The following is a 120,000-nucleotide window of genomic DNA, read 5'->3' as shown; positions in this document are numbered from 1 at the left end:
TCGTCTGTGTTGCTCCCCAAACACTGCAACACTCGCCTGTGTTGCTCCCCAAACACTACAACACTCGTCTGTGTTGCTCCCCAAACACTGCAACACTCGCCTGTGTTGCTCCCCAAACCCTACAACACTCGCCTGTGTTGCCCCCCTAACACTGCAGCACTCGCCCGTGTTGCCCCCCCCCCCCCCCCCCCCCCCCCCAAACACCACAACACTCGTCTGTGTTGCTCCCAAACACTGCAACACTCGTCTGTGTTGCTCCCAAACACTGCAACACTCGCCTGTGTTGCTCCCAAACACTGCAACACTCGCCTGTGTTGCTCCCAAACACCACAACACTCGTCTGTGTTGCTCCCAAACACTGCAACACTCGCCTGGGGTGTGCAATTACAGTGGAACCCCCCTTTAAGTCCCCAGGTTGAGACTCCCTCCCTAGTAAGGCCCTCTTTTCTCAGATTTTCTGTTCATAACCTCCGTAAATGTATCCCCATTTTAATACTTCCTCCTTTTACAAAGAAGCTGCTCCGCTTAGAGCACTGTTGAAGCAACGATTTGTCTCTTTGTCGCTGAAAAGGCTTTAAACAGTAAAAAGATTAATTTACACAACTATCCTACTGATTAACTACACATACCTTTAGTGACACCAGCTAAATGAAACTTTATGCAGTTTGTTAGTTCGCATCTCCCGCCAAAATGCAACCTGTTTCCCGTGCAACGATTTGTCTCTTTGTCGCTGAAAAGGCTTTAAACAGTAAAAAGATTAATTTACACAACTATCCTACTGATTAACTACACATACCTTTAGTGACACCAGCTAAATGAAACTTTATGCAGTTTGTTAGTTCGCATCTCCCGCCAAAATGCAACCTGTTTCCCGTGATTACATGTCCCGGTAGGACCAAATACCATGTTTTACCATTTTCTTACGTATTCAGACACAAGGTCTTGACGTAAACCATCCCAGATAAAAAAGAGTTCTCTCTAACGTCGAGATTAGTAGACTCCCATGCAGGCCTTTGACGTACTTAGTTCACGTGCGGGGCCTGAACGCTGTCCTGCTCGCACAATGATGAACATTAATTTGTAAGAAAATTGCAGTTTTTGACTCCTTGGAAACTTGGTATCATTTCAAATGGATATATCCCTGAGGCATGACTCAAAGCTCTACGGACTCTGTCCACCTGGAAGTAACAAGCACAGTAACTTTAAGACCTGATTGTCTCATATTTTGGGGGTTCTTACAAGGGTTTACACCATCAAAGTGAGGTACACTGTTTAATTACAATATGGAACTGGTGACCATGTACGTGTACTCTGTCAATAACGATATGGAACATTGTACCATAACAAGAGGTACTCTTTCAGGTACAATACACGGAACTAGGACCATACCAAGAAACTACTCTAGCCGCCAACGTCAACACTACAGGCCATCTTCTTCTTCTTCTTCTTCTTCGTTCATGGGCTTAGACTCCCACGTTCACTCATGTTTTTAGCACGAGTGGATTTGTACGTGTATGACCGTTTTTACCCCGCCATTCAGGACCCACCGAACTCTGACATGGATTACAGGATCTTTTCCGTGCGCACTTGGTCTTGTGCTTGCGTGTACACACGAAGGAGGTTAAGACACTGGCAGGTCTGTACATAAATTGACCTGGGAGGTTGAAAAAATCTCCACTCCTAATCCACCAGGCAGCAGCGACCGGGATTCGAACTCACGACCTCCCGATTAGGAGGTCGACGTCTTACCACCACGCCACTGCGCCCGTCACACTACAGGCCATCAAAGTAATATACACTGTTTGCTGAAGTATACAAAAACTCCCTGGGTGATATGCCATACTTCATTCTTTGGAGGGGCAGCATACGTTACAGACATTTCATTAGTCGTCACATTCCCAAACACCATTCTCCCTCCCACCCACCAACACCCCCCCACCACACCCACACACACACACACACACTCCCACCACCACCCCACCCCCACCCCCCATGATCTGACGTACGTAAAACTAATTGAGTGAGCAGAGATGTTTGACTCAAGTTGCTCCTGTTCGCTCTCTTACAATATTGTGATGTTTGCACTCGATTTAAACCGTGACTGAAACACTGGTTGTGGAGAGTGTAACATCACCATGTGACACTGAACAACGATTCAGCAGCTACTCAGTGATTCGACACCGGTATAAAGTACTTACAATGATCTGAGCCCTAGCCTTTGTTTACAAGTGCGCGCAGTTCAAAGTGCTGAGCAGCAGTTATTCAACTTCACCAAAGGCATTAATGCACTCTGTCACTTCCATGCATGTAACACAATAGACCCTATCGGTATTCCAAGCTCTCGTAATCTCTCGCAAACTTCAGAGCATAGCAAAGCATGCGGTACAGCGATCTCGTGCGAGCTGCACAAGCCAAGGTTCGAAGTTCTCGCGATGTTCAAAGCATAACAAAGAGCGTGTCTCGCGAGAGCTGCTCAGAAACCGAAAATGTCTATACTATACTGACCACTGACCCGTGAAAACATGTGGGAGTGTTGTGCATTACACCACCCATTGCGTTCTCACTGCATAACTGAAATGAGCTTATATCAATTGACCTGTTCACTGAGTGACCCCTTTATAAGGACTTATACTTGTTTCGGTCTTCTGGAGAATTACGCGGAAAAACAAGCGCGGTCTGCCCTTCATAGTGTGAACCGCGTCTTAAGGTTAAGTTAATCCACTTGCTGCAGTTGGCTTCACACACTCCTGGTGCATATCATTTTCAAGGTACTTACCTCTGCATTCCCTCATGCATTTTTGTGCTGACTTTGTTGTTCTGATTCACAGTAATGTTTTCAATGTTAACGTGTGAAGGCACAGTAATGTTTTCAATGTTAACGTGTGAAGGCACAGCCACAGTCCTTCCCGTGGCTCACGATCTCAGGTGTGGCCAGGCTTTGACAGGACTAAGACCATCCCTCCAGTTGGACACATACCAACAAACAACAGCCTGGCTATTTTCTGTGCTCAGTGGGAATTTTTTAATGAACTCATTTGAGAAAATGACACTAGTGTCAGTTAAGAAATTGATTTATAAAACAAAAGTCCAACTCTGAACAGAAAGCACTGTACTACGGTACGAGTCCAAGTAGATAGATGTTGTTATCACACGTTAGAGCCTGTTAGGCAAAAAAAAAAAAATTGTCTGTTTAGGGTAACCCGACCGACCCTATCGATTTGGCGCCGACCCAAAAACTTTTTTTTGATTTCCAAAAAAAAAAAAAAAAAAAAAGAGGTAAAAATGCTAAAAAGAGACATTTGGCGTTTCTTTCTCTCCCTTTCTCTCTGTTTTATTTATACGTTAGTTTTGAAACATGTATTCATCAAATATAAGAAGTGAATGTTCAGCCAACATAGCATTTACACACACACACCAAAAAAAAAAAAAAAAAAAAAAAAAAAAAAACCTACCTACCTACCGACCCTACTTTTTTTGGTCATGTTACCCTAAACAGACAATTTTTTTTTTTTGGCCTTAAGCACCATCGTTTTGCCATTGTATCTTTCAGTGTGTGCGTGTATGGATATTACCACACACGAGGACAAGTAGGCTACCTGTGGTGTTCATGCTGTATGATAGTAGTCTATAGTGATGTATTGCATTCTTCTTCTTCCGGGATGCTGTTAGCGGCGTGACACCAGTCTTTTCAACCTTAGTGCGTGACGAGTACTTTTTGTAAATCCACTTGCATTTGTTATCGGGCAATCCAAATCCGCTGACAACGGAGATCGTAAAACAGAACCTTTCCTGACCAGAACGGCTAGGGAAACACTCTGTTATCTTGGATTTGCCTTTCTCTGGATTTAGAGCCTATTTCCGCCTCCGAAAATGTTTACACAAGAGTTAATGTTTTCTTTGGTCCAATGAAATGCTGTCTAGAAAAGACTATCAGAGGGAGATTAGCACTAACTGTGAGCTAGCTGAGACAATAGCTGCTAGAGATTGCTTCCTATTGTACTAACTGTGAGCTAGCCGAGACGATAGCTGCTGGAGATTGCTTCCTATTGTACTAACTGTGAGCTAGCCGAGACGATAGCTGCTGGAGATTGCTTCCTATTGTACTAACTGTGAGCTAGCCGAGACGATAGCTGCTGGAGATTGCTTCCTATTGTACTAACTGTGAGCTAGCCGAGACGATAGCTGCTGGAGATTGCTTCCTATTGTACTAACTGTGAGCTAGCCGAGACGATAGCTGCTGGAGATTGCTTCCTATTGTATTAACTGTGAGCTAGCCGAGACGATAGCTGCTAGAAATTGCTTCCTATTGTACTAACTGTGAGCTAGCCGAGACAATAGCTGCTAGAGATTGCTTCCTATTGTACTAACTGTGAGCTAGCCGAGACAATAGCTGCTGGAGATTGCTTCCTATTGTACTAATTACTGTAAGCTAGCCGAGACGATAGCTGCTAGAGATTGCTTCCTATTGTACTAACGATAGCTGGTTCATCATCTTTACATGTTTTGAGGAGGAACTACAACGGAACTGTGGGCCACTTCAAACCTTATCCTCTTCAGTATTTTGCTATGAATAATCCATCCTTACTGCACGATCACAAGCTTGACTCGACATGAACATGTCAAGGGAACAAACTTGAACCAAGCTGTCAAAATCCTCAAACACCACATAACAAGTATCCTGTGGGCAAACTCTGCTTTAACGAGCGAAAGCACGATTGAAATTAATCTTTGACTTCAACTTTACTGGGCTTGCGACTCGGCCCCATTTTGACCTGTTGTGATAAAAAAAAAGTGTCTCTTTGACCCGAAGTGCTGATCGTGCGACCTCCTGTTGAAGTAGACTGGACTGCAGATACCATGGCGCACTTGACGATTACAGTATCTTCTGACTTCCGGCCAGACCGGAAGTACAGGTATAGGCTATGAGTGGTCCCGCCAGACACAATGAAAGGACGGCGGCTACGGCAACATGCCCCTGATGGTTTCACCGTGACGGCATCAAACAACTTCTATCATTGGACGGCGACTTCTGCCAGACATGGCCAGTCACGGCTGACTTGCATCAGTTACACGTGACTGAAAATATACGGCTATCAGTCTGGATCCAGTCATAACTGTTGGAGAGGGGGGGGGGGCAACAGCAACACCAACAGATAGATAGATAGATAGATAGATAGATAGATAGATAGATAGATAGATAGATAGATAGATAGATAAAGAGAGAGAGATAAAAGATAAAGAGAGAGAGATAGATAAAGAGAGAGAGAGAGGCAGGAAGGGGGTAGACAGGTAGGCAAACACTAAGGCGAAGGAGGAAACTGCAAAAGACCAAATCAGTCAGGCAGTAATACAGTGATAAGATAATGAGGCAGTAGCACGAATAAACAATCCTACCCTGCCTTTGAACGGGTGGCAGCGCAGGGTAGACTATATACTAACTACCCAGTCTTTGCACGGGTGGCAGCACAGGGTAGACGATACTAACTACCCAGCCTTTACACGGGTGGCAACACAGGGTAGACAATCCTAGCTACCCAGCCTTTGTACGGGTGACAGCGCAGGGTAGACGATACTAACTACCCAGTCTTTGCACGGGTGGCAGCACAGGGTAGACGAAACTATCCACCCAGCCTTTGCACCGGTGGCAGCACAGGGTAGACGATACTAACTACCCAGCCTTTGTACGGGTGACAACACAGGGTAGACGATACTAACTATACCCAGTCTTTGCACGGGTGGCAGCACAGGGTAGACGATACTAACTACCCAGCCTTTGTACGGGTGACAACACAGGGTAGACGATACTAACTACCCAGTCTTTGCGCGGGTGGCAGCACAGGGTAGACGATACCAACTACCCAGCCTTTGAACGGGTGGTCACAAAGTGGTAGACTACTTGGTTGTCCACACACCGGGTAGCAATTAACACACATGTATATAGTTTCCAGCGGCCTATACCCCAGACGGGGTCACAGGCGTAGGTGAGGTGTGAGGTGATATAGTTTCCAACGGCAACATTTCAACGAAGCAGTCTCTTATTATGCGCTCTCCCGCATCCGTTGCGAAGATGACCAACAGTGGTTCCTGCAACGTAAAGGATCCAGATCCAGATCCAGTCTCACATGCTAGATAGATCTTAAAGGCATATGTACGCGCTCCCGTGTTTACAAAGTGTAGTTTGCCCATAATCGATGTCAAACGCACCATAAGACCATGTAATGACGATATGTCGCCATGCGCGGACCATATACATGCATTACAGCTTGTTTTAGAGTCTCAAAAACTTTGGATGTAAACAAAGACGCGGAGTTATTTCCCTTGCGTCAACGCTACCTCTGTTGGCAAATCTATAAATAGGACGATCCAGATCAAAATGAAAATTAACATATCTCAACATTGAAGGGGTCCTAGACCACAATATTTTGCAGGGAACTTAATTTAGCATGTCTCCAGCTGTTGGTAAAGCAATTAGCGTGTATAGTCATCGAGTACATATGGCTTTAAGAGCCAACCACTGAACAAATATGATATCGTCAACAACAAGCAAAAGACGCGTCAAAACTACTGCACTTTCCATGCACACTAATTTATGTTTCTTTTGTAAGTAGCAACCAAACAACCAATGTAAGTAGCAACCAAACAACCAATGTAAGTAGCAACCAAACAACCAATGTAAGTAGCAATGAAATGAGCTAATGTACTTATTCCGCCATCATGCTAACCTTTGTTTTGTAATTATTATGATTGCTTAAAACAAGCATTACATGCTTGAGTATGTAATCATCCATGCATTGTTCTTGTCATGATTAAAATTGAATAAAGTTTTGTTTAAACCAACCAAACAACCAATGTAAGTAGCAACCAAACAACCAATGTAAGTAGCAACCAAACAACCAATGTAAGTAGCAACCAAACAACCAATGTAAGTAGCAACCAAACAACCAATGTAAGTAGCAACCAAACAACCAATGTAAGTAGCAACCAAACAACCAATGTAAGTAGCAACCAAACAACCAAAACAATCAAAACTGTCTACTTAGCTGCCTATTTAATTCCAAAGATTACTTTCTCGCACCAAACAAATATGGTGCACGTGGTTTTCTTTTTTCAAAGATGCTACAATATGAGTTTCAATTTCATGAATCAAAAAATGGTCAATTTGGGGGATATCTGAAACTTAACAGGCAAAAAGGTTAAATAGAACATTTCTGCTTCGCCCGACCAAAGTGTTAATCAAGAATTTGTCGTAACCTTATTTTTTTGAGTTCACTGGTTTTTCAATAGCAGTTGGCCCTATGCTCATTTCAAATTCTTGATGAAGTTATTAGGCTACTACGGGGGAAAAAATGTAAAAAAATTTATTTACCTGTGAAAACCTCTCGAGGAAAGTGCGGAGCTTTTCCTGTCACGTTTCTTCGAATCAGATGCCACGAGCTTTTGAACATCATTGTGGTGTATTTCGTGCAATAGTTCGTACATTAAATGTAGGCTTCGCAGTCCCTTTTTCTCGAACTTTCCAGAAGTCTAAAACTCAATAAAATGATCCCCTACGTTTACATCTAAAACTTCGTCGTAGTTTACATTTTCAACACTACGAAGAAATAAAGAACAATATTTTTATGTCTCAACCACATACCTAATTCTGAGTCACATTATTTACGTCGAAGAAACTGTTGTTGATGTGCACAGCCGAAAAGTAAGACAACTCTTGCGTCACTAAAAAGCACCGATATGATCTGCGTTACAGTGCAAGTCTTCATTGATCAGCGAATGTAGCCGCCCATTGAATTCATTAAATGAAAATCACCCCCGTGCTTTTTTCTCCCAGAGTAGGGCCTACCACACCCCGTGTATTACGTACTCCCAGCACACACAACTGTTCCATGTCTCTATGCCTGTAGCCACAGAGAAATTAATATGCCAACTTAAACGTGTGGTAGGAAATAAAATAAAAACAAGTCGCGAAAAGCGATTTCAAAACATTAAGTCAATTTGTCGGCCTGAAACTAATGGATCAACACCGACAACCCGGGATCAGCCATCACCGAAAGTAGTGAGGCTTGGTTAGCCGAAACCCGAAGACCAAGACGGGTCGCGCTGGTCTCCGCGAAGCATGCGAACATTAGGACCGGCCGAATGTCTTTAAGTTTGTGTTCATTTTTAGAACACACATGACATGAACATACATTTTTGGATTCGAAAAGTAATCAAGAATACGATGCAGCTATTTTTGAGTCTGTCACGAAAATTTCAATTTCAAATTAAATTAGAATTGTTACAATGTTCACGAACATGTTCATTGATTCATTTCTAAACTGAAATGCAATCTCATAATCCGGACCGGGTCAAAGATTATTTGACCACTTTTTAATCAATTTGATTTAAAAATGAGTTCGCCACGGGGCGGCCTCAACTTTTTCAAAGCCGGATATGACGTCATCAAAGACATTTATAAAATTTAAAAAATTTAAACGGAGAGAGGGAAAAACAAACGTCTGTGGATGTTTTCTGGAAGAATTTACAAGCAAAGTTTCACAAACATCTGTCGGGTAGTTTTGGGGGAATCGCTGTGCATGCACACACGCGCGCACACATACACACACATACTTGTACATGCTGACTACTCGTCTCGAATCCCAGTCTGCCGAAAAACATGTAATCAAATATTGGATGAATGTAAAAACACTTTATCAGTAACAGGACAAGGTCGGGTATGTGTGACCTTCCATCCTAACAACAAGTATGCGGCATTGGGCTGGCGGAGTTGTGTGCGTGGAGCTCAGAAAAAATGCATTAAAATCATTATAGCTACCTCCGTTTGGAGCTCTCTTTCGGAGTACAAGTCGTTGTTTTAACCTCTCTAGGATTGTCAGCCACACCGCAGAACCGATTGGCTGTTTGCCAGTTTACGCAAAATGTGATAGGGCGTGGGGGGTTGACAAATAAGATGCATTCGAATCAAAAGCCTTCACCGACGTTTAACAACTGTGTTAGTAGAGCATGTCTCGCATCAACAGTTTCTGCATTGTGCTATTTGGATCTGTGTACACGTTCAGTGTCAATTTCAATGAGGATACAAACAAAACATGCTGACGCTGCTTTGTTACAGTTTAATTCACCGTTCGCTGCCAAGCTTCCTATTTTATTAATCACTTCCTGTCACAGAGATCACAATTCTGGGGTGGGAGAAGGGGTAGGAACGGAAATATGTAAAGGGGGGAGGGGGGAGGGATTCATGATAAATAGTTCATACTTGACAGAGATAAAGCAATAACTAGTGATAATCTATGCAGGTTTATTGTTTTTTACATTTAACAATCAATCAATATGAGGCTTATATCGCGCGTATTACGTGGGTACAGTTCTAAGCGCAGGGATTTTTTTTTAATGCAATTTATATCGCGCACATATTCAAGGCGCAGAGATTTATTTATGCCGTGTGAGATGGAATTTTTTTACACAATACATCACGCATTCACATCGGCCAGCAGATCGCAGCCATTTCGGCGCATATCCTACTTTTCACGGCCTATTATTCCAAGTCACACGGGTATTTTGGTGGACATTTTTATCTATGCCTATACAATTTTGCCAGGAAAGACCCTTTTGTCAATCGTGGGATCTTTAACGTGCACACCCCAATGTAGTGTACACGAAGGGACCTCGGTTTTTCGTCTCATCCGAAAGACTAGCACTTGAACCCACCACCTAGGTTAGGAAAGGGAGGAGAAAATTGCTGACGCCCTGACCCAGGGTCGAACTCGCAACCTCTCGCTTCCGAGCGCAAGTGCGTTACCACTCGGCCACCCAGTTTTGACTAAATGTTTTAACATAGACGGGGAATCGAGACGAGGGTCGTGATGTATGTGTGTGTGTGTGTAGTCTTGGTTTTTCCGTGTGGTTAGTCGAGACTATTTTGATATTGTCTCGGTGATGACTGTTTTTTTGGTGTTAATCTGTTCTTTTTATGCCGACAGCTTCACTAAATGTGTTTATATCGCTTCACGCGACTTGTTTCTGTTCTGGTTATTCGATTATTAGTTTCCTTATTTTAGTTTTTTCGGGAGTTGAATTATGATGCAATCTTGATTGTCTGTACATAATTTTGTTTATTTGTTATTGTCTTGTTCGTGTGGTAGATGGCTCCTTTAACCCTGTCCGTACACAAACACAACAGTAGGCCTAGTTACAGTACTCACCCAAACAATTTCTACTTAACACCACAAACATTGGAAGCAAACAAAATGCATTCATTGAAACTAGCAAACATATCAACAGGAAACTAAATTATCAATCAAGTCAGCTTTACCTGCTGGGGAGATGCTTTTGTCCAGTCAGTTTGTGATGCCGGATGGCAAAGTAAGCTGGGTAACACACAGATAGAACAGGAAACACACACACACACAACCAGTGACACACACACACTAATTTGGCAGTTTGATGCGAGTGGTTTTTGCAAATTTGATTTATAAATAAATCCCACTCTGCCCAACAAGCCTTCAGACTGGTGATATTCAGTATGTGTCCAGGTGGAGGTGTGTCCTGTTTCCATGAACAAATCTTACACGAGTGGGACTGGGCCTTAAAGAGAGCAAAAACGGACCTGACCAAAGACCCCCCCCCCCCCCCCCCCCCCAACCCGACCCCCTATCAATTTACCATCGATGTGATCGGCACGCAGCGGGGACAAGACCCTGTCATTTTGTGCGACCCCCCTGGACTGGCGGTCGAGGGTTCGTATCCTGGCGACTGGCAAACAGAGACCCCTTCTCCTGTTGCACGCTCTATTGAAACCATTATGTGTGAAGCGTCTCGCCTGTTCTCATTGAAGTGTACACAACATACTTGTTCCAAATCTTTTTGTTGGCTGATTTTTATCTCAGCAAAGCTGTGCGCGGTGTTTTGGCTTTGGAGGTGAGGTGGCGGACCTTTGCATGGGAGGTCGTATGTGAGTAGGGTACCTTGGGTTGTGTGGAGCGGCAACGGACTGTATAGTGCAGGTCTTTCTTTGTTCCCTTTGTTAGTAGGTACATTAAACCGTATACAGGCCTATTCGGCCGAGAGTGCGTGTGTGCCAGTGTGTGTATGTGTGCGTGCGTGTGTGTGTGTGTGTCAGTCAGTCAGTGTGTGTGTGTTTGTCTGTATGCCGGTGCGTGCGTGCGTGCGTGGGTGCGTGGGAGTCTGTCTGTCTGTCTCTGTCTGCCTCTCTAACTCTCTGTCTGCCTCTCTAACTCTCTGTCTGCCTCTCTAACTCTGTGTCTGTCTTGTCTGTCTAAGTTTGTCTGTCTCAGTGACACACACTCCCTGCCTGTCTTTCTGTCTGTCTGTCTGTCTGCCTGTCTGTTAATATGCTTCTGGCGATATGAAACACAATTAACAAACACATGAAACAACTTGAATAAACTAACAATTAAACTAGCCAAGCACCCAAAACAAAACCAACCAAATAACTAAACACACAACCACACAAAATATCAATCTAACACTGGGTGTGCAACTACTTCTGCAGACTGTATACATGGCTGTGTTGTTCCGATCCAAAGCAGTACCACTAAGAAACATTTGATAGAATCCTGAATCCCCTTCGCAAAAAAAACCACAAAACTGAATGACGTTCCAATGTGAAACTGAGGAATGTTGATGTCCTTCTTCATAGCCGCTCTTCAATCATGCATGGAGTCACCGGAGCGTTCCTTTTCTGAAACAGCGACGTCGATAGTCTATATTTCACTCTTAAACACTAAACAAAAACAAAATTGAGGACCGGCCATGAAAATGTATGTGTTTGTTTTGCATGAATGTAGTTACAGTGCTATTATAACAACCAGCTTTTAAACACTAACTGGTCACAGTGAACACCGCTCAAGGCTAGGACCGGAGGACTTTTCCGAACCTCCGCGCGGCTGATGTTACTCTCGATTCGATTAGCAGATAAGCGATAAGTAACTTGATTCGTTTCTTGAGTGTTGAGTGTTGCTCACGTCAATAAACAGCAAAGACGTTTCCAGTCTGTCGATGCTTCTTGACAGAAATGGCATATAACTGACCTGGCCTCTCAGCTTTCCTGGGCCGGGGTTGTTTGACATATATCAGTCTTTCACCACGGCCACTGCAGCTTGATGTCAGCAAGATGTGTGTGTGTGTGTGTGTGTGTGTACGCGCGTGTGTGTGTTTGTGTGTGTGTGCGTGCGTGTGGTCGTGACTGCGTGCGTGCGTGCGTGCGGCACTGTGCAGTGCCGCGGCCGCGTGTTTGCGTGCGTGCCGCGGGCGTGCGTCAGTGCGTGCGTGTGTGTGTGTGTCTATTTCTGTGTATGTGTGTCTGTCTTTTGTGTCTCTGTCTACCTGCCTGTCTTTCTGTGTGGGAAAAGGAGGCAGTCTAACTCGGCCGCAGCCGTGCTGCCGACGCTCCAAAGAACAGCCGCAGCAAGGTGACTTATCCTTGTCCAAGGGAAATAACTCTTCCCCGCTATATCAGACAAGATTTGAGTGTTATTATTCCCCTTAGAATTGCCACTGAGCAACCCGAAAGTCGAGAAATACCACAGCGGTTAAAATGCAGTTATAGTCAGCAAACTGAACGTAAACGAGTAACTTATTCGCGAGTTTTCCACTCAACTCTGAGTTTTAAGGTTGGTGTGTGGGATGTTTGTTGTTTTTCGAATGCCGGTGACCGTGTAGCGATGTGAGAATTGGCGACTGACGAGTCACTGAGTCTGTCACCTTTCCGACTCGGCCTCGTTGATCTTGTATAAACTCCACACTGAACACACACAAAACCTTCGATAGTACTGACGATCGACCTTGGGTACCTGCCATTCATTGGGTCAAATTTGTCCAGCCAACTTAAGTTTTTTATTTCAACTTAAAAAATGTGATACATCCTAAACCGTTTCCCTTCTCATTCAAGGGCTGTAACCAGTCGGTACATACGTTTTCAAAAAAATCGAATTTTGGGGTGAAATCTATTAAATGTCACCACGAATATTCTTCACATGCAAGAAACTGACATGCTTTTCGTCCTGAAATAAGTTCATTTCTTTCATTTTACAAGGAAACAACATTTCAGTCTCGACTGAGTCACATCAGTAGCAGCGATTAGCAGAGGTGCCATGACGGCCACTCCGCACTAGCGCCAAAAATGTTTTTAACCTGCCTTTTAATTTGGTTAGGGATAGGATTTAGGGGGCTGGGGGATCTGCGTGTGGGGGGAAGGCTGGTGGTGTCACTCGGATGCTGCCTGTTCTTCGGCCGCCCGGCCCCAGCCCCACTGACAAACTGGCCTCCCCTAGAAAAAGAGGATAGGCTAGGATCAAATAATTCCTATTATTAACATTTTTATTTTTGGGGGGTTGCGCTCTCTTGTTTCCGTTGCGATGATAACCTAAAAAGGTTCCTGCAATGTATCGATCCTGATCCTGATCCTGACATATCGAGTCGGGAAGCCGGGTGACACCAGTCACGTCAGTGAGACTGAGTCACCTATCTCACTTGGCTACACCGACCCGGCGTTATGTGTGGGAATACATGGGGTTAATTTTTGTTTAGCCAAACTGCATTAGATAATGATAGTAAGTTTTCAATTAAACAAACAATGCTCATGGTGACGAGCTGCGTGAGTGTGTTGGGTGGTAAGGGTGGTGGGGAGGGGCGTGTCCCGTGGATCAAGGGACCGTACTCGAATTAACAACCGCAACACAACCCAGAGGAGAAGTTGTAGCCCTTTGCAACGGAAGTGACGTAAGACATATGTTTAGCTCACGTCAGAATCACATGAAGGCGTTTGTTGTTGATCAAAGCGGAAGCAAATTCAACAACGTTACACTCGTTTAACAAGAGGATACCTGTGAATGTGTTTACAATGAAGTATCTACGATTTGCGAGTATTGTTTTACTCGGTCTGTCGGTGATCGCTGGTCAAACAGGCGGGGTAACAGGCGCTGAGAATGTAACGACAGACTCACCCGATCAGACGACAACACCCACAAAATCGCACGACACTACGCAAAACCCCGTGGTCACCTCAACTCTGACGCCAGCAGAGAGTAAGCTTGTGTTCTACCATTGTACATCACTACATGAGGTATTCAGAAAATGAAAGGAATCCAAGTTGAGAGAAAACAAGTCGCGCAAGGCGAAAATACAACATTTAGTCAAGCTCAGTCGAACTTACAGAATGAAACTGAACGTATTGCATTTTTTCCGCAAGACCGTACACTCGTAGCATCGTCTGTCCACCGCTCGTGGCAAAGGCAGTGAAATTAACAATCCAGAAAAGCGCGGTAGCGGTTGCGCTGAGGAGGATAGCACGCTTTTCTATATATATGTATATGTCTATTCTTTTTAACTCTCTGAACGTGTTTTTTAATCCAAACATATCATATCTATATATGTTTTTGGAATCAGGAACGGACAAGGAATAAGATGAAATTGTTTTTAGATCGATTTCGGAAATTTAATTTTAATCATAATTTTTATATTTTTAATTTTCAAAGCTTGTTTTTAATACGAATATAACATATTTATATGTTTTTGGAATCAGAAAATGATGAAGAATACGATAAACGTAATTTTGGATCGTTTTTAAAACAAAATAATTTAATTACAATTTTCAGATTTTTAATGACCAAAGTCATTAATTATTTTTTAAGCCTCCAAGCTGAAATGCAATAAAAAAAAGTCCGGCCTTCGTCGAAGATTGCTTGGCCAACATTTCAATCAATTTCATTGAAAAATGAAGGTGTGACAGTGCCGCCTCAACTTTTACAAAATGCCGGATATGACGTCATCAAAGACATTTATCGAAAAAATGAAAAAAACGTCTGGGGATATCATACCCAAGAACTCTAATGAAAAATTTCATGAAGATCGGTCCACTAGTTTACTCTGAATCGCTCTACACACACACACACACACACACACACACACACACACACACACACACAGACACACACACACACATACACCATGACCCTCGTCTCAATTCCCCCCTCTTTGTTAAAACATTTAGTCAAAACTTGACTAAATGTAAAAAGGAGAACCAAAGACGTACAGAGAGACGTAAACAAAGAAAGGAAGACTACAGAGAGAAAGTCATCACACTCATGACTAGTGTGTGTGTGAACAAACATGCAGTGTTCGATAAATTTGACAAGTTATTGCCTTTTTTTCCTTTTATTTTTAACATAGTCTTCAAGATGCTTTACTTCTCATTTTCAATGACACTTAATTTTTCTCAGGCATCTATCTTCCGTCACTGATGCATATTTTTTTGCTCTGTCTACAATCTTTTTTCTTTTTTTTTTCTTTAGCAAGTTTAGGCTAATCTTTCAACCTTTTTTTTCCCTTCTTAACTCTCCTTTTTTCCGTTTTTTTCCCCTATTTTGTTTTATTCCAAAGCGTTTCGGTGATCAAAGATAGCCACAACAAAGCTCATACGTCACTGAATCTATTCAGAGTAAGCCATAACTGAATTCGTCCGGGAACGGCCAAGCAGCGTGAATCAGGAGTCACGACTGAGGCTAGAAGCAGCATTTATCAACAAAATGCAGTACATTAATCAATTAACATGGGGAGTGGGGGTCCCTGAGCCTGGGGGCTCTGTAACCAACTCATCGGTTCTCCAGCCACAGCCTATTCACAAAAGTTATGTTCAGCAGAAAATGTAACTGTAATTTGAAACAAGTCGCGAAAGGCGAAATTACTACATTTATGATTTAGTCAAGCTGTGGAACTCACAGAATGAAACTGAACGTAGTCCGCCGCGAGTGCAAAAGGCAGTGAAAGTGACGAGCCTGTTTGGCGCGGTAGCGGTTGCGCTGTGCTTCATAGCACGCTTTACTGTACCTCTCTTCGTTTAAACTTTCTGAGCGTGTTTTTAATCCAAACATATCATATACAGTAGTACCTGCCATATCCGGTCACCCATTAGTCATTGCAAAGGTGACCGCAAATATCAGGTGGCCGTTCATTACAGGCCCCCTCCTCCTCCAAAAAAAACCAAAAAACACGATCAAGTTTTCATGAAGAAAAGAAAGCGATCATCCACGAGCCGCCGATTCATTGTCTCTGTTAGTTTTGCTTTCGTTTATACATCTTAATTATTTGCGTGTTTAACTCGATCGTCTTGGCTAAGCTATTGTTTCGTATGTTTCTATGTGTGTTGTTTGGATTATTATATATGTATTTGAGTGTCAGATAAACAAGTGTTTCAAACTCACATCAGCTGTGATCGATCCGGAAGTGACTGCCGTAAATGTACATGTATGCGCATGTCTGTATTTACAGTTTGCGCATGCGTAAGTATTCATGTCGTCTGCTCATGCTGTGCCGTCTGTGCACACAACACACACACACACACACACACACACACACCACAGGCGCTCGCCCGCGAAAGTGACAAGTGGCCGTTAAGTGGCCGCTCCTGTCGAGTAAGAGGGGCACCTTAGGGCAAAAATCAGTGACCGTTGACCGCGTCAGACAGGTTAACGGCCATTAAGAGTCAATTATAGAAGGAAAACTCATTAGTCATGGGAAAGCTGGCCGCTCCGGGTAGGTTCACGCCCACGAAAGGGCCGGAAATGGAAGGGACTACTGTAGTATGTTTTTGGAATCAGGAACCGACAAGGAATAAGATGAACGTGTTTTTAAATTGATTTCGAACATTTAATTTTGATCATAATTTTTATTTTTTTAATTTTCAGAGCTTGGTTTTAATTCAAATATAACATATTTATATATTTTTTGAATCAGAAAATGATGAAGAATAAGATGAACGTAAATTTGGATCGTTTTATTTTTTTTTACAATTTTCAGATTTTTAATGACCAAAGTCATAAATTAATTTTTAAGCCACCAAGCTGAAATGCAATACCGAAGTCCGGCCTTTGTCGAAGATTGCTTGGCCAAAATTTCAATCAATTTGATTGAAAAATGAGGGTGTGACAGTGCCGCCTCAACTTTTACAAAAAGCCGGATATGACGTCATCAAAGACATTTATCGAAAAAAATAAAAAAATATCCGGGGATATCATTCCCAGGAACTCTCATGTCAAATTTCATAAAGATCGGTCCAGTAGTTTAGTCTGAATCGCTCTACACACACACACAGACAGACACACACACACACACACATACACCACGACCCTCGTCTCAATTCCCCCTCTATGTTAAAACATTTAGTCAAAACTTGACTAAATGTAAAAAAGAAAAGTGACTGGCTGGGACTATAGACATAGATCTATAAATTAGTTCCCTGCTGGGACATTGAGTGGGTTTTTTTCATTTCAATTACCCTTTTGACATTCTACACTTGCAGTGTGTGCCCAGTTCAGCAATGGAACCTGCGACCAGTGCCTTGGGGTTGCTGGGGCTAAGGTAAGCACAACATTCATTCAAATGTGTATGAAAAACAGAAACTGTCAAACTAATATGATAAGTACTGTCAACTTTTTACTTATATTTTATGTGGCAGTGTTGTTGCCAGGCCTCGTTTTCTGCGGTCTCTGACGCATTCCTTTCTGATTTGACGCATTGGACCTCGCCTTGTCCGGTCGATGGACCGATAGTTTTTACGTTTTGGTGGCCAACTGACCGATACATATTCGTACAAGGCAGACAAGGGAGTGGAATGGAATGGGAGTTGCAAAGTCGGAAAACAAACCCCGATCGAAATGCTCATGTTCGCTACGAGTGAAAATGCACTCGGTGCCGGTACATGTACTACTTGTCTCCGAAAAACCCCGAAAACCTCTGAAAAACCCCCAAAACCTCATCAGAAATTAAGAAAATTTGTCCTTAGATCGTGTTTTGTTACATAATTGTTTGCAATCATGACTTATATTTGCAACTTTCACCGTTCATGGCTTTATTTTCGTGTTTGTGCGAGGATTTACGAAGGAGCGGAAGCACTAATCACATGACGTCATCAATACTTGTGCTTTCGAGTAACAAGAGTTACCTCCCTTGCATTGAAATTGTAACATCGATTTCGTTGAAAATCCGGCTCTCAACACAAATATAAGGGTGCATGTAGCATGAATCAGGCTTACTTTTCACAGGTATGTCCAATACTTCACTTTGAAGATAGTTTAGTTAGTCTAGTTGGGGTTTTCGGGGTTTTCAGAGGTTTTCGGACACAAGTAGTACTCCTCGGTGCTGAGTCCGTGTTTGTCGTCATTGACACTTGAGGCTGCGTTTACGAAAATACCCGATCCAGCCGGTGTACCTATTTACCGAAAACGGCGCAAACAGCGAAAACTTCATCAATATAATACTACGGCATAATAATGCGAAGATCAGGCAGGATCCCTACATTCGCACACCGGGCACTGTATTGAAAAGGGTGTGTCAGGCTCTTTCTCCTCGCAAAGTTTATGAACAATTAAAACTAGGAAGCGACATCAAAGCAATGCCAAAGGACTTGAAACAGGTTCAGAATAAGAAGGATAGGCAAAAACGCAATAGCCTGAAAATGTTGCCAAAAAAAAGTTGCAACAAAGTTGTAAAAAAAACAATTGGAACAAAGGTGCAAACAAACTTGCAAAAAAGTTACAAACACATATAATCTAATAATTGTTTCGCTATTTTCGTGGTTTTCGGTAAGTAGGTCGACTCGATCCAGCCAAAGGGACACTACTCTGTTAGACGATTTTTGCGATAAACATGCCGCCGAAAACAGTAGCAGCATTCAATTTCAAACAGACTCAAGCCAAAACACCGCTTGAAAATGAAATGAGAGAGGAGGAACCGGAGAATCAGATAATAAAGTGTTATCATTGTTCAATGGCTTTATTGTCATTTTTGTGTAAAACGATAGGTTTAACTCCGGACTGTAAGTTATTTTGCATTGCATGTATCAAAGGTATTGCGGTACAATTTGGACCTATTGTTTTTTTAAAGCCAGGACATTTGGACCTTTTTTTTTAGGGAGGTCCAAATGACCTATTGTCTTCTTAGGCTGGCAACAACACTGATGTGGTTATAGATTTTCATGCTTGTAATGTAAGGCACAAAAAAAAAATAGTCTGTTTTCGGTATCCCGACCGACCCTATTATTTCGCGCGACCCAAGACTTTTTTTGGCATTTGGGGAGAAAAAAAAAGTCTTTGTTTTTTGGCAAAATAACTTAAAAATATGTATTTTTGGGGGGGGAAAAACCCCAAATAAAACAAAAATCCTGACCTACCGACCCTATTTTTGTGTGCCTATGTTACCGTAAACAGACTATTTTTGGGGGGGGCCTAAACATGATGCAATGAATTGTCTTGCTTTTAAGTAAAACACGAAATAGGATGTTTTCAATTTCATCATAATTATAAGGTAGTCAATACGTCATATATATTTATATATAGTCGTGATATAGATCTACTTTTTATGATTACCTAAACATTGAATTTAGAATTTTTGATTGCATACATTAATTTGGTGTTGAGATTCAATCTTTGCTGTTGTTGATTGAAGTCGTCTTCAGCAAGGCAGTACTGTTGACCTTGTGCTCATAAAGAGTCACATGATTTGTATGAAATACTTCTGCGCTGACTGTAATAATATAATATATATGACTGTGCAGTGTCTTTGGTGTAACTCAGACAAGAGCTGCCAGCTTTACCCGTATAAAAAAGTTCTGCCACCCAAGGGCATGTGTGCCCTGGACGAAGCTCGCTGGGGGGTGTGCTGGTGTGAGTATTGTCCTCAGTCAACTTGTATTGCAGTACTGCGTCATATGATATGTTCGTGGCATCATTGTCCTCTCTCTTCGCTTCGGCCAAGCCTCGGTCTAAGTCAGTCAGGGCTAGCCGAGATTCTCTTTCTGTGTCAGTCTCTCTCGAGTGTATGTGCATGCACGTATAAGTGTTTGTGTATGTGTGTCATGCGTGCGCATCGTGTGTGTGTGTGTGTGCGCTTGTCTTTTTGTAGTTATTTGTGTATGTGTCTGTTTGTTCTTTATCACTCTGTCTCTGGCTCTCTTTCTTTCCAATGACACAGCCTATGTGCCAGCTAGTGTGTATGTGTAGCAGTATGATACAGCACTCCTGGGTCAATGCGACCCGGGTTTTTCGTATACATGTGTAAGTGAGTACTTATGTATTTGGTTGTACATGTATCTGAGTGGGGGATGTTTTCTCCCTTTTTGATAACCTAAAAAAGCGAGACTGCGGAAATAGTACGTCACAAGCAAGGGAGGTCACCCGGGTACGACGAAAATACAGTTTAACGACCTCTCTGCTTAGAGCAATTTGGGTCAAAGATATCAGAGCCGAAGCTCTACGATGTGTGCCTGGGTGAAGATGAGCAACAAAAAAAACAAAAAACAAAAAAAAAAAAAAAACTTTTACTTTCCGTAATGGAAATGCTGGAAGAACAGGATTTAAAATCAATTCCTTGCAGGAGATACACGATTGTAGAGATTTATTCTTTCATTCCGAGGCAGAAATGCTTTTGTATTCAAGAAACGTGGAACGTTGCTATTCCGGAAGGGAATTGATTTGTGAAAAGTGGCATCCGACTGATCATGGCAAAGGAGTGAGTGTCAGACCAAGGAGGGTCGTGGTGGAGAAGCCGAGGCACCCTCTACGTACTTGTGGATTCGGCGGCTAGTCAACTGGCGAAAAGCAAACCCGGTCCTCCCTAGGACCTATACTGGCCGGTTAAAAACATATGTACAGGGCTGCGACTTTATGTCGGTTTATTCATCAACGCCTTTATGGCACCCTCTGTCTACAGAGGCATGGGAAGGGGATCAGGTGAGGAGGCCAGAGATGTGTCTCTGTAACCCCCTCTGGGGTGGGGGTGAGAAAAAGAGGATAGGCTATTTACACTGTCATGCACAGTCGTTCGCATACTCTCGCACAGCTACAAAGGCCACCCTCCTCCTCCCAAAAGAGACGGACGTCTCAGATATGGTAGGCAGAGGCTGGCTGTCTAATCTAATATATACACCTAAGGTGACACATGGAGTATATGAATGTAACGTGGCATTAACTATAAGCCTAGCGCACGGGACACACGCGACCTCGGCCCCGCCGGCGGAAACACGGCAGGTGGGCGAGTGCAGCGAAGGAAATGATTTGTTCATAATAAAAATAATAGTAATAACAATGATAATAATAATAGTAAATAATTAAAGAGTAAGGGATAACTTACAAGTGCACGGGCCACACGCGATTTCGGCCCCGTCGGCGGAAAACACGGCAGGTGGGCAGGTGCAGCGAAGGGTTCCGAAAGGGAAGGAATTGCATGGAGCACGTGGTCAGACTCACAGCTCATGCAAAACGAGCACTCACCAGAAACAGGATCCTAATGGCCACCTTTTTCGACATCAGGCGCGCCTTTGACACAGTATGGCATGGGAAGCTTTTGGACAAACTTGCGAAGCTGGGCTTATCAGGCAGAATACTGGGCTTCGTCCAGGAATTCCTCAGAGACAGGACCCTGGCGGTCAGGGTCGGACAGTCTGTCTCTAAGTCTCACTCCATTGATATGGGCGTACCTCAGGGGAGCATCATTGCCCCCATCCTCTTCAGCTTGATGCTTCACGATATTGGTCAGATTGGCCTGGAAGGAGGAACAATGTCTCTGTACGCAGATGACCTAGCCTTCTGGATGGAACCAGTCAGACACCACATGACTGAGCAGAACAGACTCAAGTATCAAGCGCAAATTGACAAGATCGCAAAGTATATGCTTGCAAACGGCTTTGAACTCTCACACGAGAAGACAGTGTTCCTGGTGTTCACAAGAAGAAGGGGGCTCAAAGCCCAGTACCACCTGACCCTAAACGGAATGCCAATCAAACCAAGCAAGACTGCAAAGTTTCTTGGGGTCACGATCTCTGATGATCTGATCTGGCAACAACACATCGACTCTCTAATTCTCAAAGCCCGACGATCAGTCAACCTGATCAAGGTTCTAAAATCTCAGACCTGGGCAGCTGGTAAAGCCCTTGTGCACCTGGTAAAGGCGCTGGTCCGCTCCAGACTAACATACGGACAAGAAGCCTACTTCAGCATGCCACAAAGCCTCTGGAACAAACTGGAACGCCTGGAGCTCTCAGCCTTAAAACTGGCTCTGGGCGTTCCAAAAGGGGCCATAAACTGTCTCGCCTATCAGGAAGCAGGCATGATCCCCCTGAAGGAAGAATGTCACCTCCGCTGCGCTCAGTTCGTTGCTCGAGCATCGGCTGTACCCAACACTGTACAGAAAGTGTTCACGGCAACCTTCCATCCGACACAAACCTCCTGGCACGAGACCTGAAAAGAAAAGAAAACATGCTTGGCGGAGCGGTACGAAACCCTCCACGACCATACCATAGATGTACTGACCCAGTGCCAAATTGACCAGACACGAATGGCTGAGCTGCCAACCAATCCGTACCCATCATGGCTGATCGAAAAGCCACAGATCAGCCACACGTATGGCGACGCAGTTTCCAAAAAGGAGAACCCACTCCTCCTAGCGACCATGGCCAAGGAGATTCTGGACGGCAGGCTCCGCAACTACCTCAAAGTCTACACGGACGGCTCTGTCCTGGACAACGGCGAGGTGGGTTGTGCTTTTGCGATCCCAGAGTTCAACTTGGTGCGAAAATATAAACTAAACGAGGGGGTCAGTATCTTCACGGCGGAGATGTATGCCATTCTCATGGCCTGCTCCCACGTGAACGACAACATGGCCATACCCATGGGAGTGGCAATCCTCTCAGACTCGAAATCCTCCTTGCAAGCGCTGGCAAGCGAGACAGGCAACAGACCAGAACTCCGCATGGAAATCCAGGCTCTATGTCACCAAATTATGGTTCGGGGCACCGACCTCGTTCTCATGTGGTTACCATCCCACACAGGCATCAGGGGCAATGACCTGGCTGACAGGGCAGCAAAAGCCGCGGCCCTCTCCGAGGGCCCGGTCCTAGACCTGAAATATTCGGTCACAGAAGCGAAAGGCAAACTGGCTAAGGCTGTGAGAAAAGGGTATGGCGAGACCCTCAAGGAAAGATGCACAAAGCACGGATGGCTAGCGCTGCCTCCGGACAGAAAGGGCCACCATCACCCGTTCCCCCTGAAGGAGATGCAGTTGCTCCGGCGCATTCGCACCGTGAGCTCCTACTACTCCTTCACCTTCCCCCGCTGCGAATGTGGAATGGCCCTAGACTTCCACCACCTCTTCGCAGGTTGCCAACCTCTGACCCCGGAGATGGCAACACTCTCCCAGTACAGGACTTCCCACGGAGTAAGTCTACACGACTTCCTCCGACCTCATCAGTCCCTCGGCCTGATACCGATGAGAACCTTGACCCGTTCCATCCTGAAATCGTCTGTTGCCAAATGGTTCTGAGGATGCTGGAGATGCAGGCCCAGCCAGAACCAGTTCAGACTTTCGAAGGATACCCCCAAACACCCCATCCTGTCAGGCCCACCCCCATTCCTGAAATCGTCTGTGGCCAAATGGCTCTGAGGTTGCTGGAGGCATAGGCCCAGCCAGATCCAGTTCAGACCTTAGAAGGACCTCCCCCCAATCCTCCCTCCTGCTGCCAACCGTCGAAAGGACAAGGAACCCAGAGGTCTGTTGGTAGAGCCTTGGCCCTGGAAAGGACAGGGTTCCCGACCCTCTATCTTGCACAGGCCGGTCGAGCCTAGCCTCTGGACAGGCACGGAACCTGGCAACCTGCCAGTTGAGCCGTGTCCGTGGAAGGGGGAAGGTTCCCGGACCTGTGCCCCATGTTTTTTTTTTGTTTTTTTTTTTTTTTTTTATGTGGGTGTGGGTAAGTACCACAACCACTTAAGGTGTTACGAGTGTGTTTGAGTTGCGGTTCTTGCTCATGTTTATACTCACTGAGTTACTTCCCTTGGATCTGGATCTAGATCTGGATCTGAATAACCCGCCTGGGTTGGTGGTTTGCGGGTGCGAATGCGTATACGCACGGTTCAGTGTGCTTTCGCGAAAGGGTGTGTCATATGCACGGCTAGAACTAAGATACTTCTTGATTTCAGTAAATAGTTTCATTACATGTCAACTAGTTCGTTTTTAAATGATTTTTTAGAGATCGCCAAATGGTATTGTGTGAATAACATCATTCGATCGATTGTACGCACGGCGCCGTGCTTCTAGTAGCTCAGTCCATTCCTTCTTTCCGGTGTGGAAACAGACGTGTTTCTGGCGAAAGAATTCGCGTTTTCAACTCGCCATATCTTCATATTCATTCGGACTAGAACAACGAAATATAAATTTCTTGTAAAAAAAAATCCCGAGCCTTGCGACTCTGGTAGTCATTTTCTTACGCGAAGCGGCCTTTGGTAGGTACGACAGTTTTAGTCACCCAAGTATATATCTAAAACGCACGTGGACGAGTTTTCAATGGCGTATTTGAAGTCTGTGAATGTTGTGATTACAAATCATTTCGGGGCACCCCTCAGTCTATACGTACAGACAAACAAATTGCATGGAACGAAATTTGAGAGGCTGGACTGTAAGTTGTTGTTTTGACTTCTACAAATCTCGCAGGTCTTTTATGCAAAACAGACTCAAAATTGCATTTTTCACGCAAGTGTAGATGACGAGACTATCGAAGGAATGGAATACACTTGCCTACAGATATAATAGACAGATACTTATATCTATGACTTACCCTAGCCCATATGTTAGAATAAAGAACATACTTTGCTCTTTTGAATGATGTATGATTTGGCACTGTACACAGGATTTTAGACCTGCCCCCGAAGTGATTTTTCCATAAACCCGTCAAAAAGCTCACTCTGTTTTGGCCGTAAAAAGCGCCCAAATGAAGTCAATTTCTAACCTGTGTCGTGTGTTCGAAGGAGTACATCTCAGCGATGCCATTGCCTTGCAACCTCAAAGAAATATATTTTAATAACCCGCTAAATGAACGTTTTTTTTAGTGTGAAATAAAAGCCGGAGATTTGCTTCGTTTCTTTGCTGCGACACAAAACCAAAACCAACTATAGATCTGCGGTGACATTATGAGTTCGTTTTCGACATTGCAGTGAAGTTGCGTGGATCTTCGACGATTCCCGTTCGGTTTAATGTGGATAGAGCTTTGATTGAATGTAACTGCTTTGAAAAGTTACAACATGAGTCCTTGGGATCGATGTTTTTCGGTAAACTTCTTCGTATCCTTGACTTTACTTTTGACTTGAACAGATCCAGATCGGCTGGGGCTGTTAATCACCTACACAGATCTATATGAAGTTGACTCGACACGGCGAACCGCCGAATCCGTGCCCTCTCGACGGTCCTACCCCCAAATCCCTTACCAGCCTCAGACCCCACCTCACCATTCTAACCTCACTGGCGCACTATGTGTGATTATCCCTTCCTCATGTGTGTGTGTGTGTGTGTGTGTGTTGTTTGTTGTGTGAGTGCGTGCCGGCGGGCGGGCGTGTGTGTGCCCGTGTGTCTTTGTGTCTGTGCATGTCGTCTTGAGTGCGAGAAAGCGAAGTTTTGAGAAATAGTGACAGATAAATAGTTTAAGAAAGGAATCTACTAAGTGAGAGTGGGTGTCCATTACGGCATTGCGAAGCTTTGTTTGTCTGTTTGTTTATGTGTTCGCCGTGTGTGTGTGTGTGTATGTGTGTCACAGTTAATATGTGTCCATTTGGTGCGTTTGGCTTCATAGTTCCTTCATACGAGTAACTTTGTTACTTTGTTAACAGTTCATTATTCGGACACAGATTAACAAGTTATAGAATGTTCGTGTAGAACAGACACTTAGCCACAAAAAACACCTGGTTTTGAAATGAATTATTACCTCGATTCCGTTCAAAGGAGCTTTCCCCAAACACCTTTTTAACAATCCAATTGATCTATGAAGATATGGGTCCATGCGACCCCGAGGCAGAGGATGCCTGTTTGCGGACAGGGGGAAATTGAGAAGGGGGGGAGGACCGATACTATAAACCCCAACCTGTGTACACATTGCTAACAGGAACCTGTGCACAAAATGTGTAATGTATCTCACGACAGATTATTTTTTCGGGGAGGGGGGGGGGGGGGGCGCATTCTTATCAGTGATTAGCCTAAGTCGCTTCGCGTCCTCAATTTAGACTTTTGAATTCAAAGTACACCCCTTTTACAAAGTAACTGATTCACCCATGTGTGTCGTGTGTATGTGCGTGTGTCTGTGTGCTTGTCTGTGTGTTTGTGTGATTGTAGTGCGATTCAGAGACACCTACTGGACAGATCTTCATGAAACTCTGTCTCCAGTTGGAAATGTCCTCCCTGTTGTGGATGGTAGGAGCGGGGTTTTGGACAAGGGGGACATTTCCAACTTGAGACGAAGTTTGAGGTAACGTGATGCATTATAACTGAAATACACAATTAGTAGTGCCCCAATATGCAAGTGTGTTCGTATCATCAACTGATAAAAAGTGTGTCCGTAGATTTTGGTTACGCGTCGCAGTGTTAGCTGTGTACGACCTCCCACAGTCCAATGCCGCGAATTGTTGTTACAGCCCCTGACTTTTTTATGTACGGAATCCGGTAGTCTTTTTGTTGTTGTTAAATAATTATATTGCCAAACGTTATGACATTTTGGGATAATTGAACGAGTTTCAATACACATTTGCTGAGCACCTGTGTACTAAAAGGAAATGTCGTTTGTTTTTATCAAAACTCAAAACTAATTTTCAATGTTTATTCGTGCAAACCGTCACACAAACATGCGTGCCTCTATGAGTATGCGTGTGGCTGCTTTCGTAGTTCAGGCTAGATTACAAGTCAGCTGTGTTAGGGTGCAAGCCTTTTGATAATTTACCCCACACCAAATCCCCCCGCCCCCCCCCCCCCCCCCCCCCACCCCCACACACCCCGATACCTGTCAAATTCCCTCAAAATGCAAGAACAATTCCGTTACCTTAGATCATCAACAGAAAATAATCCTCCGGATCCTAAAGATCAGGACGAAAACATAGCGAAACACTTTAGATATCAGATACCGACTTTATGTAATGCGCTTCAAAATCATATTTGAGAGAGAGAAAGAGAGAGAGAGAGAGAGAGAGAGAGAGAGAGAGAGAGAGAGAGAGAGAGAGAGAGAGAGAGAGAGTATGCATGTATTCCAATTGTAAATAGTCAGAAATATAGTTATTGACTGTGTACTTATTCTTATCGCTATGAGGGGTTGGTTTGCTTGTGTGTGTGTGTGTGTGTGTGTGTGTGTGTGTGTGTGTGTGTGTGTGTGTGTGTGTATGTGTGTGTGTGTTTGTGATTACTGGGGTGGGCGGGTGGTGGAGGGGGGGGGTGGTATTGGATCTGGGGGAGGGAAGGGGGGGGGGGGGGTGGCAGGGGGTATCGGTGCACTAAAGGCACCAAGTGTTTGGGTGTATGTGTTTGTATTGCGATTCAGAGAAAACTACTATACAGATTTTTATGAAACTCTGCACACAGTACCCACACTTCTCCCTACCACCTGACCTACTGGGCTCCCAAATAAATGTTTTTATCAATTTTTGTCAGTCAAGATATTGTGGAGTAAGCAATAAGAAAACACCTTTTGGTTTTCTTAGGTATTGCAACGGTATATAGTGAAGTTAGCTGTGTTCAAATTTGTTTATGATCTGTCGAGCCAATTTTGTGTTACAACGTTTTTGAGTGATAATTGTATGTGTACGCTCTCGCCAATCCTGGATAATTTTCGGCATGCACATTGATAAGTACCGTATTATAATAAAGTGATACTCTCCATTCTTTTATCTACACAAAGTAATGTTTTATTTATCTTTTCTAAAGATAAAAATGTCAGTTAGGATGACGTTACGAATTACAGTGTTTTCTGTAAGGTCATATGTGTCCACCCGGTACCCCCCAAAACTGACAAAACTCTTATAAAAAAAAAATTAATAAGAAAACAAAGTTTTTTGTCTGTCTGCAGTTGTGGACATATAGCTTAGAGAAACATGTGCTCAAAATGTGTAATGGATTTCACGTGCGACTTTTTGTTCTTTCTTGTGTTGAGGTGGGGGGGGGGGGGGGGGGGGAGGGTGGGCGTATGCCCCTTGATCAGTCTCGGGCGCTCTGCGACCTCGATTTACACTCTTGAATTCTAAAAACACCCCCCTTACAAACTAACTGATCTACCCTGGTGTATATATATATGTGTGTGTGTGTGTGTGTGTGTGTGTGTGTATGTGTGTGTGTGTGTGTGTCTGTGTGTGTGTGTGTGTGTGTCTGTGTGTGTGTGTGTGGTGTGCGATTCATAGAAATTTACTGGATAGATCTTCTTGAAACTTTGCACACAAATGTTCCGACCCCCAACCCTTCACCCTGATTCAAACTCATGTATCACAAGTCCAGCGCTCTACCAACTGACCAACAGCACTCCCAAATTATTTCTTTTTTTTATCATTTTTGTCAGTCAAGATATGGGGGTGGGGTTGGTACGGGAATAATTGTGAAGCAGACAATACGACAACAACTTATTTTGTTTACAGGTATTGTATCTGTCTACAGTGAACTTAGCTGTGTTCAAGTTTAGTTATGTTCTGACGAGCGAATTTTTTTTAAATACGTTTTTACTACTAAAGGAGTGATATTTTTATGTCTACGCCCTCGAGAAACCTCGATAATTTTCTGAAAATGCACGTTGATAAGTACCGTTTTATGATAAAGTTATACTCTCCATTCATTTATCTACACAAACTAATGTTTCATTTATTATTTGTAGAGCTAAATATGTCAGTTGGGATCATGTTAAGAATCGCAGTGTTTTTCGCAAAATCGTACTTGACAACCCCCAGTAAAAATATTTTAACAAAAAGTTAATACGTCAACCTCTTTTTTTCTTTGCACAGATGTGTCCATATTGCTTAGAGGAACCTGTGCACAAAATGTGTAATGTTTCTTTCACGCGATTTGAACACACAAGTAACCCCTTAAGAATCGCAGTGTTTTTCGCAAAATCGTACTTGACAACCCCCGGTAAAAAAATTCTAAAAAAAAAATTAATACGTCGACCCCCTTTTTTCTTTGCACAGATGTGTCCATATTGCTTAGAGGAACCTGTGCACAAAATGTGTAATGTTTCTCACACGCGAATTTTTTTTAAATACGTTTTTACTACTAAAGGAGTGATAATTTTATGTGTACGCCCTCGATAAACCTCGATCATTTTCTGAAAATGCACGTTGATAAGTACCGTTTTATGATAAAGTTATACTCTCCATTCATTTATATACACAAACTAATGTCTCATTTATTATTTGTAGAGCTAAATATGTCAGTTGGGATCATGTTAAAAATCGCAGTGTTTTTCGCAAAATCGTACTTGACAACCCCCAGTAAAAAAATTCTAAAAAAAAAGTTAATACGTCGACCCCCTTTTTTCTTTGCACAGATGTGTCCATATTGCTTAGAGGAACCTGTGCACAAAATGTGTAATGTTTCTGACGAGCGATTTGAACACACAAGTAACCCCTTAAGGTTCCCCATATTAAACTATGTGTATCTTTTTTTTTTTTTTTTTTTTTTTTTTTTTTTTTTTTCTCCCTCGTACCACAACCATCTAAGGTTCCCCATATTAAACTATGTGTATCTATGTTTATATCAATAGTAAATGTCTATGTGTTTATTGTTAGTAAATGTTCTACGTTACATGTATTATGAGTGTATCTTAGGTCTACATATTAATCTAGCTGGATGATCTCGGCATAGCACATCTTACTTCATTAAGCTACAAACTATTTGCTATTACTATTATTATTATTATTATTATTATCACCCGGGTACTCCTGCTACTTTGATATATATATTTAATTATAAAGTGTAACAGCACAAAATGATGAACTTTCCAACTTTCCAATGTTTTCATCATGTTCTTTTTTTATTTTTTTATTCTAACTTTCCCAAAACATTTCACTTCAGTTTCTCTGGCATGCGTACATTTTGTGTATGTTATGTTTTCAGTGAACTTTGAGGCGCTGATCATCGGAGTGAGCGTGACAGGCGGCATCATCATCCTGGCCGTCACCATCTGTATCTGTCGCTGCTGCTGTTGCGGTGGCAAGAACAAGCGCAAGTGAGTGATCGGATGGACAGTTTACATACATATGTCATGGGTAAAAAAAAAAGTGCAGTGTTGTTCCCAGGCCTCGGTCTTCAGTCATTTACGCATACTGTTTTGATCTGACTCATGCTTCTGATCCCAGGCCGGTCGAATGTCCGAAGATTTAATACATGGGATGTCTTTTGACACAACAATTTTGTGTGGCCAGGACATTTTGTCCCATATATATTTTGAATCCAGGACCAACTGACCTATTGTCCTCGGTCTGTGAACAACTCTGACGGTGAACTCTACAAGGAAAAACAAACTTTCAGTGGCATACTTATACTTTATAGAAGTAACACTTTTTCAAAATTTGAGGCATGTACTTTTTCTGTTTTGGGTAGGCTGTTGGTGCTGTGGCTGTGATCAGAGTGTGTCCATCAACAACATGTGCATTTCATTTTCATGACTTTATCCCATTGCTCGGAAATTGGGGCCACTTTCTCCCAGTCAACAGGTAGCAGCAACAAGAGTCGTGCTACCCATGTGTGTGCTTGTTTAGAGCTATGTAATTAGCCACCTGCACTTCTGGCAGAATAGCCAAGGTCTTTTACGTTCCACATTGTTGACATAGGAGTGGGACGTGGATTCAATCTCTGAGTCTGAACATGAAGTTGACCCGTCTCTGTCCCACCCTGGATTTGAGCCAAGGATCACAAGTCCAGTGATGTACCATCTGAGCTACCACTACCAGGCCCCCAACATAATTATTCACACCGGTGTGTGCAATGCCCCTGCTAAACTATGTGCAATCGCAGTTGTTGCAGCATGACGTGACACGGTTCAATGCTTTACGCAGGTACGACAAGGACGACGCTCGCTACGACGCCCAGAAGATGGAACGCAAAGCCAAGTCTGATGACCGCAAGTCGGAGAGGAAGGAGAGGCTGGACGAGATCAGGCGGAAATACGGTCAGTGGTTAATTAACGTCTGGTGTATTAATCAGTTGAAATCAGCCTGTAGTTGATGGTTCGGCAGAGTGGCAAGTGTGTTGGGTCTCTTCAGGCTTCAGTGTTAACCAGATGTGCTCAAATCATGTTTAATGCCCTTCAGACCAAAGCCAGAATGTGTTGCTATTTTCATTTTTACAGGAGGGGGGAGGGGGTGTTGCAAATATGATGCTCCTATTATTGTCAGTTTTTTTCATGGAGACAAGCCCACATGGAGAGGGGAGTATCTCATGTTCTGACAGAAAATTATGACAGCTGTAGCTAAGTTTTTCACATCCTTATCAAGGTTGCTTTTATTGGTTACACCAAAATCTCCAGCTGGTAGTTGGGTATTAATCCACTGTGGCAGTATTTTTTTTGTTTTTGCGGGGGGGGGGGGGGTAACGACTTCACAATGGTAGTATTGATTTGGTTATGAATTGAGATCAGCAGTGGTGTTTCTTATTATGAATTCTCATTGACAGTATTGTTTGTTGTGTGCAGGTCTGATGAAGGACGAGCCATACCAGCGTTTTGACGCCTGAGAAGATGGCGGCCGCTTGATCTCTGACTTCACGTGGCTTCCCTCCTCTCCGCTGGCATGCTTCCCCTCCCGTCGGCTTCTGTGGCAGGGAGCACAACAACATCCCTCGTCTTTTACTTCATGGTGCCTGTCAGAGAGGATTAATTGTAATGCTTCACTTAAACAGCCATATTGGATATTTACAGAAGAATGAAATTTGAATGCTGTCTTTAATTTTTGAGTCACTTGAGAAAAAGTGACTCTATGTAATCGGTCAGTGTTAGTCTGTCCGGCCGGCCGTCCGGCCGGCCGGCCGTCCGTAGACACCACCTTAACGTTGGACTTTTCTCGGAAACTATCAAAGCGATCGGGCTCATATTTTGTTTAGTCGTGACCTCCAATGACCTCTACACTTTAACGATGGTTTCGTTGACCTTTGACCTTTTTCAAGGTCACAGGTCAGCGTCAAAGGAAAAATTAGACATTTTATATCTTTTCTCGGAAACTATCAAAGCGATCGGGCTCATATTTTGTTTAGTCGTGACCTCCAATGACCTCTACACTTTAACGATGGTTTCGTTGACCTTTGACCTTTTTCAAGGTCACAGGTCAGCGTCAAAGGAAAAATTAGACATTTTATATCTTTGACAAAGTTCATCGGATGTGATTGAAACTTTGTAGGATTATTCTTTACATCAAAGTATTTACATCTGTAGCCTTTTACGAACGTTATCAGAAAAACAAGGGAGATAACTAGCCTTTTCTGTTCGGCAACACACAACTTAACGTTGGGCTTTTCTCGGAAACTATAAAAGTGACCGGGCTCAAATTTTATGTGAACGTGACTCATTGTGTTGTGAATAGCAATTTCTTCCTGTCCATCTGATGCCTCATATAATATTCAGAACTGCGAAAGTGACTCGATCGAGCGTTTGCTCTTCTTGTCATCAAAGAAGGCAACAGAGATGGTGATATTCTCAACTTACTTTGTCTTTGCTGTTTGAGTTTGTTGATATTTTAAGAAATTTAGCGAGGAAGGAAAACATAAATCTTTAACCTCTTCTGTTTTGTTGGTAGGATCCGTTCAAAGCTGATGTAAATGGAATTCTATTTGAGTTTGTCGGTTTTTAGGTCGTTAGTTACTCTTGTTTGTAAGTGTTACACTCTTCATACTTGACACTCCATACAGGCCCCGTCAACTGTATTATTCAAGTTGACATTCCCTCCATCAACCCACCCCCAAACTCCCTACAGGCCCGATCAACCCACTCCCGACAGACCCCGTCAACTGTATTATTCAAGTTGACATTCCCTCCATCAACCCACCCCCAAACTCCCTATAGGCCCGGTAAACCCACTCCCGACAGACCCCGTCAACTGTATTATTCAAGTTGACATTCCCTCCATCAACCCACCCCCAACACTCCCTACAGGCCCGATCAACCCACTCCCGACAGACCCCGTCAACTGTATTATTCAAGTTGACATGTCCAACGGATGAAATGTTTATACAAGGTGGTGTTTTAACTGATATGTTTTTAAACATGCCATGAATTTGTGCCTTACGGTTTACAGAAAAAAGGCAGCGTTTTGGCATCAACCTGCCGTTTAATTAAACTTGCCATCTAAATTTGGTTTTGTAACTAAAATTAATTTGACAAAATAATGGGGCGGTTTTAGAACTTTCAGTTTTTGAACTTTCATGTTTCACTGAGTTCCTGTCAATTATTTTCTTGTCTCATAATTGTGTGCTGTCGGGGAGGAAGTAAAAAGGTACTTAATGCAATAAATCAAACAAATGAAATGGCACCGGTAGCAACATTATTTTTTAGCATGTGGTCTCATATTGTGCCGCTCATTTCTGCTACTTTGCTGTAGTTTGGAAAACCTATGGAAGGAGCTTGGCGACAGAAATGTGTTTGTTCTTTGGGGTTTCAGTGTAAGAAGGAACACAAATTGTGCACACAGTATTAGTAGTGTTAGACGTACTGAGAAGATGTGTTGTTTTTCCCTTTCTCCTTCTGCATCAGTGACATAGATTTACTGAATAATTATTCTTGCAGAGTATGTTCATCTGAACCCTTGCAGGTGTGTTTTAATTGTAATATCGTGAAAATCTTATTTTATTTCTGATACTTCAAAGATAAGAAAAAAATATAACAGTCCCATGAGTATCGGCTTTAAAATTGTGACATGGAGCTAATTTGTGAAGAAAATCATATCAGTGTCTTATCCAAGTGTACCCTGTTTTATTGACAATTTTAATTCATGCTAAATATACAGAGACAACTACAGAAATGTCTACATTCCTGTCCGATTAATTTTGATGGATAAATTTGTACAGAATTATGTGCGAACATGTTCAAAAGTGTTTGATGTTTAAGTCTTCTAAATGAAAAAGGACGTTTTTGTAGAACGCATGTATGTTATGCCGAGCATATTATCATGATATTTGTGTCATAATTATATTGATATAAGTTTTACCCGGTTTTGTTGTTCTTGTGGTCATTTATTCATGTTTGTGTGTGGGGAAATCCTTTTTTTGGGGGGGGAGGTTGGTTTGTTGTTGTTTTTTGGTGGGTTTTTTAGGGGGGGGGGGGGGTGAGGAACTGGAGTTTATTTGTTTGTTTTTTGTTATTGTTTTGATGTGCAGGAGTTGTCCTCTTATGAGGAGTCAGATATCTGACGTCTGTAACTAATACATTAATTGCTCCACATTCTTCCCTTTCCCATCATTCCATCACGTGGGAGGTACCATAACTTTGGTTGTGACACTCAAATGTGAAAGCATATCAACATTTTGCTTGCAGGGTCACCTTAAATTGCCATAATCAAGATAATAAGTGCTGATATACATGTATTTGTGATTTGTTGCTCATCAAAACTTATTTCTTCATATAAATATACCTTATTTGTTTTGTCTTGAGAAATGTGCTTACCTTGGGCGAACTTAGTGTCGGAGATGATTTGCTTAGCGTAAACAAATCCTATGAGTTTTAAATTTTTTAAACATTTTTGTTAGAGTAATTAAATGCAGACATGAGTGCACAGTATATATTAGGAACAGCATCATGCACTTACACAGTTCTCTTTTGCTTTAGTGTCAAAAGATTATCCATGCCTTTTTAAAATGTATTACCTAAACGGTTCAATATCCAAAACATTGTGGGATTTTGGGACTGTTACATAATTTTAATCATCAAATTCAAAGAAAACATTTCAGTTTGAGTAAAATGTGCCTTATGAAGGGTTTTTTAAATGCAAACAAAAATTTGCCATAAAATATCTAACTGTTTGCTTTGACTGATTGTTAATTTTCAAAGCAAAGATCAGCTAAATATTGTTCTTCTCACAAAGGGTAATGAATCAGATTGCTGAAATAAGTCTTAGGAGAGACACGCTGCCTTCAATAATATGTATACTTGTATACATGTGTATACTTGTATACATGTACGTTCTCAAGTGCTTTCATGTGGTGCAAATAAAGTTCATATTGCAGATGTTTGGTTTGTTGTGTTATGTTCATGAATGCTTACTCCGAGTATGTATGTCCGTCTCTGTACATGTACTCTTTGTGTGTGGGTGTTAGTGTGTGTGTGTTCGATACCTGCAGATATCTCTTCCATTGAAACACGTATATTATGAGTTATTTCTAATATGCTGATTGTTAGCAATTAAGTGATGACAGACACGTCAAGGATATGGCTATCAACATTGGCCGGCAGGCAAATCTTATCATTTTCAAGACTTTTCAGTCATTATTTGCTAACCATCAGTATATTAGAAATAATGGTTTCATTACCTCACTCACGTGACATGCAGCCAATCGCTCACCTGACCTCATGAATTTTAACAGCTGAAAAGTTCTCATGAAAAATCTCTCACCAGACTGAACAGTCTTTTCGCTTTGTTTTTTCTTGTCTAAGAGAAAGGGACAAATTCAGAATCAACATCAGTCAGTAAAGGAATAGTGTAAAACTATATTTGACGTAAACTGTTATTTTAAGAGTGATAAACAAAAAGGGTCCCGGCCTTACCGATATAACGTACATTGAGCGGGTCACATAGAATCAGTCCTGTTTGGTTAAATAGTGGAATGGTAATAAGTTTGCATGTAATCTAGTCAGGTACCGACACACGAGAGACAGTGTTTTTGCATCGTGCATGTCAATTTATTACTCAAAAGTTCATCAAACTTTACTGAAAACAGACATATAATGAAATAGGTGATCACTCATAAAACCATGAACATAATTTGAAAAATCTGAAAATACTAAACAATCATAGGCAAGATAGGTAACATGATCTTAGGGCATGGTCTCTGAAACTTACAGGATACTGATATACAATTCCATGGTGACTAGAACAGGAATGTTTCATCTTGCTGCCATGTAACAATTGCTAATCTCTCTGCTGTGTTATTCCAGCTTGGTATGTAGTTATCTTCCCAGAGGCGAAGTAGTTAAGCCAGAGGGGGGGGGGGGGGTGGTTACAACCTGAGATACAGGGACACCTCCTGCGCATTAATAATAATTTGTGGCTTATCCTTGATTTTAAACATGATCAACTGGTGTCAGCAGCCACTCATTATTTCTTTTGAAGTTAGTATTAAATAATGGCAATTTATCTTCACTGATATCTGCTCCCGACATCATATAGAATGGTTGGAAGGAAGACATGTCACATAGGAATGGCAGTTAAATAAAACTGTACAAAAATGGTACCGAGAAGGATTCTATTGAAAGTACATGAGTAATGTCAACACATATTTGTTTACAAATGAATGATGGTTTTCGAAGACATTTTTTTTTTGACATCTGGAACCCCTGTAACACCCCCCTAATCTGCCCCTGCTTCCCTATGTTCAGGTATGGGGATTTGTCATGCTATTAATTTTGTTTATAAGAAAAGGTGATGAAGGTGTTTTGTTTCCCTGTGTGTATGTGTGTGTGTGTGTGTGTGTGTGTGTAAAAGTGTGTGCTTGTGTGTATGTAAAAGTGTGTGTATGTAAAAGTGTGTGTGTGTGTGTGTGTGTGTGTGAAAGGCAGAGAGCACAAGAGAGAAAAGTCTTTAATATTTCAATGCTGCAAATTTCCCCCTCAATTATTTTCTAAAAACGAGAGAAGGTGAAAGGACACTGTACAACGTACAGACAACCAAATAAAAACACATACCGTCAACAAAACGTGCACCAAATCAAAAGCACGGTTCATCTTATGGTCTGACTTATTCATTCACAACACGTTCATGCACACCAATCCAATGCATTGCACAACATCCTTGTTTTCAACAATAACATTTCAAAACACAACAAGTACACTAAACAATATTTAGGAATACACAGGGCTGGTCATCACAACATGCGATGTATGGTGCTGCAGTCTTTCTGGGAGTCCAGGTTGCTGAGGTTGTCCCACCACCGGTACAGAAACTTGGAGACAATCAACTTGAACCAGGGCGTCAGCAACACACCATCCTTGTCAGCGTCCTCTGAAACATCAAACACACCATTATGAAGTTGTTTGCTTGTATAGTTTTAACAAATGTAGTAAAGTCCAACACATCAAACACACCATCATAGAGGTGTTTGTATAGTTTGAACAAATGTAGACAAGTCCAACACATCATCATAGAGGTGTTTGTATAGTTTTAACAAATGTAGACAAGTCCAACGCATCAAACACACCATCATAGAGGTGTTTGTATAGTTTGAACAAATGTAGACAAGTCCAACACATCATCATAGAGGTGTTTGTATAGTTTTAACAAATGTAGTAAAGTCCAACACATCAAACACACCATCATAGAGGTGTTTGTATAGTTTGAACAAATGTAGTCAAGTCCAACACATCATCATAGAGGTGTTTGTATAGTTTGAACAAATGTAGACAAGTCCAACACATCATCATAGAGGTGTTTGTATAGTTTGAACAAATGTAGACAAGTCCAACACATCATCATAGAGGTGTTTGTATAGTTTGAACAAATGTAGACAAGTCCAACACATCATCATAGAGGTGTTTGTATAGTTTTAACAAATGTAGACAAGTCCAACACATCATCATAGAGGTGTTTGTATAGTTTGAACAAATGTAGACAAGTCCAACGCATCAAACACACCATCATAGAGGTGTTTGTATAGTTTTAACAAATGTAGTCAAGTCCAACACATCATCATAGAGGTGTTTGTATAGTTTTAACAAATGTAGACAAGTCCAACACATCAAACACACCATCATGGAGAAGGTAGTTTTTTTGTAAGTGCATTTTCGCAAATGTAGTCAAACAGTATTGGTCTTCTATTTCACAAATTTAAAAGGACTGGAACAATGCAACATTACTGATGTATGAAGCAACGAAGTTATGAATCAGCATGTACCTACAAACTTTTGACATTGCAGAACTTATCCCTGAAAATGCACTCTCATAAAAATGGGTACATGTAGTTTTATCATAACGGAGAATCTTAAATCAAAGCCCACTGTCTGCAGGTTGAATGAAACCTGCTCCAAATTAACATGATTTTTAATTAAATAAATCTATAAATAAATTAATAAATAAAATAAATAAATAATAAATCCATTAAATAAAGCTATAAATCAACACAGAAGAACCACCGATTGGCTTTTCATCAAAGGGTATCAACATGCACTTCTGAGTAAGTATTTTGTGCATTGACTGTTGGCATATTTATGAATGATTTATTCAGTGTGAATTCTTGAAATCTCAACTCAATCAGAATACTGTCCAAACAGGTCAGGACAAGAGTAATGACCCTCACCACAACACAAAACATGAGCTCACCAATAAACTGTTTTAACTCCTCTTTGCTGACCCAACGATAGCTTTTGACCTCATTGGCATTGGGGACAACTGTGACGTCACTCTGGATGAAGAGAATGTAGTCAATTTCATGCTCTCCCCATTTCCCGTCATTAGGAATGTTCGCTGCCCGATAGTGTATCCGCGTCAAATAGTTAAAGTCTGCAAGAGCCACCTGAAAACAAGACATGTCATTAGAAGCCTGAACAACTCAATACTTCTTCTTCTTCTGCGTTCATGGACTGAAACTCCCATAAACACACATGTTTCTGCACGAGTGTTATTTTGTTAAAGTGCATGACCATTTTTACCCCACCATTTAGACAGCCATACGTCGACTTCAGAGGATGCATACTTGGTATTTTCTTGTTTCTACATGTATCCCAATGACATTGATTATAGGACCTTTTCCGTTCAAACTTGGTCTTAATTTTGCTTGCGGGTACACACAAAGGGGGATATAAGGCATTAGCAGGTCTGCGCATTAGTGGACCTGGGAGATCGGAAAAATCTCCACTCTTAACTTGCCAGGCGTTGCCCGGGTTAGAACACTCAACCTTCTGAATAGGAGTCCAATGTCTTATCCACTAGGATATTGCTCCCATCAAGAAGACGCAACACCATTGTTGCTATTCAAACAAAAAAGAATCTCAGAAGCCGTCTGTAGCAGGTCCAGACCATTACTGTCCACCAGTGCTGGTGAAGGAAACAAGGGAGACAACCAAGGGAGACAACCACAGCCAAGTTGTTTTGTCATGCGGAACTGTCTGCATGGGCATACGATTGTGGGAATTGTGTGATTTGTCTATCTCAAAACAAATTATATCAGCATGTAATCTGCCTCAAAACACACGACAACAGCCTGTGCTCATCTGTTGTAATGTTCTGCGTTATTACATATGTTTACAAAGAGGTAGAACATATCAGTAAAGTTGAGAGTAATCTAAAACACAAAGCCCCCAAAATTCCCCTCTCTTTCACAGGAAGATGACTGACCGTTTTTTCTCAGCCCCTTCACCCTAGGGACTGGGAAACATTTTTTTCTTTCACTCTAACAAGCTCTAAAGCGAAAGTTAAGTTAAGTACTTCCAACAGAGCACCAATCCCCTGATATCACATTAGACACATTTTTCCGGGAACAGACTACTTCCAATTCAGTAGGGGGGCGACTATCCTCAACCCGGCGGGTCCCCAGGTGGCGGATAGGGGAACGGCCCCCAGATATGGGGGCCAGCTGCGAATATAGAATAAGCAGTCCCGGACCAACTAGCGGTGTCTCTACCAGGACGGGGTGGGTTGGCAGATGGCACTGACTACCCTATAAATGCCCTACGTGTCCGATGACAGTTACACCATGCGAGTAAGAGCCGCATTAAAAGCTCTAGCCCCGGGGTGGGACCCCCGGTAAGAAATCCCCCATGTGTTCCCAGGGTTAGGTTTTTGAGCCAGGAACTAAGGGCGGGGTAACCCTGAAAGAAACCTAAGGGCTGAAGTCGGAGGATCTGGGCCAACAGGCGCACCTTAACCAACCACAGATCCACGCAAAAACGCAAAATGAAATGTCGTCAGTCCAAAATGCACGCGATGGTGCTTGAACAGCTTGTTTCGCCCTGCAGTCCGGACTGACGATCTAACAGCGAACGACAAGAAGAAGAAACACATTTTTGTCTTTTTTTTTTGGCCTTACCTGGTTTGCCTCAATGCCCAGTTCATGTTTCAGCTTGCGCTGAGCTGCTCGCCGGACTCCGAGGGCCTTGGTCTCATCCTTCTCCGCCTCAAAGCTGAGGGGATGGCTGCAGCATGTGTTTGTAAAGTGACCTGCAAGCAAGCATTTCCACTGTAGTTTACCTAGGGTAGTGGCATCTATAATACATGCAATCAGGGACCTATATTTAGGTCTATGATGCAATCATCAGTCACATTGAACATGACACTGTTTTTCTATCCTGTGTGTGTTTGGTGTGGTGTGGTGTGGTGTGGTGTGGTGTTGTGTTGTGTTGTGTGTATGTGTGTGTGTTATGTGTGCGTGTGGCATGTGTGAGTGTGTTTTTGTCAGTGTTTGTGTCCGCATGGTTTTGTATCTGTATGCATGTTTCTTTTATTTTCCTTTGAGTCTTATAATTTTTCAGACATCTAAAGAAGCGAACGAGAAGAAGAAGTCTTAATTTCTTACCTTAATCTGATAATCTGAAGATAAACCCTACAAGTATTGATGTTGTTGTAACATACAGTATACAGTTGTTCATTTAATGTTTGGCCACTCTGATAAGAAGAAACCTCCAAATAAAACACAACCTTTCTTGTTCACTTGTTAACTAATCAAAGTGTCAACAAATGACACAGGCAAAAGTAGGACAAGTTTGATTGGTCGAAAGTTAAAGTTGTCTCATGACAGATTCGACTGTTTTGGTTTGCTGTTGATGTTGCTGTAGCCATCATTTTTAACACCCTGCATGATAAATGATGAACCCACCTGGAAAAGTGATCTTTTCATCAGATCGTTGCTGCAGCAGAAGCTTGCCCTCAGAGTTGAAGAGAAACACACTGAATGCACGGTGGAGCATGCCTGAATGAGACAATGTCAGAAACCACAGTTATACAACTGCTCCAGAGGATCGACACTTTTACCTTTACATCATACAAAAAAGACAAATGGTGTAACATAACGAATCATCATTAAGAAAAATCAACAAAAGGAGTTCAATCTTCCCTTACAGAAAAGAAAAGTTGCAGCAAGGTCGCTGGGATCAAAACAGATCATGGCAGCAATTCCCTTACAGAAAAGAAAAGTCGCTGCGAGGTTGCAGCGAGGTCGCTGCGATCTAAACAGATCACAACAGCAGGTCACGGGTAGGCGCGGCTTCCCGCGATGTTGTCGCAAGCACTGCAGGTTTCCGCAACTAGGTCACAGCAACAGCTGTAATTGTAAAGGTTATGGACTCGAAGTTTTCCAGCCACTTGTGTGTGTGTGTACTGTGGTATAGTAATTTATAATGGCAGATACTTTCTTGCTTACACAATTGGAGATCTAAGAAGGAAAGAAAAAGAATTTGAAATACCTTTGTTAATGTTTTCCAGTAGATGGCATGTTTTCTTTGAAGCAGCACCAACATTGTTATCATCTTCGTCAACCAGGATACATTCCTCATTCATCAGGTCGATCTGGGTCTGGTCAAGGCCTTGGAATACGTCTTCATTCTTGGACATCTTGGGAATATGCTGTGACAACCTGATTTTGGAGTGAGAAAAACAGTGTGAAAATTGTCCTTGTGCATCGATCAGAATCACATGAATTTTTATAAATCAAAGATGAGATTAGTTTCATTCATTCCAAAAAAGCTTGCCCGCTCCGGTAAAAGCATGCCACTGGCTGGACAAGAGGACACGAAAAAATAACAATGACAGCAGTTTATCTGTAACACTGACTGATGATTTGAGATTCGCCTGAATGCATTGTCTGTAGTCTACAGCCTAAATGAATAGTCTGGAAGCAGACGACAGCAGATGTATGTAGCAGACGATTTCTTTTTTCTCGTCACACCGAGGTGCATTTAAGTAAATGCCTCTTACAAACCTTGCCGAGCTGCAAAATTTGGACAGACGACAGCATGTACTACCAACTGATGCTATGGGCATCTGACGGCAGAATGACGACTGTCGCCAGATTATGCCAACAAAAGTGAAAAGTGGTCTGATTCGAGTCATTGATGGTCTGATGGGAAGTAGACTAGATTATGGTACTTCGAGGACATGCCGTAAATCTATTCTCTTTTCACATCCACTTATAAGCACAGAATCGAACAATTGACGTCTAACAATTTCGTTCAATATTAGAATTGACATTATTATTTGGCTTATATTTTTAAGATTTAGGCAGGCGATTTTACGACTTGAAGAGGTTCTGCAAGGGAGATAACTCTGGACATTGATTTGGGTTCACAATGTCCAGTGCAGACAGATCCAATCGTAAGGACAGTGTGCGCTGTCTGTTATCTCAATGACATCATGTGAAGAAGAACACTCTTGTTCCTGACCCCATTCGTCAGGGCACTGTCTATTTCAGGAGACAGTTTTTAGCTCGCTTTGCGCGATACTGTCTTCAGAAGTAACTAATATACTGAGTCAGTGAGTGGCTTTGCTTTGCAGACACACTCACACAGTAACAACTAAACAAGTTCACACGTATTCAAACGTGGGCTGCGTGCAGAGCGTTGGAAAATCATTATGTAAGTGAAGGGGGGAAAGAGAATCAAAGCATTGATCTCTTGGACAGTTATATGCACACTATTGTACGTACCTGCTTTTAAGTCTGATGTGACAGTATGCCTTGATGTCCAGGAAAATCTAAAAATGTAGATATCACTAGGAACACGGTTCAGTTGAAACAACCATTTGCCACCTCAACAACAACAAAAATTGTCAACTCATAGTCATAAGAAATAGCTTGAGTATACACTGAGAATTAACGCATGTTCCATTTTGTTTTGAATTAATTTAAAACTATCAAATTACAGTGTTGAGTTTTGAACAGTAAAGAGGAGATCGGCAACTCCCAAAAGGTGCCCAAGAGGACACTGAATTTTCATTTTGGGTTTTTGAGTCACTTGAGAAAAAGTGACTATGTAATCGGTCAGTGTTAGTCTGTCCGGCCGGTCGGCCGGCCAGCCGGCCGTCCGGCCGTCCGTAGACACCACCTTAACGTTGGACTTTTCTCGGAAACTATCAAAGCGATCGGGCTCATATTTTGTTTAGTCGTGACCTCCAATGACCTCTACACTTTAACGATGGTTTCGTTGACCTTTGACCTTTTTCAAGGTCACAGGTCAGCGTCAAAGGAAAAATTAGACATTTTATATCTTTGACAAAGTTCATCGGATGTGATTGAAACTTTGTAGGATTATTCTTTACATCAAAGTATTTACATCTGTAGCCTTTTACGAACGTTATCAGAAAAACAAGGGAGATAACTAGCCTTTTCTGTTCGGCAACACACAACTTAACGTTGGGCTTTTCTCGGAAACTATAAAAGTGACCGGGCTCAAATTTTATGTGAACGTGACTCATTGTGTTGTGAATAACAATTTCTTCCTGTCCATCTGATGTCTCATATAATATTCAGAACTGCGAAAGTGACTCGATCGAGCGTTTGCTCTTCTTGTTTAATATGTCTTTTGTATTTTTGTTAGGCCCCAAAAAAAAAATTGTCTGTTTAGGGTAACCCGACCGACCCTATCGATTTGGCGCCGACCCAAAAACTTTTTTTTGATTTCAAAAAAAAAAAAGAGGTAAAAATGCTAAAAAGAGACATTTGGCGTTTCTTTCTCTCCCTTTCTCTCTGTTTTATTTATACGTTAGTTTTGAAACATGTATTCATCAAATATAAGAAGTGAATGTTCAGCCAACATAGCATTTACACCAACAAAAAAAACAAAAAAAACAAAAAAAAAAACCTACCTACCTACCGACCCTACTTTTTTTGGTCATGTTACCCTAAACAGACAATTTTGTATTTTTGTTATGTTAAATGATTGAACTGTTCAAATTTTTCATTTAAAAGACTGCACGTTTTTGACATAATGAGAAATTAGTGTTTGATGTGTTGCTTGTAAAACTGTTTCTCGTGACGCACAACATTTATGTTTGAAATTCAATAAAAAATAGTAATAGACTAATACATTAGTATTTGCTACAAACTTTTGATATCATTACATTCAAACATTTCAGATTACAATGAAAGCAGCTTTATTGGTATTTTCTCACAAATAAACTATGTGTGAATATTTTTTAAATGTCATCTGACAGGGAGCACCTTTTGGGAGTTGCCCAGATTTATTTAAACAGTTCACGTATTCATTGTTACACTGTATTTGATGATCTAACCAAGTTTCTATTGTAGGACATAATGTATGCTATAACTAATGAAACCTTAAATAAAAGCTGTCTATGACCTTACACACCCTTCCCTATTGCACACGGTCATACGCTCATCGGAAGTGTGATGAATGTAAATAATATTCTCTTTTTTTCAGGTTGCCTGCTACTTATGACCCGTCTTTTCATGATGCTGAGCGGGTCAAGAAAATGGTGTACCGGCCTCTTGGTAATACTGGCCTCGACGTGTCCATCTTGAGTTTTGGTACGTTAATTGCTGATGTATTTGCTTCTCAAAGGAACTGCAATTTGAGCTTAATTGCTAACTTCTTGAAATAGTGTTGTTATTATTTTTGTTATGATGGAGGTGGTGCTTGTGCTTGTCAGTCTGTCTGTCTGCCTGCATACCTTCCTGTAAACAAGTGATTTTAGGCATGCCCAAATTAATTCATCAGAAAACTGATTAGATAAGTGTACATCCATTGTCTTATAAGTTATCAGTCCTCTGACAGGTGCAGAAATCTGATCTGACAGATGCAGAAAACTGATAGATAACTGTGCATAAGGGTAATACATCCTCTGACAGGTGCAGGAAACTGATTAGATATCTGTGCATAAAGGAGATACATCATCTGACAGGTAAAAAAACCGTTTAGTTACCTGTGCATAAAGGTGATACATCCTGTGACAGGTGCGTCCTCGCTGGGCAGTGTGTTCCGCCAGACGGACGACAGCGAGTCGCTACAGGTGGTGACGGAAGCGGTGAAGAGCGGCATCAACTACATCGACACCGCCCCCTGGTACGGACACGGCAAGTCAGAGACTGTACTCGGCAAGGTACATCACACTTTGTTCTTTCTGATAAACAAAGGGAAGTAAGCTCTCTAAATGCATACCACATGTGCAATAGAGTAAGTGAGAGTTATGCTGCACCAATCTCCTGGCACCTGAGAGAATGGCAAGCATTGAAATGACTTTAAATTGAACAAGGCAGGTTTGGGTTTTAAGGCCACAAAAAAAAAAGTTGTATGTTTCTGGTAACATGGCTACAAAAAATAGGGTAGGTGGGTGGGGATTTTTTTTAGTTTTTTTAGTTTTTTTGTTTTTTTGGTCAGGGTAGAAAATAGCTATACAGTGATGCAAAGAGACTGGGCTTACTATACAAAGAGAAAGACAACACATTACAAAACAAATGAGACAAAAGGGATGCGGGGTTATCCCCCTTGTGTCGTCTGCCATCTGTTACTTTTGTTTTGACGCTTTTTTTCTTTTTTTCTTTTTTTACAAATGCAATAAAAAAAAGTCTAGGGTCGGCGGGAAAAAACTAGGTAGGGTCGGGTGACCAGAAACATACAACTTTTGTTTGTGGCCTAATCAATTTGGAAGCTTGCATTCTTCAATAAATAAATATCACTGGTTTATGCAATTAAAACCAGGACATGTAGATTCGGACAGAGTTTCTTCCCACAAGCGGTCAAGACGATACCCGCGCGTCCATGAATAGTCTGGTTTTATTGATTGCGGAATGTGCTGTGATAGCTGTATCTCTTAATCTACTTTAACTTCCATATATGGTGCTCAGTTATGTGATACTTATCTATAAAAAGGTGTGTGTGTGTGTAATATTATTCGCTGACCATCAGATCTATGTTTATTGCATTTCATGTTTTAATTTGTTATCTTTTATTTTTACCAGCGACTGGGATTTCTGTCACGTTATAAAAGTGCATGAGGCAGTGATGTGTGCTTGCGTGCATGCGTGTGGGTGTGTGTGTGTGTGTGTGTGTGTGTGTGTGTGTGTGTGTGTGTGTGTGTGTGTGTGTGTGTGTGTGTGTGTGTGTGTGTGTGGGACTTGAGGCGAGGAAGCTTTGAGTGTATACTGCTAGTTTTAGTGAATGTATTTTTAAACTTATGCTGTCCAGTGTTGTTTTTAAATTGATGTTGTTGATCAGTTTGTATAAATGATGCGTGTGTTGGTGTATATGGCTGGATTGAAATGTTTTTTTAACCGCAATGTTATCACAAATTCCCAACCTGGGGCAATTAAAGATTCTGTATTCTGTATTCTAATGCAACTAATCCATTGTAGGGCATAATTGATTTTGCTCTTCAATGGGGTTTACTGATGATTGAAGACATTACTGAACTTGGCTGTTTGATGTCAAATTGCAGGCTCTAAAGGACATTCCACGATCCACATACTACATCTCCACCAAGGTGGGCCGCTACCTGCCCGATGCAGACAAGATGTTTGACTTCAGTGCGGAGCGAACGCTGCGCAGTGTTGACGAGAGTCTGGCCAGGCTGGGCTTGGACTGCATCGACATCATCCAGGTGTGTGTACACAGTTCATGACATCATCCAGGTGTATGTAGACAGTTATTGACATCATCCAGGTGTGTGAACACATTTATTGACATCATCCAGGTGTGTGTACACAGTTATTGACGTCATCCAGGTGTGTGGACACAGTTATTGACATCATCCAGGTGTGTGTACACAGTTATTGACGTCATCCAGGTGTGTGTACACAGTTATTGACGTCATCCAGGTGTGTGGACACAGTTATTGACATCATCCAGGTGTGTGTACACAGTTATTGACGTCATCCAGGTGTGTGTACACAGTTATTGACGTCATCCAGGTGTGTGTACACAGTTATTGACATCATCCAGGTGTGTGTACACAGTTATTGACGTCATCCAGGTGGGTGGACACAGTTATTGACATCATCCAGGTGTGTGTACACAGTTATTGACGTCATCCAGGTGTGTGTACACAGTTATTGACGTCATCCAGGTGTGTGTACACAGTTATTGACATCATCCAGGTGTGTGTACACAGTTCATGACATCATCCAGGTGTATGTAGACAGTTATTGACATCATCCAGGTGTGTGAACACATTTATTGACATCATCCAGGTGTGTGAACACATTTATTTACATCATCCAGGTGTGTGTACACAGTTATTGACGTCATCCAGGTGTGTGGACACAGTTATTGACATCATCCAGGTGTGTGTACACAGTTATTGACGTCATCCAGGTGTGTGTACACAGTTATTGACGTCATCCAGGTGTGTGTACACAGTTATTGACGTCATCCAGGTGTGTGTACACAGTTATTGACGTCATCCAGGTGTGTGTACACAGTTATTGACGTCATCCAGGTGTGTGTACACAGTTATTGACGTCATCCAGGTGTGTGTACACAGTTATTGACATCATCCAGGTGTGTGTACACAGTTATTGACGTCATCCAGGTGGGTGGACACATGCATTATACAGTGGAACCTGTCTACCACCACTCAAGAGGCCGACCAGGGGTGGTTGTTATAGACAGGTGGTCGCTGTGGAAAGGTGTATTGGGCCAATAAAAAAAGTATTATGTATTTAGTGAAACCCTTATTGCACTTGTGATTTGGGATTATTTGAACTAGGCTTCGTGATATGCTAATTTTTATGGCTGTACAAGCATGCTTAAGCATGTAAGATAAAATAAACATTGTTTTCCTGGCCCAGCATATGAACATTATATTTGTATTTATAGCTGCAGTTAGATCCTAGTTTTTGTTCTTCAGACCCAGTGACCTTATCAGCGTCACTGGATATTGTCAGTAGGATTATTACTGATGGGAGAGACTTTGTAGTCAGTATAATTATGACTGTTGTCGTTCCAGGTGCATGACATGGAGTTTGCAGACAACCTGGATGTCATCATCAACGAGACGCTACCAGCCATGCAGAAAGCAAAGGATGCTGGGAAGGTGCGCTTTATCGGAATCACTGGCTACCCTCTAGAAAACTTTAGGTATGTTATCAATTTTGTGTGTGCACTGTCTTGTGTCTGTCTCTTTAAAGTTTAATTTTTCTTGTTGGTGGGAGGTCGTTATTGTCTACTTGGCAATCGCGGTACTTGTAATACACTTTAAATTGATACTATTGTTAAAGTAATTTGAATGGGTGTTTGCAGGACGGTGCTAGAAAGGACAACGGTCAAGGTGGACACCTTGCTGACTTATTGCCATGCTTCCATGAACGACAACTCTCTGGCAGATTACCTCCCTTACTTCAAGGTTAGTGCATTTTTATTCCCCCCTCTGCTTCTTTACCTCTGTAAACTTGTAGGGGTAGTTATTTTTCGATAATGACCCAGCAACCAAACAAATAACGACCCAGCAACAGCCTGAATCCTCGATAGTGCAATGGGTTGAGAAGTTGTTCTGTTTCGGTACTACTTTTTGCGACTGAAAAGTTCCGAACGCTCTAATGTACGAAGTATACATCTCTGGAGCAAACAATACAAACATACCGCATTTAAATTAACAACTACAGGCCTGAACACATGAATCTCCATATAAAATCCATGAGTTCGGTTGTTTTCTGAATCAAGATCTGCCGTGCTCAAACGTTCATCACAAGCAATTTCCCGCAAGGCAAGTAACTCATACTTTGTCTAGCGACAAGAGTAGTTCCCCTTCTTTTCACTCAGTTTCCGACAACAGACTGCAATCCGACGGTCAGTTTTCAACAATATTTCATTTAATAAACGGATCACACGCAACCAAATGCACACATCTCATCAATTTAAACAACATAAAGCGGTTTCATACACTATTTTCCCCAGAAAACTGAACTTCATACAGTTTTTAACGTTGGAACACGGGTGCAAAAGTTCGTCTGCTAGTCCCATTTGACGAAAGAACATTATCCTAAGCGATACCAAAACATATACAGAACACACAATATCTGCCTTTGCCGCCACAGCAGAATAACAGCATATCTGTGTACTTGATTTTAGTCCAAAATAGGAAAACTGACAAGAAGTGTTAACAGAATGGAATGATTTGCACGGAACTATACAACCGCGCATTAATCGATCGCCTGCGCAGGTTGACTGGTTGAGTGAATAGGATTCGATCAAACTTTCGCAAAAAACCTCCTCTTTTCTTTGAATAACTGAAGAAAGGAGGAATAAAGAGGTTACACACCTCGTCTCAGTGATTATAAAAAATAATGGTCTCAGTTCGCGGTCATGAAAAAGCTCACTAAACCTCGCATTTTTCATGATCCGCTAACTTCGACCATTATTTTTAATAATCACTGAGACTCGGCATGTAACCTCTACTTATTGTCCTTTTCGTTTTACAGCTTTGTGTTTTCTCATTTGGAAACAGTACAAAAGTTGTTAAAAGTGTTGTACTTCTTTGTTCCCTGACTGCTTCAAGCTGAAATTTGCCTGGTACGTTATTTTTCATGTAGTTTGTTTTCTTTTCTTACAACTTATCTCACTTTCAACAACATAGGTAAAAAGTGCATGGTTGCTTTCATTTTGGGAATGTGGGAGATAGCTCCAGAAGAGCACAGCCAGGTCCTACCTTCTCCATATTCTGCAGTATAAAGTCTGTTTCTCAGTTGTGGCATGAATGAACAGGACACTTTTCTGCCGATTACAAATGTAAAAAAACCAATCCACATTACAAATGCTAACTAACTGTGTGTATATGTGCATGAATGGGTGCGTGTGTTGCGAATGATGGCAAGAGAGGAAGTCATAGAATGATTATGGCAATCATTTTTGCGTATGTATTTTTATTGAAATCGTTGATTTGCTCTTTACTTTGGTGTGCTTGGCTGGATTGAATAAAACTGTCAGGGCAAATTCCCAACCTTGGGCAATAAATATTGTGGTCAATATAACACTTACCTCGACAGTACTATTCTTGCACATTATCTATTATAGGCCGAAAAAATTGGACAAAACGCTGAGTGGGTACAATTATCTCCCATAACCATGCGCCACCGTGGATCCCAAGCACTGTCCGAGTGCTTCCCCCTTACAGGATGTAGGTGGCGCGTCCTCTTTCTTTTTTCGCGCGTGTCAGACCGGCTGTGTTTCTGCTACGCTCCCGGATTATTTTGGACTAAGAGGCTCCTTTTCTGTGTGGACTATCACCTGTTGGATTATTGTGTGTTATTCCACTTCTGGCTTGAGGCTACGTTGTGTTTCCTTCAACTTGTGCCTCCGTTTTTGTGTGGCGGACTCGGCGTGCCTCCCGTCCTACTTCGTGGTGACCGGTCGTCTGCTTCTCGTTTCGCCGCATTCACTTGAGTATTGACCTAAATTTTCTTTGAATTTTGTTAATTCTCGGTCTTTAAGGGTACGTACAGGGCGAGGTAGGATGTCTCGTCCTGTTTTGGGCTCTGGTTCTACGGAACCAGAGTCTGCCGGGGGCAACCCTTCTCCGGGCGCCCAGCGTCATGTTTTACGCACGGAGAAGGGGATCTTTCGGCGCTCCGACTCTCCCTCCCCAAACGCTTTGCGTTTGCGGCGAGGGAGGGCGGAGAAAGCCTGTTTGAGCAAGCTCAATGCGAGCTTGCTCAAACAGGCTGGGCTTGAGCCTGGGACTTCGGGCGGGGCTGCGCCGTCGAAGGTTCGGGGAAGTTCGAGGGGAAAGAAAAAGCTTCTTTCTCCTTCTCCTTCAGTGGAACAGGCTTCCCCCCCTTCGACGCCGTTGTCCGGCCCTCAGTCTCAGGCTTCAGCTCCTCCCGGTTTCGAGCCTGGGGGGAAGGTTTCCTTCTCCCCCCTGGCTCGAATCCGGGGGCAGGTCGATTCCCAACCCTCTTTGGGGGTTGGTGAATCCGATCTAGGGGCTACTGGAGAGACTCAGGTTTTGACAGCCAACGGCCATACCACGTTGAAAACACCGGTTCTCGTCCGACCACCGAAGTTAAGCAACGTCGGGCCCGGTTAGTACTTGGATGGGTGACCGCCTGGGAACACCGGGTGCAGTTGGCATTAAAATCTTTCTTTTTCCGGTGCCTCTCCTGTGCCCTCCTCGGTTTCCACCGCTGTGGAAGCCAGGAGGGACACGGGTCCTCCTCTGAACTCCCTCGCTGGGTCGTCTGCTGCTGTTTTGACAGTAGTTTCGGCCTCCTGGGGGGGGAGATCGGAGGAGATGACGGGGTCTCTGAATTCCCTCCCCGCTGGGGTTGGGATGCGAATTGACCCCGTTCAGGGCGGTCCTGTGGGGGCAGGGGTTTCAGGCTTCGTGCCTACGACCACTGCTACTACGGTTCCCTCTGACGTCCGTGTGACTGGTGGCTGTCCCTCTTGAAACGCTCCGGCCGACTAGTTACTGGACGTGGAGGTGTTCGACAGAACGTGGTACTTCTGTCGAATGGTCAGGGCGACGGGAACATTGTTTCTGTTGCTCAGACCGACACCTCCGACCGGACCGTCTTGACCCCACGCCATTCCTTAGCGTCTGGTGTTCGGGTGACGGATGGTCCGGACCAAGGGTCCGGAACGTTCCAGGCTTACGGGTCGGGATCGAACCGGACCCACGGGTCCCGACTGGACTTGACCTCCGGGTTTGGTCCGGACGGGACCCATGGTACGGGACCGTACCGGACCTTAGGGTCCGGTGCGGGACAGTACCTCTGGCCCTTGCCGGACCCCCCGGACCTACGGGTCCGGATGGTACGGTACGGGACCAGTGTTTCGGTCGGGACCGGACCACCCGACCACCTCTGTTGGTCTGGGTGGTCTGGCACCGAACCGGAACACACCGGACCTACGGGTCCGGAGGGTACGGTACCGGACCAGTGGTCCGGTCGGGACCGGACCACTCGACCACCTCTGTTGGTCCGGGTGGTCTGGCACCGAACCGGACCATGCCGGACCTACGGGTCCGGATGGTACGGTATGTCCACGTCCGGACCGAGCCACCCGAACACTTCTGTGGGTACGGATGGTTCGGTACCGAACGGGACCTCCGGATGGTACGGGACCGGACCGAATCTACGGGTTCGGATGGTCCGGTACCGGACCACCCGACCACCTCTGTTGGTCCGGATGGTCTGTCACCGAACCGGACCATACCGGACCACCGGACCTACGGGTCCGGATGGTACGGTAGGTCCACGTCCGGACCGAACACTTCAGTGGGTACGGATGGTTCGGTGCCGTACGGGACCTCCGGATGGTATGGGACAGGACCGGAACACCGGACCACCCTACCGGATCGGTCCGGACCACCCGACCACCTCTGTTGGTCCGGATGGTCTGGCACCGAACCGGACCTACGGGTCCGGATGGTACGGTATGTCCACGTCCGGACCGAGCCACCCGAACACTTCTGTGGGTACGGGTGGTTCGGTGCCGAACGGGACCTCCGGATGGTGCGGGACCGGACCGGACCTACGGGTCCGGATGGTCCGGTGCTGGACCGGTGGTCCGGTCCGGACCGGACCACCCGACCACCTCTGTTGGTCCGGATGGTCTGGCACCGAACCGGACCATACCGGACTTACGGGTCCGGATGGTACGGTGTGTCCACGTCCGGACCGAGCCACCCGAACACTTCTGTGGGTACGGATGGTTCGGTACCGAACGGGACCTCCGGATGGTACGGGACCGGACCGGAACACCGGACCGGAACACCGGACCACCCTACCGGACCGGTCCGGACCACCCGACCACCTCTGTTGGTCCGGATGGTCTGGCACCGAACCGGACCTACGGGTCCGGATGGTACGGTACGTACGTCCACGCCCGGACCGAACCACCCGAACACTTCTGTGCGTACGGATGGTTCGGTGCCGAACAGGACCTCCGGATGGTACCGGACCTACGGGTCCGGACCTACGGGTCCGGATGGTCCGGTGCGGGACCACCCGACCACCTCTGTTGGTCTGGATGGTCTGGCACCGAACCGGACCATACCGGACCACCGGACCTACGGGTCCGGATGGTACGGTATGTCCACGTCCGGACCTTACCACCCGAACACTTCGTTGGGTACGATGGTTCGGTGCTGAACGGGACCTCCGGATGGTACGGCACCGGACCGGACCACCCTACCGGACCGGATCGGCACCCCCGACCGGACCGGACCATTTCTTTTCTGATCAGACCCCATGGGTTCCTGTTCAGTCTATAAATGGCGGGGGTTCGTTGGCTGGGCTGACCCAACAGTCGCAGGGTTGTTGTTTTTCTCCCCCTTCGGCTGCTGGAGACGTTTCGTCTTTGGGGCAGGGGTCTTCGCGGCCTCTTGCTTCTGTGGGCGTTTCTTCACAGCCTGCTTCATCGCTTTCGGCTCTTCCCCCTCAAGCTCCCTACACTCCTGCTTTTGAGGAGTTGTCGGGAAGTGAAGAGGAGAGTGAGTCGGAGGACGATAGGGAGGAGGATCAGGGTCGCCCTGAGGTTAACACTGAACCTCTACCCTTGCCGGTTTCTGATGGAACTTCCGAAGCTATGCTTCGTACTTTCCAACAGTACATGACAGACATCACGCGGCGTCTTGACGTCACGGATGCCTCTCTTAAGCGTCTGTCGTCTAGTGTTGACACACAGGACGTGGACCCGGGGTCTGAGGACGAGAGGCAGGAGGCTCGTCCTCGCACAGCTAGAAGGACGTTTGAACAGTTTCAGGACGTCCTTCCCTGAGACGCCCTCTCGTCCTTTGAGTCCGCTTCGGCCCGGGCGCGGGAGGCTCACGCCGCGTCTGCCGGCGGCTCGTTTTATGAACGATCCGGCCGCCGGCAATTCGCGTTCCACCCTAGTCTAAGTGCCACGGTGGAAGCGGCAGCACATCGCCTGAGGAGTACAGATTCACGTGCAAACGCGACCTATGTTCCTCGGGAGGACGCGGGTTCAGTGCCATGCTTTCCTTTGGGAGGCGCACCTCCACTGTTTCCTCGTGTCCAATCTGTTTCGTCCCTCCCTTTTCCCTTTGACTCTCGAACTCTCCCTTTCCAGACTTCGAGTGTTTAGGGTGGGGCTGACGGTGATGTGTTCGTTGGGGAGGTGCCTTCGGTCAAGAAGGTGGAACTGAGCTCTGCTTCGTTCCACAATCTTGAGGCCACCGTTTCGTCCACAGTCGAGGCCCAATCACAGGCCTTGACATGGATGAGCACGCTGTCCACACTGTTGGACCCTCCCAATCGGGCAGAGTCCGATTCCACTCGGGTCCTTGACACGGTTCGAGTGGATCGGGCTTTGCATGCCGTGCGATCGTGCGTGACGTCTGCGGCAGAATTGGCCATTGGAACACGGGTCCACTTTATTGGCCCTGTTCCGTGATCATTTTCTGCCTACTTCTATAGTGCCTCCGGATATGAGGAAGAGTCTGAGGAACACGTTTCCTCAGCCTTCTTCCCTCTTTCATCCGGACACTGTTCGTTCTGTGGTGGAGTCCACACGCCAGAGGAACACTGATTCTCTGATGGTTGGCCTCGCTGCTTCGGCGACGGCGGCGGGGAGTAAGAGAAGTGCTACAGTCACCTCCAGCTCCCAGCCTCAGAAGAAGAAGAAGAAGCCAGTTTCACTGCCTCCTTCTTCCTCCTCTTAGGCGCCTGTTGCGTTCCCAAGCAAGACGAAGGGTGCTCAGACAGGTAAGGGGAAGCAGCACCACCAGGGGGGGTGGTCGCAAGCCTGCGCCTGCCCGCCAGCAGAATTTTCAGTGAGTCCCGGCCCTACGTTGACGCCCCCTCAAGTTGCCCCTCTTTCGTCCGGCGGTTCCCTTTTTTCGGGCCCGCGGCATGTGGGGCAGACTGGTCTCCAACCAGTTTTTCTTGAGGGTGGTGTGGTCGGGGTTTTCTCTACCGCTGTCGTCACAACCTCCATTGTCCGCTCTACCTTGGACGTTCCCCCCTCCTCGAGAGCCTGCCAGATGGCAGGCTCTTCAGGACGAGGAGAACTCGTTGGTCGAGAAGAAGGCGGTCTACCCCCTTTCTCAGCCTTCTCTGGGGTTCTGCTCCCGCCTGTTCACCGTCCCCAAAAAGGACGGCCGGTTCAGGCCGGTGTTGGACCTCTCCACCTTGAACTTGTACCTTCACAGGTGCAAGTTCAAGATGGAAACCCCTTCGTCGGTCCGGTTGGCCATCCGGCCAAACGATTGGGCCATGTCTGGGACCTCCAGGATGCTTACTTCCACATCCTGGTGGCCCCGGGGTACCGACATCTGCTCCGATTCGTTTGGGAGGGCACGGTGTTCGAGTTTCGGGCCCTCCCATTCGGCCTGTCCTTGGCCCCTCTGATTTTCAACGGGGACAACAACACCACATGCTTAGCTTACCTTCGCCACCAGGGGGGCACCAATTCTCGGTCCCTCTCCCTGTTGGCAGAGGAGATTCTGCTCTGGTGCCAGACCAATCAGGTCCGGATGTCAGTCCAGTTCGTTCCGGGGAAACTGAACGCCCTGGCCGACATTCTCAGTCGGGGCGATCAGGTTCTCTCCACAGAATGGACCATCGCTCACAACGTTCTACAGCGTCTGTGGGCAAGGTGGGACCGTCCTCTGATCGATCTGTTCGTAACTCGATTCAGCGCTCGGCTTCCCAGGTACGTCAGCCCCTTTCGAGACATGAATGCGTTCCACTTGGACGCATTCACTCTCTTGTGGAGGCTCCTCGATGCTTACGCCTATCCCCCGACATCTCTGATTCCGAGGGTGCTGGCAAAATATCTGCAGGAACGACCAAGACTGATTTTGGTCGCGCCTTACTGGCCAACAGCTCCGTGGTTTCCAGATCTTCGCGGTCTCACCCACGTAGACCCTCTACCTCTGGATCTGGACGGGGGAGGTCTGCTCCAGCCTCGATCATGCCTCCCTCATCCACGTCCAGAGAGTCTGTGCTTGACCGCATGGCTCTTGTGCGCTCCAAACTGCTTGCACTAGGATTGCACAAGAGTTCAGTAGAGTTTTCCTTGAACGCTAAGAGGCGATCAACTAATCAGCTCTACGACTTACGCTGGAGAGCTTGGGCCACCTTCGCCTTGTCCAAGGGGATAAAGCCGCTTTATCCCTCAACACAGGACTTGGCCAACTTCCTGGTGGAAGTGTATCAAAAGAAGAGTCTTTCTTCTAAGACTCTTCTTGGATACAGATCTGCCATCGCTTCCACGATTGCGGCCGCTACTGGTCGCAGAACTGAACACTTGATCAGGTCCTCCCTCATCGCTAATGTCCTTTCGGGTATTAGCAATGCAGCGGTGTCTAAACCTCTGGTTTCATTTCCCAAGGGGGATGTCTTTCTGGTCCTCAAACTCCTGCGTAGCAATGAGTTTGAACCCCTGGCAGGCATCAGTATCAAGTTGCTGATTTTTAAGACTAATTGTTCCTCATCGCTTTAGCCACTTGCCGTAGACTCAGTGGTATTCAAGCTTTGAGTGGCCTGGACTTTGACATTGAGTTCACCACACAGCAGTGGTTGCTAGCATGGTCACGTCAGTCTAAGGTATGTTTCTTGGGTATATTTTCTTTTACGGTAGTACTGTTCGAAAATTGCCTGGGTATCTTAATCCTTGGATTTAAGTGATTTTGATTAAGGAGTTTAATACTCTACATATCACCCTCACACCACTCTGGTATTCTGTGCAAGAATAGTACTGTCGAGGTAAGTGTTATATTGACTGTAAGGCTTCTTTTTAAGCCTACTGTCTATATGATACTTACCGAGACAGTACTATTAGAGTTTCCCTCCCGCCTCCCCTCTTGATATGTTATGGGCTTTTTGAGGGTCTGCAGCTCATAAAGAAAGAGGACGCGCCACCTACATCCTGTAAGGGGGAAGCACTCGGACAGTGCTTGGGATCCACGGTGGCGCATGGTTATGGGAGATAATTGTACCCACTCAGCGTTTTGTCCAATTTTTTCGGCCTATAATAGATAATGTGCAAGAATAGTACTGTCTCGGTAAGTATCATATAGACAGTAGGCTTAAAAAGAAGCCTTACATATGGTGTAAAGTGTTGAGTTTCACAGTTGCAGTTTGTGTGTGTGTGGGCAGAGTAGAGGGGTTGGAGTGGTCAACGCGTCTCCAATCAGCATGGGGCTGCTGTCTGACCGTGGTCCACCCGCCTGGCACCCGGCCACACAGGACATCAAGGACGTCTGCGCTCAGGCCGCTGCCTACTGCAAGGTCAGCTGGCTTCTTTGTTTATTATTCACTGAAATCAGAATAATTTTTTTTTGAGCCCCGGGGATACAAGTTCAGAGTAATTGTATGGTTCATGCCCAGAATGTTTATATTATGTGTGAGTCATTGATCACTTTGACTTTTTCATTCATCCCACTTCCCATGTCCGATTGTCATAGGTAAAATGCAAAACCTATTTCAACATACAAAGTTAGGGTTTATTTTTTTTTATAAAAAAACGCTATGAAGGTCTGTCGTTTGACATCACAATACATGCGCACCTGCCCTTGGGGAGCAAATCAGCGGCCCATGACTGTCGGATATGCTGTCCGTAAACATTGTGTAGTCTCTTTTTGTTAGCACACCTGGTGACTATCTGTTTTGTCTGTATGGCTGAAGCATGTGCCTTTGCTGATATAAACTCCATTGTGCGTACAGTAGAGAGAAACGCCAACATATAGACTGACAGTGAAAATTGTGAGACATCTGTTGACAATTAAAGATGCTCTCAGGCTCTTTTGAACGAGCTTTGATTTACAATGGACCCCCCCCCCCCCCCCCAATTTAAGACTTTCTCTCCTTTAAGACCTTACCTTCTAAGATTTGTTTATCACAACCTGTGTAAATTCACATGCATTTAAAGACTCCCTCCTCTTTAAGACCGGATTTTCTCAGATTTTTGGAGGTCTTAAATTTGTGTTATTGTAGTTGTCTTTCTTTCTTCTTCTCTCTTCACGAGCCCATGTGTTGTTTGTTTTGTTTTAGATGAAAGGAGTGGACATTTCACGGCTGGCCATGGACTTCACGCTGAGCCAGACAGACATCCCCACCACTCTGGTCAGCACCGCAAGGTCAGGACAGACACTAGGGGGGGGGGGGGGGAGCCAGACAGACATCCCCACCACTCTGGTCAGCACCGCAAGGTCAGGACAGACAATAGGGGGGGGGGGGGGGGGGGGGGTGTCCGGCGTATCTAGCTCAAACAGTTGCTTTCACATTTAGTCAAGTTTTTACTAAATGTTTTCTGACTCAATGTAAGAATGATTGCATAGTATTCCACATCAATTCCTGAACCCAAAAGTATAATATACGAGGGTCTACTGGAGTTGACTTACAGGACTAGAAGAAGTTTACATTTCAACATTGTTCCTCCGGACCTCCACACACGTGTTCCATCTGTGCCGCAGAGCCTTGTTGCCGTTGCTGCTGAAGCTTTTGTCTTGCAACCGTAGAAAGTCCTCAAAGGCAGTCACTACATCATTGTCCGTTTCGTAGTGCTCCCCCCCTGAGGTACTTCTTCATGTTTGCAAACATATGATAGTTTGAGGGTGCCAAATCTGGCGAATCAAGCTGATGGTTAACAATCTCCAAGCTGCATTAAACCAAGCTTTGTGAGACTTTCAGCATGATATTTCCATGGGGCTATTTCTGATATTAAAGCAGGTCTTTGTTTTTATTTTGCCATTCTGATTGCCTGTCCTTTGCTTTGCAGCTTGAAAAATCTGCATAAGAACATCGAGTCTGTGTACGTAGCTCTGATCAGCGAGGAGAAGGCTGTACAGCAAGAAGTTATGGACAGGTGAGGGGCAATTAGCAAGTTAGTTTTACCTGCAGATAATGTTACTACGTCACTTTTTGTTTTCGTTTTCTTATCTAAAAGCAGACTTAAAATGAATTTTGGAAACATTTCTTCCATGACATTTACTATTACCGTATAGTTATCCTGTCATTTGTCTTTCAGTTTATTCCATTTTTATTCACTCCTGGTACAAGGACTTTTGGTTTGTTGTTGCACTTGTTTCTTTGTTTCCTGTATTGAAATTTGTGAGTGTAAGATGTTATTTTTGAAGGGATATTGATGATGATGTAAGCAGTGAAGTCTCAAACTTGTTGCTTGCTTGACAGAAGTATTACTACACTGCGTGTGACCTAGATTTACCTGACTGATAAGACGGGTGCAATGGCCCATGCGGCAGGTCGTGTGTTCGAATCCCAGCCGCGCCTGGTGGAGATATTTCCGATCTCCGCTTAGAACTGTACCCACGGAATACGCGCTATATAAGCTTCCTATTGATTGATTGATCTCCCAGGTCAACTAATGAGCAGACCTGCTAATGCCTTATCCCCCTTCAAGTGTACATGCAAGCAAAAGACCAAGTGCACATAAAAAAGATCCTGTAATCCACTTTTGAGTTCAGTGAGCTATAGAAACACGAAAATACTCAGCATGCTTCCCCGAAAGCGGCGTATGGCTGCTTAAACGGAGGGTTAAAAACAGTCATACACTTACAAAAAAAACTTGTGCTATAAACACGAGTGTATGTGGGAGTTTGAGCCCATGAGCGAAGAAGAAGAAGACCTGACTGATTGATTTGATTGACTGTGTGTGACCTAGATTGACCAGACTGATTGAATGTGTGTGACCTAGATTCATGAAGCCGCTGAAGAACAAGCACTGGGAGGGGGTGGAGCTGGCGGAGTATCGGCGGCAGTTGAAGGAGCTGGGGGGTGCTGTCTGAAGGAGGCTGTCTTAGGACAGCGTGGAACATGGCTGCTGCTTTTACCTCTACTGTGTCCTAATCATGATGTAGTACGAAAACCAACCGCTACCTGTATGACTACAGTAAACATTTTAGTTTTTTGTATGTCTTTATGAATTAATTGTTTCTTTGTTAAAACTTTGTCATTATCATTATTCCATGCTCATTATTATAGTCACTTCACCGTCTTAATCATCATCATCACCATCATCATCTTCATCATCGCCCCTATCATCTTAGTGCTTTTGTGAACAAGAAACAATTGACAAGTGGCTCTATCCCATCTCCCCCTTTTCCCCGTCGCGATATAACCTTCGTGGTTGAAAACGACGTTAAACACCAAATAAAGAAAGATCGCCCCTATCATCACCTGTTATTACCAATTCAGTGCTCCATATGGCTTTTTGACCAATCAGGACGGATTCTAGGTGACCCTCTAAATGTTAAAACGTTCAGTCAGGGACCCTTTTTGTTTATCAAGCTAAAAATTAACAAGACAAAGTAAAAATTTAAATCAACAATATCAGCGTGATTTATTCTAAAGAATGACACTTCAAATGCTGTCAGATAATACTCTCTTTATCTAAAAAAATACCAAAAAGCGAGTTTTGTCGGTGGGTGCTTTACGGAACAGCAAGGCACCGTCCATCCTCCGAGTGTGCAATGCCGACCTGCTCACTTGAAATCTAAGTTCGGAAAAATCAAGTGAAATTGCGTCACTCGCTTTACGTCAAATGTATATCTTTACGTCATTTTCCATCTGCCTGGAGTCGGTTCTAAATCTGTCGCTCTCTGTTCAACAAGAAAAAGCGAAGCAACCAAAAAGCATGTTCAACATGGTTTATCTTGTGAGATTGTTGTGTGTCAAACACATTTGACCTGTGAATATTCATCACGTCAGGTGTGTTACTCTGATTGGCTGACCCAGGTCACGAGAATTCTTTGACTGACAGGCATAATCAGGTAGGAGCGCTCAAGTTCCCATTGTGGCTGTTCTGTCTAATTCGCGGGGTCGCTTCAATTTTTTTTTTGGTCGAATTAAACGGTAATAAATGTTATTTCTAATATGCTGACTGTTACTGTGTTAGCAAATGATAACAGACATGTCTCACAAATGATATCAGCATTCGCCTAAAAGGCTCATGCTTGATATCTTTTTTCTCGACATGTCTTATCATTTGCTTACAGTCAGCATATTAGAAATAACTCATAATGTATCGAATGGAGATTGGATTTCCCTTCTTTGAGTCATGTGACGTCAGAGGCCGACAAAACTTTATAATTTGGCTTTTCAGGTTGACCGAAACTTCAAAGGAACTACAAAACACACGTCATGTGTTTGATTGCATGTGTGTGTGCTCGTTCAATGTCAAAACAACAACAAAGTCAGTACATGAAGTGTGTTTTGTAGTTCCTTGGAAGTTTCGGTTAACCTGAAACACCCAAATATGAAGCAAATGTGTTTGTTTGCATGTGTGTGTGTACTCGTTCAATCGTCAAAACAACAACAAAGTCATAGTACCTGAAAGGAATTCGATCGATACATAAATGTTATTTGCGTGTTTAACCAAAATATGACATTTTACACAGATCTCGACAGTCATTGTTCACCTCTTGGAGAACAATGACTGTCTCGATCTGTGTAAAATGTCATATTTTGGTCAAACACGCAAATAACGTATATTATCATCATCATCACCATCACCATCACCATCATCATAGCCATCTGAGGAGTGTGTTGCATTGGAGGGAATGACAGTACTTTACACTCCCTTTTTTTGTGTGTGACATTTTGGCCTGTCTTGTAAACAATATGCCATTCCATTTAACACAAGGTGTAATTGTGTTGGTGCAGTTACCTTTTCCTGATCAAAATTTGTTTTTTGGACTGGTCAAAATATATCCAGACTTGTGGGGTCAGTGTGGTGTTACACTGGGGATGGTTGCCCGATTGCAAATACAGGGTTAATTAATCTGTAACAGTCACTTGGAAGACCACCTTTTTTCTTGTTTTGTCATCTTTTTAGAAGAACACTGCGAGATTTCAGCTGCAGATGATCTAAGGCCAAAAAAAAAAATAGTCTGTTTACGGTAACCCGACCGACCCTATTTTTTTCGCGCGACCCTAGACTTTTTTTTGGCATTTGGGGGGAAAAAAAATTTATTTTGTTTAAATAACGTAAAAATATGGTTTTTTGGGGGGGAAAAAACGGGAAAAAAACCCAACAATCCCGACCTACCGACCCTATTTTTTTGGCCTATGTTACCGTAAACAGACTTTTTTTGTGGCCTAAAGCAACATGTATTTGATGTACGTAACATGATCGAATTCCATTTTTGAGGTGTACTAGAAACTTGCATTCTCCCAGTAAGGTAATACATTGTACTACGTTGCAAGCCCCTGGAGCAATTTTTTGATTAGTGCTTTTGTGAACAAGAAACAATTAACAAGTGGCTCTATCCCATCTCCCCCCCTTTCCCCGTCGCGATATAACCTTCGTGGTTGAAAACGACGTTAAACACCAAATAAAGAAAAGAAAGAAAGAATTTTTGAGGTATTGAATGTTTTACGCCATAAAGAGAGGATCTAAGAGCGAGATCCATGACAATGTAATCTGATTTAATGTTCTTTGTTGTCTTACTTTCCGCAATAATTTGGTACCAGTTTTTAGCTGTAGCATATAACAGATTACTGCCATAATTCCTTAACGCTATGATCTACGCAAAAGTTAGAGAACCCTGAACTTGCTCAAATTATTGTATCAAGCAATGGCGAGGGTTGACCTGGCCTCTACTATTTTCAGTAAATGCTTACATACAGATACATTTTTAATGTACTAGGTTTAAACTGTATCTCGACCAGTGTTTTTCAGTCACTGTTTGGACGAAGAAAGTCCAATAAATGTGTCCATCATTTTTTTACTAATCACAAGAAATTGACAGTTTGAATTAATTCATCACTTTTGTGAATAATGCAGCATAAACACTTATTTGAAATCAAAGCAGTTTTTTAGAGAACAGATGCAATATTTGTTGTGATGGTTACGCCAGCATTATTAAAATGTACTGTGTGTGTGATGGGAGTGATAACGGGAATCACGTTTGTGCAATCAGATAGGAATAAACTTTGTGTGCAATGAACTGATCTCCAGTATGCAGTAACAGTGTCTCATGCAGCTTTTGCCCCAAAACAGTATTATAAAAATGCTACAGGTTTATTTATATCTGGGCAAATTCCATGCTTTCTTTTCTTGTACTTTTTGTTCCTATATATATGAGTACATCTATTCCTAAGCAGGACCCTAAGTCTGAAGCTGTGATTGCTGCTAGTTGTGTGTTTGTCTTTATATACTAAACCTGTTGCTGATTTTTATTTTTATTTGATTTTGTATGGTTGTGTTTTTGCATAGCTATTAATTTTGCAACTGTTCTACTCCAATCCAGATTCGACAGGCTTTACATTTGTAAACCAATACACAACTGCTTTCAGATACTGTACTTGCCTGATTTGATACCCTGGTTTGACAGGTTTTAAATCCTTATCCACTTATTTACCTGCTGACTTAACAATCTGACTTAACCCTTTGTTGTTTGCGACAGACCTTGACCCTTTGTTGTGTGTGTCAGACCTTGACCCTTTATTGTGTGTGTCAGACCTTGACCCTTTGTTGTGTGTCAAAACTTGACACTTTTTTGTTTGTCAGACCTTGACCCTTTGTTGTGTGTCAGACCGTGATCCTTTTTTGTTTGTCAGACCTTGACTCTTTGTTGTGTGTGTGTCAGACCTTGTCCCTTTGTTGTGTGTGTGTCAGACCTTGACCCTTTGATGTGTGTGTCAGACCTTGACCCTTTGATGTGTGTCAGACCTTGACCTTGTTGTTTGTGCCAGACCTTGTCCATTTGTTGTGTGTGTGTCAGACCTTGACCCTTTGATGTGTGTGTCAGACCTTGACCCTTTGATGTGTGTCAGACCTTGACCCTTTGGTGTGTGTCAGACCTTGACCTTGTTTGTGCCAGACCTTGACCCTTTGTTGTGTGTCAGACCTTGACCCTTTGTTGTTTGTCAGACCTTGACCTTGTTGTTTGTGCCAGACCTTGACCTTGTTGTTTGTGCCAGATCTTGACCTTGCTTGTGCCAGACCTTGACCTTATCCTTTGGCTTCCAAACACAAACGTATGGTGCTGTGTTTGATTTTGTTGTTCCTTGCTTCTTCTTCATGGTTTTTTTCTCCCTTATTCTTGTTGTTATTGTTGTTCTTGATCTTTTTGTTTTGGTTTTGTGTACAAAGGCTGCGAATGTATGTATAAGTTTATGGGTGTTTTGTTTGTTGTGGTGAGGGGGTTGTTTTGCTTTTATGAAACCTCATTATGTTCTTATTGAAGCAATGTCTTGTCAATCATTTGTGCATGAGGATGATGGGAAGGTAAAAGAGAAAGGTGGAACAATTAATACAGGTAATACATGTATAAGTAACACCTTTAAAGTGTTGTTCTTTTTCTGTTCCCGCTCTCTGTCTCCGTCTCTCTGAGCCTCTCTCTCTCTTTCTCTAACACACACAAACACTCACACACACATTCATACACATCAAAATGAAATTTGTATGCGTTCACCTTTTCATGCTGTTGCCTGTTTGGCCAAGAACCTCACAATGTCAGTTTTTTTGTTTACTTTTATTCAGGTTGGGAAGAAAGCAGCACAATATCGTTTATTATTGAAGTGAATACTCAAGTGTAAAAATCTCTCTCTCTCTCTCTCTCTGCCCCCTCCCCTCTCTCTTTCTCTTTCTGTTGCACACAAGCACACACAATCAATTACCAAATACCCGGATGCAAGACAATATTTAAAACAAATACACTGTTTTGATTTCTATATCACAGTAAGAACTTTGAGCAACCAAAAATAAAATACAGTAGCAAAAATAATACAATATATATAATACTTTTGACACCAGAATATGTGATGGGCACATTTTATGTCAGATGAGGAAGTATTGTAAATTCGTATTTACAAAGTCAAAATGCTGTGTAGGAGTCAACCATATGTAGAGTTTCAAGTGTACTCAACAGAAATGTTATTCTCGTGGAGTTCAAGGAATGAACTTGGTCACACTCGGAGAAAAAAAAGACATCAAGAAAAAAGTCATCAAGATGTGTGTATGCTATTTCATACTTATGTACAGGAGTTATGAGGGAGGAGGTTTACATACACCTGTGGGAACAGGTGATAGTGCAAATCAAAAATGCAAGTCAGACAAGTTAGGGAACAATTCAGTTTGGCACTCACTGAATCTTTCTTCCTATAAATGTTGATACATCACACATCGCACATCACCAAAAGCTTGTCTGTGCAAACAGATTTTCGGGAAACCAATCACTAGCGAGGGGTGTGAATGAAACACGCACAGCTTCCGACAGACCCCTCGCTAATGATTGGCCCCTCCAATATTTGTACGAGGTATTCCAAGAAAATGTCACTCTCCCACAACCCATACAAACCCGACGGAGTTATTTTCGGAATTTGTCAATAGTTGACACATCACACATCACTTCCAGTTTGTCTGTACAAATGATTGGCCTCTGGGATTCAGTGAGGATGAGCACATCTAAAAGAGTTGAATGCCACGAACTGTAACATAATACTGATGGATATGTAATACTGCACTTCTATCAAAAAGGATTTCCTGTTTATCTACAAACAAGCATGTACATGTTCTTTGAGTTACTTCCACTCACAATGACTCTCAAGGCGTTGTTAACTGTGGACGTATATTTATTTAACTCTTGCAACATCTTGAACTAACTCCAGAACTGAACAGAACCTAACACAAAGATGGCGACTTCCAACAGTGGTGCGTGCGCTATCACGTGGTTAACCGTTTCGCGCCATATGACGGCCACATGACGTAATCACAAGAATGACGTAAAATCACAACACACAACTAAACGATATATCCCTGTATTTGTGCAGCTTCCATTTCTGAGAGTAAACCTCCAAATCAAGGACACCTTCAATGATCCCTTCGTCTATTAACCTCACCAACATAAACGGACACCTGCAATAGAGGGACACTTTTGTCTTTCCCCAAGACTGTCCTGGCAGCACAGGTACCACTGTATTTGAGCACACATGCACTGCTATGACGTCACTGCAACGTCCAATGACGTCGCTCACCCACCACAAGGTCGGCTTCAAGCTGATTTGCTATCACTGCAATGTTCATAGAGAGATACTACATGACTTGCTGTGTGATGCCTGATTTACACGATTGTTGTTGTTTATGTTTAGCCTTTTAATACCGAAATGCGACTGAAAAAAATTGAGAAAAAAAAGCATTGAGTGTAACCCTGGTATCACACAGCAAGCCATGTAGTATTCTCTATGAACATTACTGTTATATCAGATCGGCTTGAAGACCTTGTCTGCTTGGGTCATCATTGAACATAGCACTGATATCAGATCAGCTTTCGGTGACTTTGTCATCATAAGCAGTGGATAATCACTTCTGAGGTCCCTGCCAGACTGTAGTTTGACCCAACCTCATTAGCATGATACACACACTTATGAAGATAGGGTTTATTTATGACATGGGTGGTCTCATGTAGCATAAAATTGTGCCCCACAAAGCCGACAAGGTCTTCAAGCAGATCTGATGTATCTGCAATGTTCATGTTCATTTCTTCAAGCTGATCTGATTTATGTGCATGTCCATGTTCACGTTTTCAAGCTGCCTGCTGGTGAGCAAAGGGGTGGCGGCGGGGAGATTCCGTTCGTTCCAGGCTGGACTCGAACTGCTGTTTTTCCTGGGACCACTTGCTGGTCAGATCGTGGTCCACGCGCTCCATGAAAGCGCTGTAGGGGTTACGGTGCCTCAACCTGTGCCTCTGCAAACACACATACACAGAATCAGCACTCAAACCGATCCTGTGTCTCAGTCTTGCCCTCAGAGTCAAAAGTCACTGTACATATTGTTTCTTCAGAGTCCAAGTTCATTATGCAAAGAAATGTTAAATAGAGCCAGAACAATGATGGCGTCATACTGCCTATAAAAAGTAAAAGACAATCAAACACATATGAGAACTCATCGTCATCAAGTCAAAACTCTATCACTTACAAGGCAAATAAATGGCCAGCTTTATACAAATTAATGATTGTCAACAGTTGTCATTGATAGCCAATAACCTACAAACAGTGCTTTTGTCACTTACACTTTAATTGTATAAATAACATAATACGTCATTACATTCTTTGCATCTGATGTACCAATCTCTTTATTAAAACATGCACCCTGCAGATGTTTGTTTGTGTGTGTGTTTTTTTGACTCACATGCGAAGCAAAAGTGAGTCTATGTACTCACCCGAGTCGTCCGTCCGGACGTCCGGAAAACTTTAACGTTGGATATTTCTTGGACACTATTCAGTCTATCAGTACCAAATTTGGCAAGATGGTGTATGATGACAAGGCCCCAAAAAACATACATAGCATCTTGACCTTGCTTCAAGGTCAAGGTCGCAGGGGCCATAAATGTTGCCTAAAAAAAGCTATTTTTCACATTTTTCCCATTTTCTCTGAAGTTTTTGAGATTCAATACCTCACCTATATATGATATATAGGGCAAAGTAAGCCCCATCTTTTGATACCAGTTTGGTTTACCTTGCTTCAAGGTCAAGGTCACAGGAGCTCTTCAAAGTTGGATTGTATACATATTTTGAAGTGACCTTGACCCTGAACTATGGAAGATAACTGTTTCAAACTTAAAAATTATGTGGGGCACATGTTATGCTTTTATCATGAGACACATTTGGTCACATATGATCAAGGTCAAGGTCACTTTGACCCTTATGAAATGTGACCAAAATAAGGTAGTGAACCACTAAAAGTGACCATATCTCATGGTAGAAAGAGCCAATAAGCACCATTGTACTTCCTATGTCTTGAATTAACAGCTTTGTGTTGCATGACCTTGGATGACCTTGACCTTGGGTCAAGGTCACATGTATTTTGGTATGAAAAATGTGTAAAGCAGTTCTTAGTGTATGATGTCATTGCTATGTCAAGGTCAAGCATGCGAGTCGTATGGGCTTTGCCCTTCTTGTTTTTTATCCATTTTATGTGTGTTTTCCCGTCGCGATATAACCTTCGTGGTTGAAAACGACGTTAAACACCAAATAAAGAAAGAAAGTGTGTGTTTGGTTGTTGTTTCCCCCAATGATGATAAAATTAACTAAACTAACCGTGAACCCTTCAAACTTCTGCGGCCATTGAGTCCTGTTAAGGACGAGCTTTGAGTCCCACTTGGGTTTGGCTGACAGCGGTGGCGCCATCTGTCGGCCCGTCATGTCTCGGTCCTCTGGGCCAAGGTGAAGGCCATGGACTGGGTAAACAAGAGCCAGGCATGAGATCACTTCACAATAGGGCATCTCACACCACTGTGGAAGATGCGAGAAAAAGATACTTTACTATATGTTTGGGTTGGGTTACTTCCCATGCTTGGGTACGAAATGCTGGTTACTAGGCCGCTGCCTCACAGACGGCCAGCGCTATATATGCGTCTTGTCTTTCACAACCGGCATACAAACCCGCCGCGTCGACGGAGTTGTTTTCTAGAATCGTCTATCACTAGACTTCGTGGTGCGTTTTCGAGCAAATCGTGCCGTGTGTCGCTAGATTAAGGTTCAGTGGATTCCCCACCATCTTTAGATTCGTCAAATCGTGCCGTGTGTCGCTAGATTAAGGTTCAGTGGATTCCCAACAATCTTTAGATTCGTCAAATCGTGCCGTGTGTCGCTAGATTAAGGTTCAGTGGATTCCCCACAATCTTTAGATTCGTCAAATCGTGCCGTGTGTCGCTAGATTAAGGTTCAGTGGATTCCCCACAATCTTTAGATTCGTCAAATCGTGCCGTGTGTCGCTAGATTAAGGTTCAGTGGATTCCCCACAATCTTTAGATTCGTCAAATCGTGCCGTGTGTCGCTAGATTAAGGTTCAGTGGATTCCCCACAATCTTTAGATTCGTCAAATCGTGCCGTGTGTCGCTAGATTAAGGTTCAGTGGATTCCCCACAATCTTTAGATTCGTCAAATTCGCCAAAAACTCCTGCCAAACGGTCAGATAAATATTATCCCTTTAAACAGCCATCCTACACTGTTTCCGTTATGTCACAACGAAATGAACATCACACCATGGCCCATGCACTTACTGGTGTCCAGTCGATTTGTTTTAAAGTGAAGGTTGTAGGGGTCCCTCTCATAGTCTGTCTCAAATTCGTCCAGTCCTAGCTTTTTGAGTGGAGGGTACTGAAAACAAACGTGACAAAGATAAATGACTAAACATTTAATTAATCACTCATTTTGTTGAACACCACATGGAACACAGTCATGACTCATTCCTTTTTGAGTCAAGGGGGGGAGGGGGGGTCACAAAACCAAAACCTGTGTATCCAGCACATACACAAAACACAAAAATAAGAAAACAATAACAAAACAAAATCTACAAAACCAAACAATTAAATTGAATGAAACCAGAGACTCTCAACAGTCTCTGATGAAACTATGCAATCACGTTGGAAGCAGCGTAGCAGTAGAAGATCATGTTGTGAGCACAGACCTGTCTGAAGTCATGTGGTTTGGGCGACTGGTACTCCCCAGCAGGGTTCATGCCGTGCGTGACGAAGCGCTTCTTGGCGGTGAAGGGGCGCGCCACGTGGAAGCGCGTCTTGAAGTTGGGGGGACTGGACGGTCTCTGGCGGAAGATGAGGGGCATGAGGTTGCCGCGGTGACGTGTGACCTTCTCTCTCTGACCCGGGATGGTGCCGTAGAGCCAGGGCTGCTGGGAGTCCACAGTGTTCCGTTTGGGCGGCTTGGGGTCGAACACCAGGTATCTGCACGTACAGCGAGGAGCTGGTTGACAATAGATACATTCCAGAAATCGTGTTTGCACGGGTTGTCAAAGAGTGAATGCTCTAGCCTTTAGTGAGACAAGCTTTCTACACGTGCTACTTCAGTTTCCACAGTGTTTCAGACACACCCATCGCTAGAGACTGGCCTATAATGTCTCGTAGGAAAATTTGACTCACTAAAAGCCACATTGTACATAGTCCTACTGGCAAACCTTGCACACATTATATAGTGTTCACTAGCGTTAAAATGAACAGTTGTGAACACTGTGTTAATTTAAGTGTGCCTCTTTTGCTAGAAGAATTATCTACCACGTCACGAAGTGTTCAAAACTTGTCACAGAAATGTGTTCAAAAGTGGAACGCTTCTGTTTGGAGCCGTAGAGGCAATGCATGGTGATGGAACTTGAAACGTACAATGGACGATGTGTGTGGCGCAGGGGAGGAAGATGTTCATTGAGAAGTGGGGCATATATCATTCTGATAAGCATCGCTCCACGGCTATTGCCAGTTGTCTCTCTGACCGGACGCTACAGTCCTACGCGAATCTATCAAAACAAGAATACAGAGTTATCTCCCATATGTTTTTCGCGAGCACTGATCTAAATTTGAGATCAGTGTTCGCGAGACGAAAATTATTGCAGATGGCCGACTTCGACAGTGATCCTCCGTTCTGTTCTTCACAGTTATGATAAAGACATCGTTCTAAGGTCAAAACAAGTCAAAATGTTGGGACTGCTGCCGGAAGGAGACCGTAATATATGGTTTCATCACTGTCAACTGCATGTTACAGAAAAAATCGTCTGCTCCGGTGAGCGCCGAACCCAAACGGTTGATTATCACGTGACACTTTTGTCATATTTAGAGTTGTTTGCACAGTAAATACAGCCGCGAAAAATAGCTCGCTTGAAACTGTCTTACATATCAATTCCTTTGTAATTTAAAAATTACAGAACACCATGAAAAATCATTATCGACGATCGTGAATCTGCTTATATCAATAATATATTACAAAAAGCTCTAAATATGTAAAAAAAAAATAAAAAAATTAAAAAAAAAATCGGTTTCTTTGCCAGACAAGGAAACTCAAGGCATCCTGTCAGGGAGAGAATGAGCCGAACTCATTTTGACATGAGTTCAGGATGCATCACTAATATGCAGTGCGTCGTCTGTGCTGCTGAAACTGCGCAGGTATATTCTGCCCTCAATGGTCACAAGAAGACGCTGTGCCGTCAGCTTCACTGTCCAGTCTGTTTGGTTTGGAGTGTAATTCAATTCAATTCAATTCAATTCAATAATTCAATTCAATTCAATAAAAACGTCAGTATCTGAATGCAACAAACAGAAGTTTTTCTTTTGGCTCGTATATAACATCACATAAAAACACACTCCCAGAACATATAGATCTCATACCTGAAGTCAGGTGGCGGCCTCTTCCAGATGTCGTGGTCACGTGTGTGTGGCGGCACATTGTACGTCTCGCTGCGTGTCTGCAGCAGTGCCTCGTCCGCGTCGTGCGACGTCTTGGCGTGGAAGCCGAACTGTACGATGCCGCCAAGCGAGGACTGCCCGTCGTCACTGGGGGACGTGGTCGCGCTGTCAAAGCCACCTCCGTGCGACTCCGGCCCGCTCATCATGACGCCGCTTCGACCCCTGATTGGCAGATGGTGTTTTCTGGAGAGCACACGTTCAATTCGTTTCACGTCTCATGCTTTTTTCTCTCCCTGCCTTTGTTTGCTTTTAAGTATTGGTGGTAAAAACAAAGAGCGAAACAACACACAAGATACACTGCGGTGATTAAATAAAAACCCAAGGAAAATTAAAAAGAAAGAAAGAAAGAAAGAAGTCGCGTAAGGCGAAAATACAACACTGATCAAATTCACAGAATGAAACTGAACGCACTGCATTTTTTCCGCAAGACCGTATACTCGTAGCATCATCTGTCCACCGCTTGTTCTGAGCGTGTTTTTAATCCAAACATATCATATCTATATGTTTTTGGAATCAGGAACCGACAAGGAATAAGATGAAATTGTTTTTAAATCGATTTCGGAAATTTAATTTTAATCATAATTTTTATATTTCAAAGCTTGTTTTTAATCCGAATATAACATATTTATATGTTTTTGGAATCAGCAAATAATGACAAATAAGATGAAATTGTTTTTGGATCGTTTTATAACATAATAATTTTAATTACAATTTTCAGATTTTTAATGGCCAAAATTATCATTTAATTTTTAAGCCTCTAAGCTGAAATGCAATACCAAAGTCCGGCCTTCGTCGAACATTGCTTGGCCAAAATGTCAATAATTTTATTAAAAAATGAGGGTGTGACAGTGCCGCCTCAACTTTTACGAAAAGCCGGATATGACGTCATCAAAGACATTTATCGAAAAAATGAAGACAAAATGTCTGGGGATATCATGCCCAGGAACTCTCATGTAAAATGTCATAAAGATCGGTCCAGTAGTTTACTCTGAATCGCTCTACACAGGTCTACACACACACAGACACACATACACATACACATACACACATACACCACGACCCTCGTTTCGATTCCCCCTCTATGTTAAAACATTTAGTCAAAACTTGACTAAATGTAAAAAGAAAAAGAGAGAAGCAGAATATAACACCGGTACACTACCGTCCTTACAGTTAATAAGTAACAGTTTTTCTTTAAAAAATAAAAAAAACACGTTTAAAAAGAGCGTTTGGGGTATGGCGTATGTCCGGCTGGTGTGATTGAATGGTAGCGACTACTGGAGTTAAATAAACACATTTCCTTTCGCCCATAAACGTAAACCAATAACAGGGGTTTTCTGTTGGTAAAGCTTCAAAGCTTTTCAAGCTCATCTTTAGAAGGTGTCCGTCTGATTGTGGTTGTTGGGAACATATCACTTTCATTTTCCGTACTAATGAATAATTCTCTCGGCAAAGCTGAGCTTACTTGTGTACATGTATGCCTTGAAGTGCTGCATGCAAGACTGCATCAATAGAACAGTGCAACCCGCCTTTTAAGACCTCCAAAAATCTTAGAAAATCGGGTCTGAAAAAGGAGTGTCTTAGAATGGAGTTAATTTTTTGTACAGAGGTTATGAACAGAATGTCTGAGAAAACAAGGTCTTAAAAAGGAGGTAGTCTTAAAAGAGGGGTTCCACTGTAACACATTTCGTCCCTAAACAATATAACATTTATTTGACGGGTGACAAGCAACAGTGTAAGTAAGGGGCACGATGTCAATAACCCAGTCACACTCGAACTTTTTGGTTTTTGTTTGTTTGTTTTTTTGGTGTTGTCCAAACACCTGTTCCTTGTCTCGGTGTGCTCTCACTGTTCCATCCACATCTGAATATTCGTTCTGCTGCCAGACTTACCGATTTTACGGGTCGTTGCGGTGGGCTACCGTATACACTGACTGCACTGCTGCCGAGTCACTTCGACGGTGTTCAGTAGTGGTTGTGTCCCGAGCCAACGGACTCAGCCCACTACCTACCATGCCCCCTTCTAACGACACAGTCTTGTATTTGATGATTATAAGAAACTTAAGATTCTCCCATTAAAAGAAAGATTTAAATTAAATGAAGGCGTGCTCCTTCACAAAATACTTTCCGGCCGTGCACCACGAACTTTCGTTGCAAACTTTAAAGTCAAACCAAACCGAAAGTTTAACGTCCCAATTCCAAGGATAGATCTCTTCAAATCAAGCGTAGCCTTCTTTATTTGGTGTTTAACGTCGTTTTCAACCGTTCAAGGTTATATCGCGACGGGGAAAGAGGGGGGGGGGGGATGGGATAGAGCCACTTGTTAATTGTTTCTTGTTCACAAAAGCACTAATCAAAAAATTGCTCCAGGGGCTTGCAACGTAGTACAATATATGACCTTACTGGGAGAATGCAAGTTTCCAGTACAAAGGACTTAACATTTCTTACATACTGCTTGACTAAAATCTTTACAAACATTGACTATATTCTATACAAGAAACACTTAACAAGGGTAAAAGGAGAAACAGAATCCGTTAGTCGCCTCTTACGACATGCTGGGGAGCATCGGGTAAATTCTTCCCCCGAACCCGCGGGGGGTAAGCTTAGCCTATTCTGGTAGCGTCCTGTGTAATTCTCTCCCGGAATTTGTGAGAGTCCCAATGAGTCTCAATACTTTCAAAAAACACCTTTCACTATATTCAATGTTAAATTACGAAAAATCACAGTGATGGAAGACTTCGTTTGATTATATTTTCATTTGTCCAAAGCATCAGTGTTCATTATATCCACACAAAAACACTCAAAGCTTTAATAACACATTTACTCATGCATGTGTATTCAGCATTGTTTTCACTACGTTACATATACGACGCTTTATATTTGTGTATAATATGTAATGTGTAAATATTCATATGTTGTTGTTTTTGTCTACCTTTTTTTCTACGTTAATATCCGTGTAAATATGTGATTAGATTAGTCCCCTCTCTGGGCGAGGGCTGGTTGAAAAAAAGCTCGTTGTATTGCTTATGCCACAACCCTCGAAAAATAAAATTTGATTTGATTTGATTTGATTTGATTTGATTAACTGTTAAGTCCCGGAGACGGACTGAGTGAGCGTCCCCTCCAGAGAGCAGACCGCCACTCCGTCCCTCAGTCGACCCCCCGGAACGTCACACGTTCAAGACTGACAGCAGAACTACTTTTCAGGGAAGGATGGAACAGGAACAGTGAGACCAAGGTCACCATGAGAGCTCCGGGCATGAAGGGCCACAAGAGCTAGGACAATTTATAATTGTGGATGATTAATGAGGTGGGGATGATTATAATGATGATGCTATGGATTTCCAATTTGGTTTGAGACCACGTGACAGGGCAGCACTCTACGCTTACTTTCATAATATATTCTGGCGTCAACCAGACCCGACCGGCACGGTTGGCCTAGTGGTAATTAGGCGTCCGCCCCGTCATCGGGAGGTCGTGGGTTCGAACCCCGGCCGGGTCATACCTAAGACTTAAAAATTGGCAATCTAGTGGCTGCTCCGCCTGGCGTCTGGTATTTTGGGGTTAGTCACAGTGCTAGGACTGGTTGGTCCGGTGTCAGAATAATGTTACTGGATGAGACATGAAGCCTGTGCTGCGACTTCTCATTGTCTTGTGTGTGGCGCACGTTATATGTCAAAGCAGCACCGCCCTGATATGGTCCTTTGTGGTCGGCTGGGCGTTAAGCAAACAAACAAACAAGTCGCGTAAGGCGAAAATACAACATTTAGTCAAGCTGTCGAACTCACAGAATGAGGCTGAACGCAATGCAATTTTTCAGCAAGACCGTTTACTCGTAGCATCGTCAGTCCACCGCTCGTGGCAAAGGCAGTGACATTGACAAGAAGAGCGGGGTAGTAGTTGCGCTGAGAAGGATAGCACGCTTTTCTGTACCTCTCTTTTCGTTTTAACTTTCTGAGCGTGTTTTTTAATCCAAACATATCATATATATATGTTTTTGGAATCAGGAACCGACAAGGAATAAGATGAAAGTGTTTTTAAATTGATTTCGAAAATTCAATTTTGATCATAAGTTTTATATTTTTAATTTTCAGAGCTTGTTTTTAATCCAAATATAACATATTTATATGTTTTTGGAATCAGAAAATGATGAAGAATATAAGATGGACGTAAATTTGGATCGTTTTATAAAAATTTTTTTTTTTTACAATTTTCAGATTTTTAATGACCAAAGTCATTAATTAATTTTTAAGCCACCAAGCTGAAATGCAATACCGAAGTCCGGCCTTTGGCGAAGATTGCTTGGCCAAAATTTTAATCAATTTGATTGAAAAATGAGGGTGTGACAGTGCCGCCTCAACTTTTACAAAAAGCCGGATATGACGTCATCAAAGACGTTTATCGAAAAAAAGAAAAAAGCATCCGGGGATATCAATTCCAGGAACTCTCATGTAAAATGTCATAAAGATCGGTCCAGTAGTTTGGTCTGAATCGCTCTACACACACACACGCACAGACACACACACACACACACACACACACACACATACACCACGACCCTCGTCTTGATTCCCCATCTATGTTAAAACATTTAGTCAAAACTTGACTAAATGTAAAAACCAGGCCCGAGAACTGCTGCACCTGCGGTGTTAGTCAGGTAGACAGAACCTGAGCACCCTTAAAGTCGCATTCGTGAAGTGAATGACACTCGGCTGTGTGATCCCAGCCTTCCCATACGAACCATAGCACTTCCACTCTGGGAGTCGGCCGTAGCCCGAAAAACCCACATGACTCTGATGGGATTCGAACCCATGACCTCCCGGTCAGCAGCCTGAGGGAACCACTGCGCTACGGGGGGCGGTGTCACACTCGAACTATTGTTCCGTCCGTCTGTCAGTGGGTTGTCTGGTCAAAATGTCAGTCGCTTGATCACATGTTGGAAACCGTTGGCAAGTTTTGGCATTAGTGTTCATTGGTCTGCTGAATAGATCGTCAAAGTTTCAATCACTCAGTCGTCCTAAAACGTTTGCAAGAGCTAGCTGTTTTATCAGTCTGTTTGTCAGTTGGTTGTGTTTTCAAAATTCCAGACGCTCCAAACAGCTTACGTATGAGGTGTCTCTGAGCACCATCGTACGGAGGGATTCTGCGGGCATCGCAGCAAAAAGAAAGAGGGTCATTTTTCTCGGACTCACGAGGCAGATGCCAGACAGGTAACACTCGGTCTCAAGACTGCAAAGATCTCTTGGTTTATTTTAGAGCTCTTTTGGGTTGTTCTCTAGTGTGGAAACGGGTGGTTGCGCGTGAGTTCAGTTTTCTCAGCCATTTGTCAGCCGTTTGATTACACTGAAATGGTCACTTTTTGCTTACTTCAATGGTTTCCCTTCTCTGCCCCCCCCCCCCCCCCCTCCCCTCCCGCTCGCCCTCAACCACACTCCATCTTTCACTGAGTGCTCGAAGGAAATCCATATCAATCAAACCGGCGAGGAAATGTTGGCGATAACAAAAAGCACATTGATTTATAGGATCCCCAGCTCAAAGACCAACAAACATTGATCACGGCTTTCCTACCAGTGGCGGGTTGGTCAGAGCCGGAAAAGAACACCGGTGTAACGTACGATGTGAGATTGGCCCCTCTGTCACCTTACCCCCTTGATATATACTCGAGACTGAAATGTTGTTTCCTTGTAAAATTAAAGAAGTGAATTTATTTAAGGACAAAAAGCATGTCAGTTTCCTGCATGTGAAGAAAATTAGTGGTGAAATGTAATAGATTTCACCCAAAATTCAGTGTTCAGTGTGGAGTTAATACAAGATCAACGAGGCCGAGGGCGAAAGATGACAGAGTGGCCAATCTCACATCGCTACACCGTCAGTCCATTCCCTGCACGGGAACAGCTTTCCTCTCGCTCTGTGCACGCGGGACAAAAGATGCAATATCACGGAGGGAATTGCTGGGGGAGTAACAATACAGTTAGTCTAAGATTATATCGTCTGCAGCGTGCATAAATAGAGATTGAATGTCAAAGTTACAGAACTCAGAATGCGATTCACTAACAAATAAAACGTTTAAGCAAGTTGCGTAAAGCGATATCAAAACATTTAGTCAATCTGTCGGCCTAAAACCAAAACATCAACACTGAAAACCAGTCATGCATCAGGTAGTAAGGATTGTGTAGCCCAAACCCGAAGACCGAGACAGATTGCGCTTGTCTCGTTAAAGCATGCGAACGCAGTACCTATATATTTTGCATAAACCGATTATCTTAAATTCTGTGCAAATGTTCGGAGTAAACATGACATATTTGATATATTTTTGGATTCAGGAGAAGATAAGGAATGCAATGCAATTATTTTTAAATCTGCAAGTAAAAATTTGATCCGGACTGAGTCAAAGATTGACCAAAATTTCAATAAAATGTGTTGAAAAATGAGGCCGCCACAGTGCCGCCTAAACTTTCACCATAAGCCAGCTTTGACGTTATTAACATTTATCGCAAAAATGAAGAAAAAAGTCTGGGGGTATCATCTGAAAGAATTTGTATGTAAAGTCTCATGAAGGTCGGTCCTGAAGTTTTCTTAGCTTCGCTCTAAAAAAAAAAACTAAAAAAACTCAGTCACACACACACACACACCTGCGCGCGCGCGCGCGCACGCACGCACACACGTACGCACACATACACACACACACACACACACCGTGCAAACACACACACACACACACCGTGCAAACACACACACACACACACCACCCTGCACACGCACCTTGTAAACACACACACACACACACACACACACACACACACACACACACATATACTTGCTTGGATTAATGTGTGTTGCATAACGTTCTGGCATGGATATAGTTATGTGCGGTTTATGAAATTCTGGCGACATTAATTTATGTGTGGCGCATACATTTCTGGCATGGATTTATGTGTGATGCATAATGTTCTGGCATGGATTTCTGGATTTCAGTGAGGCGCATGATTTTGCGTCCAAAGACCATCATGGGTTTCAACATTAACATAACAAAACGTAGTGAGTGAGTGGGCTGTTTTGAAATGTTTCAAGTGTTTAAATGATAGCTAACTTGTAAAACCTGCCTGCGAAAGTTTGCATTACTTTGGGTAACAATGATGATAAAGTCATGTCCTTAAAACATTTTTTTTAAATGTCAAAAACGATCAACTTAATTATCAAAGACGAAATTAATCCCTGCAAATAAACAAGGGATTAAGTGGCTACTACATACATACAAACCCTTACTTTCAATAGGCCATAAATAACTCAATTCAATATCAAACGTTATCAATCAGAATTCCTTCTGTTTGCTCATGTCAGTGTTTTTTTAATTTAGGCTGTCTATATCTATATTTGTCTCTGTCTACAAAGACGTGAGAAGCATAAGCTCGTCGTGGACATAATCTCATCGTGCTATTACTAAGCACACAAAACGCCCTAAACTATAAAGCCCGTTTATGTATGTATGAACACTCTCTTAAATCATTTTCACCACAAACCGGCGATTTACGAGCGATTGTTACAAACTTTACAAGCGCGTGTCGAGCCAGTAGTACGAGAGGATATATAGACCCTTTGTAGTCGGCAGGAAAGTATGTAAGTGTATTAAGCGGTGACAAAGTTATGACTTCCCTCTACAAACAGGCCTGCCGTAGTCCACTTACCGTCACCTCAAGACGCGGCACAGTCAAAGTGCAAGTGGAAACAAAATCCCGGGTAGATCTTCACAATATCCCAGACACAGATGGAAAAAAGTCACGGGTGATAATCACTATAACTACTACCCCGGGTATGTGTGGGTTAATATCCAGTGACCCCGGGTATCTCAGACACTGTCACGTTTCAATATATCACTCAAGGTGATTATGAACCGGTTAATTACTACTAATTAACTAACCACACCACGATCCACTCTCGCAGGCATACAATTAAATAGAGTCAACAAAAGTATAAGTTTCAGACGCCTGTTTATGTATAAACTCTCCACCTCCCTCGAGCCTTCACTCAAAATATGTTCCTTTTACGTTCTCAACACGTAAAAAACCAGTGTTCACTGACAAAATGCCAGTAGTATGTAGAAAATTATAGGAACACGCTGAACCCGTGTAAATATAGTTAAATGAGAATGTTCTGTTCGAAAAGCTCTAGTTCGTGCAGGTGTCCACACCCCACGTTGTCACTACTCCAATGAAATCATAGATACGAAAAGACAACGGTGGTCAACGGGGTGCGTACGACATGGTGCACTTAGCTTTATCTCTGCTGCTGCTGCTTAGCCGGTATGCTGGTTAGTCGGTTCGCTGGTTAGCCGGTCCGCTGGTTAGCCGGTTCGCTGGTTAGCCGGTCCGCTGGTTAGCCGGTCTCCTGGTTAGCCGGTCTCCTGGTTAGCGTAGCCTCAACAGTTCCCGCCAGAGTCAGCCGTGCCGATGTTACGGGAACGTAACGAACGAACGAAACGAACGAACGAAGGAAGGCTGCAAACAGAAAGCATCGGTGCACTAAACATGTCAGCTACCCCTCACCCACCACCTTAAAACATGTCATCTTTAAATATCTCATCGAGCACGTGGGCCTGCACAAAACTGACTTTTTACAACAACAAAACAGCCATTTTCCGTCCTTCTCTCCCTATCTGCAAAAACCATATACAGATTAGTATTTTAGCGTCACAGAGAGTAAATTATGCGCTAACCTGGAAAGAACAACAGAGAGTATTTCATTCCACAACACAGACTCATCAACAGCGTTAAATAATGATTTATTACCTCAAAAGCCTATGATTGTAACTCTCAATGGAAGCAAAGTCCGCCTCCTCCCTGGAACAGTCTCTGTTCGTCAACAGTGACCCAAAACGTCCAGAACCCCTTGTCGAATCCTTATGCGAAAGCCATCGCCGACGAAGGAAATGTGACGACTTGTCCTCAGCAAAATACGTGGCAGAGGAAAGGAATAACTTGTGGAAGTTCCCCTAGAGTGCCGAATATGATACTCGGTGAAAAACCATCATACTCTGGTAACTGTGTGTTAGGTCCTTCCCCTTCTGCCGCTGGGTGTCAAGTGTGTCGTCCTTGAGTCTCTGACAGACCACCTAGCCAAATACACGTGACTGACCTTGTCACCAAACCAGTCCAGCTATACACAGTTTTGCCTCCCCAAGCAGGAAAAAGACACGAGAAACTCAATCCCTGAAAATCCCGTGCGCGCTGTCAGCGAAAAAAACCGTCAGCCCTATGACAGCAGAAACCTGCACTGTGAAGCTCGTGCGTTTCAAAACATCCGTGCTCGGGAGCACTGTCAGCAAAAACTCTGCTGTGTCCAATATCACGCACAGGCGCTTTCTATCATACATTGACCCAGAACAGGCACTCCACTGAGTGACGCTTTCTTGGTCTCTGTCACCCGATCGTGACACACCTCCCCTCTTCAAGACGAAACCTCGGTTTCGCTCACAGTCATGTTCTCCTCTACAGCCCGAGAGAGAAAGTCAGCTCCAACATTGTTGGCGCCCGGAATGACGCGTACCGTGAATTGGTACGGTTGGAGAATCAACGCCCAGCGCATAAGTCTGGCGTTTGCCAACCTTGCAACCTGAAGATATTGCAGAGGTTGATGGTCCGTCTCCAGACAGAAAGGTCGTCCGTACAGGTACGCTTCGAACTTCTGGATGCCCCAGACAATGGCGAGACACTCGCGTTCAACCGTTGCATACGCTGCCTCGGCCGAGGTCAGCTTACGGCTGGCGAAGCAAACAGGGTGCAAAAACCCCTCTGTCTCCTGAAGCAACACTGCCCCAAGTCCCTTCCCTGAAGCGTCTGTCCTCAGCACGAAGTCCTTGTTCAGGTCTGGTAGTCGGAGAATAGGCTGACTGGTGAGTCGCCTCTTCAGGGTGTTGAATGCGGAGCTACATTCCTCAGTCCACACTACAACGGTCGGTTGTAGTTTCTTGGTAAGGTTGGTCAGTGGTAGAGCGATTTCGGCAAAGTGCGGGATGAAGCGTCTATAGAAGCTGGCTAGGCCCAGGAAAGACCTGACTTCTTTCTTCGTGCGCGGTGGCTCCGCCTCCCGAATCTTCTGGATCTTGTCGTCCTCTGGAACGAGCAATCCCTCGCCGACAACATGACCCAGGAAAGACAATTCCCGGAATCCCAAGTAGCACTTGGACGGTTTAGCTCCCAGATTTCCGTCCTTCAACCTTCCGAACACGTCGCGCAGGGCGTCGAGATGTTCAGTCCATGTCTCTGTCGCGATCAGCACATCGTCGATGAAACTGCTGATGTCCTCGCGCTTCAATGGTTCCAAAAGTTTCCTCATCATGCGAGTGAAGACGGCACCTGCATTCTGTAGACCAAAAGGCATGACTGTCCACTGGAACTGGCCGAATGGAGTGGTAAATGCAGTCTTTGGGCGGTCTTCCTCGGCAACTGGGATTTGCCAGTATCCCTTGGTGAGGTCCAGTTTGGAAAAGTACTTGGCCTTGGCCAAGTGACTGAAGAGGTAGTCCACATCAGGCATGGGTTCCGCGTCAAACGCCGTAATCTTGTTCAGCTTCCGGTAGTCAACACAGAACCTGACGCGTCCATCCTTCTTCTTTACAAGCACAATTGGTGAACTGTAGGGAGAGTTCGCTGGCTCGATGACGCCCAACTTCGTCATGTCGGCGATTTCCTTCCTGACCACCTCCTTCTGGGCATGAGGCATGGGATACTGCTTCGTCCTCACTGGCTGTTTCTCCAGCAAGTCGAAGGTAAACTCCTCTAGATGCGTCTGAAGTGGTATGTCTGTAAGGACCCGTGCTGCATCCTTCAGGATCTCTTGCAGGTCCGCCTGCTGGTCGTCCCCAAGATCAGGTGAGATGTGCACGTCCGTGAGATCCTCACTAGCCTCCAGCGGACAAACTGGTACCCGTCCTCCTCCCTGTTCTTCCGTTGTCTCGTCCATCACGACAGCAACTGCTTCTGTCACTTTGTCCTTTTCCCCGTAGGCAGTCCTCTCTATGTAGGCGCGCAGCAGGTTGGCGTGGTACAGGCGTGCTTTCCCGTTCATGACGATCCTGTAGTCGTTTTGGCCCACTTTCGCTGTCACCTCAAAAGGTCCTTGCCACTGCAGTTGTAGCTTGTTGTGTTTGACAGGTAGAAGTAGCAACACCCGTTCTCCAATCTTGAAGCTGCGCGGCCGTGCCTTGCGGTCGAATCCTCGCGCGTAACGCTGTGCTGCTCTTCCCAGGTTCTCTTGAGCCAATTTGCAGGTCTCTTCAATCCTGTTCCTGAGTTCTACGATGTAGGTCGCTGTCGTCTGCACCTCCTCGTCAGCTTCTTCGTCCGTCCAAGCTTGACGCAGGATAGCCATGGGACCGCGTACCTGTCTGCCGTACAACAACTCAAATGGGGAAAAACCCAAGCTCTCCTGAGGAACCTCGCGGTATGCAAAAAGCAATGCTGGGATGTACCTGTCCCACGTGCGTGGTTTCTCCTGAGCTAGTTTCCTCAGCATGGTCTTCAAGGTGCCATTGAACCTTTCCACCAGTCCGTTGCACTGAGCATGGTAAGGAGTGGTGAAGTGCTGCTCCAGTGATAGCAGTCGTGCTGCCTCCGCCATCACTCCTCCCGTGAACTGCGTGCCTCTGTCGGTGAGTACCTCTGATGGAATTCCCAGCCGGGACCACATAGTAACCAGAGCCTCAGCTACTCGCGTGGCTTCAATCGATTTCAGAGGGATCGCCTCTGGGTATCGAGTAGCGTAGTCCACCATGGTCAAAATGTATCTGTTTCCGTCCTCAGACGCAGGCAAGATGGGCCCGATGATGTCCACTGCCACCCGACGAAAGGGTTCGTCGATGAGCGGCATCTTCTCTAAGGGGACCTTCCTCACCCTTCCTTTGGCAACCACCTTCTGGCACTTATCGCAGGACGCACAGAAACGTCGGACATCCGTGCAGATGCCTGGCCAGTAAAAGTGGCGCCAGACACGATCCGTGGTCTTCTTGGTACCAAGATGACCTCCCAGAATCGAGTCGTGTGCCGTTGCCATGACACCCTCGCGAAACTCGCGAGGCACGACAACCTGTTTGAATGTACCTTCTTGGTTGCTGAACTCACGGTAGAGCAACTTCTTGTCCCTGAGGAACTTTGACCTCCCATGCTTCCCGCTCAGCTTCACCTTCCCCGACTTCGCGTGCTCCCGAGGAGTAGCTAAGGTCGGGTCAGAATCCTGAGCCTTCGCGAGAAGCGCGGGGGTCACGTTCCCCAGGGCAGCTCGTGCAGCAGGTAGGGGTTTGAGAGGTTTGTCCTCTCGCTCCGCCTGTGCCCGCGTGAGCACTGAAATGACGTCGGGAGACCGATAAACGGGAACCTCCCTGGTGACGCCGTCCACAAACTGAACCCGGTTTCCAATGAGCAGGTCGCATGGAGGATCGTCCATGACGACGGCCACAATGGTCCCCGTGAACAACGGGGTTACGACCTTGATCACTGCCGTGTTCAAGTCGTAAGCGTGAGATGCCTCGGCCATTCTCACCCTGATGCTGTCTCCTGTGTAGGCCATAGCTGGAACTAGACTCGCCCGAACCACTATCATGTCTGCCCCTGTGTCCCGCAGACCTTCGCCCTTCACTCCGTTAACGTAGACGTTGCAGTGGGGCTGGAAATGTTTCCTGGAGCACGGAACGCAGAGTTGTGGGATGGTGCATGAGCTCGTGACGTCCCTGAACTCCTCACTGCCAACGAAGTGAACGCCCTTCTGGTCAGCCTGTCTCTTGTGGCAGTCCTTCTTCACGTGGCCCCGCTTGTTGCAGTAGTAACACTGGATGTCAGTTCTGGAACTCGATCCCTTGTGTCCCTGATCGTCCTTCCCGTCCTTGGGTCCTGAAGAACCCGAATTTCCCGTTTTTCCTGGCCGTGAGCCTGAAGATTTGCCGGAGATCGCCTGGGCGTCCTCGTGCACTCTGATCCAGTCGGCTGCCTCCTGAGTAGTCTTGGGCTGGTGCTCCTGCACGAAGGTCACCACCTCAGGTCGCAGGCTGGACATCAGTTGTTCCATGACTATGAGGTCGGCAAGGTCGTTGACGGTCCAGTCCTTTTCGGCCATCTCCACCCAGCGCCGCAGGTAGAGGTTAAGGCGTGCCACAAACTGATGACTCAGCTCGCCGCTCAGTCTCTTGCTGTTACGCAGACGTCGTCTGTAGGCTTCAGCAGTCAGGTTAAAGCGCTGGAGTAACGCCTTCTTAAGTGCCTGATAGTCTCTCGCCTCGTCGTCCTCCAAAGCGTTGTAGAGCTGCAATGCGCGTCCCTTTAAGCAGGTGCTAAGGCGGCTAGCCCACGTGGCCTCTTCCCACTTCTGGTCAGATGCAATGCGCTCAAACCGGCGTAAAAAGTCGTCGAGCTCGTCCTTGTCATCGTCGAACGTCGGCAGTCTCGTACGGTCGGCAACAAACGTCGGCGCGCTAGCCTGAGTGAGCGTACCCTTCTCGGCCTGTAGCCTAGCTAGCTCTAGCTGGTGATCGCGATCCGCCTGTTCCTTCCGGTCTAGTCTGTCACGTTCGTCTTTCTTTTCCTGTCTGTCAAGTTCGGCCTGTCGTTCGGCCTGTCGTTCCCTTTCTTGTCTGTCAAGATCGTCTTTCCGTTCTCTTTCCTGTCTGTCTCGTTCGTCTTTCCTTTCCTGTCTGTCTCGTTCGTCTTTCTCTTTCTTGTCCTGTCGGTCACGTTCGGCCTGTCGTTCTTGTCTGTCAAGCTCTTCTTTTCTCGTCTGTCGCTCTATGTCTTCCCTACGTTCCAGCTCCTTGCGTTTAAGCAAACTACGCGCTCTAACGCGTGCGTCTCGCTCTGTCTGTTCCTCGCTACCAGGAGTCTCAAAAGTTAATCTCTTCGTAGGAGATCCCCCTGTAGCCATGGTTAGTTTTAGCAAAGCTTTATTACCAAAGTAAGTCTAACGCAGCTATAGCTAGAACACGCGGTGACGAAAGCGGTGGATACAAAAATCCAGCAACCGGAAAATGCAGAAGAAAAATCCAAACGGTGTAGAACAAAACGCGTAGCCTACTTTATGGCTGCTTTTTGCGGTGAAACAAAGTGTTTCCCACAGCCGTGGCCTACTTTATCGGCTGCTTTTTGCGGTGAAACAGAGTGTCTCCCACAGCCTTGGTTAGGACAGAAGTCCTCGGACCCTTCCCCCCCAAAATTCCAACAAAGTCAAAATATGGAGAAAAATCCAAGTAAAACAAGACGGTAGAAATGTAACCTGTTACAGAATGCGAAACAACAATGTAGAGAAAACTGAGTAAAACGAATAACAAATCCGCTAACCCTGCTCAGCTCTCTGCAACGGAAAACTCTGAACGTACAACAACAAAGATTCACAAACAAAGGAAAGGGAAATAATCACAGTTAGCGCATACAATAACTCACAAATTACAATTTACATTTCCTGCAAGATGTGAATCGCTTAAGGTGTGGTATATGATCAAAACTATACAAAAAAGGGTAGCACCAAGCAGAAAATAAGTCGAGCACTGACGAGATTATCTGCTCTTAGTTATCCTTAATTGGTGGGTCTTTATCAGTTGGAAATTAACTGAGTAAATCCCGGCTTGGCCCCCATGTGTCACGTTTCAATATATCACTCAAGGTGATTATGAACCGGTTAATTACTACTAATTAACTAACCACACCACGATCCACTCTCGCAGGCATACAATTAAATAGAGTCAACAAAAGTATAAGTTTCAGACGCCTGTTTATGTATAAACTCTCCACCTCCCTCGAGCCTTCACTCAAAATATGTTCCTTTTACGTTCTCAACACGTAAAAAACCAGTGTTCACTGACAAAATGCCAGTAGTATGTAGAAAATTATAGGAACACGCTGAACCCGTGTAAATATAGTTAAATGAGAATGTTCTGTTCGAAAAGCTCTAGTTCGTGCAGGTGTCCACACCCCACGTTGTCACTACTCCAATGAAATCATAGATACGAAAAGACAACGGTGGTCAACGGGGTGCGTACGACATGGTGCACTTAGCTTTATCTCTGCTGCTGCTGCTTAGCCGGTATGCTGGTTAGTCGGTTCGCTGGTTAGCCGGTCCGCTGGTTAGCCGGTTCGCTGGTTAGCCGGTCCGCTGGTTAGCCGGTCTCCTGGTTAGCCGGTCTCCTGGTTAGCGTAGCCTCAACAGTTCCCGCCAGAGTCAGCCGTGCCGATGTTACGGGAACGTAACGAACGAACGAAACGAACGAACGAAGGAAGGCTGCAAACAGAAAGCATCGGTGCACTAAACATGTCAGCTACCCCTCACCCACCACCTTAAAACATGTCATCTTTAAATATCTCATCGAGCACGTGGGCCTGCACAAAACTGACTTTTTACAACAACAAAACAGCCATTTTCCGTCCTTCTCTCCCTATCTGCAAAAACCATATACAGATTAGTATTTTAGCGTCACAGAGAGTAAATTATGCGCTAACCTGGAAAGAACAACAGAGAGTATTTCATTCCACAACACAGACTCATCAACAGCGTTAAATAATGATTTATTACCTCAAAAGCCTATGATTGTAACTCTCAATGGAAGCAAAGTCCGCCTCCTCCCTGGAACAGTCTCTGTTCGTCAACAGTGACCCAAAACGTCCAGAACCCCTTGTCGAATCCTTATGCGAAAGCCATCGCCGACGAAGGAAATGTGACGACTTGTCCTCAGCAAAATACGTGGCAGAGGAAAGGAATAACTTGTGGAAGCTCCCCTAGAGTGCCGAATATGATACTCGGTGAAAAACCATCATACTCTGGTAACTGTGTGTTAGGTCCTTCCCCTTCTGCCGCTGGGTGTCAAGTGTGTCGTCCTTGAGTCTCTGACAGACCACCTAGCCAAATACACGTGACTGACCTTGTCACCAAACCAGTCCAGCTATACACAGTTTTGCCTCCCCAAGCAGGAAAAAGACACGAGAAACTCAATCCCTGAAAATCCCGTGCGCGCTGTCAGCGAAAAAAACCGTCAGCCCTATGACAGCAGAAACCTGCACTGTGAAGCTCGTGCGTTTCAAAACATCCGTGCTCGGGAGCACTGTCAGCAAAAACTCTGCTGTGTCCAATATCACGCACAGGCGCTTTCTATCATACATTGACCCAGAACAGGCACTCCACTGAGTGACGCTTTCTTGGTCTCTGTCACCCGATCGTGACAGACACTATCCGCCATTACGGGTAGTCAAGCCGGACCGACGCTGTCGCTAGGGCCGATTAACAGGGTTTGACACCTGCTTAACAGTAGTGTAAACGTTCTCTGAATACTACCGGGGATCCACAGGCGCTGGGTCGGTCTTGCTTCGTCCAAGATAAGGATTATTGCCGGGTGTACTGTGCAAATCACTTCCACGACAAATTGGGATGTTTGATTAAACATGTATATTGAGTTTGCTTTTGCACAGTTCTTGGGTGGGTGTAGTAGGGGTGGGGGTGGAGGTTGGGTGGGTTGGAGTGGATACGTCTGTCTGTCTGTCTTATCTCTGTTTTTGTCTAGTCTGTTCATATTTATGTGCCTGTGTCTGTGTCTGTGTCTGTTGAACGACGACATTCGTGATCGATATTGTTTGTTTCTTTCTTTTTATATTTAGTCAAGTTTTGACTAAATATTTTAACATCGAGGGGGAATCGAAACGAGGGTCGTGGTGTATGTGCGTCTGTCTGTCTGTCTGTCTGTGTGTGTGTGTAGAGCGATTCAGACTAAACTACTGGACCGATCTTTATGAAATTTGACATGAGAGTTCCTGGGTATGAAATCCCCGAACGTTTTTTTCATTTTTTTGATAAATGTCTTTGATGACGTCATATCCGGCTTTTCGTGAAAGTTGAGGCGGCACTGTCACGCCCTCATTTTTCAACCAAATTGGTTGAAATTTTCGTCAAGTACTCTTCGACGAAGCCCGGGGTTCGGTATTGCATTTCAGCTTGGTGGCTTAAAAATTAATTAATGACTTTGGTCATTAAAAATCTGAAAATTGTAAAAAAAAATAAAAATTTATAAAACGATCCAAATTTACGTTTATCTTATTCTCCATCACTTGCCGATTCCAAAAACATATAAATATGTTATATTCGGATTAAAAACAAGCTCTGAAAATTAAATATATAAAAATTATTATCAAATTTTTTTCCCCGAAATCAATTTAAAAACACTTTCATCTTATTCCTTGTTGGTTCCTGATTCCAAAAATATATAGATATGATATGTTTGGATTAAAAACACGCTCAGAAAGTTAAAACGAAGAGAGGTACAGAAAAGCGTGCTATCCTTCTCAGCGCAACGAATACCCCGCTCTTCTTGTCCATTCCACGTGCACTGCCTTTGCCACGGGCGGTGGAGTGACGATGCTACGAGTATACGGTCTTGCTGCGTTGCGTTGCGTTCAGTTTCATTCTGTGAGTTCGACAGCTACTTGACTAAATATTGTATTTTCGCCTTACGCGACTTGTTATATTTAGTCAAGTTTTGACTAAATATTTTAACATCGAGGGGGAATCGAAACGAGGGTCGTGGTGTATGTGCGTGTGTCTGTGTGTCTGTGTGTCTGTGTGTGTGTGTGTGTGTGTGTGTGTGTGTGTGTATAGAGCGATTCAGACTAAACTACTGGACCGATCTTTATGAAATTTGACATGAGAGTTCCTGAGTATGAAATCCCCGAACGTTTTTTTCATTTTTTTGATAAATGTCTTTGATGACGTCATATCCGGCTTTTCGTGAAAGTTGAGGCGGCACTGTCACGCCCTCATTTTTCAACCAAATTGGTTGAAATTTTGGTCAAGTAATCTTCGACGAAGCCCGGACTTCGGTATTGCATTTCAACTTGGTGGCTTAAACATTAATTAATGACTTTGGTCATTAAAAATCTGAAAATTGTAAAAAAAATTAAAAATTTATAAAACGATCCAAATTTACGTTTATCTTATTCTCCATCATTTGCTGATTCCAAAGACATACAAATATGTTATATTCGGATTAAAAACAAGCTCTGAAAATTAAATATATAAAAAATATTATCAAAATTAAATTGTCCAAATCAATTTAAAAACACTTTCATCTTATTCCTTGTCGGTTCCTGATTCCAAAAACATATAGATATGATATGTTTGGATTAAAAACACGCTCAGAAAGTTAAAACAAAGAGAGGTACAGAAAAGCGTGCTATCCTTCTTAGCGCAACTACTACCCCGCTCTTCTTGTCAATTTCACTGCCTTTGCCATGAGCGGTGGACTGACGATGCTACGAGAAAACGGTCTTGCTGAAAAATGGCATTGCGTTCAGTTTCATTCTGTGAGTTCGACAGCTACTTGACTAAATATTGTATTTTCGCCTTACGCGACTTGTTTTGATAATTTGTTTGTCTGTCTGTCTGTCCGTTTGTCCGCCTCGCCGTTTGTGTGTGTGTGTGTGTGTGTGTGTGTGTGTGTGTGTGTGTGTGTGTGTATATATATATATATGTGTGTGTGTGTGTGTGTGTGTGTGTGTGTGTTTGTGTGTGTGTGTGTGTCTGTCTGTCTGTCTGTCGGTGGCCGGGTCTGTCTGTCTGCCGCATGTCTGAATCAATGTCTGTCTGTCTGTTTGTTTACTTTATTGCATTTTTTTTTCGTGCTGAACGACCATTCAAATATAAATTGATATTGTTTCTTTTTGTGTTTGTTTGTTTGTGTTTTATTTTTATGTAAGTTTGTTTGTTTGTTCATTCATTGTTGGCATGACATCAACCTGTGCGACTTCCCTCTTGGTATGTTGCCATCAGCGTGTGCGTTTTGGTTTGCGTGTAGTTATGGTTACTGTTCAAACTTTTCATGTGGCATTTATCTTAATAACTAGAATGTTCCTTTTGTACACTATACTGCCGTTTTACCAGGTTGTCCATCAGAACTGAACTCGTATACAGTAATCATAACAAAGAAAGCCAAAATAAAACACTGATTGTACATCGTGTCTTTGCGGGGTAAACTTAACTGACACCAAATGTACGTAGTCCCATCATGGTTTTTTTAAGAATCTTTAGAAACGTAATATATCGAAAAAATTATTGTTTCTTGATTGGCAGGGTCAAGAGGAAAATTGCAAATGTTGCTAAAATATTTTGCATATTCAGCCGCTGAAACAGAGTTTGTACAATTTAGATATAACACAAAATGATTGATAACGACACTATCACACGCATTGTTTATGTATTTCCGGAATTCGTCTCTTGCCCTCAAAGAAGCATTGGTAAGTAGATGGTGAAACTTTAAAAGTAGGCCTCTATGTTCTTCAGAGTGAAAAGTTTCAACAACGATCGGTAACCGAAATCTAAAATTGAAAAAAGCGCAAGCATATGTGACACAAATTGACAATAGAATTTTAGTGAAACGATTTCGAGGAATTCAGAAACACGGTATAAAAAAAACAAAAAAACTTACTTGTATAGCTCTGTCTTCAGTCAAGCGGTTTTGGTTCAAGTATTTTCTCGACGGAATAAAGTTTTCCCTTAATATAAAATTTTAAAAAGTTTGTCAGTCGTGATTTTGTTTTCAGTTTTACTGATGTGTGCGTGTGTGTGTGTGTGTGTGTGTGTGTGTGTGTGTGAATATAGAATAGAATAGAATAGAATAATGTTTATTGTCATGAACCAGTAAAGTTATTGACACAACAAACAACAAATAATAATAATGCATTATACAATGCTAAAACAATCCGTAACAAATTTGCCAAGACGAACTTGAACTTCGTCTTCTAAAAATAAGTTACTTGGATTTTTGTTAGCATATTTCATATTGATATGTGAAGCATCTTCTTTAAATTCATCCCTTAATTTAACATATTTATTGCATTTATCTAGAAAATGTATTTCATCTTCTATGACATTGCATTCAATACAAAGACGATTTTCTTTAGGGATATTCTGATGTCTTCCACTTTCAATTTTTAGACAATGTGTGCTAGTCCTTAATCTGCTTAACATCTTTCTGTGTTTATTATTCTTAATTTGTATTAAGTATGACTGCATTTCGTAAGATTTACTGATCATAGAATAAAACTTAAGTCTGGAATATGTATTTGATTTTTCTTTTGTCCAGTATCTTATATATTCCTCTTGTTGTTTTTTGTCAATGGCAAACTTTAATTTGTGTACATTTAATGTAGATTGGTTATGCCAAACGTGACTAAAACCTAAGTTACAAAGAGATTGTCTAACAAATTGTAGCCATGGCGTTTCTGTCGGATGGAGCAACATTGAGTCATATAATTGATGTATATACGAATCTTGTTTGGAGTCTAGAATATGCGCCCAGAATGCTATTGTTTGTGATAACATTTTTAATCCTAAAGGGAACCTTCCTAATTCCCCCAGTACAGGTATCCACATAGCTTTTCTATGAACTCCAAGAAGGAATCGACAAAATTTGATATGAACAAATTCATGAGGAGTTTTGCTAGATAAACATGATCCAAAGAAATGATCAGTATTTGTTTGTTTTATTTTATTATTAAACGTAAACGGATACCAGATTTCAGCGCCATATGTTAATATCGGATTTACAAGTGAATCAAATAAATGTATCATTGTGTCTATTTGCACGTTTTGATTGCTGAAAATTCTGCGGAGGGAATGTGCTGCTTTATTACCTTGTTTACTTAAATGATCTTGAGCTGTATCAAAATTTCCATTCTTGTTGAATATGACCCCTAAATATTTATATTGATCTGTTACTTTGATTACATCAGTTCCACATTTAAATATTGTGTGCATTTTTGGATTTATATGACAAAATACTATAATTTTTGTTTTTTCTATGTTAATTTTCAAACCCCACTGTAGGCAATAGTTATTTAGATAATCTAACTTATTTTGTAATCCTATTTTTGATTTTGAAAGAAGTACTAGATCATCTGCATACAGTAGACACGATATTTTTGTATTCTGGTTAATGTATGGCGAATCAACGTCAGGCATTCCATCTGTTATATCATTAATGAAAATATTAAAAAGAGTTGGGCTTAATGTATTTCCTTGATGTACTCCTTTTTTAACCAATACATCTGGTGAATATCCACCTTGCATTTGTGTGCATATCTTTGTATTAATATACATGTTTTTGATTATATTGTAGCATTTACCTCTTATGCCAGTTTTGTATATCTTAAGTAAAAGTGCATCATGCCAAACGTTATCAAAAGCTTTTTGAAAATCTACGAAACATCCATATAATCTACCATTTTTAGTATTGATAATATCGTCTACAATTTTCTTCAGAATGAATATTTGATCCATCGTTCGGTATCCTTTTCGAAACCCAGCTTGTTCTTTTATCAAAATATTCTTTTTTTCTAAAAAGTTGTTGATTCTTGAATTTATGATTTTACAAAACAATTTTCCCAAATTACTACTAAGAGTGATTCCTCTATAGTTACTCGGATTCATTGGATCTCCTTTTTTATGCAATGGTACACTTATTCCAGTCTTCCATTCTGTAGGATAGTTACCACTTGTAAGAATAATGTTGAATAGATTAACTAATATTTTAGTCATATGATCTAAACTTGCTTTTATAATTTCATTGGTTATTCTATCTTTTCCGGATGACTTCTTATTTTTCAACGTTTTACATTCTTTTTTTAATTCTTTCTCTGTTATGGGGTCATCTAAAATAGGTGTATAACAATGTGTATGCATCTTCTTTAATTCCTCATTTACTATGTATTTTCTTTCATCAGAAACTTTAGTTTCTGTTCCTATCAATTTCTCTAAATGATCAATCCATTTCATTGGATTGATTGCACATTTTTTAGTTGTATTGACTTCACCCATCGTCTTTAAATCTTTTAGAGTTTTCCACATAGCACTTGGATCGTTATTAAATTCGTCATTCAATTTCTTTACTAAATTATCTTTAAAAATCCTTTTCTTTTTCTTTAATATTGCTTTGTATTTTTTTCTTTTTGAGTAGTATTTCTGACATAAATTTACATCATAAGGGTATCTATTTAGAGCATTTAATAATGATTTTAATTCTCTCCTTTGTAAAAAACAGTCACTATCGAACCATTTTTTATGTTTTCTATTCTTTTTCGTAAAATTGCGGTTCTTGATTTTCTTGTTCAAGCATTTTTTTGCAGCCGTGTTTAGCATTGCTGTTATTTTGTCTGTTAAATTGTTAACACACTCGTCTGAGTAATATTTGTCTTCACATGTATGCATTGTTTCAATTTCGTCGTTTATGTTCTGAAGTAAATGTTTCATGTCTCGTGTGTCTAACTCCTGTTTGAATTTAACTTGTGAATTGCTGTCCCACTGATATATTATATCTTCTGCTTTTCCTTGGTTATTAATTGAACATTTATTATGTTTACAATTGATGTTAGGTTTAACATTGGCATTTTTGTTTTTGAACGGAATTCGAATTCTTAGTTCTAAAGGACAATGATCTGAATATACAGTTAAATCTTTTACTTTCATATGTATTACATCCTTGATTAGTTCCTGAGAACAAAGAAAATAGTCTACTACACTACAACCCTGGGGTGTATAACATGTGTATCGCCCACTTAAGTCTCCCAAGGACCTTCCATTAAGTATATACATGTTATTATTATGGCACAAATCTATCAACCTTCTACCTTGCTTTTGTATGACCTTATCTGAAGAATGTCTTTCATGTAGATAGTCAAAGCAATAAGTTGATGGCAAAGAATACCTAAGACTTTCGCTATCTAACTTTAGATAATCGATCAGTTCACCCGTTCTTGCATTGAAGTCTCCGCATAAGATCACGTTACCTTTGGGTATTAATTCATCTAAGTCATTCTCTAACTTGTCCCACAATTCCTCAGTAAAATCTTTTCCAAAGGATGACGATTCGGGCGGAATATATACACACCCTAAATAAATGTCGTGTTCTTTGTTATCCTTTTGAACTTTCAGCCAAATAATGTCACTGTTGCTTTTTTGTAGGATTTGGAAGTTTGAAGATATGTTTTCTCTTATGAATAAACTAATACCCCCAGAAGCACTGGTTGCATTTGTTCTTCTCTTTCTATAAAAGTGACGTTTTACAAATCCTGATAGAAATACTTCTTCGGCATGGTCCTCGTCCAGGTGCATCTCCTCCAGCATAATAATGTCATATCCACATAAAGATTGTATAACGTTATCATCCTGCAATTTGTTGGTTGTTTGTCCGTCGATTGTTTCTTTATACCCTTTTAGGTTCCACGACAAAACATTAATACTGAATGTACTACTATCAAACATGTATGGTTTGTATGAAAAGTTACCTTCGTCGTAACACTAACATTTTTGAAAGAATCGAAAGTATGTGTGTGTGTGTGTGTGTGTGTGTGTTCCTGCTGTGTCACGGTGTGTGCCGCGTCGCTGTCACGGTGTCAGTGTGCGTGAGTGTGTGTGTGTGTGTGGTGATTGGAAACTGCTAGTAATATCACAATCACTTTTGATTCAGGTGCCCAAGGTTTGGTGTTTGTTTGTTTGTTTTTTGTTTTGGTTTTTTCTTTGTTAGTTTCTTGGTTTCGTTTCAGCTCAGTAATGAAAATCGGCGTGGATGTCGGACTGACTCTGCCTTCATGCACTGACTAGTGCGAGAAATCAGGCTCTATGGCACGATGGGATCATAGTTTTATCACAGACAAAGTTGACCCGAACATCTATTTCTTTTCCTGAATTGTTATTCAGTTGGCAATTATATCATCGTCCCTGTCACAGTCCGCACGCATTCTGATAATCCTCGCTCCACGGCTATCGCCAGTTGTCTCTCGGACCGTGCGAACGCGAAAGTCCTTCGCGAATCTATCAAAAAGAAGAATACAGAGTGATCTCCCATATGTTGTTCACGAGCAGTGTTCGCGAGACGAAAATGATTGCAGATTGGCCGACTTCGACAGTGATCTCCGTTCTGTTCTTCACAGTTATGATAAAGACATCGTTCTAAGGTCAAAATAAGTCGACATTTTGGGACTGCTGCCGGAAGGAGACCGTAATATATGGTTGCATCACTGTCAAAAAAATCGTCTGCTCCAGCGAGGGCCGAAACCAAACGGGTTGATTATCACGTGACATTTATGCCATATTTAGAGTTGTTTGCACAGTAAATACATCCGCGAAAAATAGCTCGCTTGAAACTGTCAAAAATAAAAATTCCTCTGTAATTTAAAAATTACAAAACACCATGAAAATTCGGACGATCGCGAATCTGCTTACATCCATAACACATTACAAAAAGCTCTAAATATGTACAAAAATCGGTTTCCTTGCCAGACAAGGAAACTCAAGGCATCCTGTCAGGGAAAGAATGAGCCGAACTCATTTTGACGGTGAAACGGGCCGATATATTCGGTTGCAGTCAATATCAGTGCTGCCGCTTAGGCGGTGCAGTCCATAAGTTAATAGAAGAGAATATTGCTATTTTATATGTTTCGTAGATTTCCATTGGTCAATTGGGCAAAACTGAGCTCATTGCAAAAGTGATATCGACGACATTTCCGTCGATATCAGTTTTGATATTGATGACCTCAGTATTGCTTTCCCACTTCAAAAACAAAAACACCTTCATTTAAAAACAAAAACACATATATGAAAATGTAATTATCCCAGAATGTAGTTGAGCGGCAAGTGACTAAAGACTTTTTGAACGAAAAGACATTTGGAAATACTGAAAAATACAAGAAAAGAGTAAACAAAAAGAAATAATTATCAGAGGGAGGGATATGGAAAGGCCAAAACTGACTCGTGACAAATACTTTTGTCATTTCTTTACAGTAAATACAAAATGTCCAGAGAATTAGCAATATACATTGACGGACTGTGTGATGATATCTTCTGCTATGGTCTGTTGAGACAGTGATATCAAAATCGAGACCGGAGCGTTTGTGTTTTTGAAGTGGGGAAGCAATAAAGAGGTCGTCGATATCAACTGAAACTGATATCGACGGAAATGTCGTCGATATCACTTTTGCACTGAGCTCAGTTTTCCCCAATTGACCAATGGAAATCCACGTAACATATGAAATAGCAATATTGGGTAACATACATAGAGATTACACAACGTCATCGAGTGAGGGACCGAAAAATATTGAAACTCGAGGATGATTTTTTTGTGGTATCAACCGAGACCGTAGGTCGAGGTTGATACCACACAAAAAAATCATCCGAGAGTTTCAATATTTTTTGGTCCCTCACAAGATGACGTTTGAGTAATTTGTGTATACAATGATCAACGACAAAGACAAAAATTAAAACAAAAACAACACGAACTCTTTTCCATCGAGGAATGGTGGAAGGAAAATAACACAACCAGAAATAGATCTAGATCTAAATTGATCTCTATGACCCGTGCCTTGATACCATTGAGATCATAGGAGATGCACAGCAGTGCCGATACCAGGTTTCTTTAGCTTCACTTTAAAATGATATCAGAACGATAGTTATTCACTTGAAAGTGAACACAGGAGAGTTGTATACACAGATGATATAAACTCAGCCAACAGAATCATGTAACCACTGCCAGTGTGTCTGTTGTGTATCTTGATTGTCAATTTAGGACCGACAGGTCGAAGTTCTTGTCAATGTTTCGTTGTGTCGAAAATAAAACGTTTTAAACTGACAGAACTTGAACCCAACAATCAGTTGCCATTGCCGTCCGTCTCAGTTTTTCTCTTTTTTATCGGACCGTGAAATTCGGTCACAGTTGACAAAAATGAAATGAAAGGAGGCTGAGTGTGAAAATTGAAAGCGTTACGTGTGTGGGTTCGGCACTTTTAGCTCTTCTAAAGTGCCAAAACACCTTTTCATCACCTGTCATACCTTTATAAAATGCACACGGTGTCTGTCTCGTGGAGAGTAACTTCTACACCTAGCACCGGTTTTAAATAGTCGGCATATTTATCAGACACAACGTGAGTAAAACAAATCACCGAAAGACTGTGCCCCTACTTTACTTTAAACGGTATCATAATTAGCAAGAATGTTTTGGAAATACGTGTTCACACTTCAGATTCATCTTATCGAGACAATGCCCTTCCGAAACTGCGGTTCTCGAAAAATTCGTCTGCAATGAGTCACTGCGCATGCGCGAGAGAAATGGGATGATGGCGGAAGCAACACCCAGATCAGAGAATCCTTGGAAGCAACTTTCCGTCCCTGTACAAGATGCAGGGACACTTCGTCAAGAAGCAATAGAAGCTCATCATGATCACTTGGTTATCGAGATTGAAACCTCTGAAGGTCCCTTGGGTACTACCCTCAGGTAAGTTTTTCTCGGTGTAACTTCGCCGCAAACTTGGCAGCCGTCTTGCTTCTGCTGCTGGAATGTATCAACTGACAACTTTGTGTCGAAGCTTTCACTGTCGTCTGTGACTTACTGCATAATTGCATTGTTAGGAAGTGTATGGGACCGACGACAAAAAAGTTGATCTTAATTGTATGTCTCTCCATCTGTGGCAGATATTGCTTGCATTGGCCAACTATTTCCTTTCAATAGTTCAGTAAACCAGTGACGTATCTTTCCAATCTAAAGCTGTTCATATCGTTATCATTTTATTGTTCCAGAGCCTAGTTAATTGTAACGGGAGAACGAAAAGGCAACAAACGAAGACTCATTTTTACAAGCATGATTATGTTTTCAGCCTCCATTATTAATGAATTCTTATTGCTGAACAGAACATTTTGTTGGAGCAATGTTTGTTTTCCACAAAATACTCTCTCATACTCATAGGACACATCTATCTTCCTAAGTATAAAGTAATCTCATAGAGTCAGCTGAAATTTCAGCCTGGACCTTAACATGCCATTTTCATTTTTCAGAGCCGTGTACGATGGAAATGATGTGGAACTATTTCAAGAGAAACTTAACGAGCGAATCCAAGGCCATGATCGTGAAATTGAGCGTATGTGCAACTACCATTATCAAGGTTTCATCGACTCTGTGCGAGAACTTCAGCAAGTGGGCGGTGATGCTACTGGACTGAAGGCACGTATTTTTTCATCCTGTCATAACACTTTTACCACTCTTTCTCTAATCTAGCCCTTCTCCTAGCTGATGTCTGTCAGTGTCACATTGTTGAGAATGTTGTTGGCAGTCAGTTAGGATAACTTATGCCAGAGGGTAGAAAAGGAAGTTTCTGACTTAGATGGCAAGAGTGCAGGTTTGAGTTTGAAACCATTTTAATAATTCTTCATTTAATCGTCAATTAAAAGTGTTTGGCTACTGTAACCCAACCTAACCTACTTTTTTTCTGCCATCCCTAAACTTTCTTCCTTATCCCGAGAAAAAAAATTGAAAATTTACTTTTAAAAAACCCACTCACAAACACACTATAGAGACAGAACGTACTTGCTGCAGGTTTAATATACTTGAGCGCTTTAAAAAAAGAAGAACAAGAAGTTACCTTTCTGCCCAACACCCCACCCCCCCCCCCCCTCCCCTCTTGTTTTTGTGGATGGGTAACCTTAACCATCACTATTTTTGTCTTGGTCTTACGTACAGAAAGAAATCAAGCATCTTGACGGAGAGCTGCACAAGTCATGTGACCCTCTCCTCAACATCGGGGACAAGCTGATCAAGAGTCGCAAGGTGCAGAAGAACATCACACAGGCCATCGAAAACCTGTCGCTGTGTTTACCAGGTTGGTACACTTTCACATGCATTAGCCATTACACACATTGATAGATTGCACACTTACGCAAACACACATATCTGTCTCTTTATATAATTTTTGTCTCTCTGTCCACCTATTCCCTTTGCTCTTGTACAAATAATGTTAAAAAAGGCACGGTAATGATTAAGTAACATTAATAATGGTAATTATGAATAACTTTTCTATAGCGCGAGTCCCAGCAATTGGCTCCAGGCGCTTTACAATTTCATTCTAACGTAAACGAGCAATAATGCAGACCTGTTTACTCATACGATGTTGCCGTATTTTTTACGCCAAGTTTTCAAGAATACGATAAATACACTGATTAATAAGAAAATACGACGATTAAAAAAAAATTAAAAAAATAAATATTTATTACGTCTCTAAGCTGAATGTGTAATCATTCGGTTAGCGCTTACGATTGGTCTATATTTTCACGGGATTATACGTGATCCGACAAGAATCAAAATTCGACATATTGTTTTGTTGTGAAAGTGTGTTCAATAAGTGAAAATGTTGGACGTTGTATTGGAATTTCACTGCTAACATGTTTACATCCGTCACATGTTAAACAAGCACCCCTACTTGGTAAGAAAATACACTATATTTTAAAAATACACTCTAAGTCTCTGTGGAAAATACACCAACTGTTCCAATTAGGTAAACAGGTCTGATAATGTAACGAGCGTACAAAGCATACAAATAACTTAAAAATAACAACAAGCAAGCTGAGCTTACAAGACAAATGATAGTCACACGCACACACACACATACACACACACATATTGATAGTATAAACTTCACTGCTTCATGTGGTTTGCTTGTGTTTGTGTGCTTTAAGGACTTTTTATTTTGCTCCATGAATCTGTATGGTTTGTGTGTATTTACCTTTCCAGTGCTTGAGATGTATGGGAAACTTCAAGAACAGATGTCGAATAAAAGGTAACATTTTCATGTCATATTTAGTTACTAATTTACCTGTTATGAATTATGATAACTAAATTTCTGTTTGAATATTTAACACTTGTCCCACCCATGCTCATCAAAAGGACCGACCATGCGGCATTGGTCACAGACTCTACATCTTGGGCCGTCAGTAAAAAAGTTAAATATACCCGAAATTTGAGGCAAATTGTTTCGGGGGGGGCGTTTCCAAATAAAAGCACACTCACAAACTGGAAAAGATCGAACATAGAAGACTGTATTCTTGGTGCAAATGGTTTGATTTGATTTTCAGTCCTACATTTAATTTTCTTGACATCAGTACTTAAACAACAGACTCAACTATTTCAACTTGTATGCATAGCTCCAAATGATTTCCTTTAAACAGTATTTTATTCGTAAACAGACACATGATAGTATAACAACATCATTAAGAAGGAGCACAACAAGTTTAAAACTTATGGTAAGTGCTCACATAAACATTCCTGAAATTTCATGGCGGATTATGATCAATGCGACACATTTTTTGAAAAAAGAGATGAGACACACAAAAAAAATAATATACAATGATTTCTTCTTAACGATTTTAATAATATGTATAGTAGTGACTAAAAACTGGACACAGGTAGAGCCTTTAGTGTTCTCCTCTCACACATGTCGTCACGCTCAAAAGTCAATTGCCTTTTTGTTTTGTTTTTTGAAAGAAACGAGAAAAACTTGTTCGTTTCCTGAACAAACTGCCTCTCTTATTTTAGTAATAAGTTGCAAACTGCCGATCTCGAGCGGTTAACAGCGGAATAAGCAAGATTGAAAGAGCTGGCAGCAACGTTTTCAATCAGCACAACTGCATAACAACCCAAATAAGCTTTTTCACACCAAACAAGTACCCTTCTAGTACCTTCCCTTGTAGTCTCACTGCAGAAATGCCTAACACTGAGTTAGTTAATTTTCTTATGAGCAGGATGATGTATTATTCTCCACACAGGTACTACCCCACACATATTGTTCTCCACACAGGTACTACCCGGCCCTGAAGACGCTTGAGCAGCTGGAGCACACGTACCTGCCGCGCGTGATGACGCACCGCTTCTCGCAGACCATGGCGGAGGCCATCCCCAAGCTGCGGCAGCAGATCAAGGAGGCGTCCATGTCCCAGCTCAAAGACTTCCTGGAGAGCATCCGCAAACACGCCACCAAGATCGGGGAGGTGGCCATGAGACATGTGAGTTTTGATTATTAAGTGGCTGTTGCTGTCCACTCTTGTCTGAATGACGGTCAGTATGTACAGTGCACCCAATATGGAACAGAAAAAAGCATTATGAGAAATGTTGATACAGGGTATCAAGGAAACATGTGAGTTTTGTGCTGTAGTGTGTCTGCATTTTGTGCTGTAGTGTGTCTGCATTTTGTGCTGTAGTGTGTCTGCATTTTGTGCTGTAGTGTGTCAGCATTTTGTGCTGCAGTGTGTCTGCATTTTGTGCTGTAGTGTGTCTGCATTTTGTGCTGTAGTGTGTCTGCATTTTGTGCTGTAGTGTGTCTGCATTTTGTGCTGTAGTGTGTCTGCATTTTGTGCTGCAGTGTGTCAGCATTTTGTGCTGCAGTGTGTCTGCATTTTGTGCTGTAGTGTGTCTGCATTTTGTGCTGTAGTGTGTCTGTATTTTGTGCTGTAGTGTGTCTGCGTTTTGTGCTGTAGTGTGTCTGCGTTTTGTGCTGTAGTGTGTCTGCATTTTGTGCTGCAGTGTGTCAGCATCAGACCTGTTTACGCTACACATTGAGCGTAGTAAACTACGATTTTGGTCCCCAAACTACGCATGCTTGTCTTATACTACGCAAACGTTTCGTTTCGACTACACATTTTGACATTTTGAATACGCAAAAACGCGAGCGAGTTCCGATCCATAATTTGTACTAACCGGTTGTGTACTGCGTGCAAAACATGCCCGGCGCCCGCGAGAGTAGCGTAGTCAGTTGGTCTTGCTGCTGTTATTACAACTATCGCGGGCGTTTCAGCACATACTTTTCTGAACGCGGTCACTTCGTAGCTCATTCTTTCTGGAGGGAAAAAAATGGCTACAGCGACGAACGCGGATTCAGAAGACTTTGGCGATCAACCGCCACGGAGCAAAAAAAAGAAGCTTGGTCAAACTCCCAGCAAGGCTTTTCTGCCAAAGTACTATGAGGAGCATCCATGCCTAGTTTCGTGGAGAAAAGGGAAGCATTTTGCCCACTGCACTGTGTGCAACACGGCTTTTTCAGAGAAGCACAGTGGGCTTTACGACCGTGTAACCGCCACAAGAAAAGCACTTCTCATGAGGAATTCGAGAAATCCCGACCAAAGCAGAAGAAAAATTGGACTGTTTTGTGAAGAAACCCGTGCCAGGGAAAGAAGACCAAGACAAGCTCACTTTTGAGAGATCGGTAACCAGAGCAGAGGCAATGACCTGCCATATTATTATTATTGCCGACGCAAACCTGTTCTGTTTATATGCAAATTTGCCTTCATGTTGATACACATACTCCCAGTCCCTACTTTTTGTGACTTGATGTTCTCAGATTGTCACAGGTCTGTATATGAACTGCATACCCCTCAACATAGCTTTTTTTTAACAAATGCATGTGTGAAACTTTTCCGCCTTAGGGCGGAAATCCGCCAAATGAAATTGGTCAAATAAAGAATTCCTTATTTTGAAAATCTGTTAAAAAAATATTTAAATTTTATTTTTTTTTTTTGTTGTTTTTTTTGCCGGCGATCCGATCTGTATTTTCTCTAACACAGTGACCGGACATCGCTGAATCTTTGTTTCCCTGAGCGCGCGAATTATCGGACTACAGCTTGGCATTTGTTATCATTGTTTACTGTGCAAATTTGTGTGTTTGAGATACCAGGAAAGGCCTACTTTTACCCTTAAAAAGCCTGATTTTTCGTTTTCTTCCGGGGGGCTTTGCCCCCCTGGGCCCCCTAAGAGGGCGTTGCCCCTGCACCCCACCAGGGCGTGGGCGGCCCCTGGACCCCGGCCTCATTTTCCTTATTTTTAATTCTGATCAGTTTCACCCATGGTAATGTTCCAAACTAGTTAATAATTTTTTTCTCAACAAATAAACTTAATGCTTGGCTTGTATTTTTGTGGGGGCTTTGTTTGTATTTGTATGAGGAGTATTGTTCACATTGTAATAGTTTTGTTTGGAGTGTTGAGTGTTTGTTTTAGTACGGTATAAGTAACTGTTCTGTTTTGCGGTTTGGGTTGATCAAATTGAAATACTACACATTCACCTGCCAAACTACACATTTGCCATATTTTCACACCCAAAACTACACATGGTACATTTCAGGGGTAGGCAGGTCTGCAGCATTTTGTGCTGCAGTGTGTCTGCATTTTGTGCTGTAGTGTGTCTGCATTTTGTGCTGTAGTGTGTCTGTATTTTGTGCTGTAGTGTGTCTGAGTTTTGTGCTGTAGTGTGTCTGCGTTTTGTGCTGTAGTGTGTCTGTATTTTGTGCTGTAGTGTGTCAGCGTTTTGTGCTGTAGTGTGTCTGCGTTTTGTGCTGTAGTGTGTCTGCGTTTTGTGCTGTAGTGTGTCTGAGTTTTGTGCTGTAGTGTGTCTGCGTTTTGTGCTGTAGTGTGTCTGCGTTTTGTGCTGTAGTGTGTCTGCATTTTGTGCTGTAGTGTGTCTGCATTTTGTGCTGTAGTGTGTCTGCATTTTGTGCTGCAGTGTGTCTGCATTTTGTGCTGTAGTGTGTCTGCATTTTGTGCTGTAGTGTGTCTGTATTTTGTGCTGTAGTGTGTCTGCGTTTTGTGCTGTAGTGTGTCTGAGTTTTGTGCTGTAGTGTGTCTGAGTTTTGTGCTGTAGTGTGTCTGCGTTTTGTGCTGTAGTGTGTCTGTATTTTGTGCTGTAGTGTGTCTGCGTTTTGTGCTGTAGTGTGTCTGCGTTTTGTGCTGTAGTGTGTCTGCGTTTTGTGCTGTAGTGTGTCTGAGTTTTGTGCTGTAGTGTGTCTGAGTTTTGTGCTGTAGTGTGTCTGTATTTTGTGCTGTAGTGTGTCTGCGTTTTGTGCTGTAGTGTGTCTGAGTTTTGTGCTGTAGTGTGTCTGCGTTTTGTGCTGTAGTGTGTCTATATTTTGTGCTGTAGTGTGTCTGCGTTTTGTGCTGTAGTGTGTCTGCGTTTTGTGCTGTAGTGTGTCTGCGTTTTGTGCTGTAGTGTGTCTGAGTTTTGTGCTGTAGTGTGTCTGAGTTTTGTGCTGTAGTGTGTCTGCGTTTTGTGCTGTAGTGTGTCTGCGTTTTGTGCTGTAGTGTGTCTGCGTTTTGTGCTGTAGTGTGTCTGCGTTTTGTGCTGTAGTGTGTCTGCGTTTTGTGCTGTAGTGTGTCTGAGTTTTGCGCTGTAGTGTGTCTGCATTTTGTGCTGTAGTGTGTCTGCATTTTGTGATGTCGCTTTGTTTTTGATTGCATGAGTGAAATGTTGGGTGGGGGGGATTGGAAACGGAGATAGATAAACTTACGTGCAGCTTTTCCCTGCACTGCTTGCTGGAAAACAAGATTTTATGCTGCTTTACCTTTCATGCTGAGTAGTAGCTCAATCTTCATTATTTGCAGGAAAAATACAGGGGGGATGAGCATGAAAGAGGGGGGGGGGGGGGGGGTATTTTATGAATGTTGTGTGAATATATTGTATTGTATGCTTATCTTTTTTGAGTGAAAAAGATAGCTTCTTGTGGCTGTCTCCTTTTTGATGGTTAGCTTGTACAGCTGCACTTTGGAAAGTTAAGTCTTCTTCTTCTTCTTCTTCTTGGCGTTCGCAGAGGTTACACAATCAGTCCAGCACTGGTGATAAATGTTGTCGTTTTCTCCAACTCCTGTCGACTGCCGTATAGTTTGGTCTGCAAGGGAGTTGGTGACGGCCACACTTCTTTTCGTTCCTCATCTAGTAAGGGACATCGCTGTAAGATGTGTTCCGCTGTTTGGTCCTCTTGACCGCAGGCACAGGTTGGTGATGGCGCCAGCTTGAACTTTCGGTTCATGTGAGCATTGAGCCTGTTGTGGCCAGTACGCAGCCTGATGAGGTTGACTTGCTGCTCTCTGGACATTGTGTGGTAGTCATCTCTGTTTGTCCTTGGCCTCATCAATGCCTTGATGATTGTCTTCTGCTCACTAAAGCTGACACTGTTTTCAGGTTGGTCTTCCACGGCTCCTTCTTTTGCCAGCTCATCTGCCCTTTCATTTCCTGGTATCCCACAGTGTGCTGGTATCCACTGGAGGACAACTCTTCTGGTTTGTCTGACTATCTGTAATGCTTTGGCCAGTTGTGGGAGTTTGTCGTTCTCTAGGGCCTGAAGGACTGAAAGGGCGTCCGAGAGGAAGACAACTTGAAAGCAAGGGTCTGCGGAGTCCTGAACGAAGGAGGCGGCCTGCATGAGAGCTTCTGCTTCTGCTTTATAGTTTGTGCAGTGTTTGCCAGTGGCAACGCTGGATGTAGCTGTATGTCCCCCAGGGAACTGGATGAGAATGCCTGCACCTCCATTGAGCACGGCGTTAGTTGCTGATCCATCGGTGTATACATGGATCCACGCCTCTTTTGGGTACTGTTCGTCGATCAGGGCTAAGGTGAGTGCCTGTCGAGCTGTGTCATTCTGATCTTCTCCTGAGGTAACATGTGGAACACTGGTGCAGATCTGGATGCCTGGTTTCTCTGTTGCCTTGGGGGTTTCCTCTTCTTCTTGAGTCAGAGGTAGAGTGTTCTGTGGAAGGACTTCCCTGTACTGTCGAGAAAGTCTCTTGCTCTCGTGTACAAAACTGCTCCGTTTAAGCCGGTTCTTGGTGAGGTTGCTCAGTCTGTGCTTCATGGGGTGGTCGGGTAGGCACTTGAGCTTCTCGGCCTGTACCATAGTCTTGGCTTCTCTTCTCTGACAGAGGGGTTGGATGGTGGTAAGCTTCTCCATTTCCTTGATGGGCGTGGATTTCATTGCACCGGTGATGAGTCGGAGGGCCTGGTTTTGCACACGGTCAAGGGTCTGCAGGTTTGTCTTGGCTGAGGTTGACCACGCTGTGGAGCCGTACTCGAGGTGGGGTCTGATTGTTCCCTGGTATACTGTCTTCAGTATCTTCTCGTTCGCTCCCCAGGTGGTACCTGCCAGCTTCCTGAGTATGGCTAGCTTGCGCCGGGCCTTCGTCTCTGCCTGTGCAATGTGTGGTTTCCAGGTCTGCCGTCTATCAAAGGTGACACCAAGGTACGTTGCTTCTTCATCCTCTCTCAGAGGAGTTCCACCAAGCCTAATGGTTCCGGCTTTCTGCTTTGGCGACAGTGTGAATAGGGTGGTGGAGGATTTCTCCTTGTTGATGGAGACGCACCAATCTTCTGCCCATGCGTTCAGCCTATCTGCCGCTTGCTGCATTCTGTAGGTGGCAGTACTTGCGTGCTCCTCCTTGCACCAGATCACAAGGTCGTCTGCGTAGAGAGCAGCTTTGATCCCCTTGGGCATCTCAGACACCAGATCGTCGATGAAGAGAAGGAAGAGTGTGGGGGAGAGGACTCCGCCCTGAGGGACGCCATGACGAAGGAGGAACTTCTTGCTTTTGGTCTGGTCGACGTTAACTCTTGCCCTGCGGTTATAGAGGTAAGAGCGAATCCACTGGTACATGTTGCTGGACACGCCTTTCCTCAGCAGTTTTACAAGGAGTCCATCTTTCCAGACCTTGTCAAAGGCCTTCTGAAGATCTATCCAGGTGACGAAGACCAGCTTCTGTTCCTGAAAGGCATCTTCAACTTCTTGCGCCAGGTAAGTGACCTGATCTTCAGTGCTCCGGAACTGTCGGAATCCAGCTTGTTCAGGGGCGAGGAGGTTCCTGGATTCCAGGTACCACCTGAGGCGCTCGTTCACAATTCTCTCCAGGGTCTTCACAACACAGCTGGTGAGGCTGATTGGGCGATAGCTGGTGGCCTTCTTTGGATCCTTCCCTTTTTTTAAGATGGGGATCATGATCGCTTCTCGCCAGAGTTGTGGTAGCGATCCTTCTTGCCAGCTGCTGTTGAAGACCTCGAGTAGCTTGTTCTCTGCTGCACTACCAAGGTGGGTTAGCATCTCGTTGGTGATGCCGTCTGGGCCAGGGGACTTCTTCGCCTTTGACTTTTTCAGAGCTGAGTGCAGCTCGTGGAGTGTGAGTGGTTGACTCATGGCGTCCACTGTCGACTGTCTGGCAGGTCTCTCTCTTTTCTCTCTTCTTGCTTCTCTCTGTTTCTCGGGGCTAACATGGAGGTTGCTCTCAGCTGCATAGCTTTCAGCAAATTGGTTGGCAGCATGCTTTCCAGTTAGCACCTTCCCGTTCTCTTCTAATGTGATCTTTCCTCTGCTGGTGTTCTCATCATTCAACTGCTTGGTGAGCCTCCAGAGCTTTCTGCCATCCTTCTCAAGGTTCAGAGAGCTTGTTTTCTCTTGCCAGCTTCTCCGTCTTGCCTGTAGCTTCTTTTTGAGAAATTTGGCTTTGGCTTCCTGGAGGCGGATGTTGTTGTTTTGTGACGGGTTGACTTCTGCTTCCCTTCTGGCGTCTGCCAGATCATCATCCAGTTCCTGCAATTCATTGCTCCAGTAGGGCTTATAGTCTCTCCTGGCACCCCTGGGAATGGACTCACGCGCTGCTCTGAGGATGCTCATGTTGAAGTCATTCGCCACCATATTGATGTCTCGACCCTCGACTCTGATGTCTCTGGTGAGTTCGCTGGTGCGGTGTCTAAAGAGGAACCAGTTCGCTCTTTTGTAGTTCCACCGTGGGAAGGAAGCTTCAGTGCAGGACTCCATGCCCAGGGTCAAAAAGACTGGCCGATGGTCACTTCCACCTAGCTGTTCTCCGACCTCTCTGCTGGTTAGCTGGTGCATGTCTTCCGTGCAGAAGGCTAGGTCAGGAGTTGATGTAGTGTGCCATCTTCTGGAGTAGAATGTAGGGCAGTCAAAGGGACTGTTCAAAAGGATGAGACCTTTGTCGTCCTGCCAGTTCTCCACCTCTTCTCCTCTCCGATCCAGGTGGTCATATCCCCAACTCTGTGAATGACTGTTGAAGTCACCCACCACAATGAAGTTGGAGGCCTTTGCGGGGATCGTGTCAAGGGCGAGGTGTCTATCATTGGGGCAGTAGAAGTTGACAAGATGGAATTCTGATGTCTTCGTCTGGATTCGAATCACCTGATATTCGGAGTCCTCCATGTGCGTTTCTATCAAACAGGCATTGATGTTGTTCCTGATGAGGGTCAGGATTCCTCCTTTGCTTCGGTCTGTTCTGTCGGACCTAAGACATTGGTAGCCTCTCACTTTGAAGGACTTTTGGGGTGTCAGGTGCGTCTCCTGAATACAGCAGATGTTGATGTTCTTCTCATGCAGGATATGCTCCAACTCTGTCTTCTTGTTCAGGATACTTTCTGCGTTCCAGTGCATGACCTGAAAAGGTCGCTGCTGACTGGGTTTCTTCCTGGTTGTGGTGGTGCCAGTCACTTTCCTCCCGCGTCCCCTGGCGTGACAAGACGGACGGGAGGGACCTCCAGTAGTTGGGGCTGGGTCCCTTTGAGGCATGGGACCCGACGCTGCTCCACCCTGGGGGGTCCTCAATGGGCGAGCGCCATTTTCATCTGTGCTGGTTGATTGTGTCATCATTTGCGTAAGTGCGTGTACCCGTGGTTTGTGAGAATGCGCCGTGCGGCCCGGGTCCTCCGTCTTCAGCATTCGGGGTTTTCTGTCGGGGTTACCTCACCCTTAGCTCATGGCCCGTACGTCCTACCCTGAGAGCACAGGGGGGAGGATTTTCCGGGATCCCACCCGGAGCCAGTTTGGTCCGCGGCCGCAAGCGGCTGATCTCCATATCTGAAGACCGTTCCCCTATCCGCCACCCGGGGACGCGCTGGGTTGGGGGTGGTCGCCCCACTGAAAATCCCACACTGGGTTAAGAAAGATCAGCCTGTCCCAGGGAAAGTTAAGTAACAAAGTCTCTCTTCATTTTCTCCAGGCTGCTGAACAGAACAACATGGACCCCACCATCGCCAAGAAACGAGTGAAGAAGCGACGAGCCCCTCCCCCACCCAACCCATTCACCGGCGAGGTTGAACACACCCCTCCACCCATTGCTCTCACCGATGACGAGGAGGAGGATGTGAGAATTCTTTTTGGTCGATCAAACAACTGTCATTTCCTCCAACTGTAGCTGTGACTGCACACTTCCTGCCTTTAAGCTTAACCTATGAAGATGATACCTTCCTTCTAGCCATATTTGATTGTGTGTGCGCGTGTGTGTGTGTCTGACATGAGGTGAGGTGATGAAGCTTTAGAGAGTATGTTGCTAGTTTTAGTGTATGTATTTTTGATTACTATCCAGTGTCTTATTTAAATTGATGTCGTTGATCAGTTTTTATAGAGTGAATGTTTCTTAAAAAGTTAAAGGCTGACATATAGTCCTATTTAATTAGTTTAATTACTTCCAGGGCTTTTCCCATCGTTGCGGGGATGTATAAATTAAGCTTCCTGCAAAGTTTTAGGTTTGAAGTCCTTACCAATTACGAGAAATAATTAATTCTTTATTGCTATGTTTAGCAACAGTTCTCCAGGTCTTGGGCTATTTTTAGACCGTCAACACAGACAGTACAGCTTCGTCAATCCCCGCGTGAAGGAAATCGCTCACCTTCCACGTGCAAAACTTAGTGATATTGACACGCCAGATTAGCGCGGTAGCGTATTGTGCTAAGCAGGAAAGCGCGCTTTTCTGTATTCTTGTTAACTTCGCAATTTCCGGAAAACATCCACTTTCACTTTGAGACTGATCTGTTTACATTCGACACTATCAACACCACTTTGCAATACTGAAATAATTTTTTCTGTGTTCGAAAGTTACAGCCAATTGTTATTATATCCCCTTAGGTACAGTTTTATAACATTATTCGCACATGTAAACAATATGAATTAATTAATGAACGCTACGTATATGGCAGCCTTTAACCACAGTGTCAAGACAAATTCCCAACCATGGGCAATTAAAGATTCTCTTTTCTTTATTCTGTATTCTGTAATGTCACCATCATTTTTGTTTCAGGAACTGAGTGCGCAAGATTTAGTCGACTTCTCTCCTGTCTACAGATGTTTACATATCTACACAGTTCTGGTGAGTTTCTTTACATCTCTACACAGTTCTGTTGAGTTTCTTTACATATCTACACAGTTCTGTTGAGTTTCTTTACATATCTACACAGTTCTGGTGAGTTTCTTTACATATCTACACAGTTCTGGTGAGTCTCTTTACATATATACACAGTTCTGGTGAGTCTCTTTACATATCTACACAGTTCTGGTGAGTCTCTTTACATATCTACACAATTCTGGTGAGTCTCTTTACATATCTACACAGTTCTGGTAAGTCTCTTTACATATCTACACAGTTCTGGCGAGTCTCTTTACATATCTACACAGTTCTGGTGAGTCTCTTTACATATCTACACAGTTCTGGTGAGTCTCTTTACATATCTAGACAGTTCTGGCGAGTCTCTTTACATATCTACACAGTTCTGGTGAGTCTTTTTACATATCTACACAGTTCTGGTGAGTTTCTTTACATATCTACACAATTCTGGTTAGTCTCTTGACATATCTACACAATTCTGGTGAGTCTCTTGACATATCTACACAGTTCTGGTGAGTCTCTTTACATATCTACACAATTCTGGTGAGTCTCTTTACATATCTACACAGTTCTGGTGAGTCTCTTTACATATCTACACAATTCTGGTGAGTCTCTTTACATATCTACACAATTCTGGTGAGTCTCTTTACATATCTACACAGTTCTGCTGAGTCTCTTTACATATCTACACAGTTCTGATGAGTCTCTTTACATATCTTTACATTGGGCGGGGATATAGCTCAGTTGGTAGCGCGCTGGATTTGTATTCAGTTGGCCGCTGTCAGCGTGAGTTCGATCCCAGGTTCGGCGGAAATTTATTTCACAGAGTCAACTTTGTGTGCAGACTCTCTTCGGTGTCCGAACCTCCCCCCGTGTACACTACATTGGGTGTGCATGTTAAAGATCCCACGATTGACAAAAGGGTCTTTCCTGGCAAAATTGCTTAGGCACAGTTAATAATTGTCTACCTATACCCGTGTGACTTGGAATAATAGGCCGCGAAAGGTAAATATGCGCCGAAATGGCTGCAATCTACTGGCCGTATAAAATTTCATCTCACACGGCATCACTGCAGAGCGCCTAGAACTGTACCCACGGAATATGCGCGATATAAGACTCATTGATTGATTGATTGATTGATTGATTGATCTACACAATTCTGCTGAGTCTCTTTACATATCTACACAATTCTGGTGAGTCTCTTTACATATCTACACAGTTCTGGTGAGTTTCTTTACATATCTACACAATTCTGTTGAGTCTCTTGACATATCTATACAGTTCTGGTGAGTCTCTTTACATATCTTCACAATTCTGGTGAGTCTCTTGACATATCTACACAATTCTGGTGAGTCTCTTTACATATCTACACAGTTCTGGTAAGTCTCTTTACATATCTACACAGTTCTGGCGAGTCTCTTTACATATCTACACAGTTCTGGTGAGTCTCTTTACATATCTACACAGTTCTGGTGAGTCTCTTTACATATCTACACAGTTCTGGTGAGTTTCTTTACATATCTACACAATTCTGTTGAGTCTCTTGACATATCTATACAGTTCTGGTGAGTCTCTTTACATATCTTCACAATTCTGGTGAGTCTCTTGACATATCTACACAGTTCTGGTGAGTCTCTTTACATATCTACACAGTTCTGGTGAGTCTCTTTACATATCTACACAGTTCTGGTGAGTCTACATATCTACACAGTTCTGGTGAGTCTCTTTACATATCTACACAGTTCTGGTGAGTCTCTTTACATATCTACACAGTTCTGGTGAGTCTCTTTTACATATCTACACAGTTCTGGTGAGTCTCTTTACATATCTACACAGTTCTTTACTTTCAGGGTTAAGTGCGTTACTTCGTGTGTCTGTGTGCGTTGGGGGGGCTGTCGTTGTCCACTCTTATCTGATTGACACTCAGCATGTACAGTGCACCCAACATGAGAAAAAGAGATCACGATGAGAGATATTGATACAGAGTATCAAGGAAGTGCGAAATCTTCATTTGACAAAGGAGACCATGTTTTGTTTGAGAAGTCTGCCTTCTATGTTATTATTGTGTGCTTTGATAAGATATTCTTAGATCTGATATCCCGAGGTTGCTGTTTTTTACCACTTCTGACATGCTTTTGTTACAGGGAGACAGAGATAAGTTTGAGACATACTACCGGCAACAGAGATGGAAACAAGCACGTCTTTCACTTCAACCTCCACAAAACATGGTAAAGTATAAAAACAGGTTTATATGGAAAGATAAGGAGGGGAGATGCAGACTGAGAGGCTTGAACCAATACCCCTTAACACTGAGAAAAATAAAAATAAACACTCATCAGTTTGTTGCTAATCGATCAATTCTATTGTGCTGAGTTTTATTTTTCTTCTTTGGTATGCGTAAGAGTAAAAATGTTTCCACTTGTGTTGTTAGGATAATTTTCATGCTTGTTCTAGTTTTGTTATTTAAATCAATTTAATTCTCTGGCCTGTTCTAGTTTTGTTATGATTGTAACACATTTTTTAAAGGGGTAAGACAATGACACTGCATCTTTCTTTTAATATTCAATGAGCAGAATATGATGTGAATGTGTTGCATTGCTTATCTTGAATGATGTTTAGATTGAGTTATAAGATTTATTACAAAACTGAGTTTGAGTCCTAAGCCAGTAGACGAATTTGAAATCAGCTGTGTGCTGAAACGTGACATGATGAAGTGTAAGCACAGTAGCAAATAAGCCTGTTTTGTATGCCTTAATTTAGCTGCTTCTCTGTTTCAGCATGAAAGTATAGAAGCCTTCAGGAAATATTTTCATGATGTTGTTGGGTAAGTGATCTTTTGACAGTAACTATGCAATTTTTGTTATTTGCATTTTTGTTGTTGATGGTATTGTTTATACAGTGCTATTTGTACACACAATGCACACACATGCACTGACTCTCTCGCTTGTCACCAGGTTCCCCTCAGATCCTTTATTACTTTGATGTTCATGCAACCCCGGACAAGACTTTGAACTTATTGAAAGAGAGGAAGAGTTTCAACAAGATAGAGAAAGAATCTGAGTTTCAAGGAACCTTCTACCTTTTACTGTAATACGCCTTAAATGAGAATAGTTTTTGAAGAGTAGGCGGAGAATAAGATTGATGCTGAATCAGTCTCACATGACCCCCTGGGTTCTCAGACTTCCTCTTTTGTAAGACCTTACTTTTTCATAACTTCTGTAAATGTGTTTCCATTGTAAGACTCCCTCCGCATTAAGACCAGACCTGATTTTGTCAGGGTTTTAGAGGTCTTAAAAGGGGGTCCCACTGTATCCCAGACATTATGATGAGTGTTATGTTGCAGGTGCTTTGTGGTAGAGGACTGCATCCTGCACACCACCCAGACATTATGATGAGTGTTATGTTGCAGGTGCTTTGTGGTGGAGGACCGCATCCTGCTCATCACCCAAACATTATGATGAGTGTTATGTTGCAGGTGCTTTGTGGTAGAGGACCGCATCCTGCACATCACCCAAACATTATGATGAGTGTTATGTTGCAGGTGCTTTGTGGTGGAGGACCGCATCCTGCACATCACCCTGACATTATGATGAGTGTTATGTTGCAGGTGCTTTGTGGTGGAGGACCGCATCCTGCACACCACCCAGACATTATGATGAGTGTTATGTTGCAGGTTCTTTGTGATGGAGGACCGCATCCTGCACACCACCCAGACATTATGATGAGTGTTATGTTGCAGGTTCTTTGTGGTAGAGGACCGCATCCCGCACATCACCGGGACATTATGATGAGTGTTATGTTGCAGGTGCTTTGTGGTGGAGGACCGCATCCTGCACACCACCCAGACATTATGATGAGTGTTATGTTGCAGGTGCTTTGTGGTGGAGGACCGCATCCTGAACACCACCCAGACATTATGATGAGTGTTATGTTGCAGGTTCTTTGTGGTAGAGGACCGCATCCTGCACATCACCCGGACATTATGATGAGTGTTATGTTGCAGGTTCTTTGTGGTAGAGGACCGCATCCTGCACACCACCCAGACATTATGATGAGTGTTATGTTGCAGGTTCTTTGTGGTAGAGGACCGCATCCTGCACACCACCCAGACATTATGATGAGTGTTATGTTGCAGGTTCTTTGTGGTGGAGGACCCCATCCTGCACACCACCCAGACATTATGATGAGTGTTATGTTGCAGGTGCTTTGTGGTGGAGGACCACATCCTGCACACCACCCAGACATTATGAAGAGTGTTATGTTGCAGGTGCTTTGTGGTGGAGGACCGCATCCTGCACATCACCCAAACATTATGATGAGTGTTATGTTGCAGGTGCTTTGTGGTAGAGGACCGCATCCTGCACATCACCCAAACATTATGATGAGTGTTATGTTGCAGGTGCTTTGTGGTGGAGGACCGCATCCTGCACATCACCCGGACATTATGATGAGTGTTATGTTGCAGGTGCTTTGTGGTGGAGGACCGCATCCTGCACACCACCCAGACATTATGATGAGTGTTATGTTGCAGGTTCTTTGTGGTAGAGGACCGCATCCTGCACATCACCGGGACATTATGATGAGTGTTATGTTGCAGGTGCTTTGTGGTGGAGGACCGCATCCTGCACACCACCCAGACATTATGATGAGTGTTATGTTGCAGGTGCTTTGTGATGGAGGACCGCATCCTGCACACCACCCGGACATTATAATGAGTGTTATGTTGCAGGTTCTTTGTGGTAGAGGACCGCATCCCGCACATCACCGGGACATTATGATGAGTGTTATGTTGCAGGTGCTTTGTGGTGGAGGACCGCATCCTGTACACCACCCAGACATTATGATGAGTGTTATGTTGCAGGTTCTTTGTGGTGGAGGACCGCATCCTGCACACCACCCAGACATTATGATGAGTGTTATGTTGCAGGTGCTTTGTGGTGGAGGACCGCATCCTGAACACCACCCAGACATTATGATGAGTGTTATGTTGCAGGTTCTTTGTGGTAGAGGACCGCATCCTGCACATCACCCGGACATTATGATGAGTGTTATGTTGCAGGTTCTTTGTGGTATAGGACCGCATCCTGCACACCACCCAGACATTATGATGAGTGTTATGTTGCAGGTTCTTTGTGGTAGAGGACCGCATCCTGCACACCACCCAGACATTATGATGAGTGTTATGTTGCAGGTTCTTTGTGGTGGAGGACCCCATCCTGCACACCACCCAGACATTATGATGAGTGTTATGTTGCAGGTGCTTTGTGGTGGAGGACCGCATCCTGCACATCACCCAGACATTATGATGAGTGTTATGTTGCAGGTGCTTTGTGGTGGAGGACCGCATCATGCACACCACCCAGACATTATGATGAGTGTAGTTGCAGGTGCTTTGTGGTGGAGGACCGCATCCTGCACATCACCCAAACATTATGATGAGTGTTATGTTGCATGTTCTTTGTGGTAGAGGACCACATCCTGCACACCACCCAGACATTATGATGAGTGTTATGTTGTAGGTTCTTTGTGGTGGAGGACCACATTCTGCACACCACCCAGGGGCTGGTCACGAGATCCTACATGGACGAACTCTGGGAGACGGCCGTCGAGAAAATGTCCGCCACCCTCCGGTCTGCTGCAGTGAGTTACCTTCTCTTTAACGTACATGTTCCTCAAAATGTTATTGATGGAGAATTTGTGTTGACTGTGTTCAATTTTATTTCAAGTTGTTTTTTTATTGCACTGATGTACATTGATAAGGAGAGCTTGCTTGTTTTGCTTTGTTACAGAAGTTACTATTTCAGTTGCGCATAGGGGCAGGGATGTAGCTCAGTCGGTAGCGCGCTGGATTTGTATCCAGTTGGCCGCTGTCAGCGTGAGTTCGTCCCCACATTCGGCGAGAGATTTATTTCTCAGAGTCAACTTTGTGTGCAGACTCTCCTCGGTGTCCGAACACCCCCGTGTGTACACGCAAGCACAAGACCAAGTGCGCACGAAAAAGATCCTGTAATCCATGTCAGAGTTCGGTGGGTTATAGAAACACAAAAATACCCAGCATGCTTCCTCCGAAAATGGCGTATGGCTGCCTAAATGGCGGGGTAAAAAACGGTCATACACGTAAAATTCCAGTCTTGCAAAAAACACGAGTGTACATGGGAGTTTCAGCCCACGAACGCAGAAGAAGAAGAAGTTGCGTTTATTTTGATTTGGAGGTATTCTTCTGTTAACTTTATATGTAATCTTTCATCTTTTAAGTTGAACATTTGTTGTCTTACGTTTCCATGCTTTGTAAAGTTGCAGAAGAAATATCTGTTGTTTCATTTTATTTTAACTTTTAATGTATTTTCTTGGATGAAGTTAAATTGTTGATTTGAGAAAATGTTTGCCGAGTGTCTAAAATCCTCCAGTGCTGATACTTTTCTGGCTTCCTTGTCATAATTAAATTGGTTAGTTCTGATTTGTTAATATAGGTTTTCTTCTAGTTTGTCTTTCATTTCGAAAATAAGTTTTTCATTAGGATTTTATTTTTTGCAAGCTTGTTTTTGCGAAAGTTTATAGAAAAAAATATGCAAGCAGCAAATGAGAAAAGACATTGTATAGATTGTGTATGTGTCTACGTGTATATTTACCAGGCCAGACTTGTGACTAGGCCCAACTGGACATCAGAGGTATATCACCAGGTTCTGAGTGAAACGCTGTCTCACGTGACTACCTCAGTGTATTGTGTAGCGGCGCCCATACTGACTCTAACACAGTGTACACAATTTACTGTCTGATTCGTGCTACTAACTTATCAGCTAAAATAAGCGTTCAGAAGGATTAAGAAATTAATCATTGTTGTAAACTGCAGGAGCTGATTGAAATTAGTAGGTTTGTTTTCATGAGGTTGCATGCTTCTCGTTGCATGATGGTCATAATCCGTAGATGAGACTTTTTGAAAAATAAGAAATCAAGCATTGAATTTAGACAAGCATATAGACCAAGATTTGAAATTAAAGTTTAATTTTGAGGTTTACATTTAGAAGCCTATATTTAAGTGGTTAAAAACTGAGGACAGCTGACAGAAACACTTGCAATGATTTTGAACTCCAAAAGTCCAACAAATATAAACTCCTTATCAGAGAACTAGTCAAACAGAAAACAGTGAGGTGTTAGTGATGTATCTTTTGTTTCTTTGTAATCGATTGTAAATTTTCGTTTTATTTTTTTCTTCTGTAAATTTTCATCATTTTGATTTCTTTCTATGATTAAATTTGTCATCATTTAAATTTCTTTCTATTATAAATTTTCATCATTAAATTTTCTTTCTATGATTAAATTTTACATCATTTTAATTTCTGTCTATCTGTGTAACTATTGTCTGTACATATTTACAGGTTACCTATATATAGGTCTTCTTCCTCCGAAGGTTTTCTCTCTCGTTTTTAGTTGTTTGACTACATCCAAGTCTCCCATTCCTCATAACAGAGAATCACTTTAAATGTATCGGGTATTTCCTTGATTTCATTTGCAGTGTGCTGTTGTACTATTTGAGTCTTCGTTGGTTTTTGCTAATCTTTTGGATTTGAATTGTCCCACATGATGTAAATGTGTGCATGTGTAAGCTTCAGGGATGTTGATAGATTTTTGGGGGACAAGTTTGCGGTAATGGTCATGAATGATTGACAAATTTTAAAAGAGTGACGCTGTCTCCTTTCTGCCATTGTGAAAAATGTTCGCCAGCTCTGCCAAATTGATGGCAAAGTTTGGGGCAATTAAGAAGAACTTTCGGCATTTTGTCAATTTCCCAAACCAGATGACATCCCTGGAAAAAGTGTGTGCATGGAGTGTTAAGTAGTGTAGTGCTATGACCGGTTGCACCCTGCTTGTTTTCTGTTGAATACATTGTTTTTTGTGAAAGTTTTGTGTGTGTTATTATTTTAAACGAAGCTTTGTCTTTTCTTTCACGTTAGAATTAATTTTCATCAAGTGATTGTTTTTTGTTGCGTCAATGTGTTGTGGTTTTTGACACGCAGGAAAGACAAACAGATGAGTATCGTCACAAAATGCCCGAAGCTCTCGAGGAAGAGCTAGATCTAGATCCAGACGAGGTTTCTAGACATTTTTACAGCCTCTGCCCCTTTGATCTTGACCATAAAATTATAAACGTCACGCACTGTTTTTTCCTGCCAGAAGCTGAATGTGTGACTGAATCACTTGATGCAACCTGCACGGCCGTGTGCTGTTTGATTTCTCACCTCGTTTGCCACTGATGCCCAACGATATATTTACCTGTTTTTATCCTGACCTCATACAGTCTGCCCTTTTATTCATATTTATATATATATATATATCATGCAAATACCAAGCTTGTTGCATTGTAAGCCTGCATTGTATCACACCTTGAAATGCACTGTCATGAATTGTACCATGTTTTCCTTCCTCTTCTCTTCTGTGTTTGTGTGTATGTGTTTTTGTGTGTGAGTGTATTTAGCAGTTTCTTGCGCATTGTGTATGTGTTCTTTGACCTACCTTCTCCTCTGCACCAGTACTCTGTCGGTGTTGTTCTCAGGCCTCGGTCTTCAGTCATTGGTGCATACTTTTCTGATCTGACACATTATTCTGACCCCTGGCTGATTGACGGTCCCATAGCTTTGACACCTGGCAGGCCTTCTGACCAATATACTCTGGTAGCCAGGACATTTGGGCCTGTACACATTGTCAGCCCAGGTCCATCTGACTTATTGTCATTTTTGTCTGGGAACAACACTGCTTTGTCTGTCTGTCTGTCTGTCTGTCTGTCTGTCTGTGTGTATATGTGCACTTGCCTCTCAACTTTCGCGATGTACATGTGCACTTGGCTTGTCATCAGCCCTGTGGCAGCTTATTCATCACTGTCTCTCATTTCTTTTCCCCTTTGGTATTGTCCTATCCGTGGAAGGAAACTGTAGAAGAATGAAAACTTTCAGTCTTATCTTTCTTTGAACTTTAGCTTTCATTTAAAATGGTTTTAAGTCAAATCATTCATGCTTAAATAATTATGATAATGACAACAATGATACTAATACATCTGATTAGCATGTCCGTCAATGTATAGACTGTGCATGTGTGTGTTTGAACACATGTATAATGTTTATGCATCTTGTTGCATTATTCATTCTTTATGTATATTTCCTGACTGCTGCATATGGTAATATTTTTGTTGGTATCATGATTTTGTCAACTTTTTCTTCTAAAAAATGTACAGGCCATAAATCAATGTTTAGTTTCTTAATTTCTGAGGCGTTTCCTGTTTGTTTTGAGTTGTTTTACAGTATGTATACATGTATGTTGTATTTAGCACTCGAGTAATATGAGGGGAAAAATTAGCATGTAATTTTACCTGTAAATGTTAAAGCAATGACATTATTAACAGCTATTGTGTTTTCAGCGTAGCAATAGGGTCCGACATTTAGACTCGAACAAGTATAATGCGACTCGTATTCGACTCGTCGGCATTATACTTGTCTCGTCTAAATATCGGACCCTATTGCTACGTTAAAAACAAAATAGCGTTAATTAAGAAACTAAACATTGATCTACTCTGACATTATATTCTGTGTTAAAATCATGTTTTAGTCAGCAACAACTACCAGAATGGTCCATGTCGTTGATTGCAGACGACGGTTATAGTGCGCATATCCCTTTGCGCATGTATCCACGGAAATCACCGAACATTGGAAAACCCTCGGACATGTATTACAGAGAAGACTCGAGATAACCGGATGTTTAGCATTACGTCAATATGCTAGGAATCATATGACGCCATGACGTATCATGCTTGCTTGCGTATATATTCTATGTTCGAAGGTCTGACTTCTGTTGGGGATTCGCATGATGAAGACTGCGGTAATCTGTAGATGATAAGAGAACAAGGATTGTCTCAGAAGAAACGACTAAATGTTTCAGACCGGTAACTTCATTTTAACATTGCACTATACAATGGACGTTCTATGTGACAGGAGAGTTTGCTGATTTTGTGTTAAACATTGAAAAGATCGTCTGCTAGAATCAGAGATAGGTCGCTTCAGATTGCAGCTTCTTGAACTTAGCAAGGTTTGTTGCCTGTTAAAGAACTGGATTTTACACATTATGTATGTACAGTAAGCAACAAAAAACACACACAAAGCAAATGGCATCGTCTGTCGACTAATCACAGAAACAAACCTGGCGAGGTATGCGTGTATATTTT

The 120,000-nt window shown here is 43.1% G+C and overlaps 6 protein-coding genes, 3 long non-coding RNA genes and 1 other non-coding gene across 10 annotated transcripts in view; 5 read left to right on the top strand and 5 right to left on the bottom strand.

Annotated features, from left to right (window-relative positions):
* The window catches only part of LOC138981369 (uncharacterized), a 16,420-nt gene extending 8,579 nt beyond the window's left edge, over positions 1-7,841 (bottom strand). The window contains exon 1 of the mRNA XM_070354262.1: positions 7,367-7,841. The gene's annotated coding sequence lies outside the window, so the exon portion shown is untranslated. The remainder of the gene's footprint in view (positions 1-7,366) is intronic.
* On the top strand, positions 2,476-3,388 carry LOC138983280 (uncharacterized). Its single transcript, XR_011461062.1, has 2 exons — positions 2,476-2,855; positions 2,889-3,388. It is a non-coding gene; the product is annotated as an uncharacterized lncRNA (long non-coding RNA).
* Positions 7,842-13,743: 5,902 nt separating the features above from the next.
* LOC138981368 (pituitary tumor-transforming gene 1 protein-interacting protein-like) lies at positions 13,744-35,007 on the top strand. Its single transcript, XM_070354261.1, has 6 exons — positions 13,744-14,042; positions 17,315-17,373; positions 19,568-19,676; positions 29,911-30,022; positions 30,852-30,964; positions 31,487-35,007. The coding sequence occupies exons 1-6, from the start codon at positions 13,859-13,861 to the stop codon at positions 31,525-31,527; spliced, it is 618 nt and encodes a 205-aa protein (XP_070210362.1). The 5' UTR covers positions 13,744-13,858; the 3' UTR covers positions 31,528-35,007.
* Positions 35,008-35,655: 648 nt separating this feature from the next.
* On the bottom strand, positions 35,656-42,208 carry LOC138981367 (isopentenyl-diphosphate Delta-isomerase 1-like). The gene is made up of 6 exons (XM_070354260.1): positions 41,902-42,208; positions 41,387-41,556; positions 40,801-40,893; positions 40,015-40,145; positions 38,310-38,502; positions 35,656-36,995 (listed from the first exon to the last, which is right to left on the bottom strand). Exons 1-6 carry the CDS (start codon positions 42,030-42,032, stop codon positions 36,859-36,861), a joined length of 855 nt encoding a protein of 284 aa, XP_070210361.1. The 5' UTR covers positions 42,033-42,208; the 3' UTR covers positions 35,656-36,858.
* A 49-nt stretch (positions 42,209-42,257) lies between these two features.
* On the top strand, positions 42,258-61,035 carry LOC138981366 (uncharacterized). The gene is made up of 10 exons (XM_070354259.1): positions 42,258-42,553; positions 44,357-44,463; positions 44,890-45,035; positions 46,371-46,532; positions 47,880-48,010; positions 48,173-48,275; positions 56,995-57,126; positions 57,889-57,974; positions 58,616-58,702; positions 59,552-61,035. Coding segments are annotated over exons 1-10 (1,047 nt in total). The 5' UTR covers positions 42,258-42,551; the 3' UTR covers positions 59,643-61,035.
* On the top strand, positions 50,880-50,998 carry LOC138983399 (5S ribosomal RNA). The gene has a single exon (XR_011461136.1). It is a non-coding gene; the product is annotated as a 5S ribosomal RNA (ribosomal RNA).
* A 2,225-nt stretch (positions 61,036-63,260) lies between the features above and the next one.
* On the bottom strand, positions 63,261-64,062 carry LOC138981364 (uncharacterized). Its single transcript, XR_011460620.1, has 2 exons — positions 63,708-64,062; positions 63,261-63,292 (listed from the first exon to the last, which is right to left on the bottom strand). It is a non-coding gene; the product is annotated as an uncharacterized lncRNA (long non-coding RNA).
* Positions 63,466-63,682, bottom strand: LOC138981365 (uncharacterized). The gene is made up of 2 exons (XR_011460621.1): positions 63,642-63,682; positions 63,466-63,535 (listed from the first exon to the last, which is right to left on the bottom strand). It is a non-coding gene; the product is annotated as an uncharacterized lncRNA (long non-coding RNA).
* Positions 64,063-64,288: 226 nt separating the features above from the next.
* Positions 64,289-78,896, bottom strand: LOC138981363 (putative uncharacterized protein C7orf78). Its single transcript, XM_070354257.1, has 6 exons — positions 78,730-78,896; positions 70,971-71,231; positions 69,269-69,542; positions 68,862-68,958; positions 67,897-68,036; positions 64,289-66,545 (listed from the first exon to the last, which is right to left on the bottom strand). The coding sequence occupies exons 2-6, from the start codon at positions 71,192-71,194 to the stop codon at positions 66,384-66,386; spliced, it is 897 nt and encodes a 298-aa protein (XP_070210358.1). The 5' UTR covers positions 71,195-71,231; positions 78,730-78,896; the 3' UTR covers positions 64,289-66,383.
* An 18,261-nt stretch (positions 78,897-97,157) lies between these two features.
* Positions 97,158-120,000, top strand: part of LOC138981362 (exocyst complex component 6B-like) — a 57,693-nt gene continuing 34,850 nt past the window's right edge. Inside the window, exons 1-11 of the mRNA XM_070354256.1 lie at positions 97,158-97,322; positions 97,880-98,049; positions 98,566-98,700; positions 99,609-99,654; positions 100,672-100,876; positions 108,630-108,773; positions 109,707-109,775; positions 111,935-112,018; positions 112,568-112,614; positions 115,310-115,430; positions 116,423-116,458. Coding sequence (XP_070210357.1) covers positions 97,162-97,322; positions 97,880-98,049; positions 98,566-98,700; positions 99,609-99,654; positions 100,672-100,876; positions 108,630-108,773; positions 109,707-109,775; positions 111,935-112,018; positions 112,568-112,614; positions 115,310-115,430; positions 116,423-116,458 — 1,218 coding nt within the window. The 5' untranslated portion in view covers positions 97,158-97,161. The remainder of the gene's footprint in view (positions 97,323-97,879; positions 98,050-98,565; positions 98,701-99,608; positions 99,655-100,671; positions 100,877-108,629; positions 108,774-109,706; positions 109,776-111,934; positions 112,019-112,567; positions 112,615-115,309; positions 115,431-116,422; positions 116,459-120,000) is intronic.

This window comes from Littorina saxatilis, linkage group LG12, assembly GCF_037325665.1.
Source record: "Littorina saxatilis isolate snail1 linkage group LG12, US_GU_Lsax_2.0, whole genome shotgun sequence".
Taxonomy (NCBI): domain Eukaryota; kingdom Metazoa; phylum Mollusca; class Gastropoda; order Littorinimorpha; family Littorinidae; genus Littorina; species Littorina saxatilis.
This window is presented reverse-complemented; position numbering and strand designations above follow the sequence as displayed.

Bases quoted from the DNA above. Each gene is read 5' to 3' on its own strand.
- LOC138981368 (XM_070354261.1), top strand. From the start codon at position 13,859: ATGAAGTATCTACGATTTGCGAGTATTGTTTTACTCGGTCTGTCGGTG. The intron at 19,677-29,910 runs GTGAGTATTGTC...TTATGTTTTCAG, and splicing joins TCGCTGGGGGGTGTGCTGGT to TGAACTTTGAGGCGCTGATC. The intron at 30,965-31,486 runs GTCAGTGGTTAA...TGTTGTGTGCAG, and splicing joins CGAGATCAGGCGGAAATACG to GTCTGATGAAGGACGAGCCA.
- LOC138981367 (XM_070354260.1), bottom strand. From the start codon at position 42,032: ATGACTCGAATCAGACCACTTTTCACTTTTGTTGGCATAATCTGGCGA. The intron at 40,146-40,800 runs GTGGGTTCATCA...GCTTGCTTGCAG, and splicing joins TGAAAAGATCACTTTTCCAG to GTCACTTTACAAACACATGC. The intron at 36,996-38,309 runs GTGAGCTCATGT...TTGATGTTTCAG, and splicing joins GGAGTTAAAACAGTTTATTG to AGGACGCTGACAAGGATGGT.
- LOC138981366 (XM_070354259.1), top strand. The intron at 44,464-44,889 runs GTACGTTAATTG...ATCCTGTGACAG, and splicing joins CGTGTCCATCTTGAGTTTTG to GTGCGTCCTCGCTGGGCAGT. The intron at 48,011-48,172 runs GTATGTTATCAA...GGGTGTTTGCAG, and splicing joins TACCCTCTAGAAAACTTTAG to GACGGTGCTAGAAAGGACAA.
- LOC138981363 (XM_070354257.1), bottom strand. From the start codon at position 71,194: ATGATGAGCGGGCCGGAGTCGCACGGAGGTGGCTTTGACAGCGCGACC. The intron at 68,037-68,861 runs GTAAGTGCATGG...TTGTTTACCCAG, and splicing joins AACAAATCGACTGGACACCA to TCCATGGCCTTCACCTTGGC. The intron at 66,546-67,896 runs GTTAGTTTAGTT...GTGTGTTTGCAG, and splicing joins AGAAGTTTGAAGGGTTCACG to AGGCACAGGTTGAGGCACCG.